We start from the raw sequence: 119342 nt of genomic DNA, 5'->3' as shown, positions 1-119342 counted from the left end.
AAGTAATACATTATTCTCCCTTTGCTTTCCTTCCCTATTAAAATACCATTTCAGTATATTCACATGGCATACTCTGAATTTTCCTTCTATCTGGTGTTCTTTTCAAATAATTCACCTCACTCAATTTCCTTTCAATTTGATAAGGCCACTAAACTTTGCCTTTAGAACATTCACCTACCACTGGGAGTAACACTAACACTTCATCTCCACTTGCAAACTTACAACATTTTTGACCTCCTTGTTTACTTCTAATTTCGTCACATGCTGTGCTACCTCTAAATGCTGTCTAGTCAACTCACTCACTCTACTTAATCACTCCCTAAAATTTGACACACAGTCCAAACATGTAGTCCCTGAACTCTGACTCACCGATTTCTCCTTAATAAATTTCAGTGGTCCTCTCACCTCATGTCCAAAAACTGATTCAAATTGACTGAATTTAGTTGATTCTTTAGGTGCATCCCTTATTGTAAGAAGTGCAAATGGAATTCCTTTACTCCAATCATCTGGATAGTCTTGACTACAGGCCCGTTACATGGTCTTTAAAGTTTGAATCCACCAACATAATGTTCCTTGCAGATTTGCATAGTACATAGTGAATTTGAATTGTTTCATTCCTCAGCTATCCATAACTTCTTTGATTAACTTTGATGTAAAAACTTTAATCCTTGATCCAACTATCTCTCTATGGGTAATCTGTAACCAGTAAAACAAATTTGAATAACTCTTATACAGTCTTTTTAGCTGTAATATTGCGCAATGGAATAGCCTCTGAAAATCTAGTAGACATCCATTATTGCCAACAAATACTGATTCCACTCTCTGTTTTAGAGAGGGGTCCTATGCAATAAATTGACGAACCTTTCCTGACTCTTAAATGCAGTAATGGGTATTGGGTGTGCTGGTTTTATCACTGCCTGATACACATGACATGTCTGGCAAAATTCAACTACATCCTTATGCATTCCAGGCGAATAAAAATGTCTTTGCATTTTGGCTTATGTTTCCCTTACGCCCAATGACCTCCTACTGGTAATTCATGTACAACCCGCAATACCTCCTTTCTATCATACATCAGTAATACAACTTTATGAACTTCTGCCTATTTTCCATCCACCTGAATATGTGTTGGTCTCTATTTCCTCATCAAGACTTTATTTTTAAGATAGTGACATTCTGGTCTACACTCAAATTCTTCTTCTATGTATGCTTTTTGACACAACTGCTTTGTCTTTCTGTTCTGTTCTAATTCAGGTAACTTCTCTGAACTAAAATTATCCACTTTGTCCACCACCTGTGTTTTTCCCCTGCAACCATTTGATCAAACATGGTTTCTGATAACTGAATTTCAACTTCCTTATCTTTACACCGTGACTTCTCCTCCTCTTTCAACTTGTGGCTTTGTGACCTTGTTATCACACAGTCAGGGAAAATCCCAGGATATACTTCCTGCAACATTGCAGTTGTCTGACTTTCCGCTGGCTTTTTTTCTACCTGTGATTGAGCTATATCATTACCAAGAATAAACTGTATGTCTAGAACAGAGAATTTCTCTATTACTCCTACCGCTACTTTGCCACTTCTCACTGAATTCCCCAGCTTCAGCTTATATAATGGAACACTTCTCATCATAAAATTCACATATTACCACCTTTCCTGGCAATACTCCTTCCGAATTACACACATCCCCATCTCTCACCAAAGACTGGCTTGCTCCGAAATCTCTTAAAATTCTAAGTTTCTTTACCCGCTCCTCCTGGGATACAGGAGTTACCCTTGACCATGCAAGTGAATTCTTTAAAGAGATCAGGCACTTCCTTCTCAACAAACCCCTGACCAGGTTGTACATTCTTTTGCAGCCTTTTAAGTTTCCTTTTTGCTTTCATTTACTATTTTAACAAACCCCTGGCTTATCCTGTTTTCCCACATTTGTCTCCCCAGTGCTTTTTCTGAACCACTAACACTGCAACTTTATGTGGCCTATTTTGTTGCAGCAAAAACACCGGAGATTTTCAAAAAAAAACTTTCCCTCTTTTTAAACCTGTGGTAAACTATCTTTAATGAGATCTCCTTCTCCCTTGCCGCCTGAGGATTTCTCTTTTCACTAATTTCTATCGTTTATAGGTTGAAATTGATGTTGGAGGCCAAATTTCGATTTATGAACCAACTAATCATCACTTGCCATTTCCACTGCTAATCTTGCAGTTTTAACTCTCTGCACTTCCGCATGAGTCCCCACTACTTTAGGAAGTGAATTTTTGAACTTTTCCAAAATAATCATCTCTTTAAGAGTATCATATTTTTGATCTACTTTCAATGCCCTTATCAACCTATCAAATTACATTGTTTCATCCTTTATTTGAATCAGTAAAACCCTTTTTTGTTGGCTATCGACCAAACTTCATTTGTTTAGCCACTTTCTCAAATGAAATGAGAAAGGCTTCTATGTCCTTATTATCGAACCTAGGAAGTGCTTGGACATACTTACGCCGATTGCCATCAGGCCTTCGGCCTTCTTCACCACTGTCCTCATCAATTTTCCAACTTTTAATCTCTGCTTCCACCAGTTTTAGTCGACTTTCATTTTTTTCAGTATCAACTTCCGAAGTTCAAAATTTCTCTCTTTATACCTTTCTTCTACTTTCAATTGTAATTCAAACTGCTTTGTATCCTTTTCATATTCAACCTGTTTTGTTTGCAACTGATCTCTGTCTAAATCCAGTGATTCTGACTGCATTTCTGGTAATTGTACATGTTGAGTTATTGCTGCAATTATTTCCCCTTTCCATACGGACAAAGGCAACCCCAACTTTAGCTTGGCTGCCAATTCCAAAAGCTTTGCCTTACGCACCCTATGCATACCACCCCAAGTGACTTCTTCCACACTCAGGAAACGCTTATGGCTCTCTCAGTGGCTTATTACACAAAGCACTCCTCATTTAAACCAACACAATTCAACACTTGAAAAAAGAACACCAACAGTCACCACTTACCGTCTTTGAGTCCAATAATCCCAAAACCCAAGCTGAATTTTTTTTTATTCATTAACAGGATGGTGGCTTCGCTGGCTAGGCAACATTTATTGGCTAGAGAGCAGTTCAGAGTCAACCACATTGCTGTGGATCTGGAATCACATTCGAGATTCTCATCCTGACAAGAGCCCCAGTTTGTTATGAATCAGACTACACTGCCTTATAATACATCAAGGAAATAGCCGAGACCTGAATTTTTATCTTATTTAAAGACAAACGTAAAGTGCTGCATTCCAGCTGTGATTGAGTTGTCAAACTACTGGGCTTTAAGCAAAACAAACTTTATTGTTACACCACAGTTAAAATACAAACAAAAAAAAATTGGCATAACTTTAACTCTATCAAAATACTTAACATAAAAATGTTATTTAACCACAACTCATCAACTATTCCAATATAGCAGTATCCAATAAACACACCTTTGCAAAAGACAAATTCAGCAGAATAGATTTGCTCACTTGCTATCGCCTCTAGTCCAGAAGGGAAAAACCCGACAGAATGAATCTTACAGCAGAGAGCGAACACAAACATTTTGCGGCAGCAGAGAGAGAGCGGTATTTAGCAGCTTCAATCCAAAACCCACAATTTCAACAACTGAAAGCAAAACTAAAACCCTGGGTATCAGACAACCTGACTCCACCCACTCATGCTTCTGTCTAATTTAAAGAAAACCCAAAACTATTTACTCTACTTTCCATGGCGCGGACACCTTGGCACCTTATTTGTAACACCCCTCCACAAGATCCTGGACAGGCAAATCTCTCAATGGCACACCTCATCACACAATACACAAGGAGGTGGTGATATTTGCCATTAGCACACTGCTAACTTTGGTTTAAAGTAATTTATCTTTAAGTACTTTGGCAGAAACAAAAACATGTGTTTCTTCCTTTTCTCTCCTCTGTTGTTATAATGATTTCGGTAGAAGTTAAGCAGATGATACAAAGATATGCACGGGGCAGGGAGTATTAAGGAGACGGGGTGGCTGCAGAAGGACTTGGACAGGTTAGGAGGGTGAGCAAAGAAGTGGCAGATGGAGTACAATGTGGGAAAATGTGAGGTCATACACTTTGGTAAGAAGAATAAAAGCATGGACTATTTTCTAAATGGGGAGAAAATTCAGAAGTCTGAAGTGCAAAGAGGCTTGTGAGTTCTAGTCCAGGGTTCTCTCAAGGTAAACTTGCAGAGAGGGCTTGAATATAAAAGCAGGAATGCACTTCTGAGGTTTTATAAGGCTCCGGTGAGGTCGCATTTGGAGCATTGTGTGCAGTTTTGGGCCCCATTTCTCAGGAAGGATGTACTGGCCCTGGAGTGGGTTCAGAGGAGGTTCACAAGAATGGTCCCAGGAATGGAAAGCTTAACCTATGAGGAACACTTGAGGACTCTGGGATTATATTCATTGGAGTTTAGAAGGATGAGGGGGGATCTAATTGAAACTTACAGAATTCTGAACGGCCTGGACACAGTGATGCGGGGAAGATACTTCCAATGGTAGGAGAGTCAAGGACCCGAGGGCACAGCCCGAGAGTAAAGGGAAAACCTTTTAGAATGGAGATACGGAGAAACTTCTTCAGCCAGAGTGGTGAATCTATGGAATTCACTGCCAAGGCTGTGGAGGCGGGATCATGGAGTGTAAGTAAGACAGAGATAGATAGGTTCTTGATTATCAAGGGGATGAAGGGGATCAAGGGTTACGAGGAGAAAGTGGGAGAATGGGGTTGAGCAACTTATCAGCCATGATTGAACGGCAGAACAGACTTGATGGGCCAAATGGCCTGATTTCTGCTCCTGCGTCTTATGGTCTTAAGTTTTGCAAAATATTCAATGGGTTGAGTTTGTTTGTTACACAGTGAATGAACTGTGCTGTTAATACCACAAGGAACTGCTATTGCTATCCAAAGTTTGGGCTTTTGAGAAACTGCCTGCCTACCATTCAGCTCCTTGAAATTGTTTTGCCCCGCAATGCAATCATATCTGATTAATACCTTAATTCCAGCTTCTTGCCTTGTTTTTCCTTAACCTTTACTAAACAAAAATAGAATCAATCTCAGTTTTAAAATTGTCTGTTGATCTAATCTTAATGGTTTCCTTCCATTTGAAGAAATGCCATCTGAAAGGCTAGCTGTAATCCTATTCCCCTTTGAGCTGGTCTCTCCCAAGGGGGAATAGTTTTGCTAAGTCTATCCTATCTAGAATCTGACCCCCAAAAGTATCTTATGTAACTTGCAAATGCCTCCTTGTTTGAAATGAGACTTCCAAAAGTTACCAGCAGTTGGGGATTAGTTATTGTTTTTCCAACTAGCAGTTATGAGGTCCTAGATAATAAAATGAGAGGCTGGATGAACACAGCAGGCCAAGCAGCATCTCAGGAGCACAAAAGGGTCTAGGCCCGAAACGTCAGATTTTGTGCTCCTGAGATGCTGCTTGGCCTGCTGTGTTCATCCAGCCTCATATTTTATTATCTTGGAATTCTCCAGCATCTGCAGTTCCCATTATCTCTGATACTAATTATGAGGTCCTCATTGTTTGAGAGCACTACAATAACATTTGAACTGATTGGAATATCCCTTGCATAGAACATAGATCAGTACAGGCTCTTCGGCCCACGATGTTGTGCCGAACTATTATCCTACTAAAGATCAAACTATTCTGCCTACCCTACATTCTCTTATCCTCTATCTGCCTATCCAAGAATCACTTAAATGTCTCTAAAGTATCTGACTCCACTACCACTGCCGGCAGCACATTCCACACACTCACCATTCTGTGTGAAGTGCCTACCTCTGACATCTCCCCTGTACCTTCCTCCAATCACCTTACGTTCATTCACACGTCACTATTTTGATAACTCTTGTCTGCTGAAGGGGAATGTCCCTTTAAATCCATTCAGTACAGCCAAGGTTTCAACCTGAAGAAAACATATGACCACATTGTGTGATTAAGTTGTTATTTTAAACAGATGGATTTATTATTGCCTTAAGTGCCTTTAGGAATTTGACAGCTGGAGCCAAATTCAAACCTTACAGGTTGGAAAGTTTTGAATAGAAGTTATAAGAGCAACCAATGATCTACTATTTCAGAACTATCACCTGGAGAGAATCAAGACTTTTAAACAGTTGCAGATTCAAATGCTTTGTTCCAGGAAATAACCAGAGTACAAAGCAGTGGAGTCTATTAAAAAAAAATGAAATGTTTAAAAAAAGAGCCATGTTTCTGGTGCTGTGACTCTGTTATTACAGACGTATGTAAAGGATTATAAATCACATACAGAAAACATCTACACAGCTCCCGCTCTCACTTGTTTCTGTAGGAGGAGAACATTGGGGTTTTTCTGATGAATTTCCAAGATTGCATTCAGCCAAGACTCACTCAGTCAGTACCTTCAAACTGCTCATTAAACCCATGATTTCAGTGAGAAGGTGAGAACGAATGAAATTATTCAGAACCAAACATTGGGAACATGTACATTTGATTACTGTCTTTTTTCCTGCAAGGAGTCAGTTCTTTGCCATTCTGAAACTTTTGTGGTCAAGTAGAATGGTGTGAAACCATGACCCTATTTACAGCACAATCCAATAACTAGTGGTGTGGATCTGAGCTTCTGAGAGGCCATTAGCTTTTCTCAGCAGGATTGGACATGCTTTATATAGGCTTAGTGTCATAGAGTCATACATGACCCAAACAGACTCTTCAATCCAACCAGTCTATGCTAAACATCATCCCAAACTACACTAGCCCCACCTGCACTTGGCCCATTTCCTTCCAAACATTTCTTACTCATGTACTTATCTAAATGTCTCTTAAAAGTTGTAATTTTACCCACATCCACCACTTCCTCACGTAAACCACTGTATAAAACAAAAAAGCCCCTCAAGTCTTTTTTTGAAATCTTTCTCCTCTCACCTTAAAAACATGGCCACTTATTTTGAAATCCTCAACCCTAGGGCAAAAGACACCTGGTGAGCGGAGAACATCCTTTCAAACGCTATGTTTAACATCCTGAAGGCATGTGACTCCCTGGTGGCACTGGCTCCACCTTCCCTTTAATGGCCATGGGCCCCTATAATGACATCTCACCATGTTGGGTGACCCCTATTGGTTGGTATTTGCAGCGACAGTCATGAAAAGTGCATTTATGTTAAACCCCTCATCAGCCTGAATCCTTAACAACCCATTTCTCCAGGAAAAGGAAGGCAAGAATGTGAAATTAAAGTTACTAAATCAGATGTGCACATGTACAGTCAGGAAGTTCATCCCCAAACTTGATAGAAAAAGTCTGTAGTGTAAAATGGCCCATTATTTATATATAATACTTGTAAACATTATGAGAGCTAACACCCACTGAGCAAAATGTGTTATTGATGTTGGATGGACAGGTGTCAGGTGGATCCGACACACTGGGAATAACGAAACAGTATACGTTTGGGCTCCTTTCTGGAAAGCCTTTTGGTGATGGATAGAAGAGCCATGAGAATCTGAAACTTGGATAGAGGCACAAGATGGCTGCTCGGTGCAAGTTAGCAACAAAATGGCTTCTAGCCTGGGGACTGTAAATTCTGCTACAGCTGCTCTTTTAGCCTGAGAACTCTGAGTTTTGCCAGAGCTGCATAAATAACGCAGTAATAATAAGATAATACAGTACTAACCATTCTAGCTGACCTTTGGTAGCAAATGTTATGGCCCTATATGGCGAGACAAAAAGTAACCTAAGCATTGTGACATAAGTTGTTTACCAGTTAATACTATTGGATTATGTAACTGTCAATGAAGCAATATCATGTATTGATTGGTAATTGTTTGAATACACTATGCGATCATGCCATGTACCCTGCTTTAAGAAAAGTATGAAAATGTCTTTGTATTAAGTTGTATGCGCAGCTCCTCCGAGGAATACGGAAGTGCTCGACCTCTGCATTTTCCGGATGATTTGTACCCGGCCGTACGATGAAATAAAGAGTAAAGTCTTAAACAGCCAGACCGACTGCGAGTGTTCATTGACTGATCACGGAATCGAGAGAGACCCCACCGGGGGTTGAGACTTTCATCTGGTGCCATGACTCGGATTCGGTATGGACGGATTGTGGACAGCGGTGTAAGGGCCTTGAGTCCTCCACTACTGAGTGTGGAGGAATTGGCCGGCCAGATGTGAGTATTTTCTCCGTCTGGTTTTCCTCTCATTCAGATAGCGGTGGACTTGACCTCTCACTGCCTATAGTCTAAAGCCAGCCTGAAAAAGCGTCGGTCTGGTTATTGCAGAGAGGTAACGGGGAGTTGTGGACTCCATTTAAAAGTCGGATTGGGGATCCAAGACAAAACAGTTGTAGAGAAAAAAGGGAGTTGAGGACTGTTTAAAAGTTGGATTGGGGATCCGAGACAGAGTCGGGGACTCTGACAGTTGTAGAGAAAAAAGGGAGTTGAGGTCTCCATTTAGTTAGTTATCGGGAAATCTATCCTAATATTGGGGCTGTGAGATAAATTATATAGGTCAGGGACCTGACTATTAAAAGACTTTAAATGTATCAGGGATTCAAATCTGGTCAGATTGGCATTGTTTAAAGTGATTTCCAAATTAGTCTGTGAAAGACGACTCTAGGGAGTATCGCGATATATTATAGCGAAGCTGTTAAAGTTTTAGAATGTTGTGAAGGTTTGTGGAAGTCAATAGTTTGCTGTTTGATGATAGACCGTTGATTCGTGAAAAGGTTTGGGTCGAGGTTAAAAAGGGAGGTTGTTTAAGATGGGTAATAACATAGATAAGTTAGACGATCCGTCTTCTTCACTGGTGAAACTATGTGAAAAGTATCTGGATAAATCTGAAAGCCTGCGTGAACTTTCTGGCGCCTTAAATAAGAAATTAGGTGATGGACAGCAATTGATTTGGCAACGAAACATGGGCTCAAAAACAAAAGAATTGATTGGACTGTGGCAACAACTTTGTGATGAAAGCCACAATCAGTCTTAAATTCGTGGCAGGAGTCTGCCACCAAATTGGGAATTGAACTGACTGATAATGGTACCATAAAATTAATCGAGGTCCTCAAACACAAATGTACTCGAGTCAAATGTCAACAAAAACAAAGTGATTGGTGCTCCTAACTGAGCCTCGCACCCCTAAGCGGAAACTGTGTTTAAAAGACCGGGAGGTTTGAGTCCCCTGGTGGCAGGAAAATTAAAAAAAAATTTTGGGAGGTTCGCAGGAAAAATATGTAAGTCTGGAGGTGTTAGTATAAGACTGGTAAAGTAGAACAAGTATTCGGAGATAAGTACAGTATCTGTCTGTTTCAACAACCAGTCTAAGGCAGGGTGTTTAAGAGGGGAAATCCCCTACGTGAAGGTCAGACCCTGAAGTGGGTGTTGAAGCCAAAGGCTCTGGTGTAGTATATAGAAATAAGCAACAAAGTAAAAGCACTAAAAATGGGACAAACCTTGGATAAATCCAGCACTGGAGCCCCTCTAAATCGAATGTGCCGAGATAATTCCGAGGATGAGAAGCGATTCAGACATCTGTTGGCACACCTTAATAACAAATTAGGGAACAAAATTTGGCCAAGTGGGGGAACCTGGGATGTAGATAAATGCATTAAAAGTGAAAGAAGCAATTTGAAAATGCAATTTGGGCACAAAATGAAAAACTTTAATATCCACGTAGAGAAAAACTGCTGAGGAAATAACAAACAAATCTAAACTGGCAAGTTGGGAGAAAAATACACGTCGAAGAGGGATTAGAGTATGTGATCATGAGGGAAACCTTATGTCGTGGGAGGTGTTGAAGCAGCAGTGTGGGGAGGAAAGCAGAACAGGAAAGATTGAGAAAGGAAGTGCAGAATAAAGAATTAGGGGTGAAATGCCAGGCTGAATTACTGTACGGAAATAAAAAGGAGGTACCTCCTGACATATCTGGCTTGCCGCTGTTGTTCCAAAGTAATGACATAAATAAGTAAGACAAGGAGGACTGGAGAAGGAAGTAGGCAACTTAAAATAAAGTGTTACATGCAATGCAGATTGTGTGATACATTAGACCATGCAGAAATTCTGCCAATACTGAGTTGCAGATCTGATGAATTGGCTTAAACTCCCTGGTAACAATGTAGAGATTTAGCTGGGTTAGAAGTGCCTTATAATACAGCATCAAGGGGCTATTTCCTAGCAGAAGTTATTTTAAAAGAATAGAGTAACCTGCCTTTGGATCCTTCAAACATGACAAGCATGCCAGATATTGTCACCGACTCGGAAAAACAATTATGGAAGACGCATGGATGTTCACATTCTGCATCCTCAGGCCACTGGGTCACTCCAGTTGGCCAAGTGTACACCTAATGCTTTGTTACCAATGCTTATTGACTGGTCAAGGAGTGCGGTGCATAACAGGAAAACACTCTTGCCAGGTGGTCTGTTTGAGTGCATTCAGCTTGATTTTATTGATTTGCCATGTGTACATTGCTGTAAGTATTGTCTTGTTACTGTTGATGTATTTACTAGATAGATTGAAGCCTTTCCAACCACTAATAACAAAGCCTCGACAGTGGTAAAATTACTACTGACATAAAATATACCAAGGTTCGGAGTTGGTTCAGACAATGGCCCCCACTTTGGGGATATTGATGATGACAATATGCCCTCATTTTGGGATCCACCACCACCCTCATTGCACGTATCGCCCTCAGGCTGCGGAGCTTGCAGAATGTTGTAACCAGACTTTGAACACTAAAGTTGCCAAATTGACTTCTGCAACCGGTCTCTCCTGGGTTCAGTTGTTGCCTCCGGTCTTATTCCACCTGTGTTGCACTCCCGCGGGCAAACCCCAGCCGAAATCATTTACGGTCAAGCTTTCCGGGAATGATGCCCCTTCCCCTGTTCATTTCCACTACGTGACTGAAGACACGTCCTCCTATATTCTTACTATGACTAAAATTTTGCGAGGGCTTCACTCCCAGGTCCGTGCTGCTTAGGAGAACCTCCACTCCCTTGACACTGTTCAGACTGTTGAACCTGGCTCATTCGTTCTCATCAAGAATTGGATGCACTGCAGCCTCCAACCTCGATGGGAAGGGCCCTTCCAGGTTCTCCTCACCATCCCTACTGCTGCTAAGGCCGCCGGGCACTTTGACTGAGTTCACCTCCATCATTGCTAGAGCACCAGTCGAGCCCCTTCCGAAGGGGGAGATAAAGGAGATGGAGATGATGAGGAACTGGGGAAGGAACTGGAATCAGTTGGTAACAAACCAGGCTCCCAGGTTACAAGCAAAACTGCATGTTTCGAATAGTAATTCTTCTTTTGTTTTAGATATCCTAATCCTTGCTCCAGGATGACCAGAAGGAATCACCCGGCCATTCTAGGTACTCCTGCAAACACTACCAGCAGCCAAAGTCCAGAGGACAGAGCCGCTGGATTCACCCGAGTGATTGTAAACGATGGGCCCCTAAAAAAGGATTAAAGACTGCTATTGGATTTTCCATTGTCATGGCCATCTTTACGGCATTATGCCTAAAGGACAATTTGATTTTTTAAGGCTCATATCTTTTTATATGGTAAGCACACTGTGTGTTACCCACTTGCCCTGTCAGTAGAGGCATTATTTGGAGCCACCCCTGGATGGACCCCCTTTGATTTATACACGACTAGCACCTCATGTGTAGGCCAGACTGGTACATACCAAAAGTATTCACAAGAGATGTGTAGAGCTGATAAACTCAAACAGGACACAGTCCCACAATCGTATAGGAACTCGAGGAAAGAACAGCACATGTTTGAACCTGCTAAGTTACCCGCTTTGCTTTTCTGGGCAGGGATGGGGGTGCACATACGCTCCAGTCCACAATGACACCTCCTGTGCACAGACGCAGTGCTCCTGCCAACATTGCCAAGCGAACAAAGGCTTGTTTATGTGCACTTGCGATGAACACAGATGTCTTAATATAACTGCCGGTAGAATTTAATTGTGGGCAATGTAACTGCACACGTCAGTTCAGCCACCTGGACGTATCCATTTGATACCCACCAACTGGTGGGATCAGGCGGAGACTCCAGCCAGCCGGAGAACTGGTGGGACAAACAATTCACGCAGGAAAATAATCAGGAGGTCAAATGCTAATCGAGTTAAGAAAGATTGTGTGTTCCTCCTTAATGGGGCATACACGACAGCCACCCCGACCCTTCCAGTCCTCTTTGCAGTTGGTACTATCGGACCACCTACTGTCCCATGCCCCGAGCGAGGACATACCCGTGGGAAGATAGTGGCCTGAACCATTAGCGCACAATTTTATGCCGACTGGGAGGACCCAGTCACACTGGGGTCCTCGCATCCCGGTCTCTAGGGGGAATCACCGGGAGTCAGTGTTAATAATAGGAATTACCTTATTTGTAGATTAACCATCGTCCTCCTTGGAGGCAGAGCAGTATTGGCAGGCCCTGGCGCCCATCTGCTTGGACTGACCTAATCTATGCTCTCCCGCCCAATGGTGTGGTCATGGAATGACCAAAGCGGGGAGATGAGAATCTGAAACTTGGATAGAGGCACAAGATGGCTGCTTGGTGCAAGTTAGCAACAAAATGGCTTCTAGCCTGGGAACTGTAAATTCTGCTACAGCTGCTCTTTTAGCCTGGGAACTCTGAGTTTTGCTAGAGCTGCATAAATAACGCAGTAATAATAAGATAATACAATACTAACCATTCTATTAAGATAATACAGTACTAACCATTCTAGCTGACCTTCGGTAGCAAATGTTATGGCGCTATATGGCGAGACAAAAAGTAACCTAAGCATTGTGACGTAAGTTGTTTACCAGTTAATACTATTGGATTATGTAACTGTCAATGAAGCAATATCATGTATTGATTGGTAACTGTTTGAACACACTATGCGATCACTCCATGTACCCTGTTTTAAGAAAAGTATAAAAATGTCTTTGTATTAAGTTGTGTGTGCAGCTCCTCCGAGGAATACAGAAGTGCTCGAATTCTGTAATTTCTGGATGATTTGTACCCGGCCGTATGATGAAATAAAGAGTAAAGTCTTAAACAACCAGACCGACTGCGAGTGTTCATTGACTGATCACGGAATTGAGACACCCCACTGGGGGGTCAAGATTTACAGCCATTGCTCATTCATTCATTCCAAAATAAATTTAGAAGAGTCACAAGCGCATAGCTCCAAAACCCAACCATATCATAGATTCTGGGTGTCTTTGTACTCCTAGGAAAACAAAATGAACTTTAAAACTAAACTAATCAATCAACCCAGGAGTTAGTTCTTAAAAAGGCCTAATGCCCCTTTATACCTTTAATAAAGAATGTAAAAAGCCACTTAAATGGACAATAGCTACAATCAAATTCTCAACAGAAACTTCAAATTTAATTTAAACAAAAACTGGAAGAACTGGGCATGCTGGAAATCAGAAACAAAAACAGAAATTGCTGGAAAAACTCAGCAGGTCCAAGAGCATCTGTAGAGAGAAATCAGAGCTAATGTCTTCTGCATAGAAGGGAAGGGAAGTAAGGAGTAAACAATGGGTGGTGATAGAGCCCAAAGAGAGCAAAGGACAGCTGCACAGACAAAAGGAGTGGCTAATGATTAGGCTTGGAGGATGAGTAGCCATTAATGGGGACTGTTAGTAGTTAACAATGGGTTGTATGTAAGAGCAGATTATGTGATAACAAGGCCTAGAATGTGGGGTTGGGATAAGACCATGGAAGAAGCTCAAGCTCTATAGTTGTTGAATTCAATAGAGTCCAAAAGGCAGGAAGTGAGATGCTGCACTGAGCTTCACTGCAGTAAGCTTGAGACAGAGATGTTGGCCAGGGAACAAGGTGTTGTGTGGCAGTGGCAGTTTTTAAGTTTTACATGGCAGTTTAAATTAAACTTGGAGTCTGGAAATAATGGACTTCACCCACTGGTCTTGGAGGACCTTGAGTGTGCCAGAAGGCAGCATGTGCTCCCTTTCAAGGACCCCCAGTGCAAGGGCATAACCATAGAAATGGGACATGCAGTTGGGTACAAAACCACTCTCCATGGCCAGCTGCTTAGATCTATTTATGGCAGCCTTGGCCAGACCCAGGGACTGATCCAGGAGGAAATGCTCCAAACTACAGAACTTTAATAACTGTTCATACATTGAAAGAACCTGCAATTACTCATCTGGAATAAACTATTAAAGGACAAGGGCAAACTTACACAGGAATTTAATTAAGCATGTCTGGGAAAAGGAGGAGTCAAGGCTACATGAACAAACCTGTTTTAAACAACTTGATAACTCTCTGCTTTATGCCACAAGGACAAAATTGTGCCCTGCAGAAGAATTTAGAGTTAATTACAGGAATGTTGTGTCTTCAAACAGTCAATGTTAAATTGAACAAGGAAGCTACTTCTGATAAGAAGGCAAGCTGCAGACTTGTGATATTGGGAATGAAAGAATCTAAAAAGATCAATAATATCACACCACAAAGTTGAAAGAGAGAAAACTGTATAAAAATTCTCAGGCTTCCTCAGGAGCAGAACTTTTAAAGAGCAACACTTTACAGTGATCGATACTTTGACATAGGCAGAACTGTTGGTTGGAATCATGTCAAAATTCCACCATTAATTGGATAATAGCCAACTTTCATGGTGAGGCGTAACTTGCTTATTTGTGGGGTCTTACTTTGATTGTTATATGCAATAAACTTTAAGTCATTGCTTCTGAGATTTCTTTATATGTAGCTGAATTAAAGGTAGTTGGTAATTTACCTATAGTGGGGCTGAAGTGCACTAAGCAGCAATCCTTTCAAATGATGTAAAAGAAAGGAGGTCGCTACCACAAACATATGCTCCTCGTAGCTGCAGAAAATGCAGGTGGCCTGGGGAGTTGGTGAGCCACACCAAATCTCTACCACACAGGATAGCTGCATGCAACATCTACCACACCGGGTCAGTAATGGTAGAGGGGAAGACTCCCAAACAGACAGCTTCCTACTGGAGGTTCCTGCTACATCCATGAAACAGGATGGATCACTGCAGCATGTTCAGATGGTTAATGAAGGTGATGAAATGTATGGTACTGACAGCAGCCTATATGAAAAACCCCCTCTGCACCAAAGTAAAAGTTGGGGGAAGGGATTTCAATGATATGGCTCAAATTATGAGATGCAGGTTTCCAAGGGAGGATTTTTCAAAATTTTTTTTTTTCTTTATTCACTAACAGGATGAGAGCATCGCTGACCAGGCAGTATCTAATGCCCATCCCTAATTGCCCAGAAGGCAGTTAAGAGTCAACCACTTTGCTGTGGGTCTGGAGTCACATGTAGGCCAGACCAGGTAAGGATGGCAGTTACTTTCCCTAAAGGACATCAGTGAATCAGATGGGGCCAATGTGAAAGGCCACCTGAATGACAGTCAGGTCAGACCAGAATTTGCTTGCTTGGGCACGGTGTCTTTTCATTTTCTCCCTACTTTTTGAAAATTGAAATCAATCTGTTTAGACATATTGAGGTGGGACTTGAAACCATACATTCTCGCCCAGCGGAATGGACACTACCACCATATTCTCTGAATCATATCTCTTTACTGAGGCTCAAGACTTTCTTCTAATCAAGCTGTTTAGAGTTGTTAGGTACATCTCCAGAGCAGGTGGGAATCAAACCTGGGCACCTGGCTGAGAGGTACCCACCACTAGAGGCCTATATGTGCCCAAGTGATATATCAATGTAAGTCAACCACCTTGAAACATAATTAATATACAATAAGCAACAGACCATCTAAGGCCCTAAAACTCCATCCAAGTGAAAGTGATTTTTCTACTTCTTTCAATCCAATATATTGTTGCTCAGGATTACACTAGGGAGGCCAAACGAAGGCGAGCTGACTGCTTTGTGGAACACCTCCATTCAGACAGCAAGTACAGAGCTTCAAACTGTTTGAACCCAGCACCTCACTCAGTCTCTGACATCTGTGTCTTTGGCCTGTTCCAGTGAAGCTCACTGCAAGCGTGAGGTACAATCGCTCAGGATAGATTCAACACAGCATTCAATGTCAGACCCCAACACTGGCCTCAGTTTTATTCTGTGAAGCTGGATGAACACAGCAGGCCAAGCAGCATCTCAGGAGCACAAAAGCTGATGTTTCGAGCCTAGACCCTTCATCAGAGGGGGATGGGGAGAGGGTTCTGGAATAAATAGGGAGAGAGGGGGAGGCGGACCGAAGATGGAGAGAAAAAAAGATAGGTGGAGAGGAGAGTATAGGTGGGGAGGTAGGGAGGGGATAGGTCAGTCCAGGGAAGACGGACAGGTCAAGCAGGTGCCATGAGGTTAGTAGGTAGGAAATGGAGGTGCGGCTTGGGGTGGGAGGAAGGGATGGGTGAGAGGAAGAACAGGTTAGGGAGGCAGAGACAGGCTGGGCTGGTTTTGGGATACAGTGGGGGGAGGGGACAAAAAGGGCTGGTTTTGGGATGCGGTGGGGGAAGGGGAGATTTTGAAGCTGGTGAAGTCCACATTGATACCATTGGGCTGCAGGGTTCCCAAGTGGAATATGAGTTGCTGTTCCTGCAACCTTTGGGTGGCATCATTGTGGCACTGCAGGAGGCCCATGATGGACATGTCATCTAAAGAATGGGAGGGGGAGTTGAAATGGTTCGCGACTGGGAGGTGCAGTTGTTTATTGCGAACCGAGCGGACGTGTTCTGCAAAGCGGTCCCCAAGCCTCCGCTTGGTTTCCCCAATGGAGAGGAAGCCACACTGGGTACAATGGATACGGTATACCACATTGGCAGATGTGCAGGTGAACCTCTGCTTAACGTGGAAAGTCATCTTGGGGCCTGGGATGGGGGTGAGGGAGGAGGTGTGGGGGGAAGTGTAGCAGTTCCTGCGGTTGCAGGGGAAGGTGCCGGGTGCGCTAATTGAGACCACTCTCTCCGTGGCTCCCTTGTTCGCTCCACACTGCCCTCCAACCCCACCACACCCGGCACCTTCCCCTGCAACCGCAGGAACTGCTACACTTGCCCCCACACCTCCTCCCTCACCCCTATCCCCCCCTATCCCAGGCCCCAAGATGACTTTCCACATTAAGCAGAGGTTCACCTGCACATCTGCCAATGTGGTATACCGTATCCATTGTACCCAGTGTGGCTTCCTCTACATTGGGGAAACCAAGCGGAGGCTCGGGGACCGCTTTGCAGAACACCTCCGCTCGGTTCGCAATAAACAACAGCACCTCCCAGTCGCGAATCATTTCAACTCCCCCTCCCATTGTTTAGATGGCATGTCCATCATGGGCCTCCTGCAGTGCCACAATGATGCCACCCAAAGGTTGCAGGAACAGCAACTCATATTCCACTTGGGAACCCTGCAGCCCAATGGTATCAATGTGGACTTCACCAGCTTCAAAATCTCCCCTTCCCCTACCGCATCCCAAAACCAGCCCAGTTCGTCCCCTCCCCCCACTGCATCACACAACCAGCCCAGCCTGTCTCTGCCTCCCTAACCTGTTCTTCCTCTCACCTATCCCTTCCTCCCACCCCAAGCCGCACCCCCATCTACCTACTAACCTCATCCCACCTCCTTGACCTGTCCGTCTTCCCTGGACTGACCTATCCCCTCCCTACCTCCGCACCTATACTCTCCTCTCCTCTCCATCTTCGGTCCACCTCCCCTCTCTCCCTATTTATTCCAGAACCTTCACCCCATCCCCCTCTCTGAAGGAGGGTCTAGGCCCGAAACGCCAGCTTTTGTGCTCCTGAGATGCTGCTTGGCCTGCTGTGTTCATCCAGCTTCACACTTTGTTATCTTGGATTCTCCAGCATCTGCAGTTCCCATATCTCAGTTTTATTCTGCGGTCTTTTCAGCTGGTTGGTTTGTTTTCCACTTAATTCTATATTATTTTACATTGCATTCAGAAGGCTACTAACCAGTCAGCCTTTCACACCACATCCAGGAACCTTTTTTTTAAACTATCCACAACACCTTTTTTCTCACTTTCCTCACCTGACTCTCCACACAACCAGTATCGCCTTTTCACCTGTTCAAAATCATTAATTTACTTTGTTCTGACAAAACAGGTCGCAAGCCTGAAACTTTACCGTTATCCTCAACAGAAGCTGCCTGACCTGCTGAGTATTTCCAGCCTCTTCCACTCTCATAGAAAGACATGTCTGCGCTTCAAGATCAGGATAGGTTTTAAAATTATCTTAATAATCGCAAGAAAAGAAATGGCAAAAACTGTTGCCACAATGAACTGATAAAATCTTTTTATCCGAAAAGCTCTGGTATTAAAGCTGGATCAGATTCCTAATGAACAAAATTCCAATTTGGTGAAAAGACATGAAGTATAACCTTATCATTGGAAATGCCAACCTAATGTCAACTAGACAAATCAGTGATTTTTGGTGTCTGTGTAAATGTGATGATGTTCTCTATTAGCAGAAAGCTCATCAGCCAATTTGATAAAAAGGGACTAAGATAATTTTAATGCTTAGAAAGCAATTTCATAATACATAAAATTGACAATTAAATGACAGCTATTAAAAAAGAATAGATCCAATGAGGTTAGAAAAAATTGTAAAATGGAGTTTTACTATAAAAGCATAATAAAACATATCAAATTAATTGATTATATCAAGCAGATTCACACAAGAAATCTTACTGCTGCAATCACTGGTACCCAAGTGATCACAATTTTAAAAACCATTTTCAATAACGCAGCACTAAATATTCCAACCTTTCATGGTGACAATAAATCTGTGAAATTAAAACAAGTGTATAAATCATTTGAGCTAGAGACAGCACAATACAAAATATTAAAAAAAGCTAAATTTCTGTACTTTGCCCAAGATTAATTTAGTAAGTGTAGAGTTAAGTTATAGTAAACACCCGTAGTTTTTGAAACAAATTCTCAGTAAGCTTCACAGGTATTGCATTGTGTGATCATTCCACTTTGCGAATGTTCTGTCCTTGATATTTAATGTAGACTATGAACATTATTATTCCTGTAATAATGCAGGCACTGCCACACACAAGGTAGGCAATCCCTAGGAATGGGTTTCTCCCACCCATCCAGGATATGGTGCTAAAGGTCACTCGTTTCTGTCCGTTGAAACTTAACACTGGATAATCTGAACATAGAGTTAAGGAGTAACAGAATAAATGATTTCCAACAAGAAAGAGTGAGGCATTACAATAAAACTGTGTTCATTCATCATCATTCATGTTAGTCATCCATTTACTAAAGCAGGAGTCAGACAGACTGCCAAAATTTCAATACAACTCCAGTCTGGTGTCTGTCCTGCCTAAGCATCCATGCTTACTTGGTCAAACTAGCTCTCCTCTTTCTAAACCTACCAAGTCGACCAATCAAACAACTAAATGAGTAACAATTAACAAGCACTGCCTACTAGGAGCAGTGCAACAATAACAAAGGTGGGTAGGGAAAGAGAGGTGGGTTAAATCAAAATGGTGTTGGAGGAGGAGATAATGCACAAAAAGTCTTTAATATATGCTCTAATGAGTATCAGCTACTACTCTAAAATCTCCAAATCCTGTCCTAGTTTATTCTTAAAAGGAACCATCCTTTACAACATTGTCAATAGGAAGTGAGCACTACTGGCCGCTCTCCAATTGCGTTTTATATGATAATGCCCTTCTGGAATCACCACAGTCTGCAAAGGGGTGGCACAATCACTTGTTCTGTGGGTGGTGCCAGGAGTTTCACCCAGGATCGATGAAGGAAGAAGAAAACATGTCCATGTCAGAATAGCGTGTGGGCTCTGATGGGAAGTCAGAAACGACAGGGAGTGAACTTATTGTAGTCAACTGATTTGATATATTTGTGCTCAAAGTGCTAGCACATTGGCATCTATTGTCCATCTCCAATTTCCCAAATGGCTAAGTTTCTTTGAAGAGCACAAACTAAAAGTCACTGCAAGTGTAATATCAGACTGGAGTCACATTTAAGTTACCTTACAGGGCTCTTGTGGCGCAGTGATAATCTGAGCCAAGAGATCCACGTTCAAGTCCTGGCTGCTCCAGAGGTATGTAATAACAACTGTACTGGTTGATTAGGAAAATATCTATAAAGATAAATTAGACAGGGATAACAGATTCCAAGTTCTTTTCAAAAATACACAAAAAATTTAAGTTTCAATTAGTTACAGTTCTCTGGTACCACTCCACAAATTAAAATTAATTTCAGTTTGTCTGAATGGGTTGGAATCCCAGGATTTGGGTGACTTCAACCTGTTTTCCAAGGAAAACGGCTCCTACAACTTGGATGGAAGTCTGTGCAACATAAAAAAGCATTGAAAGACTGTCAGGCTGATCAATGCACACCCTAGATGATGCAACTTTCTCAGGTGACTTACCAGTACTCCCAGACAAACCACAAACGGTTATTTCTGGAAAATGGAAGGTGGGAAAGCTTAATCTCACACTTTACAATGCTGCTCTTTCCTTATCAGTAGATTTACACAGTCTTGTAACACTTATTGGGCAGCAGAAAATTCCACTCTCATCAACATTACCCTCCAGCTTCTCGTTGGGAGATACCTTCCTTCAGTTCACTGGTTCAGTGTGGGAAACAAGCACTCTCTGTGGTTCCATCAGTTTTAAAGGGTGTATTTCTGGCTGTTACCTCCTCACTGAGTAACTTTCACAAATCACCAAGGCTTGAAACCGGGGTATAGAGAACAGAAAGCAAATGGTCAGCTGCCGCAAAGCCTTGTCTGAACAGCATACAGATTATTGGAGGATGACAAGACTAATTAAAATAAATATAAAATTCTGCAGATGCCAGAAATCTGAAATAGATAGACCCTGAGAAACTCAGCAGGTCTAGCATCACCTGTGGAGAGAGAAACAGAATTAACACTTCAAATCCAGTATGCCACTTCTTCAGAACGGAGACTTACTGGAATACTGGAAAAGACTGAGTTGAATGGGAGTTTGAGTTCGATTTTAATGCATGAAGCACAAGGACAAAGAGGAGATTGTGTGTGCTGTTTTAAAAAAGGGACTGAGGAATATTTGGGTTGAAAAGATTGCAGCACTGGCTGTTCTTTCCTCCAAGAGTAGATTCATGATGGACTAATTCATTTTGGATTTTGGGAGGAAGGTCTTAAAGCAAGGAAAATCCATTTTAGAATTAGACAACTGAATAATCGCACAGAACTTACAGCTGCCTTTCAGCCAAACTAATCAATGCTGGGATGTACGCTCTACATCAGCCTCTTCCCAATTTTCTTCAGGGGCCTTGGTTAGCACTGCTGCCTCACAGCACCAGGGATTCGATTCCACCCAAGGGTGACTGTCTATGTGGAGTTTGCACATTCTCCCCTTGTCTGAGTGGGTTTCTTCCAGGTGCTCCGGTTTCCTCCCACAATCCAAAGTTGTGCAGGCTAGATGGATTGATCGTGCTAAATTGCCCACAGTGTTCATGGGTGTGTGGGTTATGGGGGGATGGGTCTGGGTGGGATGGACTTGTTGTGCCGAGGGGCCTGTTTCCACACTGTAGGGATTCTATAAAGCGCATCAGCATAACTTTCTTCACCCTGATGTGCAGACTGACATTCCTCTTAAAGTCATCATGTCCAACATGTAGACTGTGATTACTGGTTGATGGCAGAAATTCAGTCAGTCTCACATAGTGCCCACATTCTCATGCTGTGTGCATGCCAATCATCATGTTACCGCATGGCCTCTTCTACAACCCGTTTGGCTACAGACAAATGTATATGTTCTTAACAGGCTTTGCCAGCTTGTTATGTTGTGTTTCAGTTTGGTCCAGATGGATTTGTTTTACAGTGACAGTGCAAACAAATGAGTAAGAAGTATACTCAGAACTGATGCCTGAAGCCAGTACTTTACAGTACTATAAACTAAGGAGGTTGTTCAGCCCATCATGTCTATGTGGAATCTTTGCAATAGCAGCACAGCTAGTCCCATGACTGCAGTTCCAACAACACTCAAAAAGGCTGACACCATCCAGAACAAAGCAGCCTGCTTGATTTGCACCAAAACCACAAATATTAACTCTCTCCATTGACATTCATCAGCAGAACAGTATATCATTTTCAAGACACAGTGCAGAAATTCACCAAGATTCCTTAGACAGTAGCTTTGTGGAAAATGATACATATCCAGTTTAAAGAAAAAAGGGCCAACCCAATTCCCAATCATTTGATACGGAGTGCCACTTTTCTCTGGACGAGCTTTATAAGCATTAGAAATTGTTTAAAAATAAAAAATCAGGGACATGCACGATGCTGACAATGTCGGCAGTTGGTAAGATTGAAATAGTCCAATCTTTTCCAATTGAATGTCGCAGTCAAAGGGTTACTTCGTCACCTGAATGAGCAGACAGCCACAATAGTTTTCAAAGCCGAACCCCAATGCACACACGTGGTGCAGCGAAACAACAGAATTAAATAACTCACCTTGAACGTGACCGAGTTCATTTAGTTACTTTCTTGATCATGCTCTCTCCATACTTCCTACCTAAAAAATGCAAGGATACTGTAATGTATCTCCACGAAATAGTTTCCTGGCTGCAGCCCACCATCAATACGACGATAGGGTTTGCGAAATGTTGGCAAGGCTGCTGTCCTCATCCAAACAATAAAATCTTCATTGATGAAGCCATTATTCTCTGGTTTCATGTCTAGCTCATAGGCTGGCCTGGGCCAGTTGTTAGGTTTTACAGTTCCTGTAATTAAGTGATTAAGTTCAATGAGAAAAAGGGGAAAGAAAGACACTTATTTAAAAAGACAGATGAAAGAAATGTTAGTGAAATGACATTGGTCCTCAGCAAGGTTTCCTCATCTGACCAGTTTAGTCAGTACTGTTTACTGACAATGCATGATGCAACTGTCCCTATCTGTATTCTGACATGACTTTATTTGAATAACATTTTCATTATGGGATGCTTCAAGGGGCAGCGTGGACATGTTGGGCCGAATGGCCTATTTTCACACTGTAGGGAATCTAATCTAATTAGAGTGCAAAAAAATAGTTTAAGCCCCAGATTAGAAAAATATACAGAGCTTTATAGGGCCATCTGCCATCTCGAGTTGTGCTAGAGCTTCGTATTGAATGAAACAACGCGCTAACTGGTTACATGGGGATGTGTGGTACCAACCAGACGGAACAATTAACTGTCGACTGACATTTCTTCCAGAGGTATTGATACTTCCCGGACCTGTTTGGATAACATTTCGGCTGGATTATACATGGAAAAATTAACAAAACCATCAACACATTTTCAGGTGGATAGTTTGATCACCCTCCCAAACTTTGTTTAATTTAGGTTCTGAGGGTTTAGTTTAGGAGCGAGAGTGTTAAGATCTCAAAGTTCTTCTCCATTCCATCCCAATCCCACACCCTCCAAACCACCCCCAATTGCCCCTCTACCCATCGTCTCGTAGGTAGAATTGGTGAGTGCCAGGATGAGGATCTGAGATGATGCTAGGACTGCCTCCCTACAGGCAGCCAAGTGAACAATGTGAAGGCCTGTTAAGACCTTTCTATTGGAGGTCAAGTAGTCCCCTAAACACACACACACACACACACACACACACACACACACACACACACACACACACCACTGCCACGTTGCTCCAGGCAGACCCAGGGGCCCTCCCAGCCTGTTTGAATCCAGCTCCTTCACACCAGGCTATCCTGGAGGGGTTGTCCATTTCCACAATGGTAGTCTGGCAGCTCCGGAAAGTGCACCTCCATTCTGAAGCTACCCAATCCTCGTTTCTTTGTGTCCTGCTGCTCAGTACCAGGGCTTCCTCTGGGCCTTCCATCTTTAATTTGAAGGTTAGCCTGCCCTTTGCAGACTGAATGGAAAATTTGTGGAAGTGGTGACTATGGGGGAAATCACAGGGGACAGCCTCTCCCATCTTCTGCCTCTCTTTCGGCTTCACGGGAGAGTCAGAGACCCACAGGGGAAAATCCAAATCATGGTGACCCTTTTGAATGTCCAAATATTTTTCAGACACCACCACTAATCTGTCAAACAATTTGACCAAACCAAGATTTAATCAAGAACAGTTGGTCAGCAGAAACACTTAGTGAAAGCAATTAATTCACCTTCAAATGCCTGCTTTAGATCAGTTCCATTGTCTAACTTGGGGTTATTGAATTTGACATTGTAATCAGTCCACCAAGAAATTCCTTTACTGTTTAGAGTCACCTCGGAGACATCGCTGCCATTTACCTTATACACCACAAAGGAATCTGGAAGAAAGAAATACATTTACAAATTTATTTTCCACTTAGCAAAGGGCAGTTTACATTAGTTACTTAAGTAATGGGGAAGTGTGGCATCTTTTAAGTAATTTACGGGGTGAGGGCACCGCTGGCTAGGCCAGCATATTTATTGCCCATCCCTAACTGCCCAGAGGCCAGTTAAAAGTCAATTACATCACTAGTTATTTTAAAAAGTTATATTCAAATTCCACCATCTGCCATGGTGGGATGCGAACCCAGGTCCCCAGAACATTACTTGCATCTCTGGATTAACAGTTCAGCAATAATACCAGTAGGCCATTGCTGTCCCTGTTAGACTAAATAAGGGGCAGTATCATAAGAATTTAACTGAATATATTGAACAGATGTCGATCTTTAATGATGTTGCTACACCTTGGAAATGTCTTCAGGTTCACTTGAATACTGATCTAGTCTGCTCTATGTCCTATCTTCCTTCTGTTCCATTACTTTACTCTTTGTTCATGCAGTCACAAAATGTAGGCACCAGTGGCTAGTCCAGTATTTATTGCCCATCCTTATTTGCCCAGAGAGGGCAATTAAAAGTCTATCATATTGTTGTGGGTCTGGAGTCACATGTAGGCAAGACCAGTTAAGTGCAGCAGTTTCCTTCTCTCGGGGACATCAGTGAACCAGATGAGCTTTTTCAACAATCGTCAAGTTTCATAGTCATCATTGGGTTCTTAGTTCCAGATCTTTACTGAATTCAAATTCCACCATCTGCCATGGCAGGATTTGAACCCAGGTACACAGAGAGCATTAGCTGACTCTCTGGATTAATAATACCGTAAGGGCATTACCTTGCCCTGAGGAAGGCAGGACTGATGATCGTAACACACAGACTCATGGGTTTTCCTCAGACAGCTTTTCATCGCTACCCATCCCTCTTTCGAACCTTAAAATCCTCCTTGAAGAGTCTGCTGCTGACTGTGCTCTCAATTTCCCCCCCTCCTCCCACCCTAACACATAAACGCTGTTGTATAGATTGCCGCTTATTATGAAACAATCTTGGTGGAAATAATAAATTAAATATTTTTTACAATCTGAAATAACTCAAACAAGTTCTGGTCAAACTTTCATAATTAACCATACCCACCATCACAAGGTATTCATTCAAACAACACAGAAATCTGGGAGAATTTGCTTTTGAAACAAAGAGGGATTGGAAGAACAGAATATTTTGCCAGAATTAGCGGTTAAAGCAGAATCCATAATAACTTTAAGAAAGGAATTAAAGTTTGATATTAAAAATAAACTTGAAAACAAGAGCAATAAAGTTGTTTCATGGGAGCAGCTGGTTGAATGGCCTCGTCTATGCTACAAAAATCCTTTGATTCAAATTTTTAAATACTTGTTTTCACTAAAGGTTTTACAGAAGCACACAGACACAAAATAATCTCCTAAATGACATATATATAAAAACCGATGAGGTTGAAAAACATCAACTACATAAAGGACAATGTCATATTTGTATGTTAATCTGGATTGGACTGTACAGTGAATGAATCAGAACTCACCATTAAACATGCTATTTGCAATGGCTCCACATGGAGCGATAGGTCTATCCTGTCCATCCCGACGAAATGGAAAACAGTATTCAGAAGGCTCCTGCAAAAATATTGAGTGGGGAACAAAAGAACATAAACAGCCAGTTTTGCAGATTTGCATTGCTTTGGTGAGAGATTTACTAATACTTGTTTATTTTCATTTTTGCTTTTAATGCACCCTGCGAGCTCTTTGAAGAGGGCAATGCACAGGACCTCTGCTTTTAGGTCTCTTGAACTTTTGGGTAGGGAACACAATTGAGAGCTCACTATTTCTATAACATAATGGGTGCAGTGACAGGGGTAGTACGCTCATAGCACAAAATGAATGTTAAAGTGGCTCATGAGGAGTTGGAATCTGAAGGTATATTGACTGTTTTCCTACACCGGGTGAAGGTAAAAGAACTTACAGACATGAAAAGAGACTAGAAGTGTACACCGGTGTCCCGGACCTATCACTATTTTCTTCAGATTGCTCTTGACAGTCAGGAAACTAGAAAAATGAAAGCTATTATAGTCTCAGAAAACCATAGACCGCCCTTATTAGAGAAAGGTAACTGGTGAAGAGTTTAATCTGAAAATCTTCATGGTGACTTTAGATGGTACAGTAACTCAACACTCTCAGTTGGCGTCACTCTGCATTGCGAACCAACTGTCCAGCCAACTGACCATCATCACTGAAACCCAGAAATAAACCGAATGGCAATAGGACTGGAAACATCAGCTTTAATAAAACTGAATGTCATTCTGCCCATCAAGCTTTCCCTTTGATTTGATTTATTATTGCCACATGTACTGAGATATAGTGAAAAATATTGTTTTGCGTGCTATCCAAGAAAATCAAATCTTTAAATAAGTACATCAAGATAATAGAACAGAATGCAGAATATAGTGGTACAGCTACAGAGAAGGTCGAAGAGAGTATAATCAGGGTGACAGGGGTCTTTGATCACGTTGGCTGCTTTCCCAAGGCAATGGAAATATAGATGGAGTCAATGGAAGGAAAGTTGACTTTTGTGATGGACTGAGCTGCATTCACAACTCTCTGTAGAATGTGAGGATCTAGTTGCACAGGGTGGAGCAGGGTGCTAGGTCTTGGAGTTTGGCGATTGGTTTGGTTGGAACTATGGAACTAAGGTCAATACATAGGAGTCTGATGTAGAGGTCCTTGTTAACCAAATGTTTCAGGGATGAGTGTAGTGCCAGGGAAATGGCATCTGCCATGGACCCAAGAGCTATCCAGTTAATTCCACTCCCTTTCCACATTGCCTTTTGGAAGTTATTATCAAGTCAGTTCCTCTATTCTTTCAGGGAGTATATTCCAGATCACAACACTGTGTTAAAAAGAACCTCTTCTTCCTCAAGTTTTTGCCAGATGATGGTGGAGAACTTGAGCTCTACGGAAACCTGCATTTGACATAGCTATACTTTAAGTTCCAAAATCTCATTCATTTTGACAGATTACCTGTAACGTTCTAAGCCAGACCAAAGTTTTGGACAATAGAGTCATACAGCACTGAAGCGGACCCCTCAGTCCAACTCAATCATGTTTCCCATTTGCCTGCGTGTCACCCATATCCCTCTAAACTTTTCTTATTCGCGTACCTGTCCAAATGTCTTAAAATGTTGTATCTGAACCTGCATCTACCACTTCCTCTGGAAGTTTATTCCACATGCATATGTAAACAAGGTGCCTGTCAGGTCCCTTTTAAATTATTCATCTCACTTTAAACCTATGCCCTCTAGTTTTGAACCCCCCTAGTCCAGGGAAAATACCTTTGTTATTCACCTTACCTATGCCTCGCATGATTTTATAAACCTCTAAAAAGTCAGCCCTCAATCGCTATGCTCCAGGGAAAGAAGTCCCAGCCTATCCAGAGTCTCCCTATAACTCAAAACTCCACAGTCCCGGCAACATCCTTGCAAATCTTTTCTGAATCTTTTCTAATTTAATAGTATTGTTCCTACAACAAGTTAAGGGTCGGTGCTCAAAATAACCAGGGTTGGTGAGTACGTTCACCCCAAAAAGCCTTTAACACATGTGCAGCAATTCAGTTGTTGGAGTAATCAATGGGAGAAAACATTGCCAACCCACCTCTGCAAATAGAATGGAAGGAATCTCCGATGAGCTGCTCCTCTAATCACATGCTGGTTCTCTCCCATACTGTCTCAGATTAGCTCCATAATGAACGTGGGTGAGAACCAGCATGTGATTGTAGGAGAAGCGAGCAGTTAGGAAAGTAAATGGTGTCAGTGACGCAGTCTCAAGGGGAGACCAAGATGCCTTTTGTTATGGATTGCAGCTTTTGCTTGGGGCTGTCTGCCACGTCTATTAATGCAATGGGGGCAAAGGAACACCCTCTGGTTTCAGAACGAGGTGGCTGTAGGATAGCAGGCGAGGGGGGCAATAAAAAAAATGGAGGTGGGCTGCTGTAAGGGGAAGGAGGACAAAGGTTGCAAGTCGATGGGGAAGGAGAGTGAGGCTTCAAGGCAATATCATTGTGCGGGTGGGTGGGGGACAGAAAGAGCGAGACAGAAAGCAAGAGCGAGAGAGTGAGAATGAACAGCTCTAAACCAGTAATACTGAGCAAATGAATATAAATAGAAAGCGGGACATAACGCAAGCGCTTCGTCGGAGGCTCACTGATGATGTTACCTAGAATGGTGACGAAACGTCTGAAAACCAACCTTCCAGCTCAGCGAGCAAACTCACATCCTGAACTGAGCAAATGAAGCCAGGCAATTTTGAGATTATTAAGGTCATTAATTCTTTGCAAACAAATCTTTAGTTTAAGGCTGCATAAGTTAAGGAGCTATTTTATGGATGAAAATATAGTGGATGCTATTATAATAAACATCAGGTGAATTGCTACATATCAGTTGGAGACTGACGTCTGAGATGCAGTAAAAAAAAAGTAACTGCCTGGTTAAAATGTTCCAACTTTGAGCATATGCATTGTGACTTCATCAGTTCACACATATTTGTAGAGTGACAGTTTACATGGGCAGAAATGTGTCTCAATTACTTTGGAAAAAACTTTTACAGTTAACTTATGCTTGTTGTCTTGACAACAGTATCTCAATATGGGATACTGTGTCATCCAGGAAATAAATGCTTGTTTGTTGTCTTTAATGGAGCATTGATAATTATTGAGGATGTCGATTAATTCTTCTAATTCTACTTCTGCGTGAGTCTAAATATTCCAACATAAATACAGATGATATTGTTACTATGTAGACTGCATCACCTAATAAAGAAATTAGTGTTTAAAAAGTGGCATTCATGTTATCTAGCAACTTATTCAAGACCACTTGAAATTTTAAAAATGTTACGAAATTAGACAATAGGTCAGTCAGGATCTGTTAAGTGAAGAGGTTTAAAAGAAAACGGCATCAGTTCTAATGAAGGCCACATGCTTGAAACATTATAACCATCATAAGAAGAACAGCTTCTTCCCCACTGTTATTAGACTTTTGAATGGGCCTTTCAAATTTCAAATCTAATGTTGACGTTACTTTTTGTGCACCTTCTTTGCAGCAGTAACTCTGTATTCGTCATTCTACTCAATCACCCTAAGATCTTTGGATGTCATGATCTGCCTGTACTGCACGCAAAACGAAACTTTTCACTGTACTTAAGTACATGAGACAATAATAAATCAAATCATTTTTTTACTGATGATATCTAGTCATATACATCCATCACATGCACATTTTCTTTCTGTTAAGTTACATTTTCATACAACTTGGGTTTGGATTCGTATTCAAAGGGTTATGTTCACCTTTGTGTGCCAAATGCAAGTAGGAGAATATTGCAAATATTTAAGAATCATCTCCAACGTTTAGTCATCCTGTTTTAACTTTTACCTTTAAATACTTCAAATCTCCATTCAGTTGATCGTCGTCTCGGGAGACTCCATATTTCCGATGATTCTGATAGAAGTTCACTAATTCATAATACATGAAAACAGGACCCTAAAGCGAAAAACAACAAGTGTCACTTGTACCTACTCTTGCACACACCTTCCATATTGGGATGGCATTCTGAAGTTAAAGAAATGTTAACAACCCCAGCAATCAGGAGTAATATCAATTACAGGTAGAACATCACCATGCTTGAATTGCAGTGTTCTCCCAGTTTGTAGCAAACCCCTGGTACCCTCTCTACAGACAAGTTTGATCCTGGCCAGATGATCCATCTACACAACACAGACCTTTACAATGGAGTTACCGGACTTGGCCTGCCTGTGAGGACAGTCTGGGTCATCAGCAATGTCCACAGGCTGAACATGTTATCCATTGTAAACAGTGCAAGGAACTCTCCATGTAAAGTAAATACCACGCTAACATCATTCCCATTAGATATATTTAACGACATTTGTCTTTACCTAACTGACATTTCCTTTGGGAAGTGCAGACTGGAGGTCCACATTAGCCTATCAATACTTCCGTGTCTGCAGAATACAGAAATCATGGAAAACTATTGCTCCAAAATGTTAAAATCACAGAACCTTCTCGGCTCTTGGTTGAAGTGACCTTTCCTGACTGCTTGTCCATGCAGGTCCCCTAATTCAGGCTGCCAAAATGACAAACACCTTTATTTTGTGAGATTCTCCTCCCCACAGGAGATGCATCCCAAACTCCTTTGACTTCAGCAACATTGCACCCGGGAGAGGAGACTTTCTCCATTGATGTGAAGTACAGGCTTCCTGCACATGTTTGAATACGGAATATCTACTTGACACAAATCGTGAAGTATTAAACGATTTCCAATAATTTCAGTTCTTTAAAAATTTTACATTCATTTAGTAGATCATTGAAGAGGAAAGATGGATATGAAATTCCATCATTAATGTGGATTAGCCATGCTAAAAACTGCCCTGTAGTGTCCAGGCATGCGCAGGTTAGGTGGGTTAGCCATGGTAAAAATCCCATGCAGGGCTATGGTGTTGGTTGGGGATGGCAGGGGAGGAGGATCTGGGTGGGAAGCTCTTTGGAGGGTAGGTGGACACTTAATGGGCAAAATGGCCTCTTTCTGCACTGCGGAGATTTAATGATTCTATGTGCTTTGAGACAGATGAAACATGAATGGCAAGTTATGCTGTTTGTTAAAAGAAAATGGAAATTATATCATTTCCCCTTACATCATCGGATTTTCCTCATCTGGGCAATGCCCAATCTTACGTTATAGTCCCAAACACTTCAAAAAAGTCCTGATACATCACCAAAGACTTTGTTCAACAACAGTGAAATTCAGTATGGGGGGGTGGGGGAGATAGAACAATTAATCAGAGAGGGAGGCCATTCAACTGAGCACCAGTTCTTTTCATGCAGCAATCCAGATAGTCCCACCCACCTGCTCTATCCTTGCAACACTGCAATTTTTACACTCAGGCTTGCTTTTATATTCACAGAATGTGGTCAGTGCTGTCTAGGCCAGCATTTATTGCCCATCCCGCAACCACATTGCTGGAGTCACATGTAGGTGAGAACAGGTATGGATTTTTTCCTTCAATGTCAGAATTGCCCTCAACAGGCTTTGCTTATAAATATTTAGTCGGCCACATGGGTGTTTTCCTGATGGTGAAGTAACTAAATAGGCTTCTTTCCATAAAGGACATAAGTGAACCAGATGGGTGTGGCTGACAATTCACAAATGCTTTCTCGATCATCATTACACTCTTAGTTCCGCATTTTTGTTATTGAATTCAAATTCCACCACCTGCCATTTACCACAAGAGACAGGAACAGAAGTAAGCCACTCAAGCCTGCCACGCCTTCCGTTAGGATCATGATAGATCTAGCATTTCTCATCCACTTTCCTGCTATTTCCCCTGTAACCCTTGATATCCTTGACGGATCAAGAATCTATTGCAGTCTTAAATATATGCAAGTACTCTGCCCCCACAGCTCTGTGTGACAAGGTGTTCCAAAGACTCTCAAAGTTCAAAGAAGAAATTCCTCCTCATCTCAGTTTTAAATTAGTGCCCCTTTATTTTGAGACTATGCCCTCTGATCCTAGGCTCCCCCATGAGGGGAAACACCCTCTCAGCATTTACCCTGTGAAGGCTGTTAAGATTCCTTTCTGTTTCAATGAGATCACCTCTCATTCTTCTTAACTCCAGTGAGTAGAGTCCCAACCTGTTTAGCCTTTGCTTATACGACAATCCTTCCATACCAGGAATCATCCTTGTGAACCTTCTCTGAACTGCCTCCAGTGAAATTATATCTTTCCTTAAATAAGGGCACCAAAACTGCTCACAGTACTCCAGATGTTGTCTCACCAACGCCTTGTACATTTAAGTATTTGTGAATATCATTTAACTGTTTGAATAGTGGTTGACAAGTTAAAACTTATAACTGAGCCACATCTGGTGTCTGCATATGCAGTTTCTGGCTTGAGATCCTGGCTAATTTTCTCAAAGCACAGAATCTAACTATAACACCTCTAACACCACCTAGTTTTAATCAGCCAGCTCAGGGTCAAAGTGTTAATTGCATAAATTAAGGGCAAAGAATTGTGATCTTCTTCACACGATCACAGCAAGTGCAGTAAGGAGCTAACTAAACTCCTGTAATGTCTCACCTAAATAAGTCAAAACTGAGGCAAGATTGATTAACAGTCTCCTCCATCAAATGGCTGTTTCAAGTGTCCATCTTGAAACTCTTCTTGGTTTGTGTGGGTGTGCAGTGGCTTTCAAATAGTTTGTGCTATGATTATTGCATTATGGTGTGTAGTGGTAGTGTCCCCGCCTCAGAGTTGGAAGCTCGGGATTCAAGTCCCACCTGATGGCCATGTGAGATACATTATACATGTCTGAACAGGTTAATTATCAAGATGTATATCCTAGTGATTTGCCAATGGTGGTGTGAGTGGGAAAGTTGTCAGGTCAGCCAGAACCGTGTGGGAGCTTGCAGCACGACAGCTGCTCCACAGTAAAAGACCCAAGTCTAGGTTTTTGCTACAGGTGAGCATCATCTACATTCTGAGACACTTTGGCACGCGTGTTCAAATTATATCTGTACTGAAGCACTCCAAGCTTCAATGATGGTTTGAGTTTGATAAAGAGCACTGAAAGGAATTCTATATGAAACAATGACTTTTTTGAAACACTAAATCCAGAGATGTCTCTAAAACAAAATAAAGGTAAAATTGTTACACCTGAACCAAGTACTGAACTATTGGTTAGGCATTAACTACTTGTTAGGCAGAACTTGTAAAATGCTTACCGGCAAAATCTTGTCCACCTTGAACTCAATGATGCACTTGCAATCCTTGGTACCATTCTTGGTGCAATGGTGGCATGAACTATTTGGGTTTTTGCCTGTATATTCAAGCTGGTAAAAAAAAGAATCTGATGTAAAACACACATTCAGAGCACAGGCAAACTGCAACTAGCTGTGTGCTATGCAGAATGATGGGTATGTGTTAAAAACATCTACTTGGTTCTTGGTTTTCTACATAAAGAGCTTTAGTTTTCTCTCCCATCGTAGATGTGAAAGAAAGTTTCAATAATCTCTGTATGGTCTTCATGTCAGCTTTTATTCTGTGATCTCTCTAAACCAACAGCTTTGGGAGAAATCATCCTCGGCACCTGTTAGTGCTCCTCCAGCGAACAAAGATTTTACTGTGTGGTAACTCCAACAACTTTACATTTTCAGCACCAAGTTTTTGTACCAAAGATCCCAATCTAGGTACAACAACCTATATTTGCATGGTGACTTAATGTACAGTAACATCCAAAGAAACTTAGTACGTTGATGGCCAAACACAGACCATGGGGGAATTTTTCTAACCAGTCTCCTAGTTATTGACCCCTTAACTAAAAGGAATAGATGCCTCCCATTCACTTTATCCTGGTCCCTCAATTTGATTAAATCTCCTCTCAGCCACTTCTGTTCCAAAGACAACGCCAGCCTATTCAAGCTTCTTTCACAAATAAAATTCTTCATTTCTGCCAACATCCTCAATCTTCTCTATAAACTATTTAATATGAAAATACACTCTGTAATATAGTGATAAGTGTACATATACACTAGCCATGGCCTAACTAATGTTTAATGCAGCCCCAGGAGAAACTCCCAACTCTTAGATTCTGTTCTTTAGCTAATACAGCAATGTACACAGATGGCTTTTACCACTGTACTGTCTTGTGATGCTATTTTCTCTGGGTGTGCAATCCAAGGCCCCTCTGTTCTCCATATCAGACAATTTACTGTGCATTGCCTCGCCCCATTTGCTTTCTCCAAATGCACTGCTCACGCTTTATGGAACAGAATTCCATTTGCCATTTTCTTGTTCAACTGATCAATCCAGACTGAGCTAGTTCTTCCTGTGGTCCAATTTCCCTTCTCTACAAAAATGGACAATTTTTCAGATCATCTTTAAAGTATTATCGTGTTCCCTACTGTCAACTCTAAATTGTTGATAAAATACCAAGAAAATCAATATCGACCCCAACTTTCTTTGTGTCGCCGTTAGATTTTCGGCATTTCAAGTGTAACCTGTCTAGCCTTCTGGCTCCAAAGTGGATAAATGCACATTGAAATCAACTTGCCAGAGTTTTGTGCACTCACTTAAATCAGTATCTTTAATTTTATGCTTCCATCTACAGTATAGAATGCTGACTGTATTCACTTAAATTGATAAATTTGAAAATTAGCTTTTTATTCCAGCACTTAAGTCACTATTCAATTGTTACATTGTTAAATTATTAAACTGCTAACATGGGTTCTTATGGGACTTGCTAGTTACACTTTGCCAATCGTTGTTAGTGCACATTATCCCTGCCTTCCGTCTCCTGCTGCTTGCTAAAATTAGCCTTTAATTTCAGAAGCTTTAACTTTAGCTTAAAATCTTTTACTGAATACGCCCTTGAAGCCTGACTAAACAACATCCAAAGGCATTCTCAATAACGTTTATAAAATTTCAACCAGGTTAGTCAGGAATGGCATATCTCAAAGATTGTTATTGATTAACTGTAAAGTTTTAAAGATATTCACATACTTTATCCCTTAAATATTCACTCTCATCCTCCCATCACTGTTGTGCACTGGCAACAGTGTACATGATCTACAACAGGGCTTCCCAAACTGAGTCACAATCTCAGTGGGTTGCCAGCTGTTTTGGGGTTGCAAGTTTTGTGACAGGAATAGTATCAATCATCTGTGAGCCCCCTTTAAGTTCTTGTATGCTTTTAATAGTGGATGTGGTCTAATTTGCCAATCCTGTGAAAAAGTAGGTGCTTTCTAATGTAAACCTGTGAATTCCACTGTCATAGGTCCCTCACCAAGAAGCCCCATCCCTTTCAACCGCTATAGGTCTGGGGTCACACCAATTTTCAAACACAAAAAGGATATCACAACAGGGAAGTTTGGGAAGTCTGATCCACAAAATACACTGCAGCAACTCACCAAGGCTCCCCCAACAGCATGTTCCAAGTTGGCGAACTCTACCATCTGGAAGGGCAGGGGTAGCAGACGCATGAGAGCGTCAAAATCTATGGGCTTGCCTCCGAACCACATACTATCTTGAATTATATTGCTGTTGCTTGACTGTCACTGGGTCAAAATCCTGGAACTACTTTCCTAGTAGCACTCTCAGTGTCCAGACATCACAAGGACTGCAGCAGTTCAAGGCTGCACCTCATTGCCACTTTCTGAAAGATTGTTAGGAATTACATTATCATTGAGTCTAGTCAACTCCTGAAACAAATGTTAAGCTAACTGGTCTGTAATTCTCTGGTGTTCTCATTTTATCACATCACTCTTAAAATGGCATAATAACATATACTATGATCCAATCTCATGTTTAATTCTGAACCATCGTCCAAAAACTTTGCAGATACTTTAACTACAATCATCCAATGTTCTCATTTACTTCATTTACCATGCTGGGATGGAAACTATCAGATTCTGGAATTTTGTCCATCTTATGTCATTATTGTCCTTTGCTTGTTGCAACATGCAGAGTACTGAGCATACTGAACTAATCTGTGCTTGTAAAACTCAGAACATAGATGTGATGTGTTATAAAGCAGAGGTTGCCCCCCCCACCCCCGAGAACCAACACCACGTCACCCAAAAAGAGGAGCACCTCACCGTAAAATCTGTTAAAAGAAGGGTGAGAAGGCTTAGAGAATTCCATGACAGCCAGTGTTTCTCTCTTTAGAGCTGATGGCTGTTAACTCTGGCAGAGAGCAGTTCGCCCTCCTGTCTTTGTTCAAATGCCCTCTTCTTTTATACCCTTAATGACATGTCAATTACTGACTGCTTAGTCCTATGTGATCAAAACCATCAAATTTAAATTTAATTTTTTTTGGTATCAAAATGCTTGGTTCAAATCAATTGGCTAAATTCAAAGTTGTTGCTTTGATAACTAAACAAAACTCCTGCTTGGCCTGCTAACCACACAGCTCTTTGATACAAGTGTTTCAATTCTGGTGTTCTGTGCATCTACAAACCCACAAGATGATGTCCACAGACATCCTTTTTGAATGTCTAAGCATAGAAAAAGCACAATCTTTTAAAAGGGACCGCACACAGGTTTCCCCTTGACCATTTTACAAATACCAATATATTATAAACACCAAATTCTAATATCCTACTTTCCAGTAAACAAATAGTCTACCCAACTTGGCAACACATGTGATTCCATGTTTGGATAGCACTTGTCAAACAATCCCAAGTGTACCATAAATTACATTAACATCTGATTTAAGCTCAGTCAGGTACGCAACTTGTCTCAGTTACACTGAATAGAAGTTACACATTGTGGATAGTTAACAAGGTGTACAGCTAGATGAACACAGCAGGCCAAGCAGCAGAGGAACAGGAAAGCTGACATTTCTGAAAACGGGTCCAGACCCGAAACGTCAGCTTTCCTGCTCCTCTGATGCTGCTTGGCCTGCTGTGTTCATCCAGCTTCACACTTTGTTCTCTCAGATTCTCTGGCATCAGAGGTTCCCACTATCTCTGACATTTATAGACATGTTCTCAGCAGATGAATGTAACACACTCAGGCATTGTACCTTTTACTGAACTAAACAAAAATCTGGGTGGGCAACAATTCTCTATGGAAATGTCTTCAGTAATCAGAACTGACTTGCCAACCAATCAGCACCCTTTTCTCATTAAGTATAAATTTATTCTTTTTACATTTTGGCATTCTTCCCTCTGATCTGGAAAGTGTAAGATAAAAGGTTATGAGAGGAGGTCTTCTGTTTCAAAGCAATAATCAAGTTCCATACTGCTAGCAAGTTTTGAGAAGATTTGTAGCTCAGGTTGAGGTTCTGGATGTGAGTTTGCTCGCTGAGCTAGAAGGTTCGTTTTCAGACGTTTCGTCACCATTCTAGGTAACATCATCAGTGAGCCTCCGACGAAGCACTGGTGTTATGTTAGACAACTGCACCTCCCAGTCATGAACCATTTTAACTCCCCCCTCCCATTCCTCAGACGACATGACCATCATGGGCCTCCTGCAGTGCCATAATGATGCCACCCGAAGGTTGCAGGAACAGCAACTCATATTCCACTTGGGAACCCTGCAGCCCAATGGTATCAATGTGGACGTCACCAGCTTCAAAATCTCCCCTTCCCCCAGTGCATCCCAAAACCAGCCCAGCCTGTCTCCGCTTCCCTAACCTGTTCTTCCTCTCACCCATCCCTTCCTCAAACCTCAAGCCACACCCCCACCTACCTACTAACCTCATCCCACCTCCTTGACCTGTCTGTCCTCCCCGGACTGACCTATCCCCTCCCTACCTATACTCTCCTCTCCACCTATCTTCTTTTCTCTCCATCTTCGGTCCGCCTCCCCCTCTCTCCCTATTTATTCCAGAACCCTCTCCCCATCCCCGTCTCTGATGAAGCATCTAGGCCTGAAACATCAGCTTTTGTGCTCCTGAGATGCTGCTTGGCCTGCTGTGTTCACCCAGCTTCACACTTTGTTATCTTGGATTCTCCAGCATCTGCAGTTCCCATTATCACCTGGTTATAGTCCAACAGGTTTATTTGGAATCACACAAGCTTTCAGAGCACAGCCCATTCATCAGGTACAGTGGCAGCACAAGGCATGCGGGGTTTATGGGGAGAGAGATCAAGGGCAGGGAGATCAAAAAGATCAGAGATAATGGGAACTGCAGATGCTGGAGAATCCAAGATAACAAAGTGTGGAGCTGGATGAACTCAGCAGGCCAAGCAGCATCTCAGGAGCACAAAAGCTGACGTTTTGGGCCTAGACCCTTCCTCTCACAATTGGTGAGTGGAATGTCAGACAATAACTGTCTGAAGGTGACCAAGAGTGTTAGACGGTGTATAAAGTGTTTGAAAAGACAATGTCAGTGCTGTGCTGTCCTCACAATCAGGCAGAGCCATAGGAATACACAAAAGGTGACAAATCAGGCCAGACACTGAATTGTCGGTGTGAGGCTTTGTTCAGAACCTGTCTCAGAGATTTAGCTTTGAATCAGGCTGCTCTTATTCTGAAAATTGTAATTTTTAAAATGCCACACTAACCGACTGTGACTACAAATTGTGTTTTTGAACAAGATAGAATGTATCTGCAAATAAACAAACAATTGGATGAAATAATTCACCCCATAGATTTGAGCGCACGCGCATTTTTCATCCAATCCCGAGACAGATTCTGAACAAAGCCTCACAGCTACAATTCAGTGTAATTTGACATGAGATGTCAGCTTTCGTATATCCCTACATGTGCCTGATTGTCATGTTGGCACAGTACTGACAGTGACTTTACAAACATGTTATACACTGTCCAACACTCTTGCTCCCTGCCCTTGATCTCTCTGCCTATAAACTGTGTCTGTGTGCCTTGCTCTCTCACTACATCTGAACAGGCTGCGCTTCAAAAGCTTGTGCAATTCCAAACAAAGCTATTAGGTTACAACCTGGCATCGTGTGATTCTTGACTTTGTCTAGCACAGTACAACACCGGCATCTCCACTTCATGGCTCACCTAAATATAGAAAATTACGCACTATTTTGCATCTCTCTCCTGTAGCCACATCTACAGAAATAACTTGCTTTATTTTATCATTCTTAGAATTAGCACAGATTAAAACTGACAACAAACCAAAGATAATTTGGATGACCATATAGCAGGTATCATTAGTAAGTTTGCAGATGACACTAAAATTGGTGGTATAGTGGACTGTGAAGAAGGTTATCTAAGATTACAAAGGGTTCTGATCAACCGAGTTACTGGACTGCAGAGTGGCAGATGGAATTTAATTTGGATAAACATGAGGTATTACATATTGGTAAAACAAACAAGGGCAGGACTTATACAATTAATAAGAGTGCTCTGGGTAGTGTTGTAGAACAGAGATATCTGGGGTTTCAGATACATAATTCTGTGAAGTTTGTATCACAGGTAGATAGGGTGATTAAGAAGACATTTAGCACGCTTGCCTTTACTGGTCAGAGCTTTGGTCCTGAGTTGTGACATCATATTGAGGTTGTACATGATGCTGGTGAGGCTTCTTCCAGAGCACTGGTCTCTCAGCTACAGAAGTGCATTATTAAACCGGAGACAGTTCAGAAACCAGGATGTTGCTGAGAATGGAGGGTTTGAGACTTAAAAATAGACAGAAAAGGCTGGAACATTTTTTCCACTGGAGCATAAGAGGTTGAAGATGACCTTATTGACGTTTGTAAAATCACAAGGGGCACCCTAAGACTGGGGAGTTCAAAACAACGGAACAGACTTTTAAGTAGGAGAAAGATTTTAAAGGATGTGGGGCAGTTTTTTTTGTTTTTACAGAGTTCATGTGTGAAATGAACTGCCAGCGAAAGTTCCAAGTACAGTTACAACAATTAACAGACATTTTGAAAGGTTCATGAAAAGGAAATGTTTGGAGGTTTGAAGGCGATGAGGCTAGTTTAGTTTGGGAACATGATTGGTATGGGCTAGTTGGACCGAAGGGTCTGTTTCCATGCTGTTTGATTCTATGACTCTATGAAGATATTAGACAGGTGACGAAGCTTTGCCAAAGAAGAAGAAGACATTAAAGGAGTCCGTTAAGAGCAGGAGAAAGAAAAAAAGAGAGAAGGTCAAGTAAAGAATTCCAAATCTTTGAACCCAGAGGCTGAAAATGCAGAACCAATAGTGAGATGAAGGACATAGGGGACGTACAAGAGACCAGAATTGAAGGAACACTGTTCCTGGAGGATGCTAGGCTGGAGAAGGATACAGAGTTGGGAGTAAAGAGACTGTGCAAGAACCTGAACCCAAAAATGATTTTTTTAAAAAAAGTGAACTGAAGGGCTCGGTAGGCCAGGAACCAATGTAGTTCGAAAGAAAAGCAGAACAGGTGAACAGGTCATGGTGGAAGTTAAAATCCGAGTAGCAGAGCTTTTAGCATGGTACCCAACAATTTTTGACATCTATGATGCACTCCATGAATCAACAGCCCAAGTTACACATTTCCGTAAGTCACTGCATAACAATCTGTAGTGGGAAGTGTAACTGAAGTCTCTGTCACCCAACACAGTGTAGAAAGATACAAGGGCACCTACTTTGCAACAATTGCTGCCTTGGTTCGAAACTACTAACACAGACCAATGGTCAAATTAGAGAGGATTTTCTGCTTTGGAGAGATTCATTGTAGCTTTACACAGAACTTGCACACAGTGCCACAGGAGGAAAAAAAAAATCAGCTCAAGTATTTTTTTAATAGATGAGAATAAAACGAATATTAAAACATCAGATGAAGACAAACAAGCGAGGAGATAGAAATCTGACAGATGGTCAGATCAAACTGACTCACCAGGGCTCCTTAAAAAGACTAACAATTTATGTTGACATTACACTAACCTGTCATATGAGAAAACCTCCAGTCTAGGGAGGAGCCAAATCAGTACATTATGTAGATTTTACAATAAAAGATATTTTTATTGCACAGATAGCACATGGGTAGTCAAATCTAAGTTCCAATTATCAACTGAAGATGCAATGTACTAGCTACTTCCCAGGAAGCAATGCCACAGAAAGTTAGGAGTATAGTGGCAACATTTCATTATGCTTTCTCAGTAGTCGTTGCACAACAGTTTGGAGAGGGTACAGCAGATTACGCACACATTCCCAAAGTAGGGCTTGATTAAGGAAGATACGGATTTGCGGCAGGAAGAGCTGGGCGTTTTCAGGCCGCTAATTTCGCTCACCTCGATCTCGATGACATTGTTGGAGGTGAAGTAGAGCCCAAGGCCGATTGCAATGAACACCAAACCCAACAGGAAGAATGTGGGGAGGACATAGCCAGCCGATAGGAAGGGCTGCCAGGCCGGTAGTCGCTGCTGGGTGAAGGCGGTGCTGTCAGGCTTGTTCTTTAACACAGCCCCGTCTTGCTGGTGGGACATCTTCAAAACTATTTGCTAGGAACAAAAAGGAAGAAGTTAAACTCGAACATTGTCTATTTGGTTGTGTCCTGAAAATAAAACAGACGGGGTAGGGAAAATTCCTGGTAACCCACCGAGCTGGCAGACAGGAAACACACTCTCCTTCCGATTGTTCTTTGATCCCGTATCCTCACCTGTATCAGGCAGGGAGATAGTCCTCCACCCAATTCCCCAGGCTACAGACACTGTCACATGGGCTGTTAATTTATCAAACCTGTTCTGCAGCCCGGGTCAAAGGTGATCGTTGGCAGAGATTTGTTTTCTCATTCACGGTCATCATTTAGTTTTTTTTATAAATGCGGCAAGTTAATCCTTGGATCCTACTATTGTTAGCATTCACTTATGTAACTAATGCGCCTGTAATAAATACCAATTAACTTTAGGTGATAGGATTTTCCTACGTTAATTATTAAGCCGTTTCATTTTAATTTTAGAAATCAGTTTTCTGTCCCAAGATCAGGCAACCCTTTCAAGCCGTTTACATGAAATATGCAATGTTTTACAGATCACGCCAAAAGGCAACATAATAATCATATCAAAAACCGCAACAACTGCAGATTTTGGAAATCAGAAACAAAAGTTCTGAAGAAGGGTCACTGGACCTAAAACGTTCACTCTGATTTCTCTCCATAGATGCTGCCAGACCTGCTGAGATTTTCCAACAATTTCTGTTTTTGTTTTTTGATCTCAATGATATCTTTTGGCTCTTGAACATTCAAGAAGCCAAATCAAAAATACATCATGAAAATTAGAAATCCCAATCCTGGTTAAAAGGCCTTGCACTTCTTTAACGAACAATGGTTGTATTTATCAGTCTGATATCAGGGATAAAATATTTCTTTTGAGGCAATTCTTGAGATTTTCTTGAGGGCTACTTTTGCTTTTCGGGGGCTACTTTACCCCCAGTTCTCATTAACTCCTTCATTAGGTGATGCAGTCTCCTAGGAACAACACTTTTTGTGTTTGTGTTGACACAGGGAACACTGGATTCACATAGAAGCAGAATTAGAAGTATTTGTAATAATGAACAATTCTCCATTTAACCTAAAGCTACAACATACGAGAAAAGCATTTATTTCATAGACACAATTTTTTTTTCAATTGATGCAAGATTACACGCATACATTGGCAACAAAATATTCTTCTTCCAAAATAACAGACACACATGTCTGTTCACAAGAAACAATCAGCCTTTCTGCAGACTGGCGATGTCACAGCTAATGAATTTCATCACATCTGGATAAAACTTAAAAAAATTTACTGAATCTTTAACCATATCTCAAATTTCAAGTGTAGAGTTAAATTTAATGATTGGTCTAGTGTTCGTGTCAATAACATCCAGTATATTTCTCCCTGTATAATAACTTACGGTGTTTTTTGCAACCTTAAGCTAGAAACAACACATCAATTGGGAAGGGATTAATTATCTTACTGATTTCAAGATTTCCTGACTCCCACTTAGCTAGTGTTTCTCTATTCAGTGTTCAAACTGTTTTCTCTGCTGCCTCTATCTCTAATTCTGAAGCCAATTTCTCCCCAAATGCTCTTGTGGTCTCTTTCTGTTTCTCCATCCTTTTGGAGCTTTTTTTACTCCCCCATCCCCTTCCCTATTCCTCCATACTGCAGACTTCTTCTTGCCCCTTTCCCTTGAAGCCTTCTACTCTTCCCCACTGGAAGATAATCCTCCTACTTCTAAGCTCACAGCAGATGGAAGACCTAGTAAATGCGACCTAACACCATTAACCTATCAGCAGTCAAGCTGAAAGAGAAACAGCCTGTGATTTGACAAGGAGCTCCTCATCAATTTTGTCCATTTTACTGACATAAGGATGGCTTTTCTCCAATTGGTTTCACTTTGATCGATTTCTCTTGGCGTTTTGGGGGTTTTTGGGGTAAATTTGGGGCTGCCCCCTGTAATTTAAATCCCTTTTATTCACTCACAGGATGAGGGTGGCTAGGCAGCATTTATTGCCCACCCATAATTGCCTAGAGGGCAGTTCAGAATCAACCACATTGCTGTGGGACTACCGTCTCATACAGGCCAGACCAGATAAGGAGGTAGAGGCCAGTTGAGTTTAAAGAGAAATTTGAGTACCTAACTGAAAGAACTACATTCATGTTTCAAACAAAAACAAGCTCACAACCAGCTTTCCTTCCCTAAAAGACATCAGTGCACCAAATAGGTTTTTCTGACAATTGGCAATGGATTCACGGTCATCTTAGATTCCTAATTCCAGATATTCATTGAATTCAAATTCTACCAGCTACTGTGGTGAGATTTGAACCTGAATCTCCAGAATGTTATCTGGGTCTCTGGATTAACAGTCCAGCAATAATACCACAAGGCCATCACTTCCCCAAACTGCAGACATATATAAATGTTTTGATTAAGTTATAATATTTTCATTGTGGGTGAGACGAGAACTAGGGCCAAAAATACAATTCCATTAGGGGATTCATTAGAACTATCTCTATCTAGAGAGTATCTGGAATGAGAATCTCACCGCCACAATGAGTAGTAAGACAAATATTATAGCTGCATTTAAAGAGAAGCTGGAAAAGCATATGTGGGTTGAAAATATTAACTGTTTAAATGTATATGTAATCTTAAACATAATATAACATCCCAAGGCACTTCACAGGGGCACCATTTGGCATTTAGCCACATAAGGCAATATTAGGTCAAATGGTCAATAACCTGATCAAAGGGTTTAAAGAGCACGTGAAAGGAGGAGAAAGGTTTGCTCAATCTGACTCCAAGTATGAAATATAAACATATACTTTAGGTGGTTAAGTTGTAATGTTTGCATTTGTAGATAAATTAGAACGGAGAGCTATAAATGTGAGATCGTCTCCAATCAATCCAATAGGGAATTTATAAACAATTTCTTTACCCAGAGGGTTGGACTGTGACTTCACTATGTAGAGATGGCTAACACAGACGGATTTGAAGGGAAGCTGAAAATCGTAAAAACATTTAAGGAGCTCATTTGGCTCGTGGCAGCTAAAAAATGAGCTCTGCAACCCTTGCCACTTGCCAGCTCTTGTTCTGGGGCCTTGTAGGTCATAGCACCTCAAGTGAAAAATATCCAAGTGCTTCATAAATGTTTCTGCCTTGACCACACACTTGCAGATAATGTTTGAGATAGCTAACACCCACTGAGCGAAAGAAATACTGCTCAATTTTCAATACTCTTTTCACCAACCACTTTAAAGTTATGCTCCTTAGTTGCTAACCTCTCTGCTAGTGGAAATAGGTCCTTCTGCTCTCGTTTGGCTTTTCTCACAAAACATGAGGTAGCCACAATGCTGTTTGATTATCCTTCTCCATTCACATTAACCTTCAGTTTTGAATTTGGCGGATTGTTTTATAGCTGGGGCTGGCACTGATTCATACTGGTTTGCATGCAATAGAGAGCTGGTTTCTGGAAGTAGTTCAAACATGAATTCATTTGCAACCACCGCAGAAACAATAAGAATATGCGAATCAATAAAAGTTTTTTGTGATAGGATACGAAACAAAGTGCATGGGAAGAAGCTGCTTTAACACAAATCTAGGCCAAATTGGAAATTGTGGATGTACAAATGGACTTCAGTGTTTTTGTAAATCCGTCAATGAAAGCAGACAGGCAGGCGTGGTAAGCAATTAGGAAGGCAAGTGGCATATTGCCCCCTATTGCAAGAAGATTTGAGTTCAGAACTAAGGATGTCATTCTGCAGTTATATAGAGACTTTGTCAGACCTCACCTGGACCAGTTTTGGTTTCTGTACCTAAGAAATCATACGCTTCCCATAGTGGGAGTGCATCAGAGGTTCACTTGGCTGATACCAGGGATGATAGGACTGTCCTGAGAAGAAACTGGTTTGATTGGGCCTGAAACCACAAGAGTTTAGAAAGGTGAGAGGGACCTGAGTGAAGCATATAACATTCTAACAGGGCTAAATAGATTAGATGCAGGAAAAATATTTTCCCTGCTTTAGGATTCTAGAACCTGTATTAGCTTAAAAAGATGGCCACTAGTTTTGAACTCCCCCACCGTAAGGAAAGACACATGCTATTCACCTATCTATGCCCCTCTGATTTTAAAAAACCTCTGTAAGGTCACCCCTCATCTTCCTATGCTCCAATGTAAAACAGCCCAGCCTATTTTTACATCTCAAACATTCTGTTCCCGGTGACATCCTGATAAATCTTATCTGAACCCTCTCCAATTTAATAATATTTTTTCTATAGCAGGGCGACCAGAACTGCACATTGTACTCCAGAAGAGGCCTTACCAACATTCTGCACAATCTTAGCATGACACCCCAACTCCTATACTCAAAGGTCTGAGCAATGAAGGCAAACGTACTAAACACCTTAATCACCCTGTCCACCTGTGAACCAAATTTCAACCCCTTGGTCTCTCTTCGACATTACCAGGATTCTACTGTTAATTATATAAGCAGTGCCCGTGTTTGTTTTACCAAAATTCAATACCTCACACTGATTCAAATTAAACTCCATCTGTCACTCCTCAGCCCATTGAACCAATTGATCAAGATCTCCTTGTAATCTTAGATAACCTTTTTTCATTATTCACCAATTTTGGTATTATCTGCAAATTACTAATTAGTCTACCATGCAAAACTTTGTCAAAGGCTTTACCAAAGATCACGTGTACACCGTCTCCTGCTCTGCCATCATCAATCTTTTTGGTTACTTCTTCAAAAATTTTGAGAGACATGATTTCCCTCACACAAAACCGTGCTGACTATCCCTAATCAGTCCTTGCCTCTCCAAATGCATGTAAATCCCATCTTTTTGAAATGCCTCCAACAACTTATCCACCATTAATGTCAGGCTCACAGGTCTACAGTTCCCAGCTTTTCCTTACAATCTTTCTTAAATAAGGGCGCAACGTTAGCACCTTCCATTTCTCTGGCATCTTATCCATTGTTACAGACATTACAAATATCTCTGTGAGGGGCCCCAAAATTTCTTACTGTAACTTCCCACAAAGTCCTGGGATATACTTGCTCAGGACTCCGAGATTTATCCACCTTTACATTTTCTATGTAGATTGTTCTGGGCCTCCCCGTCTTTGGGAACATTCTTCTTAATGTTTACTCTGTCTGGTTCTGTTAGAATTTTCTAAGTTTCCATGAGATGCCCCCTAATCTTTTTATATGGCAATGAAAATTAATCTAACACTCTCAGTCACTCTTCATACATCAGTTCTGACACCTCAGGAATCAGTCTCACAAAACTTTGTCACATTACCCCCCACAGCCAGAACATCTTTCCTTTGATAAAGAGACCAAGTGTTGCCTCCAGGAGTTATCTCACCAACTCCCTGCATAACCGTGGAAAGATATCACTGTTCCTTCACTTGAATCCTCTCAGTACAAAGGCCATTTGTCTTCTCCATCACCTGCTGTGCCTGCTTAGACCACGAGACCTTCAGATTTCGAAGCAAAATTAGACCACTCGGCCCAATGAGTCTGTTCTGCCATTTGTTCATGGCTGATATATTTTTCAATCCCATTCTCCTGCATTTACTTTGTTAACTCTTGATACCATTACTAATCAAGAGCATAATGACACTCAATCACTCGGCCTTAACAGACCCCTCAGGCAATGAGTTCCACAGATTCACCACCCTCTGGTTGAAGAAATTTGTCCTCATCTCAGTTCTAAAGAGTTGTCCCTTCACTCGAAGGTTGTGTACTCGGGTCATTGTCTCTCCTACTAGCGGAAACATCTTCTCCATATCTATCATGTGATTCATCTCAAATCAATGAGATTCCCTCTCATCCTCTAAGCTCCATCGAATATAGACCCAGACTGCTCCTTATATGACAACCTGTTCATTCCTGGTGTTACGTATTGAAATGCAAACAGACAGGTGGATTTCTTAGAATTGTGAGTTCCCTGATTGGAGTGCTAATCTGGTTCAATCAGGGAATCCTGGCTAACAGATTTAAATAGGCATGTCAGGGGTTCAATGCGCTCTCAGAGCTAATACTGATCTAGCTGGGCCAGTGTCATGTACTAGGCACATGTAAATAAAGGGTGACTTGGGAACAAGATGCCAATGTTTGTGGAGTTAGTTCACCCAGGATCATTCTTGTGAACCTCCTCTGGACCACTCCAAGGCCTAAGGATTCCTTCAATACAGGGTTCATAATTACTCAAAATATTTCAATATTTTCAATGACTGATGTACAAGGAAACCCTGGCCTTGTTGCATCTCCCCATTCCTAAACTATCGCCATTCAGATAATAATCCACCTTCCTGTGTGTGCTACAAAAACGCATAGCTTCCCTTTTATTCACAGTATACAGCGTCCACCATTTAGGATTGTGATGAGGAAGAAATTTTTCACGCCAAAGGTAACAATCCTGTGGAATTCTCAGCCAAAGAAGGCTGTGGAGGCCAAGTTGTTGAATATATTCAAGAGACAGGTTTTTGTTATATTTTAAAGGAATTTGGGAGTTATGGGGAACATTGTACTGAGATAGAGAATCAGCCATGATCATGTTGAATGGTGCAGAAGGTTTGAAGAACTGAATGGTCAACTCCTGCTCCCAATTTCTTTGGGGTTGGGCCATATGGAATGTTTTGTGCTGGTGAATTTTTTTTGTAAATGAAATTCACTGCCACATTAAGCAATCAAGGTCAAATCACAGGATAATTTGAAGAAGGTGTTGGATATAGCACTAAGCACTAAAGGGTTCAAAGAAAATGGGAAAAGCAGAAATAGGCCATTGAGTTGGATGATCCAACCGTAATGATGATGAATGGTAGAGCAGCTTGAAGGACTGAATAGATTACTCCACTTGTCTACGGAGATGGGCCGTGTGGAGTGTTAGTGCTGTGAATTTTTCTTTTCGATTTGATTTCCCAGGGAATTTAAGAAACAATTTAAATTGAATGCACAGCGGAGAACCTGGGCTGCAGGCATGTGATTGTCACTGGCTGGGCCAGCGTTTATTACCTGTCACTAGTTGCTCTTGTGAAGGTGGTGGTGAGCTCCCTTCTTGAAATGCTACAGTTTACCCAATTGGCCCTTAGGGAGAGAATACCAGAATTTTGACCCAGCAACAATGAAGGAGCGGTGGATACGTTTCCAAGACAGAATGGTGAGTGGTTGGGGCAATCTTGCAGATGGTGGTTTTCTCATCCATCAAGCCCTTGTTCTTGTAGATGAAAGTGGCTGTGGATGTGGAAGATGCAAAGGATCTTTGCTGAATTTCTGCAGTGCATCGTGCAGATTGTACATAAGGTGCTGTGACTAAGTGTTAGTGGATTGGAAGTTTGTGGCTGTGAAGCTAAACAAGTAGCTATTTCCTGGATGGTGTCAAACTCCCTGAATGTTGTGCACTCATCCAGGCAAGGGAGAAGTATTCCATCAGAGTCCTAACTTATGCCTTTGTATGGAGTTGAGCTCAGCCATGATTGTGTCAAATGGCAGAGCAAGCTTGAGGAACTGAATTGCCTACTCCTGTTCCTAGTTCTTAAGTACTTGTAGATGGAGGCCAGGCTTTGGAGAATTAAGATATGAGTTACACACATTCCCTTGATCTATTCCACTTGGGTTTCTGGTCAATGGTAATCCCCCAGGCTGTTGATGATGATGGGAGACGATTATGCCATTGAATGTCAAGGGTTGGTGTTTAGATTGTCTCTTGTTGGAGAAGGTCATTACCAGGCAATTGTTTGGCACAAATGTTACTTCCCATTTTTTTCACACCCAAATCTGGATATTGTCCAGATTGTCTTGCATTTGGACATGGATTGCCTCAATACTTCAGGAGCAATGATTGAATTGTGCAATCATTGGCAAACGTCACCTCTTCTGATAAAGGGAAGGTCATTGATAAAAATCGGCCAAAGATGGTTAAACGTAGGACAATTAGTAGTGAAAGGTGTCATATTGTGGCACAATGGTAGTGTCCATATCCCTGGACTGGGAGGACCTGGATCAACTATCATCTGCTCCACAGCTGCATCATTATGTTGTTAAGCAGGTTGTTTTAGAAAAAGATGTTAAATTAAAATAGTAAGCTTTACATTGGGGGTGTCTTGTGGGATAGTGGTAATGTCCTTATCCCTAAACTAGGCAGCTGGAGTTCAAGCCCCACCAGCTTCAGAGATGTGTAGTAACACCTCTGAAACATCAAGTACAAGAGCAGGTTAAGTTTAAATAAAAATCGTGCAGTGAGAGAGTCACTCCCGTGGAACAGCAGTAGTCTCCCTATTAGGAACAAAAACAAACGTTGCTGGAACTGCTCAGCAGGTCTGGCAGCATGTGTGAAGGGGGGAAAAAAAAAATCAGAGTTAATGTTTCAGGTCTAGTGACCCTGCCTCAGAACTGATTAGCGTCCCTACGCTTGGACAGGGAGGCCTGGGGTCAACTCCACCTGCTCCAAGGGAATGTGGTGAAATCGCTGGACAGATTGATTAAAAGAATAGGCTGGTGCAGTGTCCTCTCTGATGAAGGGTCTAGGCCCGAAACGTCAGCTTTTGTGCTCCTGAGATGCTGCTGGGCCTGCTGTGTTCGTCCAGCCCCACATTTTATTATCTTAGGCTGGTGCAGTGGTAGTTTCCCCCACTTCTGAGCCAGAGGAACCTGGTTTTAGTCCAGAGGTACATAATAATATCACTGACCAGGTTGTTTGGAAAAATCTCACTGTCGGGCCATCACCCGACCAACGGGTCTCCATTTGCACAGTCGCCGGCTTCATATGGAACAAAGCCATTACGTGCCGCTATACGCGCTGACGTACACCCTGCGCGGCGTCTCTTCAACGCAGCCTTCTCATACTTCAAGCCTACCCCCCCCAAAACAACCGGAAAGACGGGGCTGTCAATCAAAGCGACAGACATGGCGACACGCCAGTCACCGACCGGAATCGGGGGCGGTCGTCCAATCGCGATAGGCAAAGGGCGGGTGCTTCCGCAAACCAATGTAGGTTGGTTCGGCGTTAGGCGATCAATCGATTGTATTGGGGTTTGTGTTTAATTTATATTTTTTAAAAAATAATTCCCCGCCCCGCCCCCGCTCATACACTTACTGTTTTTTTTCGGCAACAGTTGCGGTTGATTGTAGATCGGGTTTTGATTTTTTTTTGGGAGGGGGTTAGTGACAGTGAGGGTGGGTGGGTGTTGATTTGGTTGTCGGGGTAGTGTGTGGGTGTGGGTGTGGGTGTGGGTGGTGGTAGTCGGGGGTGGGGGGGCGGTGTGGAGAGGGTGTTGTTGTGGTGGTGAGTGCGGCGGGCGCCCCCGGGGGAGGCGGCGGCGGCGACGACGACGACGACGATGATGATGTTGTCGGCGGCAGCGGCCGCGAAGAAGAATGAGGAGAGGCCGAGCTCCGGCCCCGAGGGTCTGGAGGCGCCGCCGGAGGGAGGTGGTGGTGGTGGTGGTGGTGGTGGAGGAGGAGGCCTGGCCTTAGCAGCGGCGGCGGCCGCCGCCGAGCGGACCCCGAAGAAGAAAGAGCGGGCGTCTCCCCACAGCAGCAGCAGCAACGAGGGCACCATGGAGGGAGGCACGGCAGAGACCCCGGACGGCCGGAGGACCAGCAAACGCAAGCGAGCTAAAGTAAGGCCCCAGGGAGGGAGAGTTAGATAGACAGACAGAGAAAAGAGAGAGAGAGAGAGACCCCCCCCACCCGACTAAAACAATACATATGGTATGGGGCATGGAGGAGAGGTATCTCCTCATTGTCATTTTGTGAGGGCAGGGGGTAAGGGTGTTGCCCGCCCTAAGGATGGGATCCATTCCTTTGTGTCTGTTGCATTCTCCACATGGTTGCTAATGTGGATTATTATTATTATTATTATTGCTACTCAATTATGTTCCATGCAGTGTGTCTCCTTTTTACTGTTGGAAGGAATGGTTGGGGGGGACTTGTGAACAGCAGTTGTGCTGTGGGACTTGCCATTCTCTTTGTCTGAGCTTTCACATCTGAAACTGGCATTTCAAGGGTGTCTCTCTCTGGTTCAGGCTTTGTCCTCTTGGTTTGATGCATATATTAAACAGTTAAAAAGAGGCATGTTTGAAGGAACACTGTAAGAAAAGCAATTTTAGGGATTTTTTTTGTGGGATAGGAAAAAGACAAGATTGACATTGCCCTTTTAAAATCAGTTCTCACGCTGGGATTGGCAGTTTGTTTACCTACAAACCCGGATGGATTTTTTTTCCCATTGTAGTTTCAACAAATGTTCAAGTAAGTTTTTTTCGACACAAAATAACAGACTATATCTGTAAATTGTTCATAAATATATTCTTCAGGTAGACTGTAGGATGATAGCCGCCCAGTGTTTTGTGTTAGGAGTTAAGTGCTCAATGTCTTTGTTCTGCGCTCTGGATTGATGGTATTGTAATCTGCAGAGCAGGGACAATTACTTAACATTAACATCAACATTAACGTTAACATTAGTTTCTGCATTCCTGTTGTCATATTTACTTTTCAGTAGCTGTTACCATTAGTTCAAACAAGCTTGCCAAATCCTTAGCTGGCATAGCACGTCAGGTTTTGGAATACCAAACCCACTGTAAAAGTCCATTGCATTGCATTCTGCCTATCTTGACTCTGGGCCAACATATGTTTCCAGGTTTTACACATTGTGCAAATATTTACACTTAGAATCTTTTAGAATTTTTTGTAAGCACGTTTTACATTAAATTCTCTCTGAAATGTATCTGAATATTGTGAAATGCTAATGGAATCCCTGGGTTTACCTGCAAATGTGAATCTTGATGAGTTCTGAATGCTTGTCAGTTCAAACAATGTGTTTAGTGTAAACAACTATGAGCGACATAGATTTAATAAGCTGTTCCTCAATTTGTAAGACATAGAATGCCAAAAAACTACATTTTCGCCTTGCTATAGGATATGCAGTGTGATCTATGCTTTTGCCATGGATCACCACACCAACCTCCTCCAACTCCTCTCAATCATTACATAGAACTGTCCAAATCTCAGAAGCTAGTTTCTGGTGCCTAATTTGAAAGCATAACTTAAAATAAATTTGCCTTTACTTACTGTGGATAATGTTACAGATGTCCCACCAATAAAACATGATGTCTATAGCAATATAATTGTGAGCCAGTGCAAGGCTACATGCTAAATTATGTTGTACCATGTATCCAAAATGGCAACACTTCAGAACGTTGATCCAGTCATCCTGTATGTATGGCTTATGTTTTCAAGTGATGTGTTAAAGAAGTTTTAATTGCAGCAGAAAACTACTTTCCCTTCATAATAATACTACACCATCATTTAAAAATTAAAAGAAGCGGGCTGCTTTATCATGGTGCCTAACAAAGATAAGTGAAACGGGATTACTGTCACGGTTCTTCACACTTTGTGATTTGGAAAATTAGAATATGATGCATTTGCACTTTCACACATCTGTTGATTTTAAATGAAAGCAAAATACTGTGTGGATGCTAGAATTCTGAAATAAAGTCAGAAAATGGTGGAGACTGATTTGGCAGTATCTGTGGAGAGAGAAACAGTTGTTCTGAAGTAGGGTAATATCAGACTCGCAATGTCAACTGTTTCTCCCTCACCGATGTTATCAGGCCTGCAGAGTTTCTCCATCAATTTCTGCTTGTAATAAAATTTAAATACTGCAGATGTTGGAAATTTGAAACTAATACAGAGAATGTTTGAGAAACTCAGCAGTTCTGGCAGCATCTGTTGAGACAGAAACAATTAATATTATGAGTCCAGTTTGACTCTTCAGATTGTGAGACTTTTTCTGTTTCAATCGCTATTCATTCAAATTGTTAATTTCAGAAATGTACTCTTACTTTCTGATGAAGGGTCGAGGTCCGAAATGTCAGCTTTTGTGCTCCTGAGATGCTGCTTGGCCTGCTGTGTTCATCCAGCCCCACACTTTATTATCTTACTTTTTGAGTTTAGTTTTCTTTGACAAAACATTTGGAGCTATTTAAAACAAGGGTGAAGTAATGGCAGATATGGGACCAAACCTTGTATTGGTGGAACATCTTGCTGTACATGTCAGACTTTTTCTTGTGTTCTTCAGTTCCATTTGTGAAGGCACAGTAGCTTACTGGCAGTGCAGTGTCAGATTGGTGTGCTGAGGGCAGTGGGGTATCTGAGTTCTTACTAAATGATGGAATCAACAAGTAATTAGGACTTAAATGTAGGAAGGTTGATCAGTATAAATTGATGGATTGGACAAAAATTAGTGGTGTAGTGAATAATGGAGAGGGTGGCATAAGACTATGGCAGGATATAGATGGGTTGATCACCGGTAAATGAAATTCAAACCACTTAAGCCGAGGTGATAGGCTTGGGCAGGGCAAACAGGGTAAGGGAATACATGATGGACAGTTGGACTTTGTGAAGCACTGAGGATTTGAAGAACCTTGGTGTGCATGTCTACCAGTCCCTTAAGGTAGTTGGACAAGTAGATGAAGTAATTTAGATTTATGGGATACTTGTCTTTATTAGTTGAGGCATAGAGTTTAAGAGCAAGGAGGTTATGCTGGATTTGTAAAAACCATTGGTTAGGCCACAGCTAAAGTATTGTGTGTAGTTCAGGAATCCATGTTATAGAAGGGATGTGATTACGCTGGAGAGGGTGCCGAGGAGATTAGCCAGGATCTTGCCTGGGATGTTAATCGGATTGACTGGGGTTGGTTTCAAGAGGAGTCTTGGAGGGTACTGACGTTGGCTGGGGTGGGGGGCTGGTGGTGGAATATGATTGAGATGTATGAAATGACAGGATAGACAAAAAGAAACGTTTCACTTGGTGGAGGGATCAATGACTAGGGGAATGAATTTAAAGTGAGGGGACCGGAAGTTTAGAGGGGATGTGAAGAACCCCCCCCCCCCCCCCGCCCCGTGAGGGTAATGAGAATCTGGAATTGGTAATACTGAGCCATTTAATATACAAATCCAGTGAGCTCCTAAAGGTACCAGGTACCATTGTGAGCGACAAATGACAGCAGCATAAATTGGCAGAACTGTTTTGAGGTAGAAACTATTGGTTTAACATTTTGTCAACACATATGTTTTTGTCATTGACATTTATTATGTTAAACTGATTTCCAGCTGAGTGAGCTGTGATCTAGTAGGTGTTGTCTGAAAAGTTTGTAGAATCAGGTTAAAGAATAAATTCCAAAATGAATTGCATCATTGCTCAGTGGGGAAAACTGTGCTGAACTCTAGGGAAGGAGCACTGGTGTGGGATTATTTGAATGCTCTTTCAAAGAGCTGACATTGGCACAATGGCCAAGTGGTCTCTCTCTGCACAGTATAATTTGATCTGTGCTGATAGTGTACAGCAAAATGACTCATTGTAGATTCACTTTCAAAATGTGGAGCAGTATTTTTGCCATGGAAGCCTCTTAACCTTTTGTCTCATATCAAAGACACATGTGGTCAGAGAACACTAGTGCAGGAGTTAAAAATATATAGTTTGTATTTTTCAGAATGGTCACTAACAATGTGTGAGAGAATTGATCTGTAGCTAAGGACTTTTTTTTTCTTTTTCTCTCTGCAATACTCATTATAGGTGGAGTACAGAGAGATGGATGAGAGCTTGGCAAATCTATCTGAAGATGAATATTATTCAGAAGAGGAACGCAATGCAAAGGCTGAAAAAGAAAAGAAGCAGGTGCCACCACCGCAGCCACCTCCACCTGAAGAGGAAATTGAAAGTGATCCAGAAGAACCATCTGGTAAGTGACATTTACTCAGACTGCTGACTATCTTGTGAGATGGGGAGGGTTTGAAGAAACCCCCACCAAGCTGAAAGACATTCAGTATGTACTGGATGTAAAATTCTCCATTGTTTGAAATTGAGAAATAACAAAACCCAAATTTTCCTTATAAAATCTGATAAAATTCCACATGTAAAAGTAATTTCTGCAGTCTGATTGCTCTGCTGTAGAATGCAGTGCAAGTCAAAATTGCAAATTAAAATTTGTATTGGACAACAGTGAATTTGGTGCAATTCAGTTAGTAGTTGGAGTTACTAGAAATGCAGGTATCTGCCTCCTGCTGGCTTACCTGTTCACTGCCAAGATGTGTGACACATATTTTCCATCTTGCTCCTTACAAAGTTCAATGATGTATCTTCTGCACACAATCTGGGCTGTATGAGTGTGCAGTTCTGATGGAAACCACCTTCAATTCCCCACAAAAGTTAGACTTGAATCTGCCAAGACACGTAATTATATTTGATTAACTTTTTTTTCATCTGTTTTAAAACACATAGCCAATCTCATTGAATTGTGGACCTGCATGAGGGGCTGAATGACCTGCTCCGTTCCTAAATAATATGATCAAATGATCTTCCTTTCATGGCTTCCTTGATGGTCTATCTGTTCGCAATTGGCATATGACAGAACTCCTCTTCCATATAAGGAAGGGAAGCTTGTGGAAGTTTGAGCTGCTGTTCTCTGGAGGATTCCTTTTGACTCTATAGGGCTGGTTGATATCTGTGACAGTACCTGCCTCTCTGAGTCTGATACCAAATTCATCTTAATAGCTGCTTTGCTTTGTGTTGAGTCCTCAATTTGGACATGGACAGACAGCTTGGTAGTTAACTCTTGATTAAAAGTTTCCTGTCCTGGAAGTCAGCTGTCAGATTTCTGCTGGTCTGAGATCTGTAATTTTCTAATAATTCCCCTTGCACAACCTTTGGTTGATTTCAGTGTATCTGTTTCCTTCACGTTGCTTGGCTGTTATGCAGTTTTTGTTGAAATAAATTTACCAGCAGGTCACCTTTCGAATTTCCTGCCAATAAAATTTGATGTCCACAGTGAAGGCTTGTAAAATGCGTAACCAAGATATAGAAGTGAGAAAATACATGCCTGGTTATGATTTCATTCTGTAATCTAGTTTTAAGATTAAAATAACCAAGTTAATCTTGCTCCACCTTTGTTGAATGTCATAATATCTTGATTTAATTACTGTTTTTATATTTGAGTGTCCTATATTATATATACCCAGTAAACTGTTGGAGGGAGGGACGATTGAATGAATGTGCCTAGATGGGTCAACAGTTGTGAGGTGTTGGGAAAGTTAGAGCAGAACGTGGTCTGTCAGTCCTTTCAACAATAAGTATTGGGAGAAGAAACCTTACTTAGCACAACACATTTCGACAGTTGTAAATGTAAGAAGCTGGATTAGAAGAATATGATTGTGGATGTATATAGACAGAATAAAACTTGGAAGTTAAAAGCAAGTGCATAATTGCAGATCCAAGGGCAGGTGATTTCTAGTATTCTGTTTGGGATTGTAATCATATTACAGGAGGTGCTTTCCCAGATGGGTAATATTCAAGTAAACTATGGTTGGGACAGGACATTTGAGAGGTATTGGTGGTAAAAGGGGGAATGACATGAAAACATAAAGCAAGATTCTTTTAGGTGGTGTAGAAATTGAGATGTGGGAATTTCATCTGAGCATAGAGGAGAGTGTAGGTCAATGGTGTCTTTAAACCTTGACATTGGGAGGAAATCTGTTGCTGCTAATGATGGAAAATAAATGTATACACACCATGCAAAGCTTCCTGATGAGCATTTTCAAAAAAAAATCAGCTGTGTATTTTAGAAACCATATGAAACGTTGAATTCATCCAGCTCGACAGTACTGTAAGAGCCTCAGTCAAACTTTAGAAGTATGCATTAATGTCAAGTGGTGAAGATTCAATGAACAGTAAGCCTGTGTTTGCACCTTATGTAATTTTGTTGGGGTGCAATTTAACAGACACTGCCAACCTCGTAACTTGGTTTAAAAGCCAATCTTTATTTCCAAGCCTAGATTGCAAACATTAGCAGGCTGCTTGAATGTAGAGGGAAGAATTACATTGCCTCAACTTGACAGTACTGGATGATTACATCTACTTTCCATCGGCAGTATCAAAGGATAATACTGGCAGTGAAAATGATGGTTGAATTTTCCTGCTTTCCTTTCCTCAATTCCTAAGCTCGAAGAATTGACCTCAACATTCCAATACCACTACTGTTACTTCAGTTGTTACCAACTAAGTTTGGAAGGGCAGACCAGACCAGATGTTGAGGCTTTGGTGCTTCCTGATCTGTATTGTTTCAGGTTCACACTCCAATATGGAGTTATAGCATCCACTTTTGCTTATAAATATCTATTTAATTACTTAGATATCTACAGAATATGTATTCTAATTTAGGTTTATAGACACCTGGTAAATTTTGTATGTTTGGTATAGAAGATACATTTTTCAAGAAACCAATTCATTGTATTCTGCAATCTGTTTCTCTAAATCTTCCAGCTAATTATCTAATTGAGCCTTAATTTTAAACTGTACACCTCTTTTGTAAATACTGGTGTTAGGGGACTTTTGGTGCAACAATCAGTAAAGAAATTCAAACAGAGTAATTATACAATTAACCCCAAATTGGATTAGATATGATAACTTATGAGTTTCCAATATTATCATATTTAAATCATCTATTTTGGGAGGAGTGGAAGGCACCATCAGTAGAAAGGGGGACTGGAAATTCAAGATTTAGTAACATAACTAGTGGTCTTGGAAGAGTTACTGGGGTATCAGTCATGGCATGATCCTGATGCAGGGAGATGCAGCTGATAATAACCATACTGTAGTGGCTTGAGGTAACTGCCCTGGCAACCCTTTCAGTGCTTTTACTGTTGTATTTGTCTGCCAGCCATTAAATATCAATAAACAAATATATTCTTGTTAAAGTTAAGATATTGTTTTAATACAAGACCGCGGAAATTAGGGAAACTAGTAGTGTGCGCATGCGTGTGAATGTTTTTACGTTCGTTCCCGCAGTGCATTGGAGCAACATCAATCTGGCAGGGTCGATCGCAGGTATGTATTTTTTTAAATTACTTTGTTTTTATTTTTTTTATTCTGTGCGCTGGTTCAATTTTAATTTTGTGAGTAATTTTTTTATGTTGCAGGTAGTATTTGTGAGGAAGGAAGGTGTTGACCAACTGTGGGTTGTGGGATCTGAAACTTCTCCAGCTGAAGTTGAATCTGTGGGTGGGAACCTGGTGATCAGGGTATAATCTTTTGGCGGTTGTTTAGGACAGTTTCCAGGGGCAGTGATGGAGATCAGCACATGGAAGGGATTCTTGTTTGTTAGGGTGAGCAGTCACTTCCATGAGAAGAACGGACAACTCTGGTGTTAAAATGACCGATGACCGTTTGGTTTTAATTGGAAGCTGTCAAGGTTTATCTCGTGTTTCTTCACGGCCCTAGGTTAAAAGTTTTATTGCACTAATTTTGTGAGTTCATTCTTATCAGGTGTTGAGGGTGCTGCTTTCCAGAGTCGCCTACCTCACGATCGCATGACTTCACAGGAAGCAGCCTGTTTCCCTGACATTATCAGTGGTCCTGCACAGACCCAGAAGGTGTTTCTATACATCAGAAACCGCACAGTAAGTTTCTGTATTAAAAACATAATTTCTTAAATCATTTGCTGCATACTCCTTGTGCGGGAAGGGAAAGAGGAGCCCCTCTATATCTGTCTTTTTAAATGACAGCGTTGTAAGTTGTGTGCTAAAAGTCTTAACACTTGTTAGGAGGATACTTTTGACAGTTTGTCTACTTTAATTTCCAGATGTCCTGCCTTTAGTTGCTGCAGTAAGATTCTGGGTTCCTGGATGGGAAATCAAAACAAAACACATGCACTAGATAACCAAAAAAAGTTAGAAACTTTGAAGCTATCATCTTTCTAACTGTTTAAATGAGATGCAACATGGGAGGCAGAGTGTCATGCCACTATGACATACATGGAAAACATAAAAGAGCAAGTATTTTTCATATATCTCTCCTTTTATCAGTTGCAGCAAGTATTCTTTTCATCCACCTAGAACTGAGCCGAGTGTACTCTGCTGTTGTTGTGAAGAGCCACTCCATTAGTGCTGCCAATTGTTAAGTAGTTACATGTGTTCGAGGACATTTCTATCCATTTTTGACTTTTTCTACTCAGTTCTGTTATTAGTGCTTCAAAGAATTAGTACTTCTGAAATGATGATGTAGTCACATTTGCCACTAAATGATTAGTAGTCAGTGACTCTTTGATAATCTCTTAGGAAATTACAGCCATCAGTCAATAATGGTAAAGTTGCCATAGTCTTACCAAACCATAAAGCTACTGTCTCATTAGAGAGAGATTACTGATGATTGTTTAACCTGAAGGTCACCATGCCTCAGGTGAGGGGACAAGTCGAGAAGGAAAATCCTTTGTGGTAACCTCAGCTGATGTGGGAATTGAACCTATGCTGTCAGCATTCTTGTGAATCACTAAGCGATTGTCCTGCCAACTGAGGAAAATATCTCTCAGATCAATAGATTTGAAGCAGACAATGCCCTTTTGAAGAACTCCTCAAAGTAAATATGGGACATCTGAGCATGGTAAAACAGTATAAAAATATAACAGTATAAAAATATACCAGTATAAAAACAGGAAGTGCTGGAGAAATCCCAATCTCCAGTGTCCACAGTATTTTGCTTTTACTCTCGTATATCCAGTTTTTAATTAAGTTTATACCATACATCTTGTGCGGCATGAGTGAGTGTTGAAAGATGAGAAATGTTCCCTGTGTAAGTCTTCAAAACATTTAGTTAATTACTTAAGAATCAAGCACTTTGTTTTTTTAGGTGTAGGTAACATTCGCAGTATCAGTTTAAGGAATTAAATCTAGTTTCTAGTTTTAGCTTTGCCAGTAAAAGTATGGTCTTGCAATAGACTATTATCTTGCCTGTCAGAGAAGTCAGGAAAAATATGAAGGGCATCCTGTAACACATCAGTTGTGTAGCCCATGTTTAGAAAATGTGGTTGTTTATCAAGTGGCACATTAACCTATTCACTCCTCAAGGTTACAAGTTTAAGTTTACTGGAAGTGCAAGTATAGCTCTTGACTTGGGTTGATGCTGTGAGTATGCTAGATTGATCAAATCTCAGCTTTTCCTCCAACAATGAGGAAGCTGTGTAGTTAAAACATTGTACTGTTGATGTTATACTACAAAATACTGCACAAGCTACAAAATATTTTCTTCAGTTGTATTTAATGGTGCAGCAAACAAATCCCGAAACTAGCTTGATACTTCAGATTATTATAAAATACTTACAACAAAGAAACACAATTGATTTATACACCAGTGCTGGTCACAGTGGCCATTTGGCCTACCTCTGCTTCTGTTTCTTTGTTCTTAAATAAACGGGTTGGTTGAGATAATTTGTAGTTCATCTTCAAGAGAAAGTGACATCCAAATGGATTGAAGTCTGAATCCAGTGCTACAGTACTTGTTTGAAAACCTGAAATCGGGTTTGGCATTACCTGTTATTATTTCAGTGAGGGTGAATGGCTGCACCAACATTCTGTTTCTGTGAGTATCTCCAAACTCCAGCTATAGCGAATGGAATTTCTAGGCTCATACTGTGTGGATAACGTTTAACCCTTCATCTGTTACGTGTGAATTCTGAAGCAACAGTACAATCTGCCTGGATTGTCTTTCTTTTGCCCTGGCTAAATTCCTCACAACTCAGATGTACTCATTGTGTGTCATAACTTGGGTGTGGTATGTGTCTGTATGAGAAGCTGCATTGAATGGTGTCAGCAAATCGCTCAACTGCAGTCAGAGCTATTTCTTGCACATTCTGTACAGCCCTAAAAACATCAGTAGGGAACTTCAGATTCTGCTGTATGGTAAGTAGGAGTCATAACCTCTGTCATTGTTTGCCTTTCAAAGAGCTAATTGTACTGGTGCCATCGTTGCAGCGCTCAAGGTTCTGCCCTATACTTGACACGAATGCAAAATCTCCAAACCTGAATACAAGGCCATCACAATGGGGCAAACCAGTTAAATAGCTGTTTAAGATTTGTAGGTTTTTCAAGGAGTCATGCATCTTAATATTCTGCTTTTAAGAAAAATCTTTTGTAGCATAGTGCACGTTGCAGCCCATGTTTGTTGTTGGATTATTCTAATCTTATCATGAGATAACGATTGATAAGTAGAAGGAACTAAGCCGCATTGAAAGTGAAAGCTAACTATTTGAGACATATTTGCACAGACTCCTTTCTTACGAAAACAAAGATAAACTTTTGTTGCCTTTTCCTTTTAACTCAACTTCTCTCCACCTTTCTGTCTGCTTTTAGTCAATTTTCTGAATTGGTCAGGTGGAGAAGGAAGGAAAATATGCAGCTAAGCAGCATTGTTCTCTTGGGCATCTTGCTATGGTATTGGATAATCAGCCAGAAAAAGTTGTCATGTAGCCTGGAATTAATTGCTATTTTATTGCAACAGTGAATATTTTCAGCCTACTAAAGATAGATACGACCATTAGTGATCATTATTGGAAACTATGGAGTTGTTTTTAGTAAGAATATATGAATTGCTGATGTGTAAAGATCAGGATTGTTCTGGTTTGTCATGCTGATGATTGTATGATTTCAGCAATAATGTTGCTAGCTGAACAAAGCACGCAGTCTCTACTAATTAGCTACTACAGAACAGAAAGCTCATTTAGAAAACCTGCAGTGAATGGAAGTCTCGACAGAATATAAGAAATTTAAAATTTTCTAGGAGTAACTTAATTCTCTTGGAGTTATTGAATGATGGAGCAGACTCGAAGGCAGAGTAGCCTACTCTTGTTCCTTGTTCATATATTTTTATTAAGACTCTCTAATTGTCATTCTGGAATATTGCGAACTCCACCTGGCTCTCCAACCACCACCACCACCAGCGCCCCCTTTCAAAAATCTGAATGCTGTGAAAATCTGTCTGCACTAATAGCTTGTGGTCATAAAATGGATGGGTATATTAATGAGTGATAATGGGAACTGCAGATGCTGGAGAATCCAAGATAATAAAATGTGAGGCTGGATGAACACAGCAGGCCCAGCAGCATCCCAGGAGCACAAAAGCTGACGTTTCGGGCCAAGACCCTTCATCAGAGAGGGGTACGGGGTGAGGGTTCTGGAATAAATACGGAGAGAGGGGGAGGGAGGATTCTGGAATAAATAGGGAGAGAGGGGGAGGCAGACCGAAGATGGAGAGAAAAGAAGATTATAGGTAGGGAGGGGATAGGTCAGTCCAGGGAAGACGGACAGGTCAAGGAGGTGGGATGAGGTTAGTAGGTAGGAGATGGAGGTGTGGCTTGGGGTTGGAGGAAGGGATGGGTGAGAGGAAGAACAGGTTAGGGAGGCAGAGACAGGTTGGACTGGTTTTGGGATGCGGTGGGGGAAGGGGAGATTTTGAAGCTGGTGAAGTCCACGTTGATACCATTGGGCTGCAGGGATCCCAAGCGGAATATGAGTTGCTGTTCCTGCAACCTTCGGGTGGCATCATTGTGGCACTGCAGGAGGCCCATGATGGACATGTCATCTAAAGAATGGGAGGGGGAGCGGAAATGGTTCGCGACTGGGAGGTGCAGTTGTTTATTGCAAACCGAGCGGAGGTGTTCTGCAAAGCGGTCCCCAAGCCTCCGCTTGGTTTCCCCAATGTAGAGGAAGCCACACCGGGTACAATGGATGCAGTATACCACATTGGCAGATGTGCAGGTGAACCTCTGCTTAATATGGAAAGTCAATATATTAATGACCCTATTTTTATGTTGGAAATATTGGCAAGGCTCAATAACTTGTTATTGAACAACAAGTCCTGGAATATGGACTGGTGCCGTTAAGTAGGGGAATCTGGATTTTCTTTTTAATTACTCTGCCTCTTTACTATAAACAGTACCTCATGAATAAATTTAATTCATTGTCACATGCTCCTAGGTACAGTGAAAAACTTTGTTCACGAGCAGTACAGGCGGAGCGTAGTAAGTAAGGGCATATGATCGTCGGGTGAAAAACAGGACACATGCTAGGCAAGATTAACATTAACAAGATCAGCATTATTTGAAGCTAGCAAGTTCTTCATCAGTCTAAGGGCAGGGAAGAAACTGCTCTTGAACCTTCTAGTGTGTGTGTTCATGCTTCTGTATCTCCTGCCTGATGAAAGAGGTCGCGGGAGAGCGTGACTGGGGTGGGAGAGGTCTTTGATGTTGGCAGCCTTTTTGCAGCAATGAGATGCGTAAATGGAGTCCATGGATGGGATGTTAGCTTCTGTAATGATCTGGGTCGTGCGCACCACATTCTGTAGTTTCTTACGGTCCTGGGCAGAGCTGTTGCCGTACCACGTCATTATGCATTCAGACAATATGCTTTCTGTGATGCGCCTTTTAAATGTTGGTGAGGGGTCCTTATAGACACGTCAAATTTCCTGAGCTGCCTGAGGAAGAAGAGGTGTTGTTGTGCATCCTTGACCATTGCATCTATTTGGGAAGCCCAGGGACATGTTGCCGTTTATTGTTACTCGTAGGAATTTGATGCGCTCAACCTCCAATCTGGTGATGTAGATGGGGGTGTGTTCTCTTTTTTTCTTTCTGAAGTCAATTATCAATTCTTTAGTTTTGCCGACATTGAGAGTGTGGTTATCATTGCACCACAGCACCAAACCATTTATCTCCTTTCCATATTCTGACTCCTCGTTGTTTGATATCCATCCTACCAGAAGGTTGTTGTCAGCAAACTTGTAGCTGGCATTTGATTGGAATTTAGTAGCACGGTTGTGGGTGTACAAGGAGCCGGGGGCTGAGAATGCATCCTTAGGGGGGCTTCAGTGTTGAGTGTTATCGTGGAAGAGGTGCAGAACAAACTCAACATGAAATCAATATGAAATTGTGGTATTCACTCACTAGTTATTCATTCAGTACTTTGAAATCTCAATGAAACACATATCCAAATGACAGCCTGCAAAAATCTGTGGGTAGCTGTTGGCATTGTCATCTTAACAACTGAGCACACATTTTTAAAGTTAATTTGAAATGCAATTATTCATTGCTCTTCTTTTCCGTTTAAACAGTTGCAGCTCTGGCTGGACAATCCTAAAGTGCAGTTAACCTTTGAGGTAACTCATCAGCAGCTGGAGTCTCCATATAACAGTAAGTGAGGCTATTATAAGTGATCTTGCAAGAACTTTGCTCCAAATTCTGAAAAGACGTCTAAATAAGTGTCAATCTTTGACTAAAGAAAATGTGTTGCATTTTTAGAATGTGAAATGGCCTGAGAAATGTTTCTTACAAAATTTAAATACAGAGGAAAAAAAGTTAGTTGTGTGTTGCGTTGTCCAGGGTGAAACTTAAGTTGAAAATTTCCAGTAAAATAAGAAGCTTGTTTGAAATTGACATACAAAGCTTTCCAAAATTATTTTAAACGACACTTATAGTTTATCTGGCTGATTGTGTATTTGTGTTTCAATAATCCTGTTTGCCTTGCTACACATTGTTAATCCTTTTGCCTCAGGTGATGCTGTACTAGTTCACAGGATACACAGCTACTTGGAGCGCCATGGGTTAATTAACTTTGGTATCTATAAACGGGTGAAACCACTTCCAAGTGAGTACTGTTGCTTGGATTTTCATATGGTGCAATGGTGTCAGTAACAAATATATCTAAATGATACTGATGTACGTTTTCAAGGAGATACAGTTGCTGTCGGTAGTAAAACTTACGTTTGTATAGTAACTTTCAATGTAATAAAACTTCACAGGAAAAGACCATTGCCAAATAGTTTGACATCATGCCAAAGGGAGAGATGTTAGAACGAATGGCCACAAGGGTAGATTTTGAAGGATGCCACAGAGAGAGAGGTGAAAAGACTTGGGTGTCCCAGTGCTATGGATCTACACAAGAGAAGGCTGTTGCTGATAGCTATTCAGAGAAAGGTGGTGATGCAAAATATGTCAGGATTGGAAGAACCTCTCGAACTTTTATAGAGGTTATAGGTGTGGGGGCAAAAAAAATAAATAAAATGCCAAAATTCTACCTACTGGGAGCCAATGTAGATCAGTCAGTAGAAGAGTGGAGTAAATAGGATCCAGGTAAGTGAATTTCAGCTTAATGGAGAGAGGACAGAATGAGGGGAATATTGGAATAGTAATGTTTGGGTATCAAATAGATAAGGATTTCAGCAGTTGATGCATTGAAATAGGGCCAGGTAAAATTTCAGGGGTGGAAGTAAGTAGTCTTGGTGATGTTGGAATAATGGGATCAGAAGCACAATTCTGGATCAGATAAAATAACAAGATTCTAGGGTTGAACCAGAATAACTTGCATTGATCAGAGAGGGGATCATGAAACTGATGACTGGGAAGAGAGTTTTTGGCCTTCCAGGGAAAAGTACCGGAAATGCTCCAAATGCATTATAATATCTAATTAAAGTTAGGGCGCTTTTGTAGTTTGAATAATCTTGGGCTGTGCTGTTGATCTGTGTTTCCTTTGTTTAGTAACTGGAAAAACATTATGATTCATAGCAAAGAAGACAGGGAAGGTGATCATTATTGGTGCTGGAGTGTCGGGTCTGGCAGCAGCTCGCCAGCTACAAAGCTTTGGAATGGATGTCACTGTACTGGAGGCAAGAGTAAGTTTCTTTTTGTTAGCTAGTGCTGAAAATCTAGCATGAGAAGTTTGTAAAATTTAAGTGTCCCGTTTGTCAGTGTGCAAAACAGAGGAAATATGTTGACATTTCCTATAAATTAAGCAACTGGCTTTTGTTACCAAATCAAATTTCAGAGCACAAATGAATTGTAATAACAGTGCTTGTTTGTACTTCTAATAAGAACCGAATCCCCGGTCCCATTCAACATGACAACATTCTTTTGATGTAGCGGATTACAAGGCTGAGTCGTACTAGTCTAGCGATAATAATCTAGAAACGCGGATAATTTTCTGTAGACACGGCAGATGGTTGAATTTGAATTCAGTAATAATCTGGAATTAAGATTCGACTGATGACCATGAAATATGGTCAATTATTTTGAAAACAGGGAAGGAAATCTGCCATCCTCACCTGGTTTGGCCTACGTTGTCTCCAAACCCACAGCAATTGGTCAACTGCTCTCTGAAGTGGCCTGGCAAGCCACTCGATTCAAAGGCACCTAGGGACAGACAGTAAGTTTTGGCCAGCCAGTGACATCCAGATCCCACGAGTGAATTATTTAAAAAAGTAGCAGAATTTGATCACGTGAGAGGTTGATTAGTGGGGCCCCTGCCAGATTAAAAGTATCTGCTTCCTGCCTTCCCCTGAGTAAATTGGATTGACCGGCTCATGGATAGCATTCATGCTCATATGCTAATTGAGACGCTTGAAATATATGCAGTAAGGCTCATTTGGGGACCATATCCCACTGCTGCTGCTGCTATTCACCTGCCAGTGGAGTTCAGTCATGTGGATCCCTGATAAATAGACTCTAGTGAACTTGTTTGCAGACTCTCAGTGAGTGTTTAATGGAACAAAGTGCCTTGTCTGCTAAAAGCTAACCTTCACCCTTGTCTCTGAAACCTCCCCACCATCTCTCGCCTGTGAGCTATAGTCCCTTGTTGTGAGCCTAGTCCCCTGGTGGATTCAATGCCAGCACACATTACTGGTGGACTTTCCTCAGTACAGGTGATGCAGGGCTCCCACAAGCAAGGCTCACATGACAATTAATGTATTATGTCAATATTTCCCTGTACTGTGTGCTTTTGGTGATAGAAAATCAGGATAAAGCTAACATCTGTGCCTTTATTAGTTATGCTGTATTGTTATAGAGATTGAGACGGAGTTTATGGAGCTTGAATGATGAAAATTTGTGGGTGTGACCCTCAAATGGGTCACAACACCTGAGCTGCAGCCTTGGTCCTAACACAGTGGTTATCTGAACTGTAGAGGCGAGGTGAAAGTGACTGCCCTTGATGTCAAGACAGCATTTGGCTGGATGAGACTCCAGGAACCTTAGCTGAACTGGTGTCAATAGAAATCAGGAGGAATCTCTGATGCTCAAGCCATACTTAGCACAGAGGCAAAAAGGTATCACTGGATGCTAAACATCACCGTCCTGGGACGTGAGTGCAGCTTAACCTCACAGTAGTGTGCTGGGCCCTAACATCTTCAACTGATTTGTCAGTGAGCCTTACTTCTATCGTAAGGTCAGAAGTGGTATGTTTGTTGCGCTGTTTAGTTCTGTTTGCAATTCCTCAGATACTGAAACGGTTTTTGTCCGTACCCAGATTTGGCCTGATAAGTGCCAAATGACGTAAATTGCACTCAAGTACCAGTCGATGGGCATCTCCCCATGATATTCAATGGCGGTGCGACTGCTGACTTTCCACCATTCCCTGGGTTTACATTTTCCAGAAACTAAAGTGGTCCAGCCATGTAAATATTGTGGCTTCCAAGAGTAGGCCAAAAGCTGGAAGTTCTGCAGTGAGCAACTCACATCCTATCTCCCCAGTGCCTGTTCACTATCGACAAGGTACACGTCGGGAATGTGACAGGTAATGTCAGTTTGCCTGGATGCATGCGGCTACAACTCAAGCTTGATGCTATTCAGCAAAAAGCTATCTGCTTGATTGGCAGTCTTTCTAGCACTTTCAACAATTGTTCCCTTTGCCACTGACACGTAGTGGCCATAATGTGTTCCATCCACATGACGAACTGCGGCAAATTATCAGGGTTCCTTCCACAGCACATTCCAAACCTGTGACCTCTACTACCGAGAAGGACAAAACAACAGATACATGAGAACACCACTGTCTCCAAGTTCCCCAAGAAATCTTACACCATCCTGACTTGGACCTACAGGGGATCCCCAATTTAAGAGCGTTAGTATTTATGAGCACAATCGCACACAAGGTGTGGTTTTAGAGATCAGACATATGACCATTTCCTGTACTTGAGAACAACTATTATATTTTGTTCTGCATTGTTTCCAAATTGTATACAAATGGACCCCATTCTGCATTTATGTTGGTGCTGCTTCACTGTCATTGGATTAAAATCCCACAGTTTCCTTCCTGTAGAAGTTTGGATGTCCCCTACACCCCAAGGACTACAGTGGTTCCGGAAAAGACTACCTTGCCAAAGTAATTAGGGATGAGCAATAAATACCAGCCTAGCTAGCACAGCTCACATCCTGTCACTGAATTATTTAAAAAGTGTGAACTGTACTATTGTCCTAGTGATTTTTTAAAAAAAATATTATTATATTCTGTGCACAGACTCGCTTACTGTCTCATCACTTAAATTGCAGGACCGTGTTGGAGGCCGAGTAGCCACATTTAGAAAGGGAAACTATGTTGCTGATTTGGGTGCCATGGTTGTAACAGGACTTGGTAAGTTTTGTATAACTTCAAAAATAACTTTGTTATTTATATTTTTGGTTGGAGGTTGGCTTGATGGAGCTTTATAAAAGTAATAAGAATGACGTAGTTCTTTCTGATCCTTGAGCCTGTACCATCAGGTGACGAATATATACTTTGTTTATTCACCTCACATATCTTGAGGCCCTTGCTTAGCAAATTTCTATCAATTTTGAAAATAGTTCCAGATTCTCAAAATGATTTATGATCTCATTTTGTAATCTCTTTAGCTGTAATTTGGTCACCTGTTCTGATATTGCCTGGTATTGGAAAGATTTACTCCGTATTGAATTATCTTTGTCATGTTAAATATTACAATATTGAGGGTCACCACACCCGAGGCAAGGAATGCAGTTGAGAAGGTGGGACTTTCGCAGTAACTTAAGGAAGTGCGGAAGTTGAATCTGTGCTCTTGGTGTCACTGTATGTTGCAAGCCAGCCATCCAGCCAACTTAACCTCACCGACGAGCTGTAAGGCGTTTTTATTTTTCAGTCTTGTTTTCCTGTATTTCTACCAAATATCATACTGTCCATCCTTGTTTTGCAGGTGGCAACCCAATGGCAGTAGTTAGCAAGCAAGTGAACATGGAGCTGGCAAAAATAAAACAAAAGTGTCCCCTTTATGAGGCAAATGGGCAGGCTGTAAGTCTAAAATAATTGACTATGATTATAAGTACGACACAGTTTTACAGCTAGATTTGCTTTATTCCTATAGCTATGGTCAGTTCATCCTGGATTAAAGATCTTATGTGGATTTATAAAATATTCACAATGCCACTCTGGAAGAATTTGAATGAATGACAAGAACTTGGGGAAGTTGGCACCAGGTTACTTTGGACCACATTCTTACATTTTGTACTGATTAGGTATGGTAGAATTGGGTCCTAAACTGTTAGTGAAGGTGAAGGGGTTTTGGCTGGAAGAATGGGGAAGTGTGATCTTGTGTAACCATGCTTAGGCTGCAAATAGCTCTAAAATTAGGTCTTGCACCCTAAAAAACATAAATGTTTTAACACTTGCCTGAACCATGAGTCCGTTTGCTTTTCTGTAAGTAAGACTTTATATTAGAACATGGAACAGGACAGCACAGTATAGGCCCTTCAGCCCACGATGTTGTGCCGAACTTTTACCCGAAACATAAGGTCTATCTAACCTCCACCCCTACCTTATACTATCATCCATATGCCTATCTAATATCCACTTAAATGCCCCGAATGAGACCGACTCCAGTACCCTCTCCGGCAATGCATTCCACGCTCCTACTGCTCTCTGAGTAAAGAACCTACCTTTGAAGTCTCCCCTGTATCTACCTCCACTCACTTTAAAACTATGTCCCCTTGTAGTAGCTACCTCCACCCTAGGAAAAAGCCTCTGGCTGTCCACTCTATCTATACATCTGATCATTTTATACACCTCTATCAAGTCTCCTCCCATCCTTCGTCGTTCCAAAGAGAAAAGCCCTAGCTATCTCAACGTTTCCTCGTAAGACCTTCCCTCCATTCCAGGCAACATCCTGGTAAATCTCCTCTGCACCTCTTCCAACGCTTCCACATCTTTCCTGTAATGAGGCGACTAGAAGGAGACAGAATACTCCAGATGTGGCCAAACCAAAGTTTTGTATAGCTGGAGCATAACTTCACAGCTCTTGAACTCAATCCCTCTATTAAATGAAAGCTAACACGCTATTTGCCTTGTTAACAACTCTATCCACCTGGGTCGCAGCTTTCGGGAAACTGTGGACATGAACCCCAAGATCCTTGAGCTCCTCCACGCTGCCAAGAATCTTTCCGTTACCCCGTATTCTGCTTTCAAGTTTGTCCTTCCAAAATGAATCACCTCACACTTTTCAGAGTTAAACTCCATCAGCTACTTCTCAGCCCAGCTCTGCATCCTATCAATGTCCCTTTGTAACCTGGAACAGCCCTCCAAACTATCCACAACTCGACCTGCCTTTGTATTGTTTGCAAACTTACTAATCCACCCTCCTACTCCTACATCCAAATCATTTACAAAAGCCGCAAATAGAAGAGGACCCAGAACAGACCCTTGTGGTAAACCACTCGTAACTGAGCACCATGTGGAATATTTTCTGCCTACTACTGCCCTTTGTCTTCTAAGGGTCAGCCAATTCTGAATCCAATCTGCCATATTTCCCCCATCCCATGCCTCCTTACTTTCTGAATGAGCCTACTATGGGGAACCTTATCAAACACCTTACTTAAATCCATGTATACCACATCCACTGCTCTACCTTCATCCACAATTTTGGTCACTTCTTCGAAGTGTTCGATAATGTATGTGAGGCATGATCTACCCGTCACAAATCCATGCTGACTATAACGAATCAAACTGTGCCTATCCAAGTGATCATAAATCCTATCTCTGAGCCCCTTCCAATAATTTGCCCAGCACTGACGTAAGACTAACCGGCCTGTATTTTTCGAGGTTATCCCTGTTTCCTTTTTTGAACAAGGGAATGATGTTTGCCTCTCTCCACTGTATCCATGGATAGCGAGGGGAGAAAAAGATCATCGCTGAAGGCCCTGCAGTCTCTTCCCTCACTTGCCATAGAATCCTTGGATAAACCCCATTGGGCCCAGGGGACTTATCTATCTTCAAATTCCTAGTATATCTTCCTTACTAACATTGACCTCCTCTAGCCTTTCAGTAGCTGCTATACTAGCCCTGACTAGCAATGCCACTTTCCTGCCTCTTCTACCACCCTCCCTATTTCTTTTAAAGCATCTAAATCCCGGAACTTAGAGCAACCATTCCTGTTCGAGTACCCAAGTTTCTGTAATGGCCACAACATTGTAGTTCCAAGTACTGACTCACGCTCTAAGTTCATAGCCTTATTTCAGCTACTTCTAGCATTGAAGTATACACTCTTCAAACCATCCCTGTGTCCGTAATTACTCTCCATCGACCGTATTTCTTTATTAACCACCTCACTTACTGTTGTGTCAGTTGGAAGGCTGAATACCTCATCCTCTGAATTACAAATCCGGTTCCCCAACCCCTGCCAATCTAGTTTAAACCATCCCGTATAGCTCGAGTGAACCTCCCTCCCAACATATTTGTGCTCCTTCGTTTCAGGTGCAACCCATCCTTATTGTACAGGTCCCACCTTCCCCAGAATGAGCTCCAATTATCCACCTAATGGAAGCCCTCCCTCCTACACCAGCCCTGTAGCCACGTGTTTAGCTGCACCCTCTCCCGTTTCTTACCTCGTTATCACGTGGCACTGGTCGTAATCCAGAGATAACTGCCCTGTTTGCCCTGGACTTCAGCTTCCAACCAAACTCCCTGCACTCATTTTTCACATTCTCAGTCCTTTTTTCTACCTATGTCATTGATACTGATGTGTACCATGACTGCTGGTTGCTATCCTTCCCCTTAAGGATCTTGAAGACACGATCCGAGATGTCATTGACCCTCGCACCTGGGAAGCAATAGAACACCTGCTTGTCTTGTTCGCACTCACAGAACCGCCTGTCTGTACCTCTTACAAGTGAATCCCCAACTACAATCGCTCTCCGTGCCAGAGACCTGTCTGCTATGGCCTTCCCTGGTAGTTTCCTCCCACCCCCCCCCCCCCCCCCCCCCCCCCCACACACACACACACACACACACACACACACACACACACACACACACAACAGTATCCAAAACGGTATACTTATTATTGAGGGGAATGGCCACAGGGGATCCCTGTACTGTCTGCCTATTCCCTTTCCCCCTTATGATAGTCACCCAGCTACCTTTTCCTGTATCTTGGGTGTGACCACCTCCTTATAACTCCTCTCTACCACACCAAATGGCCGAATATATTAGTTCCTCCCGATCGTATCCTTACCACTCCCACTGCTGAAAGCAAGAAGGCCGGTGCTGCATGAGGTAAGTTTTTGTAGGGAGAAGCCTTACTTTCCTGATGGCACCCGGCTCGCATTGTCTCCACACACTCGTTGCTGAAAGCCTATTAATGTAATGAGTATTCGGTCTCCACCACTTCCAACAGGCATAGTGGTGTGCATGTGGTTTGCCTTCTGTGAGGTAGACGATGATATGGGTTATGATTTGTGTTCTCAAACGTAAAGTAAAACCTACCATTTGCTGTATGAAGTCTTGTAACTACTTTCATTTTACCCTTAGCAAAGCGCAAATGACTTAGTCACTTATGCATGAGCAGATTTTTTACCTATGAATTAACTTATTTGCTTTCACTGTTTTTGTTTTAATGTTTTTAATACGAGGCTTACCTGATTAAGTTTGTGAATGTCAATTTTCACTAGTTGATAAAACATTTTTTTACCAAAGGCCAATGTTTAAAAATTGTCACCTCTACAACAGGAGTTAAGTAGCAGAAGGTGACTGGTAAATTTAAGTGTTTAGATTCTTATGGAGGAAAGATTAGGGTTAACCTACAACAAATAGTACCATTTTTTAAGTGATTATAAGTTTACTGTTGCTTATTTAATCTTTCCTTCTTCCATTTTATTTGTTTCGGTTATACTTATAGGAGGAATTATGAGTAAAATTAAAGTTTTTTTTTTAAAAGTTGTGTGTTTGCTGTTCGAGGTCAGGTTAATAGTAATGCAGTGGAGTTGCTGCTGACAACTCGCTAGGTCTGTTGTTGAACTATTGCTTCATGGTTGTACCAAGTGAGTTAACTTAAAAATTGGTTGTTTCTGGGACAATACATTTGCCTCGACCTGGCAGAATCAATGGGTAAGATGCATTAAAATTGGGAAACATTGCACTGCTTTCTATATCTATCATTGGGTGGTTTCTGGTGTGACAGCCAAAAGCCACATTGAGGTTGTCAAGGTAGAAAACAAAACATGACATTTATGTGCATTATATTAAAAGCTTTTGGACTATTAAATTTTTTTAAAATGTTGATTAATTATGTACTTGTTTGTTAATTATTATTGGGGTTCTTGATCAGATATTTCAGGGAGCAATTCAGGGCCCCCAAAACGTAGCAATGAACAAAGACATTCAGGACAGTAAGTCGATCATGTGGAATTTCAGTAGCATTGACTTGAATATTCATGTCTGGTCTCTCTGACACACTCCCTCTAATTGACTTGTTGCCAGACTATTTGCTCAGAGTGGAAGCTGAGATTGAGTTTTTGGTGATCAAAACTGTCCTGTGATTGTACAGTAGTGCTCTGTTGATAGTTCAGTTGAAGTGGTCATTGAAGATTTCTCGATTTCTTGAATTGAGGAAAGTTGGTATCACTGGATGTGAAGTAGAAAATGTTAGTCTTGTGCTGAAAGTTTTCTCTTGGCATGCAGAGCACTCTGAACTTGGCTTTTTTAGTACCACTTTGCCCCTGAATCAGAAGGTTGTAGACTTAAGACCAGCTCCAGAGAATGCAAGATACTCTTGTAGACTGATATTTCAGAGCAGTTACTTTGAAGATGCCATCTTATGTTAGTATTAATAATCCATTGGTATGATTTTAGGAAGAGCAGAAGGTTCTTCCATTATGCTGCTGAACATTCTCCCCTCAACCGAGGTTACCAAAAATGGACTAACTGCTCATTCATTTCCTTTTACTGTTTTTAAGCAAAATGGCTACTGCTTTACCAAAATAATGCCTGTGGTTACAATTCTGAAACATTTGAGCTGACCTGGCAGCTATGATAAGATATTATATAAATAAAAGTTTACTCCTTTTAAAGGTTGAGCATTTCAAAATTGTGGTCACTGGGTCAAGGCACTAATAACTTTTCTCCTGTTTTTCTTTCTATGTCATTTACCGGTGTTTGGAATCTAATGCTATTGCAGGGAGAAAGATGCACAAACGTATGTATTTTTACTTTTGCTAATGGGCATATATTATGAAATCTCTCGATGAGCAGGAAGTCATTGTGGTGGGTGGAGGGAGGGGTAAAAGATCTGTTTAATTATTTGCAATGTGTTACCATTTTGGATTGTTGGAAGTGTAGGTATGGTTTGCAGTACAACAGTTAGATTGCACGAACCTCATCCGATTGACTGGAATTAACAATATGGTTATCAAATCTCCCATGGCATAGCACATGAGGGTGAAAGCCAAATATAGACACTTTTTTCTTTTTAATCAACTGTTTTTAGACATTATTAATATACACCTCAACAGATGGGATTTCCAGTGGGCCTTCTGGCTCAGACCAAGAGTTACTACAACTATGCCAGAACAATCCTGTTGAAAGCCACTTGTAATCTGGAAGCGAACTGGACCATAATGTGATGACGTCTATGCATGTAATTCAGTCCTCACTTAAAGTCATACATGTGTTGTTATTTTCATTTGCTTCATTTTTATATTTAAATAAATAGCAGACATTTTAGTTTTCTCACAGTCAAGAGTAGAATGTTTTGGAGCATAAGTGTTTCTTCACAGTGCTGTTAAAAAGCTAGAGAAGGCATGGCTGAGGTATTATGCTATCACAACTGGTGGGAGTATGTAATTGGAGCCTGACAAGGTTATAAAAGCAGATACCGTACAATAAAGGGCTTTATAATAGTATGAGTGCAACCATAAGATAGGTGGGTGTGCTCCTCATACAAATTTGAATTCATCTCATTGAAATGTAGCAGCTGTATTAAATTGGTGAATATAATTATTTTTATTCATGGCTGTTTTATCTCATTTAAAAATGTTGGATTTTTTTAATTTCAAAGGTACATTTGATAAGTTATATAGATAAATTAATGGTGGTGACTTGCTGACACATCAACTTGAATGGTTAAAGGAACATGAGCCTTTCTACTGGTTTGTCTTTCCTTGTGGTTTTGTCTTTGTCTAAACGGGTGGTGTTTTTATTTAAAGGTTTAATGTCTTGCATACACCATGTGGCAAAACTGATGAGCAGTAGTTAGACTAGTTTTGCGGAGGCAAAAACTGTTGATACTTTGTGCGTTATGATTTGTGCTAATCATTTGCCGTAAGTGTCAAACCTAAAATAAAACCTAAGTGACACACGAAGATTCATTTCGGTGCCCCAGTAAAGTATAAAATGACAATGAGTTAATATGTTACTGTATCTGTAACCAAATGTTCACACTAGCTTGAGGATTTGACATTCTAATATGGCTGACAGTTCAGTTTCCACTTGTAGCAAATTCACATTGAAAGCCACTGCTGTTATGAATTTCACTGAAATGTCACATAAGACCATAAGACATAGGAGTGGAAGTAAGGCCATTCGCCACATCGAGTCCACTCTGTCATTTGATCATGGCTGATGGGGATTTCAACTCCGCTTACCCGCACTCTCCCCGTAGCCCTTAATTCCTTGCGAGATTAAGAAATTATCAGTCTCTGCCTTTATAGAGCATCCTTTGTAGACAGGGGCAAATTGTGTTGACACCAATGCATCCAGTGTAAGTGGTGGGGATCAGTGTCCCCCCCTAAGCTCTGTAGCTGTGCAGCAACACAAATCCCTGTGCAAGCTGCATACGGGATGGTACTTTTGAAGTTTGTACACATTCTTGGCTGTACTAAACAAAAAATTGAAGGGATTTTGCATCCCCCAAAAAAGGAGAGGTTTGTTAGTAGGGACTATATTTTACCTACAACATATTTTGATCACTGCCCACTTAGCCCTGTGAGGATTTTAATTTCAACCATGAGGGGATTCAGAATAGAGACAGTTTGATGCTTAATGAAGTTTTGGCTTCGAAAACTTGAATCTTTCCTAATAGATATAACATTTTTAATTCTTCCTTTGTTGTGTACAACCACCTAAAGCTCAAAATACTGGTAAAACCTTTTTAAATAGAGCCGTAGAGATATACAGCTTAGAAACCTACCCTTTGGTTCAACCTATCCATGCTGACCACATATTCTAAATTAATCTAGTCCCATTTGCCAGTATTTGGCCCATATCATTCTTAAACCTTTCCTATTCATATACCCTTTTAAATGTCATAATTGTACCAACCTCCACCACTTCCTCTGGCAGCTCATTCTATACGCACACCATCCTCTGCATGAAAAAGTTTCCCCTTAATCCCTTTTAAATCTTTCCCCTCTCACTGTAAACCTATGCCCTCTAGTTTTGGATTCCCCTACCTTGGGGGAAAAACAACGTTGGCTATTCACCCTGCCCATGCCACTCATGATTTTTTAAACTTCTATAAGGTCACCCCCCCCCTCCACCCCAAGCCTCTGACGCTCCAGGGAAAATAGCCCCAGCCTATTCGGCCTCTCCCTATAATTCAAACCCTCCAACCCTAGCAAAATCCTTGAAAATCATTTCTGAACCCTTTCAAGTTTCGCAACATTTTTCCTATAGCAGGGAGACTCTAATTCAACACCATACACAGTATTTCCGAAGTGGCCTAGCCAATGTTCTGTACAGCCGCAACATTACATCCCAACTCCTTTACTCAATGCGCTGATCACTGGTGATATTGATATGGTTTTTGTTTATTCTCACATAAATTTATCATCCTGTCTCTGATGTTTTAATGTAGTAAGAATTTTTTTTTCCCCTGTTTTTCAGGTTCCCAAGGAAAAAGATGAGATGGTAGAGCAGGAATTCAATCGTTTGCTTGAGGCCACATCTTACCTCAGTCATCAGCTGGACTTCAACTATTTGAATAATAAACCTGTATCGTTAGGACAGGCACTGGAAGTTGTCATCCAGTGAGTATTTAGCCTCATGCTAGATAGACTTCACATGCTTACAAGTATAAAGTCCTCCAATCAGTCCATGTGGTAAATAGCCATGAATTGTCTCTTGTCAATACTTGAAAATGCAATTGACCAACTGTTAGTTTCTTCAGCAAGCAGTTTCTCATTTATAATGTGTAATTTATTTTGTTGGCATACTTTTGATTTCAAGAAAAAGATATTTTAAAAATGTCTAATCTTTAGAACCTGCTTTTCTCTCCAAGTGTTGGTTCTCTTCACTAATTATGTTGCAGGCGATATAGGAAAGTCAGCATGATAAAAAGTTTAAAAAAAAAACATTTATAGCGTCTTTTGAACTCCTGGATATGCCAAAGTGCTTTATAGCTATTGAAATAAATTTGAAATGTGTTATTATATTTGTATTATATTAAGAATTATAATAAGATTCTAAAGGTATTAAACCCAAAAAACATTGTACTAAAACAATAATTTGAAACCTTGATAGATTGCAAGAAAAGCACGTGAAGGATGAACAGATTGAACACTGGAAGAAAATAGTGAAAACGCAAGAGGATCTGAAAGAATTGCTTAATAAGGTAATTTGAACTTGCTTTATGTTGCACTGAGAAACAAGGAAATGAGGAAAGGAAATTGTCTTTACTTGACGTTTAAGAAAGTTTCCAGAACTTGTTAAAGCATGAGTTACTGTATCCTTGTCCTGTGTTTTGATTTGTCTAAAATTCAAAGTTGCATAAATCCTTCTGTAGATAAGAATGATACATCACCTCCAATGCATTCTCACCGTACCCCCAAATACTTTGCATCTTTCACAGAAGGGGGATTGATTTTTCAATCTGTTTTGAACAGCCTTTCATGGTGGTTAATGTTAGAAGATTGTTTAACTAATTACGAGTCCTTCAGGTGAAAATGCTCTGTCTGTAACCAGAATCTATTCAGCTTCAGTTGAAAGGATTTGTTTGTAATTAGTTTTTCTCCTGCAAAGGTACCTTTTTCGATCTGCGCGTGTGATGTGAAAAGTCCGTTTAATTAGTTGACTGAGAACATAGTTGCCTTAAGGAATTTTTTTCACTTACAGTGGGCGTGTTCACGTTTATGTGGAAGATGAATGAAGTTTGTGTCCAGCAATTTAATTATAATTATTAGCCTCATGATCTTCAACAGGAAAAATCCATTCTCTTTTGGTTTATATAGAATATGTTGAGAAACTGTTTTAAAGATAGCAACAGTTTTGTGTCTTTAAAAATTTGTGGTTTACAGCACTTTTCACTGTCTCAGCACTTCACAATTAATGAAGTAGTTTAGAAATATAGCCACAGTTGTACTGTAGGAAATGCAGCTGCCAATTTGTATTCAACAAAGCCTTCGAAGCAGTGGTGACTTAAGAACAAGGTGACCTGTATTTTGAGATAGCAAGAACTGCAGATGCTGGAGTCTGAGATAACCCAGTGTGGAGCTGGAGAAACACAGCACAACACGTGTTGCCTTGCCTGCTGTATTCCTCCAGCTCCACACTGTATTCGACCTGTATTTTGAAATGTTTGTTGAGGGATTGGCCAGGATGGCAGAGAACGTCTCCCTGTGTTTCTTTTGAAGTATTATGGAGTCATTTATGTCCATGTGAGAAAACTCTTAGGGCCTCAGTTTAAAGTCTCATTCAAAAACCCGAACCTCTGACAATGTAGGGCTTCATCAAAACTGATACGTTGGCCTAGATTCAGATGGTCAGGGCTCTCTAATGAGACTTGAACCTTTCAACGTTTTAGATTTGGTTGAAAGTCCTAAAACCTGAACCCTGGTAGATAACCACTGTATTGCTTGAACCTGATTCAAAGTCCCCAACATGCGATCTGTTGAATCTTCATTAAGAAAATATGTTTATTATTTTGAATGGACCATCCAGAACTGTAGTATTTCTCCAGTTGTGCATCTTCACTCCTGAAGTACTCTGTGCAAAGGAGGAAAGTTAATATTCTTAAAAAAAACCCAATGCATTTGTACCAAAATAAGTCCTGGTTTTTGCATATCCCTCAATTTTGTGATTAGTACATTTTTATGTTGGGATGCACTACCATCTTCTACCCTGTGATGGTGCTGCTGATGAGTATTGCACATCTGATTTTCTATTTCTAATTCACTGCAGTGTGTAAATGCACGGTCCTTTAGTTTAAGTGCCTGTACATTTTAGAGACTGGACAAGGTTTGTTTGTGAATGGTAATCTGTTATTGGTAATCTGGAATAAGTATTGATGTAATGTAGCTCAGAAAATCTGCATGTCATGTAATGCAAGAGATTTTTCTTTGATTATTTTTCAATTTCAGTTGCTTGCAAAACTTTGCCCAGCATGCACTAGCAGTTATTACAGTTGCTTCACTGTGTCAACACTGGGAGAACAATGTAATAAAACAATGAGCTTTGAATCCAGGAGAACTTTTTAAAAAAAGCCAGAATTTGCTGGCAAAACTCGGCAGGTCCGGCAGCATCCTTGGCAGGGGTGGGGGGAAAGCAGCTTTAATGTCTTGAATCCAATGACTGTTCATGAAAACTGAACAACAATATGTCACTAAAATTGATTTGGTTTTCTGTTACTGTCCTAAATAAAACCTTTTTTTAAGGATATGATGTACAGATTACGATAAAGATTAACGATATATTATCATTTGGAAATTTGGCTTCTAAAGCAAAAATAAATAAATTTGGTTTCATTTCAGTAGATGTAAAATATTTCATTAAGAGGGTAGAAAGTCATTTGAAACAATGAAATAAATTACCTCCAAGAAAGTATGTGATTAAGTTACATGCCTGGTAAACTACTTGTGGAGTTAATTGATGAAGTGTTTACAGTGAATTTTATAGCATACAGAACTAAGGTCCACTAGTAGTTTGGGCTCAGAATCGGGTTTCCATTCAAAAAAACAGTTTCCCTCTAGCAGAAAGGCAGTGTTTTGGGTGCACAATCTCCAAATTGCACAAATTTGTAGAAGTCTCCAAGTTGTCTGAACTTAAAGGAATCTAGACCTTCGGTATTTGTAAGGAGCCTCTTGGCTATTAGAAATGTAAAGAGTGAGTTGAGTAAGAATCTTCAAGATGAGATAGGAGTGATGGTTCACTGGGATTAAGTATCTGTAAAGGAGACTGCTGTGAAAAAGTTTGAATCTTTGATTTTGATGTTTATAAATTGTGATTTTAATTTTTGTTTCTCTTGTGTCTTAGATTTGTGTTCTTCAATTATGTGAATATGTTCAGCGATTAATCGTCATGGTAACCAAATTGCAAAAATGAATCTTATGATCCATCAAGTCACACTTCATTATGGGATTTAATTTCACTGGAATTACAACAAAATTTTTTTTAAAATTTGGAAATCTGCGGTAGCTGCCATTAGCTTCTGTGAAAAGAACGTTAGCCAGTGAAATGCAATCCCTTTTTCAGTATAGGTTGTCCTGCATAAGGGTCTACATCAGGCAGTTTAACATCATTTTTTTTAGTAGCTTATATACTTCCTACTTTGGACTTGCAACATTTATAATTCCCAAACTTGTGATATCTTGAGTAAAGTTACTCTGCTTTAAAATCATTATCACAATTGCTCTGCAAAAAGCAAGTTATTAAGTCTATTTTAGTTTAGCAGCATCACAAAATGTACTGAAGTAAGAGCACAATACTGGGGATGCTGGAAACCTGAGATAAACAGAAAATGTCGGAAGAAACTCAACAGGTTCGTAATATCTATATAAGCAGAGTTAATGACTCGAATCCAATTTTGAGTCCCATATGACTCTCTCAATAAATGGGACTCAAAACATTAACACTGTTTCTCTCTCCAGTGATGCTGTCAGACCCGTTGAGTTTTGCCAGCACTTGCTGTTTATAATTCACAGTTGACTGTGGATGATAGAGTACAGAAGGACTTTGATTTCCATGGTCATTAGTCTGATACCTTAACACTGTTATTGCCCACAAATACCATCTGATCTGCTAAAAATTTCCAGTGTATCTTTTGTTTTTAATCTCAGACTAAGTGTGGGACAAATGGTATTCAAGAGCTTTATGTGGGGTCATTCTATTTGCTCACCAGTGTCTTTTGTCTTGTTCTTACAATTTTTAAAAAACTGCAGATGGTTTCGTTGAAGGAAAAGATAAAAGAGCTACATCAGCAGTACAAAGAAGCTTCTGAAGTAAAGCCCCCACGTGACATCACAGCGGAATTTCTGGTGAAAAGTAAATTGAGAGATCTAACTGCTTTATGCAAGGCAAGTTTTGTTTTATGTTTGCCTTGATTGTGTAGGAATTTCCATTTAAATCCCTATGTTTTTTTTGTGATTTTTCTTTTAGCTGGGTGAGGGGCGATTTTTGTCGACTTATTTTCATCCTTCTTTTGAAAGCAGCACAGTTTGAATTTTGGTGTGGATGTGGAGAAGAGATGTAATGGTCTGATGTGAATGACATGTCTTTTTAACAATTACTTCCATCAATACATTCTATTAGAACCAAAGGCTTATGATGGCACAGGTGTAGTACTGTATACTGTGTGTTTAAAAAAAATTTCTTTCTGGCAATTTGCATATCTTGTGTTTGCTTGCACCTATAGAAGCATGGCTAGCTATTAGTGCTGTATCTTAAATTTGTAATGCGGTTGTAGTTGCTAATAATTACTGTTTTACCTCCTTGAACACTTTTTAATGCATTTGCTTTACAGTAGCTATGCTCTGAAAGAAGTAGGCTTGGAACAATAGGTTGGCAAAAGCAATATAAAACAAAAGATTTCCTGGATGTTAAAGTGAGCACCTCAGGTTTATATAGCAGTAGAAAAAGATAATGACATTCTACGATTTATCACAAAGCATGAAGATCAAGGGATAAAGTTGAGCAATAAAACTTCTTATGACTATTTGCTGCAGTATGGAGCTAGACACAAAGAGGCAGACATTTTTGCTCTAACACAACAGCAGCATTTGTTTTATGGGATAATTTGACAATTTTATTCAATTTGTAATAGGAATATGATGAGCTTGCAGAAGCCCAAGTGAAACTTGAGGAGAAGCTCCAGGAATTGGAAGCTAACCCACCCAGGTATTTTCTTTCATGCACATGTTTTACATGTTTTGAAATTAAACTGCTGGTAGCTTACCAGCACAATGTTGACTACTGGTCAGTGTTTCACAGTGTGACCCAATGAAATTGCCAGGCTTTTATCACTGTGCTGCAGTTGGGATTTTGGATTCTGTGCAGAGCTATGAGCAGTGCTTGTTTTACCTTATTAGAGCATGGCTCTCGAATCACAAGTTTTTCTAAACATTGAAAAATACGAGTGGTCCATGCAGTGATTCTCAAATGTTTTCATCTGACCATTTTGGGGAGGGGTGTGGGGGCGTTATCAAAAACACCCCAGAAACCACCTAATAGTCCTACCCCACGATGTTCAATTAAGATGTTTATGAGCATACATTTGTTGACTGTCATAATTCATACTAAAACAAAAGTATAGATGCTTTCATATTATGAACAATAATACTACAAGAGAACATTTTCATTTCAGACATTATTGCAAAATCTTCACAAAAATGAATGCTTGCTTCCATATTAGTAGCATAAATATTGCTTGTGAAGTTGCATTATCACTCATTGTGTCAACTTGTGCTCACAGGAGCAGCCTGGTTGTGTAAGTGGGTGTTGGGGATGCGGCTTCTCGCATGTTCTCTTAATACTCTCAGTTGTGGCATTGTGCTTCAGTGATTTGTACTTTAGACCATCCACGGGAGCACTTGGAGAGCCCTCATGGACCAAACTTTGAGAACCACTGGCCTAGTAAACTGTACCTTGTAATACATTGGTAAATGAGAAGAGAAGATGTTGAATTGTTTTTGAAGTATGTTTTTACATGTTTTAGTGATGTTTACCTGTCATCAAGGGACCGACAGATCCTGGATTGGCATTTTGCCAACTTGGAATTCGCTAATGCAACACCTCTCTCCACACTTTCATTGAAGCATTGGGACCAGGTGAATGAATATTTAAAATGCAGTGTCCATTAGGCCTTAACCATGACTAATGCAGCACAAACCGGTGTAGTTGATGTACGGGACTTTCTTAAAATGTATTGGTTTACAAAATATGGGCATGATTAGCTTTGCCAGCACTTAGTGCCAATCCCTGATTTCTCTTGAGCTGTGAATCTGTATTAGTTCCTTTGTATGATGTGTATGTGTGTGATCTGTAATCTACATCCATTACAGTAACTGCATATTGAGCCATTTGAGTTTTCCCAGAATCAGTTTCAAGATTGTTCTGAAATCACCAGCTCCATTGCAATAGATGGAGATCCTCTGGAAAATAGTTGGTTGCTCAGTCTTTGTGCTATTGCTGCAAGTTTACAATTTCAGGGCAGAACATCATCAAGCCAGTCTATGTTGATATTCATTCTCCATGTGAGCAGTAGTCCCAGTCGCCTGTTCTACTTTATGTCCTTTCTTCATCCATCTAAAAAGCCAACTAAAGATGACCAAGTAAAATAGTAGAGACAAAAATAAACGTTGCAGATAAACTAGCACGTAACATAAAAGTGGACAGTAACAGCATCTTCGCCTGTATAACAAGGTAGAAATTGGCCATGGTGAATTTAGACCCTTTGGAGAGAGACAGGTAAAACTGTGATGGGGAACAGAAAATGACAGGTGGATGATTAAATACTTTAGATCGGTCTTCACAGTAGAAGATCTAATTGCATTCCAATACTACCTGAAGGGACAGATGGTCGGAGAAGATAATACGGTTACTATCTTAGTGGAAAAATGTACTGGAAACTAATTGATCTAATGACCAACAAGTCCCCTGGCTCTGATGGGTTGCATCCGAGCATGTTAAAGGAAAAAAGCCCCAGAGAATTACAAAGTGCCAAAGTAATGCTCTTATTCAAAAAGAGAAGACAATAAACCGGTAACCACAGGCATTGGCTTAACATTTGTTATTGGGAAAATGTTAGATCTATTATAAAGGAAGTGATAGAACATTTAGAAGTACTTAATATGATCACACAGAGTCAGAGTAGCTTTGAAGGGTAAAAACATGCTTGACAAACCTATTAGAATTCTTTGAGGAGGCAACAAAACAGTAGATAAGGGATGGCCAACAGATGTAATACCATTGGATTTCCAATAAGTATTTGATAACGTACCACACAAGGCTACTTAAAAAGACAAAAACCCATGGTGTTTGAGATGGTATATTCATATGATTTAGAGAATTGGTAAACTAATAGAAGACAAGAGTTGGAATAGACATTTTCAGAATGGAAACCTGTAACCAGTGTAATGCCACAGGGATCAGTGGTAGGGCCTCAGTTATTTGCAGTATTTGGATAAGAGAAGGGAATGTACTCTTGCCAAGTTTGTGATTAACCAAAAAATAGGTGGGAATGCAAGTAGTGAGGATTACAGTCTGTAGAAGGGTAGACACCGGTTATATGAGTGGGCAAAAACTAGGCAGATGAAATACAATATGGGAAAGTCTGAAATTATGCATTTCGGTGGGAAGAGCAGAGGAGCTGAATATTAATTAACTAGAAAGACTGCAGAAAGCTGCCACACCAGAGGATTTAGGAGGTCTTTGTTTATAAATCACGAAAGACTAGGTATGTGTTCAGCATATAAAAGGGGTAGCAAATGGAAAGTTGACCTTTTTGTTTCATGGAGAATGGGTTATAAAAATAGGGAAGTCTTGCTAAACCTATACAAAATACTAGTCAAGCCAAACATGGAATACCATAAACAAGTGTTAATCCCCTTATCTAAGGGGGAAAAATATTGGTATTGGCATCAATCCAGAGAATGGGATCAACCTAGTGAACAATGTGTCGAGTTGGTTGGACCTACACGTTGGAGTTTAGAAGCATGAGAAGAGACCTTTATTGAAACAAATAAGATTCTTAGGGAGCTTGGTAGGATAGGTGCAGAGAGGTTTCCCACAGGTCATAATCTCAGAGTAAGGAGTGCATATTTTAAATAGTGAGGAGGAAGAATTTCTTCTCTGAGACGGGTAATGGATTTGTGGAACACTGTAATGTAAAGAGTTGTGAAGGCTGGGGTAGGCTGACTCTCAATTGGTAAAAGAATCAAGATTTACGGGAATAATGCAAGAAAGTGGAGTTGAGGGTTATCCGATCACTCAATCTTATTGAATGTTGAAGCAACCTCGATTTGTCGAATAGCCTTCTTTGGCTCTTGTGAGTGCAAGATGAACAGTTTTTTGTCTCCTTTTTAGCAATGTTTAAGTTATGCATTACGAAGCAATTTTTTTTTAAGTTCCCTTTCACTTTGATTTAAATCGCTTGCAGTTAATGTGGCATCATGGTTCCCTTTTTCTCAAACCCTTATCCATTAAGGATATATCTGTATGAACCCTTCAGCATTTTGAATCGCCCTGTCAAATCAATGTAATCTCTTTCAAAAAAAAGCCTCAAATTTTTCTGCCCCTCTCAGCCGCCAGTAATCTACCCTGAATGCTGATTTCACTTCCCACATTGTCTCAACTAGGTCACTCTTCATCTGATCCGTGTCTATAAATTGTGTCACTATCAGCTTCTATCTGATATTTATTTTCCAGAGTGTCTTTGGACATTTTCTATATATAAGGCATTATTTAAGTGCAAGTTGTTGCTTTCTGTTTCGGATGTGTTTATTCAGATTTTTATTGATTGAATAGGAGCAAACACAGGCTTGCAAGTTTTAATTTGATGTGACTTGAACCAAAGTAAGTTAATTGATATTATACATGTCATAGTCACAAACAGTAATGTTATTCCCTGTTTGTTTTCTATTCAGGATGATGACTTTGAATTCACAGGAAGTCACTTAACAGTACGAAATGGTTATTCTTGTGTCCCGGTTGCACTTGCAGAAGGTCTTGACATTAAATTAAATACAGCTGTTCGACAAGTCCGTTATACTGCCTCAGGTCAGTTGATACACATCTTGCGTGAATTAATTCGTAATAGATGTTCTAATGTTAAAAGTCACTAATGTCGACTCTCTTTGAATTTCCAACTTGTAAAGAATCACAATGAGGCAGACTACTTAATGTTTGTTTTATTCGTTCATGGGACGTGGATGTTGCTGGTTGGGCCACCATTTATTGCCTACCCCTAGTTGCCCTTAAGAAGGTGGTGAGAAGCTGCCTGTTGAACCACTGCAGTTCATAGTAACCCACATTTACTGATTTCCCCTGTCTTTCTAGATGGAGATGGTTGTGGAATTGGGCGGTACTGTCTAGGGACCTTTGGTGAATTTCAGAAGTGCATCTTATAATTTGGTTTCTGCGAATAAATGGTACACAATATAAGGTGCAAAATATTTAGATCCTGGATTGCAGGAATGAGATGAAGTAAACTGTGAAGGGCGCATACTAGCATATCGAGCTTTTGGATCAAGTTGTCTGCTTTTAATTTATAATTCTGTGTAATCCTCATGGAAAACTTATTTTGTCACTTAATACTTCCAAATGACACCTCTAGCTTCTCAAGCTCTTTATGCTGATGGGTTTTAAAAAAAAGTGTCCCTTTTTATTTGCTCCTGATCATTTGGAAGATCAAAAAATTTCAATGTAATTTATAAAGGTAGTGCTTTTGTTTGATGCGTTGCTCAATTGATGATGAATACACACTCAATACTACTTAATCATTTATAATTCCAGACCTGTGAAACTGAAGAGTAGATACATGCTAACAGCCTTTACACTTCAGATTTCGAATTAAGAATTGTGTTTATTAAATTAACAGGGACAAGCCCGGAAAAAGCATGCTATGTAACTATTCAACAGTGAAGGTTTGGAATCCTTAGTAGTTGTCTGCAGTGCTCTTAATTATCTTGTATCAACTTAGTAAAATGCTTTCATTACAAAGCTCAATTCAGGTATTTCCTCCACCTTTTCAGCAGCAAACCCTAGTTAGCAAGGAATTTTGAAGAATGTGTCTCACAGGATTCAGTTACATTCCTCTCCTCCTGTATTTTTAAATATATACTTGAAGAAAGTAGAGTTAAAAAGGGTATCTTGCAAAATTATGCAAATTAAAATAAAGGCTCTGATGTGGAGAAAAGTAACGTGTTCCAAAAGGCCTTTCTGACGCATTTATATTTGTAAAACTGCTAGTTATACCTCTCTGTTCATTATGGCTAACGTAGGTGATGTAGCCCACCTAGAAAAGTAGCTTGATCTAGCTCTTTGAAGTAGCATTGCATGAAAGATTTGTCTAGATGGTAGACTTGATGTCTGCTGCGTCATTTTAAGAAGACAAGTCATTAAGACTGAAATTGAGATCCTGGTCTTTTGATTGAAAGCTTTAATCCTGAAACATCGCTACCTTAGTTCCTTGTCATTTCTTTCTTGTTTGCAAAGACATTTTAAAAATAGTTAAACATCCTATGTGTAAGTCTGTGATTTACTTTCCTATAACTTGACTCTTGGACTAGGGATGCAAAATAAATTATTCACTGAAAACTATTGGAAGCTCTGCTGTAGACTGAAGTAAAATAAACATATGTGACAAGAACAGGAAACATTGCACCTTCTGTATCTAGATCATGTAGTGGGATTTTTTTGCAGTTGACTGTGTGCTGAAAGAAATTATAATATTGTTTTTTAGAAGATTTATTCCACTTATGACTACGATCAACAGTAACTTAAGCAGTTATTGTCTGTTAATCTCTCTGGTTCTGTGTTCTTTACAGCTATTTAATGCTAGGATTGCACAAATATTTTTCAGGATGTGAAGTCATTGCTCAGAATACGCGTTCAAACAGCCAGACATTCATTTACAAGTGTGATGCAGTTTTATGCACTCTCCCGCTGGGTGTGTTAAAGCAACAACCTCCAGCAGTTCAGTTTGTACCTCCTCTTCCAGAATGGAAAACTTCTGCCATTCAGCGTATGGGCTTTGGAAATCTGAACAAGGTAAAACATCAGTGTTGTGAAATTGAGAGACCAGACATGATCCTTGTAAAGACCTTCACTACCCTCTGAGAGGAGGAATTCCTTAGCTCTGTCTGAAACGTACAACCTCTTTAATCGGAGATTATGCCTTGTGCTCCTAGACTCTCCCACGATGGGAACCAACCTCTCCACATCTACCATGTCAACTCCCCTAAGCAACTTGTGTTTCAATAAAGTTGCTTTTCAATGTTCTAAATTCCAGTGATTGCAGGATTGACCTTCAGAAAGCTGTCCCTCCATGCCTGGTATCAACTAAGTGAACCTTCTCTGGAGTGCCTCCAATGCCAGAATATCTTTCCTAAGATCTGTGGCCCAAAACTGCTTGTGGCTGTAGTCTGACCAACGTCTTGTATAGTTTTAGCAAAACCTCCCTATTTTCATACTCCTTTTGAAATAAAGGCCTGCATTCCATTTGCCTTGCCTATTACCTGTTGAACGTTGATGCTGATATTTGTGATTGATGGATTAAACCCCCCTGTGCTGGATCTTTCTGCAATCTGTCTAAGTTTAAATAATATTAACTTCCTCTATTCTTTCTGCCAAGGTGCATAATCTCACGTATTCAATTTGCCAAGTTTTTGCTGCTTGCTTAAACTGTCTGTATCCCTCTGCATCCTCATCACTTGCCATCCCATCTTTTTGTGTCATCTGTAATCTTGGCTATAGTGCGTTCACTTTCCTCATCTGAGTCATTAACATATATATTGTAAGTAATTGTGGCCCCATCACTGATCCCTGTGACATACCACTAGTTAGTGGTGCTGCCCTGAAAATGATATCTTTTCCCAACTCTCTCTATTAGTTAGCCAAATCAATGCTAATATGCTTCCTCCAACACAATGTATGCTTATATTAGTAAGTAGCTGTATGTCTGGTACCTTGTCAAATGCTGCCTGAAAATGGAAATATGTTAAATCCACTGCTTTTCCTTTTGCATTACCTCCCCAAAAGATTCTATTAAATATGTCATACATGACTTCCCCTTCATGATTCTGTTTGATCAGACTGTGTTTCTAAATGCTCTGTTATTACATCCTTTTTATTGATTCTAACATTTTTCCAATAAAAAAATACTACATTATCTGGCCTATTATGATCTGGTTTTTGTCTCCTTTTCTTTCTTAAATGATTTAATTTGATTCACTAATGGATTTCCTTAAACAGTCGCACTGACTCCTACTGAGTCGGTAGTAGTAGCTGGGTAGGTGTTGATGTACCATAATTTATTGAAATATGTTGAGAATAAATAATTTACCATCTCTTAATGCTCTCTTTGTGTTGTCTACAGGTTGTATTATGTTTTGATCGTGTATTCTGGGACCCCAGTGTAAATCTCTTCGGTCATGTTGGAAGCACTACTGCTAGTAGGGGAGAGTTGTTTCTTTTTTGGAACCTTTATAAAGGTACTTGCATACCAAAAATGGCTGATTGTGTACTAGGGCAATCATTTCCTTTGACAAAAAAAATGCATGATATAATTTTAGCAGCACTGATTTGCCTTCTGATTTGTGCAGAAGGTAGATACCTTTTAAGAGGCAAGATACATTTGTACTTGGCTCAATCAAATCATTTAGGATTTGTTTTACTAGAACAATTGTAATTTTTCTGATTTCATTATCATATTGAACGATGCAAGCTTTGAATCGAAGCTGAATGTCCATATTTATGGAACTGTCAAAAATGTAATTTTGATGATAAATGTTGCATTCTGCACTTTTTGTGTATTAGCCTAATTTTGTGTCTTCAGAGTCTGTATAGAACTTTGCCACTTAGCTCCTGACTGCAGTACGGCCTTGGGGGTTCAAACATAGACTAAACAGCTGAATTCCAGATGAGAAGTGAGACTGACATCCCTTGACATCAAAACCACAGTCAATCAAGTGTGGCATCAAACAGCGCTAGAAAAACTGGAATCAGTGGGTATCACGGCAAACTCTCTGATTGGACTCATTCCTAGGATATAGGAAGATGGTTGTGGTTGTTTGAAAGTCAGCCGTCTTAGCTACAGGACATCTTGCAGGAGATCTCCAATATTGTGTCCTTGACCCAATCATCCTCAACTACTTCATAAATGACCTTTTCCTCCATCATAAGATAGGAAGTGGGGATGCTTGCTGCTGATTTGCGCAATGTTCAGTACCATTCACAGCTCTTCCAATACCGAAGCAGTCTGTTTTAAATCCAGTAAGATCTGGACGCTAGCCACACGAGTGGCAAGTAACATTTCACATTACTTTAAGGGCAGGCAATGACCTGCAATAAAAGACAAGCCGACCACTGCCCTTTGAAATTCAACCCTAACCGTAACCCTATCGCAGGTGCACCATCACTGAATCCCCCACTTTTCAACAACCTTGGGGTTACCGTGGACCAGAAACTCATTTGGACTTGCCGCATAAACATAGTGGCTACAAGAACAGGTCAGAAGCTAGGAATACTGCAGCAAGTAATTCATCTCCTGACTTGCTAAAGCTTGTTGGCATCGACAAAGCACAAATCGGGAGTATGATTGAATAGTCCCCGCACTTGCTTGGATGGGTCAGCTGTAACAATACTCAAGAAGCTTGTCACCATCCAGGACAAAGAAGCCATCCTGAACTGCTGAACATCCATAAACGTTTCATTCCTTTCACCACTGATGCTTGTTAGCAGCAGTGTGTACTGTCTACTGTCTACAAGTTACACTGCAGAAATTCACCAAAGATTATTAGACGGCACCTTACAAATCCAAAGCCACTTCTCTCTAGAAGGAGAAGGGCCGCAGTCAGGTGGAAACACCACCACTTACAAGTACCCCTCCAAGCCACTCACCATCCTGACGACAACTTTTCAGCTCACACAGTCTGGATGTCACTGGATAAGCTAGCACTTATTGCCCATCCCAAAGGGTCAGCCACTTGCTGTGGGTCTGGAGTCGCACGTGTGCTTAGCTTAAGAGTTCTCGATTACTTGTCTAATTGCATTACCGTCATACCACTGCCTCCCCATATTCCAACATTTGCTAATTTAATTTGTTGTTTTATTTCCATTTAAGAACCATAAATGATTTGAATTTTAAATGCAAACCTACCAAAAGCCTGGTTAATTTCATTAAAAGCTGTTGTTTTGCCTTTTTTTTCTTCTACAGTTAAAAGAATCTTCTTTTTGAGGCCTGATGCAGAGAATTAAAACAAAAAGTTATCAGTTTGTGAATAACGTACTTATAGTTTTTGCACTTCACATTTTAGTCTACTGTTTGCACAGTTAAAATGAATGGAGTCAAGCTTTTACCTTCTTTTGTCAAACAGACACCAGAAACCAAACTCAGGAATGAGTCAGAAAATCTGACCATAGCTTCCTTTTGTTAACGCTTATTTCAAATCATTGTATTGTATTTGATCCTTTTACTGTCTTTCTTTGCAGTAATTGTCCTCATTTTGTGCTTTGTAGCAATTTTCATTCTATTTCCAGATCCTAGTTTATTATCAATTTTAAATTTATTGAACCAAAATAACTAAATTATAACATAACTCCTATCTTTTCATGGGATGGTAGTAGGGGGTTGCAGTGATACAGGAGCAATTAATGTAAAAATGTAGTCTCACAAGGAAAAGGATTCCTGCTTGTAATTGCTCGTAAAGATTATATTTCGCCACTCAAGATAAGACATGCCTGCACTCTGTAGTTGCATTTTTCTTCTTCCAAACCCTCCCAGTAATTACTCTGATCTATTTATCACAGTACCTAATTTTGCTTGATGGGAGCTTTACTTTGCTCTGCAGCAATTCTTAAGCAGCTGAGCCCTTGAGTTTGTACTTTGATCCAATTCAACGATCATTACAATCGTGATTTTGTACAATGCTGTTAAAATAATGTGGTTCACTATTTTAAGTGCTCTGAATTTCCAGCAAAATGTTATCTTACTCAATGATGGAACTGGCTTGAGGGGCTGATGGTCTGCTTCTGTTTTTTTTTGTATGTTAGTATTTTGTTCATGCTTTTGAGATTTGCATTTTGCCTGTTTGTGTTGTGGTTCAAAGCTTCAGTTAATGAAAAAGTGCTGAAAATTTTAAACAGCTGTAGCTACAGATCAACAGCAACAAGAGCTTTTTCCCCCAGTGTGACTCCCTGTCGAAGCTTATTTACATTCAAAATCAACACAATTTGGAATGAAACATACTTTTATTAATACTCTACATTTTTTTAATACGTTTGGGCCCATTGGTACACATTCTGACTCTAATAAACCCCCTTTGATTCCCTCTTCCTAGGAATATATATTATTTGTAACACTAAAGTTTCTAAGTATTTGGACACCTTTTAAATCCATGATTGTTGCAGTTGCTCTGTAGTTGCACAAAATGGGGAATCTGCTGTCACCAGTCACGAATATGTGGTTACATTTTCTTTGATTAGTTATTTTGTTTATTACTAGCCCCAATCCTGTTGGCTCTAGTAGCTGGAGAGGCAGCTGGAATCATGGAAAATATTAGCGATGATGTCATTGTCGGTCGTTGTCTGGCCATTCTAAAAGGAATATTTGGCAGTAGCGCAGTCCCACAGGTATGCGTCTGAATGCGTTGTTTGTGTTTTTTCTGATCTACGTCGGTCTTGTTGGGAAAGTGATGGGATTAAAGAAAATGGAAAGGAGATCTGTATAGTGTTTTCTAACTTTAAATCAACTGAGCTTGCTTTTTTTTCAAACATAAGTTGAGACCTTATATTTGTACCGCGCTCTCATCTTTTGATGTTTTATGAATTCTGGTGGCAATTTTAGAGGAATTTCTTAGTCATTCATGGAATGAGGGCATCGCTGGCTAGGCCATCATTAATTGCCCACCCCTAATTACTCAGAAGGCAGTTAAGAGCCAACCATATAGCTGTGGGCCTGAAGTCACATGTAGGCCAGAGTAAGTAAGGATGCCTGTTTCTTTTCTAAAGGGCATTAGCAAAGCATATGGGTTTCCCCAACAATTGACAATGGATTAATAGTCATCATTAGGCTCTTCATTCTGGATTTTTGTTGGATCCAAATTCATCTGCTGTGATAGGTTTTGAACCCCAGGTCCCCAGAACATTACTTGGGTCTCTGGATTAGTAGTTTAGTGATGATACCACTAACTAATCGCTTACCCTTACATAAGATGTATGGAAGCTGATATGTGTAGAAAGATTAGGTAAAATTGTTAAAACTTGTTTAGTCTGCTTTCTGAGTGATACTCGCATGCATGGTACTTCCTGATACCTGATGAGGGGTTGATAGGTATTTAAATCCTAATCAGTCGCAACAAAGCCCTTTTGCATATTCTGAATAATAACCGATGCAAAGTCCAAAGTTTCTGCACTACCGCCGCAATGTGCAATTCAGAAGAAAATAATTATGCATGCCACTTCCCATTAAACTGTTTAATTGTGTCAGCCAGTCAGCCAGGCATTAAATTTCCTGGTTGACAAATGTTTATATCATGACCAGGAGGAAGGTTAACTGCATGGATTTTGAAAAGAAAGTATCCAAGCTTTATCAAACTATATGAAGTTATAGGGCAGGCCAAGAGAAGAAAAAAGATGCTCCACATAAAAACATTTCATTTTGGCATGATTTTGATTGAAGAAGAATTGATTGTGGCTGGAAAAACGGAACGGAAAATATTCCTGAAGTTCTAGCCATCTACACCAGTGCACAGATCACAAGTGAGTGTACATGAAATTATAAATAATTCTACATACAATAATCTACTGTTACATTGCTTTTCTACATCTTTTAAAATGCAATTTGTTTCTTTTGTCCCTCTCTCTTTTGTCATCAGGTTCATTTGCTGTTTTCCATTTTAATCCATCCATCGTGGGAGTTATAATCGTTTCAGGCAAGACTGAAAATATATTAAATGGCAAAGAATTCACTTGAGAGGAGAAATAGTCTCTGCTGATGGAAAAATAACTGTCTACAAAAAAGATTTCGGAGTATGCTGAAAGGTGCCCTGTTGTTGGAAACAGGCATCTCTGCAGAGATGACTCAAACATTCAGCAACTTATTTTTCAATGCAGAAATTTGTGCTGAAAATGTTTCTGCGGTGTATCGAGTATCTCTCTGTAGACTTGCGCCGTTTCCTGCTCCACTGGAACATACTTCACTTTGGGTCTTCCTAAACTCTGCTAGCCATTTTTCTTAAAGTCGGCAAGAAGTGTCAAGTAACTTGAGAGCATTCTTTCTTTTTAAAGTACAAGTTTTGCTCTGAATAGCATAGCTTTTCTTTTACATCATAGATACTAAACTGAAGCACATTGGATTATTTGTGTGTGCACTATATTCAAATGATGAAATTCCCTAGATTGAGAGCTAATTGACATGTATTTGTGGTACCAAAGAGTAACCATATTTTGTATTACTTTTTCAATCGAAGGAAGAAAAATTTGTTGTCACTCATCAGTATTGTCTCAAATACTCTGCATATGTTTGAAATAGTGTTCTTGTCTTGATTGACTCCTGGTTTTGCCAGCTCACCCTATTGGGTGAAACTGCAGACACAACTTTCAAGTTTGATCTAGCTGCTTTTTTCCTTTGCAACTCAACGGTATTATTTAGACAATGAGGTATAGAGCTGGATGAACACAGTAGGCCAAGCAGCATCAGAAGGCTGACGTCTGGACCCTTCTTTAGAAATGGGGGAGGGGGAAGAGGATTCTGAAATAAAAGAGAGCAGGAGAGGTGGATGGAAGATGGATAAAGAAGCAGATATGTGGAGAGGAGACAGACAGGTCAAAGAGGTGGGGATGGAGCCAGTGAAGGTGAATGTAGGTGGGGATAGGTCAGTCCAGGGAGCACGGACAGGTCAAGGAGGCGGGATGAGACTAGTAGGTAGGAGGTGGGGGTGGGGGGGTTGTGCTTGAGGTGGGAGAAAGGACAGACAGGTTAGGGAGGTGGGGACAAGCTGGGCTGGTTTTGGGATGCAGTTGGGGGAGGGGAGATTCTGAAGCTTGTAAAGTCCACATTGATACCATTGGGATTCAGGGTTCCAAAGTGAAATATGAGGTGCTGTTCCTGCAATCTTCAGGTGGCATCATTGTGGCACTGGAGGAGGCCCAGGATGGACATGTCGTCCAAGGAGCGGGAGGGGGAGTTGAAGTGGCTTACGACCGGGAGGTGCAGTGGCTTGTTGCGAACCAAGCGTATGTGTTCCACAAAGCGGTCTCCAAGTATTAGTTAGGTGTCCTGTCTGATTCCAGTTGCAAAATGCACAGTCACATTCAATGAAAGTATTATATATGTTACACATGTGCAGCTTTAATTTGGTCTTACCTTAGGGTGTGCAGGTGACTTATTAAAGTGTGCAGCCTATTTACATATTTTGCACATGCATAGCAACCTGTACAGGACACCTTTTGGGTTTCCACAACGCTTTCAAGGAACATGTCACACTATGTTAACTTTTAAGAATAACTCAACGCTTTTAATGAGATGGAGGGAGTGTAACATACATTTGAAAGATCAGTCCTCTGAACTGATGTAAGATTGTTCTCCATAGAGCAGCAGCAGTTGTTTATATTTCTATAGTTCTTTCCATGGAAAGACAAATTGATTGTCAAAGCCTGAACTTATTGTTTGAACAGTGACAGGAAATGTGGGTATATTGACCATTTCATGATTTGATAATCACTGTTTAAAATCAATCCATAGACTAGTGATTGGCTTAATTGCTGCTGCTGAGCCATGTAAGTTCAAAATTTATTGCCCTTGGAAATCCCTGTGAGAACAATTTGGTACATTATTATCACTGAATGTCAACACTTTTGAACCAAGACATTCATTATCTGTTTGGTGTGCGGTGTTACAGTTACTGTCATCTTGTCATTAGCATGCATGCCCATTTTCTGAAAATATATCATACGTTACATCTGGCTGTTAAGATTTAAATCTTAATGTTTTCTGAGGGGTATGATGTCAGATATTGGCATATCAGGTTAAATTTTCTCATGTAAGTAGAATATTGCATGTAAGTCGGCTGCTTTTTTTTCAAAGAGAGCCCATTTTTTCTTCAGAGTTCAGGAAGTTCCATAAAGTCTGATTTGCATTTCATAGAAATGCACTATGTAGTATGGAGAACAGTGATTTTGTCTTCACAACTTTGAACTTTGTGATGTGAAAGGTATACATCTCAAACAGAAGTTGCTGGAAAAGCTCAGCAGGTCTGGCAGAATCTCTGAAGAAAAAAAAATAAGAGTTAATGTTTCAGGTCTAGTGACCCTTCCTCAGAACTCCAGGAACACACCAGGCCAGGCAGCATGAGAGGAGCAGGAAAGGTGATGTTTCACGTTGGGACCCTTCTTCAGAAATGTCTTCATCAACTGAGTTATCTCTAATTGTATTAATTGTATTAAAAATATTGTATGTGCAAGTTTTTCATTGACTACCTTTTCCCTTTTTTTTCTGGCAGTGTTCATTTTATATGCTGTCAACATGGCATCAGCATGGATTTTCTGTTAGGGTCTTTGGGGTGCAGCCTGATTCTGTAACCTCTTGGCTTTGAGGTCTGAGTGTTGCAAACTGAAGCATGGCTGACAGGGCAACCATTTTGTTGAGCTTTGATGCATTGAGAATGTACTGATATCAATATTGTCACACTCGTGGACCTTCCAGTATCCACAGTTGACTGTTATCTTCCCCAATGATCCCATGCTACAGCATCTCCTTTCCCTCAATTTCTGTGTCAAAAAGACTTATCTTTATAGATCCCAGGAATTGCCTGATCAATTAGTCATCTCTGTTCCACTTCCAGTGCAAGTACAAATCTGGTTCGTTCTTCACAGTAATTTTCATTCCCTAGAATGAGTAAAGCAATTTGCTTCTCGCTCTAACATGTAGCTGTGTGTTGAAGCAATACATGTGAACTTTTGTGCATTTTGATGTGTATGCACAGCACTTCACCCAGCCTTCAGGTACTATGTGAACCATGTCACTCTCAAACTATTGTTTGTAAAGGCCACATGTTTTTATTGCCTTTATTTTTGGTCTGTGGACAAAACAGGAAGGTGGTACTTCAAAGCAAGGACACTATGCGAAGAGGTCAGCTCTCTTTTAAATATCAGGTTTATTGGACCACGTGGTATACAACTCCCAAAGTTGTATTTTCCTGGGACAGAGTAGAATCAGACAGTATGGAGCTGCTGGGTTTTGGATAAGGGACACCTGATTGGCTGGGCCCTAATAAAGTGGCCATGGCTAGTGGGGCTGGTGCAGTGGAGAATCATCTAATCTGGAAAAGAGAAAGCATCAAATAATCCCTCCTCTGTGGAGGTACCTGGAAGCCTCCAGTAATATGTTCTATTTCTTCTATTATCTTACTCTGCAAATCCCCAGACCGGAAGGATGAATAAAAGACCTTTTTAAAGAAAGCAAAAGTATGCTTAACAGCAAAGGAATGAAGGAGAGCATCGGAGTCCAAAAACCTTCTGTTAACAGCAAAGAATGAAAAGGAATTTAACGAAACTGGAATAAAACTATTCACCCACTCTGCTGTGGTCCAGTCTTGTGCTTTTAAACTGTGTTTTCTTGATTTTTCTTTCCTTTTCCACCATTAGTATCCATGCCTTGTCTGCCTTTGTGTGTACGTGAAGGGAGGAGTTTAAAAGTAGTATAGTTTGTTATAAAGACATGCAGCACAGAGAGGCCCTTCGGTCCATCATGTCTGCACTGACCTACCTACTGTATGTGTGCTGTTCTGGTTCCTAATTGCCATTGCCTAAAGACATTTTTTCACAACAAAGTTGTTTTCTTGGTTAAGTATAGAAAACTGGTGAGTGTTTTCTTTTAACCGGAGTTCATCAGCCAAGTAAAGTGGGGACTTTGGATTGTTTGATTTAAATCCTTCCACAGTTGTGGTGATTCCAGGAATAGTGGATCATGATTTCTAGTGTACTATGCCAGCTAGTTGTGACATAGGTATAAAAGTGTTTAAATAACATTTAAACTAAATAGAACATTGACATAATTGGATCATTTATTGATAATCAAATTATGTTTAAAGTTTTTATCAAACTATGGCTATTTATTTCTCTGTTACTTGAATGACTTTACAAAATTTAAGGGTAGAAGGAGGTGTAGTATTAATGCCACTGGATTAGTAATCCAGAACCCCAGGCCGAAGACTGGGGTCATGGTTTCAAATCCCACCATATTGAAGGGTGAAATTTACATTAAATAAATTCTGGAGTAGAGAGCTGGTCCGCTAGTGACCACGTAACCGCTACTGATTGATTGTCATAAAAATCCAACCTGTTCACTGATGTTCTGCGGGGTAGGAAACCTGCCATCCTTACCTGGTCTGGCTTACATGTGACTCTAGATCCACAGCAATGTGGTTCACTCTTTAGTGCCCCAGAGGGCACTAAATACTGGCCTAACCAGTGATACTCATATCTGTGAACAAATATTTTTTAAAAATCACCTTCTACAGTACCCAATACAACAAATAGAACTGTCGAGAGCGTATGATTCTACTGTGCTGTCCTCTGATTCATGTAACTGGATCAACGTGATGATGTTTGTGAGGACAGACCAATAATGGGTGGTCCTCTAGCTGAAATTTACCCACTTCTATAACTGAGATCTACAGTGGTAAATCTTTTCTGTGCCACACTTTGTTTAATAATATAACCAGCTAAATTTAAAGTTTCTGTTCCTTTTGCTCTCCTGGACTCTGGTGGTAGAGTTTAGTGGAGTAGGAGTTGCATGTGCTATTAGCAGAATACAAGGTTGATACTTAAATATCTGAATCTGTTATTCTGATGACACTGACCTGTCTGAAATAGAACAATATTGCATTCAAATGATGAAATCACAAAGGAGCAAAATTTTTCTGAACTGGTTTACATTTATTATGCTTGCAGCTGATACTTTAACCGCAGGTTTCACTTCTCATTCGTCTCCCTTTACACTCAAGTGTGATCACTCAAAGCTTTTGAAGACTCAGCGCCTGAAGTGTGATCCAGTTACTGCACTGGAAGAATAACCAGAAGACAAATATACTGAATAGCCCTTAATTCTGAGGAAAGTGAAGTCTGTCACTTTATCAGTTGAATGCTTTATTCCACTCTGTTTTCATCCTTGCAGCCAAAGGAGACTGTTGTAACTCGCTGGCGGGCTGACCCATGGGCCCGTGGTTCCTATTCCTATGTGGCTGCTGGCTCTTCTGGTAATGACTATGATCTAATGGCACAACCAGTGACCCCAGGCCCCAGCATCCCTGGGGCTCCTCAGGTAAATATCTGACATTTTAGACTTTGGCAGTTTTGCAATGAGGTAATTAGCTTGAGAAAACATGTGCTTTTTGCTTACTGAAGATGTTCAGTTTTTGATCATAGTATTGTAGACTCATTTATCTGCAAAATATCAGTCAGAAGCATTACTGTCGCAATATATCTGTCGATAGGATGTCATTATAGTATGTTTGAAGGTGGGGTTGAATTGTCTTCCCTTTTTCCTTTTGGAGAGCTAACAGTGATTGATTATCATCAATTTTCTACTGCAATTAAGTCACTGAAGTGCAGGGAGTTGAGAGGTGATCCTTTATTGAGGTTTACCAAATCATGAGATACGCAGATAAAGTGAGTAGCCAAGATCTTTAAGGAGGGTAGGGGAGTTCAAAACTAGAGGGCATATTTTTCAGGTGAGAGGAGATAGATTTTATAAGGGACCTGAGCGGCAATTTTTTTCAGAGTGCTGTAAGTGGAATGAGCTGCTTAGTGGAAGTGGTAGATGCAGTTACGGTTATAATATTTAAAAGACATTTGGACCGATATGTGAATAGGAAGGTTTATAGGGATATAGACAAATGTGACTCGTTTAGTTTGGGAAATTTGGTCGGCATGGATGAGTTGAACCAAGGGGTCTGTTTTTCATGCTGTATGACTCGATGACCTACTAGACTCAGGTTCTTGGTGAGGGGCAGGAGGTTTTGGGGATGTGAAGAAAATCTTTTTTACCCAGAGGACTGTGACAGTCTGGATTGTGTTGCCTGGGAGGGTGGTATGGGTGAGTTGCCTCACATCTTTTAAAAAGTACCTAGGTGAGCACTTGGCATATCGTAACATTCAAGGCTATGGGGCAAGTGCTGGTTGCAGGTCAGGTATTTCTCACATGAGTGTAGACTTGATGGGCTGAAGGACTGTGTTTCTGCTTCTTTAGTTGTCCCTTTTATGATACCCATTCAATCTCTTCCCCTCCCCTCCAAAAATATTTATTTCATTTTTCAGTTCTCCGCACTTCCTGTATCCTGCTTAATTCCATCTATTGTGAGGAATCTGCCATTTATCATGAGCTTTTTTTCTTCTTAATTTTCTTTACAAAAGTAATGCTTGATGGAAGTTTGAAATAAAAGGAAGTTTGTGTGCAAATATCCTAAATGAAAAACTGTTAACCTTTATTGTGTCTCAAATAGAATTGTTTTGTCAAAACCCAGTCTTTGAATTATATTTATTGGCGAGTTCTTGGTCCTGTTATTGTCATATTCTTATTGTCTAGCCAGGTTGAGCAGTGCCAAAATACATGTTTAATTCAGCAGACTTCTATTGTAATTTTTCAATGTCTAGATAGTTAGATGTTCAAAAAAATGTTAGAGTTTCTGACCCTGTCCACATAAGTTCCAGACACATTGTGGCAGTTTCACACCTTATGATAAATCAAAAGAAATGTATTTCATGTCTTGATTTTCTAAAAACAACATGGATGTTTGTAGAACTTGCATCATAGTTGTCATCCTTCTGCCTATATGTGTGTGTATGTACTTGCTCACATGCTCTTGTGCCTTCCTACATGCTTTCTTCCCTGCCTCCCTTTCATTACTTGTATAAATACAAATTTTTTTCTTCCTCTGTCACCTCCCTGAACTTTGACTTGCTTTTATTCCCTACCTCTTTTAAAACTCTTCGACAGGTAGTTCTCCTGTAACATGATAGTTGCATTCTTGTGTGACCTCATGCTGTAGAAAATTGCATAATAGGGAAATCACTATACATGTGCAGCAGAAAGTTTGCGTTATCCAACAGTATTCACTATTCATCAATCGCATTACAGCCAATTTGCGTTAATGAAATGCATTTTGGCAGAACTACCTGTGCTTTTGCTCCATTTTGTTTATCGTGGCAAAACATTTTCTCCTCTTGCCTGTTTGCAAATTCTCAGCCATAAATTGGATTGCACAAGATTAAATTTCGTACTACGTCTTATCCTTGGGTGTGCTCACATTTCTCTTTGAGGACTTTGGTCTGAACAGAATTTGTTGCTGAGCACATGCAATCAACAGGGCTCCCAATCTAACTCTTAAATTTGCTGCACTTGAAAGTTAACTGAAACTCAGTATCTCAGATGATAATGTGGTAGCGATACTTCTCTATAGCCATTAGCTATAGTTGCTTCCCCAGTGGCCTCAGCAAGATCAAAAGCGACAGATCTGGTCACTATCTCTTGCTGTTTATGGAATCTTGCTTTGTGCATATTGGCTGCATGTTTTCTGCATTACAAACAAGGATTACACTTCAAAATTACTTCAGTAGCTATAAAGTGCTTTAAAACATCTGGTGGTTGTAAAAAAAACACTGTACAAATGAAAATCTTCATTTCTTTGGTTGGAAAGAGCAGATTAATGATCCAAGCTGAATTAGTTGAGGCAACAAACAGTTTTCACAGATTCAGCACCACTGCCCAGAATTGAGGAGGGAAAACAACATGGGGCTAAAAAGAACCATTGACAGCATTAATTAGAGAACCATTGGACAGTGGAAATTCCACTAGATCAGCAAATAATCCAACATGCAGCCATGCTCAAAATGAGTCACAGATAATACCAATCAGTCCTGTATCTCATCTGTGGAAAGAAAACCTATAGATTGTCACTTGATTGTTACCATGTCATTTATTGTCCACGTAATTAGTGCATTTGGATTCCTGTCTGGCCAAGCTCATTGACACCCAAGAAAGCAATGCCGAAGTTGGTTGTGACAAACATTGCAGCTTATTGAGATTTCCAGAAAGTATTTGATAATGTTCTGTCTGAAAATTTACTGAGCTAAAAGATGAGTGTCATACCAAGAGGTGTAGCGTAAAAAATGAGATTTGAAAAGGATGCAGTGTAACTAAGATTTATTTAATTTTAAAAGCATGGCTTGTTGGGAGCTATTTAAGATTAAAGTGGTAAGCACAAGTGACAGCAGTTTTTAATTATTTGTGAAACTGATTCTGTTTTGTTTCTTTTGTTGTAGCCAGTCCCTCGTCTCTTCTTTGCTGGAGAGCACACTATTCGTAACTACCCCGCGACAGTTCATGGTGCTTTATTGAGCGGATTAAGGGAAGCCGGTCGAATTGCTGATCAGTTTCTGGGTGCAATGTACACTCTCGCACGACAAGCGACGCCTGGTATCCCTACACAACAACCCAGTAGCATGTAACTTATAAAAGGCAAGAGTGATATGATGGAAATCGTTTAATTGGGGATTTAACAAAAAGAACTACAGGAGCCCTACTGTAGGTTTGCTGTAGACTTGATGCACTGGTCTCCAACCTCCTTTTCTTCGTCCCCATTACTGCCAAATCTTTGGCGCATCATGACCGCGCAACTGAGCCAAGTGGAACAGCTTACTCTGGGTGTGGAAGAGAGGGGACACTTCTGACCAAATTACATGGTAGCCATTCTAATGCCTTGGGTATGCTATAGCATTAATTCCTGTGTAAATGCACCAGACGTTTTGTTAGTGAGAGCAAGAATGTGAATGATTGTGTTATTGAGGTGTTTTTTTCCCCACAGCAATACTAGTATGTGCTTTAGGATATTTTGAGTATGAATTTTCAGAAATAAAATTTTGATATAAGGGTCAACATTTCCAAAAGATTGGCATTTGGTTTAATGTGTTGTCGCTGTAAACACTAGGGCTATTATTGGAACAAGGTAGCTTAACGTTGAAGTTTGTACAGATTGTAACATTTTTTTACAATGCTTACACAGCATCACCTAAATTTAGGAGGAAATTCTTTTGGACCATTTTTATGTGTTGTAATGAATTTCACTGCAACCCTGTACCCTAACTAAGGCTGGTTACTTTGCACTGTAAAGTATTTAAAATATTCAGATCCTCTTTACATATGTTACAACTATTATTCTTGTTCTCAAAAATGCTACCTAAAAATATGGTATAAAATTGGAAAACATAACGTTTGAAATGTATTGAAAATGCCTATTGCATTTTACTGATGTTTAATAGTCTAAATTCACTCTTATTTTGGTCTCCAATGCTATACTTAAATCTCTTGTAAGGGCCAACAATCTCTGCCAACGCCTGAGACTTGAGCACTGCAACATATGCAAAAGGATAAAATAGTGAGCTTCAGAGATAGAAGAAACTGCATATGCTGGAGTATCTGAGATAACAAGGTGTAGAGCTGGATGAACACAGCAGGCCAGGAAGGCTGACATTTTGGCCCTAGACCCTTCGTGCACCTCTGCTGCTTGGCCTGCTGTGTTCATCCAGCTCTACACCTTGTTATCTCAAATCGCGAGTTTCCCTTAGTTATACTACAATGAATTTCCCAACTGGCTCGTTGGACGAAAGGTTATCTTCTCAGCTCCTTTCGTTTTGCATCTTAAAGTCAAGGCTCCTGAGGATATTTTTTAGTTCATCAATTTAGCATCACAGCAGATTCCCTGTACCCAATTTTTATACCAACTAACAGTTTCACACACTAATCAGTGAAATCCACTTATAGTAACCTTGTGGGTGTCATTATCAAATAGAAGTTGTCAAACCCACTTTTATGAACTTGCACGATTTTGTTGAGCAAATTAAATAGTGCTAGTATTATGCTTTATGCAGCTTGTGATCTTGACACCCTTAAAGTTATCCCAGTTTTACATTCATCTATTTTCTGCCCACGACCAGCACTCTGGTTTGTTGTTTTTGATTTGGAATGTGAATGACACCAGCAAAACCATGTTTATTACTCCTCAAAAGGGTGAGAGTGGGTCCTCTATTGGTCCTCTTGCAAGCAAGTTAGTTGTTAGTCTACTTCAGAGATTGGTTGAATGAGCTGTATTTTAATAATTCTGGTTTGGCAGGGCCAAAGGGCATTAGTAAGATGTTTAGCACATTCCAGCAAATTTCATAGTTTTAAGCCACTAGATTTATTACTTTAACATGCACATTATGCTGGAAATCTGAATTGAAAACACCACAATACTTGCATCAGATGCTACCTTTCTTGCTTATTCCTGCATTCTTCAATTCAGTGCTCAGATAGGTTTTGAACTCAACTTCTGGGTTGTTAATACAGGACATAAAGGCTCCTTAACTAGCTAAATTTGTCAGCTGTTTATGGTGCAGATAAGTATTGAACTAAGTGTGATTGGTCTGAATTTGTATCAGTTAATTAGTGGCTGGGTGTTAATGTCACTAGCAATCCAGAGGCCTAGGCATGGGGATGTGGATTCAAATCTCACCACAGCAACTAGTAGAATTTAAATTCAGTTAATCAAATAAATTAATCTAAAAATCTGGAATTGAAAGTCAGTCTCTAATGATATTGACCATGAAACCGTCTTTGCCGTAAAACAAACTCCTCTTGTTCATTGCCCTTCCTGTCAGGAAGGAAATCTGCCACTCTGATCTGGCCTCCATGTGCCTTCAGATCTGTAGCAGTGTGAGTGACTGTTAATTTCTGTCAGAGGCAGTTAGAGATGGGGAACAAATGCTGACCCTGCAAGTGATGCCACCATCTCATGAGTTCATTTAAAAGAGTACCAATATTTAAGAGTGTTACGATCACAAGCAATGCACAGAGAGGAGTGATTGAGCAACTGTTTAAAGCAGCAGTCAGTGATACTGCAGACATTATGGATCACCTACACTAATCATTTGATTTTTAAGATCATTTGAGAGCTGGCAGAACAAGCAGTAAATTTGTTATGCTGTGTCCTTATGGATTTTTAAGATGTATTTATCAATTCTCCTACACCCCTATTCTCTAGAGTGATTCTATAAAGACTTTATTGTGATGTTATTAATAATGTGTTCAATGACTGCACTTCGGAATTGCTTCATTCACTATAAAGTGTTTTGGGACATCCTAAGCTTAAGGAAGGAGCATTTATAATTGCCAGTTTATTTTTATTTCCTGAATAATGGTATGTTGTGTCACACTTGATAATCTGGTTGAAGATTAGATCATGGTAGTACCTATAGTTTTCAATTGAATCACTCTTATGGTGGTTTATTTTACCATATGTCTTTTTGTATGTCAAGGTGCAACAAGGTTTTTACTGTGAATTATTGACATTTTTGTCAACCCTAGTGTCTGCAGTCAAATCAAATTATGTATTGGTTGTAAAGATGATGTGATTGATTGAATTTGCAAGCGCAGTTTCTGAGTTACACTGAAGTGGCTTTCCTTTAGAATTAACAGCTGGTCCACGGATATGCATGAAATGCCAATAGGATCTTTCATTTTATATGCATTTTAAACAATGGAAAAGCAGTGTAATTTTTATTGGCCTGTCAGATTTATATTGGCATGCAAAGAAGGGTGTAAGAAAAGAAAACGCCTTGTTCGCCTAAATACTAGAAGATTTTGCACTTTTTGTCATCAGTGTGCGAAGATTATACCTTGTGTAAGGCCAGAAATATATTTTAAATAAAAAGCCAAATGTATGGATTTGTGTGTGGTTGGTTTTGTTTTGAAAAGCAATTATTATTTTTTTCCTAAGTAGGTTAATGAGAGGTATGTTTGCTTATTTTAAAGGTTGCCTTGTTCTAATTGACTTGTTAGATTTAACACACTGCTTGATTTCCTGAGATATTTAGATTGGCAAAGCCCTTGTTAGGTCTTTCATTTACATTGTTAGCTGTTTGCAGAAGAGACCCAGCAATTGATTTTCGTGCACCTGGGCTAGTGGAGAAAGGTAAGAATAGGTTTCCGTTCCAGATGATGATCCCACTGCACAGCAACAGATGCTGGGTAAAGTGTGGGATGATGTTGGATGGCAAAAGGACTGTGCGCACTTCAGATGAATAACTTGCCCATAGCATCTCACCCAGGTTCTCCAGTGTCTGTGGAGCTTCTCCATGTGAAAACATGATGCACAATCTGTCGGGTAAAGTAGGAAATTTGCAAGAAAAAAGGGACATAGGCTAAACTGGCATAATTTAATCAGTTATCTGTCTGGGTGATACTAGACATAAACCAGCAGAAAAGGGATGGAAATATGCATTACTAAATGCATTTTCAAAATTTTACTTCGATGCCACATTCATTGAATCATTGCATCTGTTTCAGATGAAGCTAGAATTTTTTTTTGAAGTTGTTAGCAAGATCAGCTCTTTCTATGCACTCTAGACCAGTCATAATTAGATATGGCTGGCTGAATGATTCATAGCAAAATATGTTTCAGCAGTTGGAGGATTTTAAGCACTTTGGAATTGGTGTCTATTTAATTTCCTCTGTACATTTGAGTTTTCTGTGTTGAGCTTCTATAACAGACAATATTGCAACTAACAGTACCAAGGAAAAATGGACTTAACAGCCAGTAAATAACTTGCATTGCAGTTTGTTATTTCATTGTCTCTTGCAGCAACAACCTGGTAATATCAAGTAAGGTATATGTTAGTTTCATTTTTAAGTCTTCCTGATACATCTGGAGTAGTTCAAGTGCAAGTAGTTCAGTCTGTATTGACTATTTTGGTGCAAGTTCCTCTTGTTTGATCTTCTGTTGAAAAGAATAAACTCACCTTTGCAAATCGAAATTTGTGTGCTTGCTCATGCATGTGGAGCTCGTGGAATTAGTTACTGGTAAGTCGTTCTGTTCAGCATCCTTTTAACTGCTCTACTTTCTCTCTGTATCCTTTCTGAGCTCATCTTGCCCATTTGCCCCATCTCCACATCTTATTATGAATTTCTGATGATCTAATGCCCTTTTTGGGACTTGAGCAAACGAACAGTGGAAATGGTTCTGACCTTGGAAGCTGTTACCGTCACCTACAAAACTGTTATCAACATTCTCTCCTCAAAATTCAGCTCTCAGTCGCTCTTGTACCTACAAAGGGCTATTTCCAATTTCCCCTTCAAAGGCTGCATGTTATTTTCCTCCTCCAAAGCCATACTGTTTTCTGTAACTCTGGGTAAATATTTCTAATCCTAGTTCTGGTCCTGTTTAACCAGTCGTGAATGAAATCATTTGCCTACCATCACGCCACAAAACCTTCATTGTTCTTCTCTTTGGCCTTAAACTTGGTTAGACCATGATCCAGCTCATTTTCATTGTGCAATTCTTGCCCTCACTTGATTTCTATTGCCCATCTGATCATATTAATAGCATCTCTAACAATGGTCCCATACTGCCTTTAGGTAACCTTATCCAAAGGCAAGGAATTGGCTTCCACGTGTATGGTGAAATGCCAAGCTGCATTTTTCTACATTAGATGTGCTACATAAATGCACGTTGTTGCAATTAAACAAGACCATGTCTTACTGCCAGTCTAATGATATAGTTTTGAATTATTAACTAACCATTAATAAAAATACCTGAATAATCTTAATCCCTCTCACCCTAGGCTAGAAATGGACCTTAAAGATTTAAACACTTCCCTATTCACTGGACATCTGTTGACGAATTAACTTAAATCTAATGCAATACCAGGTATGTTGCACTTTACAACATTCCTCAGGTTAATTATAGCAACTAACACTTAACTGCAAGTTTTATACATGTAATTATATCTAACTAATACTAGACATTTCTAACAGCTTCCAGTTCATTGTACTTTTACATTTGAGTAAACCTCATTTTAAAGCAACTGGCTGGATGGAGAAAACTAAACATTTTTTCTTGTTATTTCATAAGTATTTGCATTATAGCCTGACCATTGCAATTGTTAGTAAGTTAACTTCTAAAGCAGATATTTCTGTATTCCTCTAGCAAAGATCTCGCACCTTTGAATTCTTCTGATGCAAGGGAGTACTTGGTGGTAAAGGTATTTGTTACCCTGGATTACAAAGCAGGTCCTAAAACTTAGTACGAACTGCTGATGTTGGAGTCTGAGATAAGTGTGAAGCTGGAGGAGCACAGCAGGCCAGGCATCAGCAGAGGAGCAGGAAAGTTGATGTTTCGGGTCAGGATCCTTTTCTGAAGATGGGCCCTGACCCGGAATGCCAACTTTCCTGCTCCTCTGATGCTGCGCGGCTGCTGTGCTCCAGCTCCACACTGTTATCTCTAGGTCCCAAAACTGCTGCCTTCTTTGACCTATTGACTTCATATGTGATGAGTTTAATTAGTTGTGTGATGGCCTTTTGGAAGCAATGGAGATTGACTTTGACTTTGGCTGTTATGTTTCCCCTCCCATTGAATGAACGTTTGAGCAGCATTGGTTCACACAAAATTCATGACCATAGACAATGTAGTCCTCCCCAGTGAACGAAGGTTAGCAAACAAAGCAAGAAGAAAGGGAAATTTAAAGCACAAAAAACCCCTTTTCACTGCACTTTTTTTGTCTAATTTATTCCAAAAATTGTTAAATTTGAATTCACTTAGGTCAAGATATTATTTTTGGAAGCTATAACAAGAAGTAACTGACTTTTATATTTCATCACTTATTCATAATTATTCATTAATCCATAAAAACAAATGACCTCTGTAAAAGTCATTTTATGAACTGATTTTCCAAAAGTGTAAATGGGATCAAAAAACAGAAATTGAATTAAGATAGTGGCCAAGTTATCTGGTTGAACAGGTCTGGGGTTTCTAGTGGAGTACGGTTTCTGAATAAATAGAGCTGAAAGCCCGTGTCCTTTGTTCCTTATTAAATCTATTCCATTGACCGGAAATGCTTCAAGGGGTAGTTCTGTGTGAAAGGATGATGAAGTTTAAAGTTTAAATTTATTTGAACCAAAGATAAAATCTCCACATGTGAAAGCTAGTGTTTGTAAATGCAATTCTCTCAATAATAGTTGCAACTTCCTCAGGCAGAAAATATCCCATATTTTGAGAAGAATGCTCTGAGATAAGTGTAAATCATAGACAAGGAAAGCAATCGTCAAAGTGGGAAGACACTGATAATTAATCTCTGTACAAAATGAAAAGTTCTGTTTTGAAGATAGAATTTTATAAAAAAAAACTCATGGAACAACATTTTGTGACATGGTGTGGACTATGAGGCTAAGAACAATGACACTGTTACTAAGGGCAAGTGATAGGACAGAAGAGCATTGGAAGTATAATTTGCCAGAATATTCAGTCAGTCAGTTTTGATTAAAAATCGAAAATATTTGCATTTTTATCCCTAGAAATGTTCAGAGGGTCTTTATGGATGAAGATCATTTGGTGAATTTATTTCATCAAGAAATAAACCTGTTCATTGTGTTACTTCTAATATTTTATCTGGGAAATTATTCTGTTGATTGTAAGAATTGAGTTTTTGATTCTGTTCTCCAAGGATCTCGGAGAAAACTCTGATGTGACAACTTGTGTTTTTCTTTAAAAATTGCACTTTTTAAATTGGCATCTCTGACAGAATATATCAGAGATAACAAAGTGTGGAGCTGGATGAACACAGGACAAGCAGCATCTTAGGAGCAGAAAAGCTGACATTTCGGGCCTAGACCCTTGCGTTTTGGGTCTAGGCCCGAAACGTCAGCTTTTGTGCTCCCAGGATGCTGCTGGGCCTGCTGTGTTCATCCAGCCCCACACTTTGTTTTGTTCTACCTATAATGCTGTGCACACACTTTGTTTTGTTTCTTCATTTCTGATGAAGGGTCTAGGCCCGAAACGTCAGCTTTTCTGCTTCTAAGATGCTGCTTGTCCTGTTGTGTTCATCCAGCTCCACACTTTGTTATCGCTAACGGAATATACATGTTTTATTACTAGTTATGATCAAAGTGAGGTGTGTGTGTTTGCTTACTCAAGTGCTTTGCACAGTTTAAGTAATTTCAGGTGTAAGGTGTTTTGTGAGTTTTAAAATAAAAGGTTGTTTATTAATCTCACTCATCCACAGATTTTAAAAATGCAACATCACACCTGTGTCTCCTACAACATCGCGCTTGTATGTCTCAAATGCAGCATTGACACGCACATTTGCTATAGCTGAAAAAGAAAAGAATGCAATTACAATTTTGGGATTATTTCTCTCTTTTATAAGCCTGTAGTCTTTTTGATGAATTGATATTTTAGCTTGAGAGAAGGTTTTTCAAAAGCAAAAGGTTCTCTTAGTTGTGAGGCTCATTGTGGTTGAATTGACAGGAGATTTATCCCCAGGTAAAGTGCTTGCCCCCTTGTCGGCTATTTAATTCGCCATTGAATCTGGGAGCTTTTGGTCTCTGTTTTTGCACAATCACAACTGAAGCTATCTCCACACTCTCTTGTACTGCAGTTTCCAGATCTCAAACACTCGCATTGAAAATGTTTCCTAATTTTTTTTGTCAAACACCATGTATTGGTGTACTGTGGGATTTTTTTAAAAAAAATTTCCACCATGGGAGCAGATTTTCATGATTTAGCCACCAGAATTATAGACCCTGATCTTCTGTTATTGCAGTTGGCAGAATGGTAAATGTTGGCATTACTCCACTGAAACCAAAAGTGCCAGCTGGAGTCGAGACACGTGCAGAATAAACACACGCTGCTGTGTTAAGAGATCCTCATGAGTTTATATCAGAATTAAATCGGAAAAGGGGGAAATCATTGCCACAGAGATCTTTGGACCTTCTTTGGGCAGCTTTCTTTGAGGTCACTCCCTTGTCATTGATCGGCAAAGCCAGCCCAGTAGCACTGGTCATCATACAGTTTTCAGTGGAAATACAGACTTGGACTCTATTGCAAAAATTCAGGAGCAGGCTGCCAGATGTCACTCTAATTGGCAGTAAAGGATTATATTTTGGAAGATAAAAACATGATGTTGTCCCAATTAAACAGTGTGTTTAATGATCAACCCGTGCCTCTGGCATTGTGGAAATATCTGTCTTCCTTATCAGTTGAAGAAAAGTACAATTGTGAGAAATGGGAATGCAGGTTTCTCACCCCAATTCATGATCTGTAATGAAGTTGAATAGAATTTCTGCCATGTAAGGTCCAATTTATCTTGAGCATTTTTTTGTTCATCATGTGTCAGGTAGTTCTCCTGTAACACGATAGGTTACACAAGAATGCAACTAACGCTATAGAAAATTGCTGTACGTGTACATCAGAAAGTTCATATTGACCAAACAGCATCCACTATTCATCAGTCGTGCTACAGCCAATTTGTGTTAATGAAACATGCTTGCAGCAGAGATACCTGTTATTTGGTAGCTTCTTATCTGAAGGGCTGGTCTACTGCACTTCTTCCAAGAACGGGAGGTTCTATGATATTAAATAACTGTGGATTACAGTAGGCTGCATAAAGGCTAAATTATGTCTTCTCTGTTTACACTTTAATTTATCTGCCACTAGAAAAACTTCTGTGGTCACTTTTGAGTTTAAGGAAGGTATTAACTTCAAGTCTGACATGTTGAAGATTGTTTAAAATAACTATACTTAGTAGGTTGAACAGGCCCACTGGGACACCGTAACAGAGCCGACAAATGGTTAACAGAAACTGTCAGAATGGAAACTCATTAAAACCAAGATCGCGTTCTCTGGTCTGATGATGTACTCCAGCCCCTGCAGTGCCCACTGGTCTCTAAAGGTCTTTGCTGTGCCAGTGAACACCACTTGCAACCTCTCAATAGACACCCAAGTGTAAACATAACTGGGGTTAAGGGCAGGCAATCGGATGTAGCAACCACCTACTGGATTATGTCATGCGATTCAAACCAAGATCCCTAAAACATTAATCAGGAGTTTCAAGTTTCTAGCCGAGTATCAGCACCAGTAAACCATTGTCACCAGGCGCTGGACTTATTTTTTAAGTGTGCTCTGTTTAGTAACTTGATAGTTGCAATTATTTTTGATAAAGTTGATTTCTGTGAAGATTGAACTTTTTTAATGTTAATGGAAGTTGTTATCATCCTGTGATCAGGCTCACAGTTGTTGAAAGCAGTTTGTTAAAGGGAGATTTGGGGCTTATACTGTCCAACATTTGACACATGGGATAACCACTAAGGAATGATTCAGATGTCTCAGTGGTTCTGAGGCAGTAGGAGCATGAATATTGATGTTGTGGTTGTGTTAATGCAACAAATATCTGCTGAACAGCAAATTTCTAAACTTCTTAATTATTTTAACTGTCAAAGAGTAAATACTAACAAATTACACTAAATCTTACATCACATGAAAAAGAACCATTTCACTGACAGAACTCAAGTTTCAATAAAATAATCCCTGGGATGTACATTTTTTTTTCCTTTTGGCTCAAAGCTATTGCCTTCAGAACCAACAAGACTCACTATTAATTTAATTCTAAAAGCGAAGACTTTGCCTCAGGACTGGTGGATATTAAAAGCCTTTTCGAGTCCAAAGGTCTCCACTGAGTTTTGTCATCTATCTTACTAGCAGGTGAAACGAGGACTAGGGAGACTTAGCCTCAAAATAAAGGGAAGCAGATGTAGGTCAGGAGGAACTTCTTCAGCCAAAGGATTGGGAATCTGTGGAATTCCCTGCCCAGTGAAGTGTTTGAAGCTGCCTTGCTGAATGTTTTTCAGGCAAGGCTGGATAAATTTTTGAACAGTAAAGGAATTAAGGATTATGGTGTGGGGGTGGGTAAGTGGAGCTGAGTCTCAAAGATCAGCCATGATCTTATTGAATGGTGGGGTAGGCTCAAGGGGCCAGATGGTCTTCTCCTGCTCCTAGTTCTTATGTTCCAGGCTAGTCCTATTCCTTTTAACAAGTGGTTGCCTTTTAACACGTGACTGACATTGATATGCATGTTTAGTGAGGTTTTGATTTCAAGGAGTTCACATACTTTGCAGAATAATGGGATGATGTTTGACAAGTATTCAAGCATTTTCAGCTGATGCGCAAAATGCTCACCACGTTAGTATCACTCCACTAAATATATAGTAAGTACAGGGTTGCTAGTGGAGACTTTTTTTAAACATAGAACAAGATCTAGGTGCTTACACTGTGTGAAAAAGACATGCCGATTAGCAAGTTCCCTCTAAAGTTAAACACTGAAACCAGCTCAGAAGTCTCACAACGCCAGGTGATAGTCTCAAAAGGTTTATTTGAAGTTGCAAGATTTAGGAGCACTGCTCCTTTGTCACTTCTCCTGACAAAAGAACAGTGTTTCAAAAGCTTGTGATTTAATCTAAACCTGTTGGACTATAACCTGGTGTCGTGTGATTTCTGACCCTGTCCACCCAGTCCAATGATGGCACCTCCATATTAACACTGAAACCAGTTTTACAATACTAAATTTTCTCACTGTTTTAAAGCAGTAATTGTTGGCCTCAAGGAATTGGTAATTGGTATGAGACAGTCGCTTCTCATCAAGTCATCTCTGTCATGCAGTTAAACTTGCATCCATGATCCAGCAATCTTCCTGAAAAATTACCACAAAGAATTGGGGATTATCCGTTTCGGAGTAGACTTCTCAGCCTGTTTTTGGTGTAGTTTTGTGAGGCAAAAAATGTTTTGCTTTTATGAAGTCTTCAACTGTTCCTCAGTGTTTGTTTTTGATTCATTCACAGGATGAGAGCATCACTGGCTAGGCTAGCATTTCTTGCCCATTCCTACTTGCTCACATTGCTATGGGTCTGGAGTCGCATGGACACCAGACCAGGTTAGGATGGCAATTTCCTTCCCAAAAGGATTTTAGTGAACCAGATTGTTTTTGGTCAGGAAAAATCTAAATTGCTGGAAAAGTTCAGGTCTGGCAGCATGTGAAGGAGAAAACAGTTAACGTTTCTGGTCTGGTGACCCTTCCTCAGAGGACCCTTAATTCCTGATTTTTAACTGAAGTCAAATTCTCCCATTTGCTATGGCAGGATTTGAACCCAGGCTTGAGAACATTACCTGGTCCAGTCACAATGCCACTAGGGTAATGCATCACTGACATTAGGCCATAAAAGCAATGAGCCAAATATTTGACTCCAGACACAGAACGTGTCTATTTTGCTTTCAAATTAGTTTGCTCGCTCTTATTGAAAATGAACTGCTTCTTTCTAGGAGACCGAACATTTCAGCCATTCTTCCCCACACTTTTCCCACTCTGACCCCATTTTGAACCTTGAAAACTGCCAGAGCCCTCCATGAGAAGTGTGAGTGCACGTTGAGGTGAAATGTAACATGAAATCCAAGGCTGCCTAAGAGCAATATTGTTCTTAGGGCCAAAGGAGTTGAAAGACATGGGGGGAGAGAGCAGGGACAGGGTACTGAGTTGGATGATCAGTCATGATCATAACAAATGGCAGAGCAGGCTTGAAGGGCCAAATGGCCTACTGCTCCTATTTCCTATGCTTCATCTCTCCATTCCTTCGTCCTTCCCTTTCTTTCTGACCTCCTCAAGCTCTGTAGTTCTCTGGGAAATCTGTGCTTCCCAAATCTGACCCCTTTATGTGCTTACCTCACAATTGGGTGGCCAGGCCTTCAACTGCCTTGATCATATGGCTACTTCCCTCACTAGACCTCTCTTCTCCTTTCCACCTTCCTTAAGGAGCTCCTTTGAGGAGTGATCTCTTTGAGACAAAAGATCAAAAGTTGAGTCAGTTTTGTTTTTAAAAGTTTCATAGAATCCCCACAGTGTGAAAACAGGCCCCTCAGCCCAACACGTCCACACCAACCAAGTATCCCACCCTGAACCACCCCTCAATAACGCAGTCAGACTAGAACAGACTCTTAGACTAAAGGAAGCAGCCTCTAGAGGATAGGACAGAGCAGGAGCCAAATGGCCAGACCTCATAGCAGGCAGAATCCGTGAGGATGCACCATTGCTTGGTTATCCCTATGGTTCTAGGATGATTCATGGAGGCAACTCCAAACTGGTAATATCTCCTTCTCTTGACCTGTTGTTGGCAGCACACATAGATTAACCTGGTCCCTGCACAAGGATGACGTGCAAATTCATGAAGCGTTCCCTTTTTTTAAAGGGATTTTAATGTGGTGCTGTGGTAGTGATCCCTGCTTCTGACCCAGGAGGCCCAGGTTCAAGTCTGTCTGTACTCCAGATGTGTGTCATGACCTCTCTGGATTGGTTGCTTTGAAAACATTACTATAGTCCTGTAAAGTACCTTCCCTTTCTTAAAAGTGTCATTTAAAAGTAGGGTGGCTAAGGTAATGATTGTATAGATGTACTTTTACTACAATTGTTTGTCAGTGAGACATTTGTGTCCTATTCTGCTCATGTTTCTCCAAGACTTTATGCTAGACAACATTGTCAGATTTCTGGTGTCCAAAAATTGCGGCATGTTCATAAACTAAGTTCATGTTCTTGCCGTTGCATCTGCAGATCCACCAATCTCTTTACCGTTCTGAACAGCAAACTTGTGGGAACACCAGGTCTGAGTGTCTCTCTGTGGCACAGATCACTCTTGCTTGATTGTGCGTCGCTGCTCCCCCAGCATTTTAGGTCAATGTCCTGTAATTTGCTACTTCTCAGTGTTGTAGGACAGCTGTCATGCAAAGTGCTTCAAGGAGAAATATTGCCACTTACTAAGTCCATAAAACCGTAAGGTGTCGGAACAGAAGGAGGCCATTCAGTCCATCATGTCTGCATTGCAATCTGATGAGATCATGGCTGATCTGATAACCCTCAACGCTATTTTCTGACCTGTTTCCCATAGCCCTTCATTCTCTAACCGATTAAAAATCAGTCTATTTCAGCCTTGAATATATAATGACCTAGCCTCTACAGCTCTCTGTAGTAAATAATTCCACAAATTCACTACCCTCTGAGAGAAGAAATTCCTCCCTGTCTCTGTCTTAAGCGTCTAACCTCTTTTTCTGAGATTGAGGCAACTAAGGATGGGCATTAAATTTATCGTTAAAACTGTGCAATCAGGAGATTGCGAGGTTGAGCAGGCTGGTTCTTCCAGTGCCTTGTCTGATGTTTGTCTCACAGCCGAGAAATAGATTATCTGCTCACATTGTATCCCGCTTGTCGTGGGAACCTGCTGCATGTTACCCTTCGTTACACCGATGATCGCACTTCATTCATGAAGCACTTCCAGACGTCATGAGGCCATTAAAAGTGCCTTAAAATATGTGCTCATTAATTATTTATATTACAGCCTTGACTGCTGCAAACTGCATTTGTTCATTGTCAAGGCTAACATTTATCCAATTTGTTTAATCCGCACATTTTAACTTTAACAGTTGGTGTGTCTTCTACCATTATAACTGGGGCATTTCATAAATGAAGAAACTGCAACTTTAGTGGTGAATGAGATTGAGAGAGTCTGAACTCCGCATGACAAAATGTAATTTTCGGATGAAGCAGTATTAGGGACAATTGGGTCAAGCTGTGCAAACATAAATCTGTCCCCATTTTAATGCCAAATGTTTAATTCTTACTTATATTTCAATTTTACATTCTTATTCCCACATTTAAAAGTATACTGCCCATGTATAAACTTGCCAAAATAATTAGAATCTCCTCTGTCTCAGTGTCATTCACTACTAAAGTTGCAGTTTCTTCATTTATGAAATGCCCTGGTTATGATAGTAGAACTCACGGCCATGGCAATGTAGTGGAAGGGTGTAATTCCAACTCAGCGAGTTTATATTGGAAGTTTCCATTGTAGGCATGTGGATTTATAATGAACCCATATTTAACAGTGCACATGGACAGATGTGAAATAGTCAAGACCAAAATACTGGAGAAACTCAACAGGTCTGGCTGCATCTGCGGAGAAAGAAACAGTTAATGTTTCAAGTCTGATTTGTCTGCTTCAGAAAAAATTAGAAATTTTTAAAATATTTATATTATCGGTAAACTGGTTCAAACACGCAGTCATAACAATTTCGAGTTTTTACAGCACAGAAATAGGCCCTTCAGCCCATCAAACGTCCATCTGCTCTTATTCTGTCTTCAAAACAATGTTGAAAGTATAGTTACAAACTGAAAGAACTGTAGTTGCTGGAAATCAGAAACAAAAATAGAAATTCTGAGGTAGGGTCCCTGGACTCAAAATGCTAACTCTGATTTCTCTCCAAAGATGCTGCCAGACCTGTTTCCAGAAATTTCTGTTTGTGTTTGTGAAAGTATAGAAGTTAGGGCTTTGTGTGAAACATGTTTGGAAGGTCTCAGTCCAGATCTTGGTAGCCCGCAGCGTCAAACTACCTCTAAGTGGGATATAATGGGCACTGTATTAGGGAGCTCACTGGACTAGTAATCTAGAGACCCAGCCTAATACTCTGGAGATACAGGTTCAAATCCTACCAGGGTAGCTGGAAGAATTTAAATTCAGTTAATAAAATCAGGAGATTTGGGTACTACAGAACTTAGCTATTGCTGAGGAAAAAAAATGTGGAAAATTTTCTTCTTCATTAAATTGTGCATCCTCCATGGCAACATGTCCACCAAACGGAGGACACTTTTCAACCAGTTAGTACTGTCTCCTCATACGATGTAAATTTGTTTCCCTCTACATGGTGTATTCTTGTGAATTGTCCTGATGAGTGCAAGATGAAAAACTTTGTCAGAAAGTGACTCTTTAGCAGTGACGTTCAAAATCTGGGACGTAGATCTAGTCTCAGTAATGGTGATTCTGATTTTCAGTTTTTGTAACAATTCACCTCTTTCACTAACATTCTTTAAAGATGGGCATGGATCAGAGAATCCCTACAGTGCAAAAAGAAGGCCATTCAGCCTATTGAGACTGCACCAACCCTCTGAACAGCATTCCATCCAGATCCAGACCCAGTCTCCCTACCCTGAAACCCACATCCACCTAGCCTGCACATCCTTGACACAACAGGCAATTTCCCTCAACCAATCCACCCAACCAGCACATCTTTGGACTGTGGGAAGAAACCCATCCAGAGAACTCCATGCTGTCATACAAAACTGGAATCAAAGATAATAGGAACTGCAGATGCTGGAGAATCTGAGATAACAAGGTGTGGAGCTGGATGAACACAGCAAGCCAATCAGGAAAGCTGACATTTTGAGCCTAGACCCTTCATCAAAAATGGGGGAGGGGAAGGGGTCTCTGAAATAAATAGGGAGAGAGGGGGAGGCGGATAAAAGATAGATAAAGGAGAAGATAGGTGGAGAGGAGACAGACAAGTCAAAGAGGCGGGGATGGAGCCAGTTAAGGTGAGTGTAGGTGGGGAGGTAGGGAGGAGATAGGTCAGTCCAGGGAGGACAGACAGGTCAAGGGGGCAGGATGAGGTTAGTATGTAGGAGATGGGGGTGTGAGTTGATGTGAGAGGAGGGGATGGGTGGGTGGAAGGACATGTCAGGGAGGCGGAGACGAGCTGGGCTGGTTTGGGAAGCAGTAGGGGGAGAGGATATTTTGAAGCTTGTGAAATCCACATTGATACCATTGGGCTGCAGGGTTCCCAAGTGGAGTATGAGGAGCTGTTCCTGCAACCTTCGGGTGGCATCATTGTGGCACTGCAGGAGGCACAGGATGGACATGTCGTCTGAGGAATGGGAGGGGCAGTTGAAATGGGTCGAGACTGGGAGGTGCAGTTGTTTGTTGCGAATCAAGCATAAGTGTTCTGCAAATTTTCTACCTACTAACCTCTATCCATCTTCGATCGCCTCCCCCTCTCTCCCTATTTATTTCAGAACCCCCTTCCCCTCCCCCATTTCTGATGAAGAGTCTAGGCCCGAAAACATCAGTTTTCCTGCTCCTGAGATGCTGCTTGGCCTGCTGTGTTCATCCAGCTCTGCACCTTAATAAAGCTGGAATCAAACCTGGGTCCGTGGCACTGTGAGACACTGGTGCTAACCACAGTACCATCCATCTGTTGAGCCTCATGCCCAAAGCCTATATGTTACTCCAATGCTGACTCTGAACTGCTCTCTGAAAGCAAACCACTTTGTGCAACATGATCCCACCCAGTGGCCTCCACATTCAGTAGGAGCGACAGTGCTCAGTTACAAGAATAAACACATTGTTCTGATGCAACATAATGTGAACCTTAGGTTTGCATACTGTGCCTGACTGGGATTGATCAATGCTACAATTCAGACACCACCTCGCCTTTTATCCCTGAACTCAAGATAGAACTTGTTCCAAACCTTGCTGTTAATTTTTACATCCCTTGGACTGGTTAAAATGTGTACAAAACCAAACTAGCTTCAGTCATTCTTTAGAGCAATCAACTCTAGCAAGGTGACAGAATGAATGTAGCCCAGAAGCAAGAAGGTTTTATTTTTAAACGACTTATATAATCTGATTCA

At 40.5% G+C, this 119342-nt stretch overlaps 2 protein-coding genes across 5 annotated transcripts; one reads left to right on the top strand and one right to left on the bottom strand.

Annotated features, from left to right (window-relative positions):
- Positions 1 to 18553: 18553 nt before the first annotated feature.
- On the bottom strand, positions 18554 to 49971 carry tmem30b (transmembrane protein 30B). Of its 3 annotated transcripts, none has more exons than XM_048558300.2 (8): positions 49877 to 49971; positions 40989 to 41198; positions 33033 to 33140; positions 29670 to 29777; positions 25776 to 25866; positions 24082 to 24228; positions 22505 to 22693; positions 18554 to 19109 (listed from the first exon to the last, which is right to left on the bottom strand). In XM_048558300.2, exons 2-8 carry the CDS (start codon positions 41181 to 41183, stop codon positions 18922 to 18924), a joined length of 1026 nt encoding a protein of 341 aa, XP_048414257.1. In that variant the 5' UTR covers positions 41184 to 41198; positions 49877 to 49971; the 3' UTR covers positions 18554 to 18921. The 3 variants fall into 3 exon arrangements, with proteins under 3 accessions (XP_048414257.1, XP_048414256.1, XP_048414255.1); XM_048558299.2 differs by lacking the exon at positions 49877 to 49971 and adding an exon at positions 41357 to 41440; XM_048558298.2 differs by lacking the exon at positions 49877 to 49971 and adding an exon at positions 41297 to 41430.
- A 207-nt stretch (positions 49972 to 50178) lies between these two features.
- Positions 50179 to 105738, top strand: kdm1a (lysine (K)-specific demethylase 1a). Of its 2 annotated transcripts, none has more exons than XM_059654351.1 (22): positions 50179 to 50219; positions 51356 to 51437; positions 54763 to 54928; positions 58030 to 58068; positions 58507 to 58640; positions 64117 to 64195; positions 64557 to 64649; positions 65567 to 65673; positions 68324 to 68405; positions 68980 to 69074; positions 74230 to 74247; positions 76935 to 77077; positions 77571 to 77661; positions 81203 to 81337; positions 82084 to 82157; positions 82975 to 83086; positions 85904 to 86036; positions 87841 to 88028; positions 89356 to 89470; positions 92482 to 92609; positions 99154 to 99300; positions 102300 to 105738. In XM_059654351.1, exons 3-22 carry the CDS (start codon positions 54778 to 54780, stop codon positions 102483 to 102485), a joined length of 2250 nt encoding a protein of 749 aa, XP_059510334.1. In that variant the 5' UTR covers positions 50179 to 50219; positions 51356 to 51437; positions 54763 to 54777; the 3' UTR covers positions 102486 to 105738. The 2 variants fall into 2 exon arrangements, with proteins under 2 accessions (XP_059510334.1, XP_059510335.1); XM_059654352.1 differs by lacking the exons at positions 50179 to 50219; positions 51356 to 51437 and adding exons at positions 50449 to 50618; positions 50652 to 50809.
- Positions 105739 to 119342: the final 13604 nt, after the last annotated feature.

Source organism: Stegostoma tigrinum, chromosome 24 (assembly GCF_030684315.1).
Source record: "Stegostoma tigrinum isolate sSteTig4 chromosome 24, sSteTig4.hap1, whole genome shotgun sequence".
NCBI lineage: Eukaryota > Metazoa > Chordata > Chondrichthyes > Orectolobiformes > Stegostomatidae > Stegostoma > Stegostoma tigrinum.
This window is presented reverse-complemented; position numbering and strand designations above follow the sequence as displayed.

Bases quoted from the DNA above. Each gene is read 5' to 3' on its own strand.
- tmem30b (XM_048558300.2), bottom strand. From the start codon at position 41,183: ATGTCCCACCAGCAAGACGGGGCTGTGTTAAAGAACAAGCCTGACAGC. The intron at 22,694-24,081 runs GTGAATTAATTG...ACTTAATTACAG, and splicing joins TCTAAAGCAGGCATTTGAAG to GAACTGTAAAACCTAACAAC. The intron at 19,110-22,504 runs GTATCCTTGCAT...CTCTATGTTCAG, and splicing joins TTTCGTGGAGATACATTACA to ATTATCCAGTGTTAAGTTTC.
- kdm1a (XM_059654352.1), top strand. From the start codon at position 50,528: ATGATGATGTTGTCGGCGGCAGCGGCCGCGAAGAAGAATGAGGAGAGG. The intron at 82,158-82,974 runs GTATTTTCTTTC...TACATGTTTTAG, and splicing joins TTGGAAGCTAACCCACCCAG to TGATGTTTACCTGTCATCAA. The intron at 83,087-85,903 runs GTGAATGAATAT...TTTTCTATTCAG, and splicing joins CATTGAAGCATTGGGACCAG to GATGATGACTTTGAATTCAC.